The sequence below is a fragment of the Centroberyx gerrardi genome, chromosome 24 (assembly GCF_048128805.1).
Source record: "Centroberyx gerrardi isolate f3 chromosome 24, fCenGer3.hap1.cur.20231027, whole genome shotgun sequence".
Taxonomy (NCBI): Eukaryota; Metazoa; Chordata; class Actinopteri; order Beryciformes; family Berycidae; genus Centroberyx; species Centroberyx gerrardi.
The window spans coordinates 4,403,707-4,547,885 of NC_136020.1; the positions used below are offsets into that span (position 1 = coordinate 4,403,707).

At 40.8% G+C, this 144,179-nt stretch overlaps 4 protein-coding genes, 1 long non-coding RNA gene and 1 pseudogene across 6 annotated transcripts in view; 3 read left to right on the plus strand and 3 right to left on the minus strand.

Annotated features, from left to right (window-relative positions):
• Positions 1-2,482: 2,482 nt before the first annotated feature.
• Positions 2,483-8,977, plus strand: LOC139908318 (NACHT, LRR and PYD domains-containing protein 14-like). Its single transcript, XM_078282233.1, has 5 exons — positions 2,483-2,883; positions 2,997-3,170; positions 7,887-8,060; positions 8,194-8,240; positions 8,385-8,977. The coding sequence occupies exons 1-5, from the start codon at positions 2,801-2,803 to the stop codon at positions 8,975-8,977; spliced, it is 1,071 nt and encodes a 356-aa protein (XP_078138359.1). The 5' UTR covers positions 2,483-2,800.
• A 9,216-nt stretch (positions 8,978-18,193) lies between these two features.
• Positions 18,194-18,884, minus strand: LOC139908293 (protein rapunzel pseudogene; annotated as a pseudogene).
• Positions 18,885-27,681: 8,797 nt separating this feature from the next.
• On the plus strand, positions 27,682-42,140 carry LOC139908333 (protein NLRC3). The gene is given in 11 exon segments (XM_078281878.1): positions 27,682-27,797; positions 27,906-28,022; positions 30,122-30,200; positions 30,381-30,609; positions 30,958-32,643; positions 32,646-32,736; positions 32,858-33,031; positions 38,554-38,727; positions 38,903-39,076; positions 39,301-39,347; positions 39,591-42,140. Coding segments are annotated over 11 exon segments (3,420 nt in total). The 5' UTR covers positions 27,682-27,714; the 3' UTR covers positions 40,157-42,140.
• A 2,709-nt stretch (positions 42,141-44,849) lies between these two features.
• On the minus strand, positions 44,850-51,016 carry kcnj8 (potassium inwardly rectifying channel subfamily J member 8). The gene is made up of 6 exons (XM_071894978.2): positions 50,667-51,016; positions 48,936-49,084; positions 48,618-48,778; positions 47,403-47,542; positions 46,747-46,963; positions 44,850-45,666 (listed from the first exon to the last, which is right to left on the minus strand). The coding sequence occupies exons 1-6, from the start codon at positions 51,014-51,016 to the stop codon at positions 45,412-45,414; spliced, it is 1,272 nt and encodes a 423-aa protein (XP_071751079.1). The 3' UTR covers positions 44,850-45,411.
• A 5,891-nt stretch (positions 51,017-56,907) lies between these two features.
• On the minus strand, positions 56,908-115,875 carry abcc9 (ATP-binding cassette, sub-family C (CFTR/MRP), member 9). Of its 2 annotated transcripts, none has more exons than XM_071894946.2 (40): positions 115,731-115,875; positions 113,573-113,714; positions 113,350-113,471; positions 111,719-111,885; positions 110,771-110,872; positions 110,455-110,595; positions 110,115-110,309; positions 107,062-107,226; positions 106,748-106,903; positions 106,431-106,565; positions 105,694-105,856; positions 103,757-103,797; positions 103,494-103,636; positions 102,216-102,324; positions 98,760-98,867; positions 93,308-93,380; positions 92,117-92,222; positions 87,637-87,675; positions 85,707-85,808; positions 85,426-85,510; positions 85,175-85,255; positions 83,705-83,842; positions 82,915-83,040; positions 82,652-82,751; positions 82,393-82,466; positions 81,883-82,038; positions 81,027-81,175; positions 80,469-80,538; positions 79,989-80,146; positions 76,883-76,975; positions 76,047-76,149; positions 74,899-75,012; positions 73,972-74,092; positions 70,760-70,890; positions 68,201-68,279; positions 64,496-64,604; positions 60,784-60,887; positions 60,395-60,528; positions 60,080-60,142; positions 56,908-57,045 (listed from the first exon to the last, which is right to left on the minus strand). In XM_071894946.2, the coding sequence occupies exons 1-40, from the start codon at positions 115,873-115,875 to the stop codon at positions 56,908-56,910; spliced, it is 4,680 nt and encodes a 1,559-aa protein (XP_071751047.2). The 2 variants fall into 2 exon arrangements, with proteins under 2 accessions (XP_071751047.2, XP_071751055.2); XM_071894954.2 differs by lacking the exon at positions 56,908-57,045 and adding an exon at positions 58,795-58,932.
• A 27,593-nt stretch (positions 115,876-143,468) lies between these two features.
• Positions 143,469-144,179, plus strand: part of LOC139924956 (uncharacterized) — a 57,588-nt gene continuing 56,877 nt past the window's right edge. The window contains exon 1 of the long non-coding RNA XR_013504093.1: positions 143,469-143,902. This is a non-coding gene — a long non-coding RNA (uncharacterized LOC139924956). The remainder of the gene's footprint in view (positions 143,903-144,179) is intronic.

Genomic DNA, 144,179 nt, shown 5'->3' on the forward strand with positions numbered 1-144,179 from the left:
AAATAGCCTTCTTACACATTTATCTGCAATTTTCTGCCACAATTCCTGTCTGATTTTAGAGGCTTTGGCAGTGTTTCATTTCATAGTTATGTTTTTAAATAACATGTTCCTCAGCCTTCAGTTATTACTGTAACTCTTGCTCATCTGCAGTAAAAAGTTGCTGTCTCTTTAAGCCATTGAGCCATGCAGCCAATCATATGATTGTTGATCCCTTTACTTCAAAACAGGAGTGCGTAGTAAAGATAACTACATCAAGTTTGACAAATCAATCCGCCACCTGCGTCTGAGGAACTGAGATAGCCAGATGAGGATTAGCGAGATAGTTTGAACTGGCTATCATCATATCAGCCTGGATAAATTAAGCAACGTACAAGGAATGGGGCTCTGGAGATCTAACGCTTTGTGTTTTCTCCACAGAATCCACTAGGAGAGGTCAGAGGTTCCCAGTGGTCATTCTGCTCAAGAGCATCAAACAGACCTGGCCTCCATTTTTATGGTGTGTAAATGTACAACACCTTTCACTTCAACTACAAATGAAATGTAAAACAACCATTCTGGTCATAATATTCACTTTAACATTCAGAACAGTGGGCTTTCAATCTGTGACAAATAGATTTTTAAAATGAGTGTGTGTAATTTATATATTATTGTGTTCCAGCTTCTTAAGCAGAACATCGTCACTTTTGTGAAGAACGAGCTGAAGAGGTTCCAGAGGGTTCTGGATCCAGATTACCCAGAATGCTTAGAGAGGCAGAGGGAGGATGGGGAGCTGGTGGACGGTGAGGATGAAGAGCAGAGGAGGAGCAGCAGAGAGGCATTTCTGATTATCACACTGAACCAACTGGGCTATTAACAGTTTTAACATGCTGTAAAGGGTAAATTGTAGGAAAATGTTTATTTTTTGCTGCCATTTTGGAGTTTTTGAAAATTCTTCTTGAATGACACAAAATTTGATCTCTAAAATTTTAGCTCTATTCAATTCCAAATTGGAAGGTAAATGAGCACAATCCCCATGGGGGATATGTATACATTTACCAGGAATTGTTTACATTTGTCATATTTACTGTTACATCCACTCATTGATATTATTTTTTAATTTCTCATTCAGAAACTCTTGCTGCAGTGTGCCAGCGTGAACTCAAATGTAATCTGAAGGAGAAGTTTCAGTGTTTATTTGAAGGGATTGCTAAAGCAGGAAACCCAACACTTCTGAATCAGATCTACACAGAGCTCTACATCACAGAGGGAGGGAGTGGAGAGGTCAATAATGAACATGAGGTCAGACAGATTGAAGCAGCATCCAGGAAACCAGTGAGACCTGAAACACCAATCAAATGTGAAGACATCTTTAAACCCTTACCTGGAAGAGATAAACCAATCAGAACATTGATGACAACAGGAGTGGCTGGAATTGGGAAAACAGTCTTAACACAGAAGTTCACTCTGGACTGGGCTGAAGACAGAACCAACCACAATATACAGTTCACTTTTCCGTTTACTTTCCGAGAGCTGAATTTGCTGAAAGGGAAAAAGTACAGTTTAGTGGAACTTCTTCATCACTTCTTTATTGAGACCAAAGAAGCAGGAATGTACAGGTTTGACAAGTTCCAGGTTGTGTTTATCTTTGACGGTCTGGATGAGTGCTGACTTCCTCTAGACTTTCAGAAAAACGAGATCCTGACTGATGTGACAGAGTCAACCTCAGTGGACGTGCTGCTGACAAACCTCATCAAGGGGAAACTGCTTCCCTCTGCTCGCCTCTGGATAACCACACGACCTGCAGCACCCAGTCAGATCCCTCCTGAGTGTGTTGACATGATGACAGAGGTGAGAGGCTTCAATGACCCACAGAAGGTGGAGTACTTCAGGAAGAGATTCAGAGATGAGGAGCAGGCCAGCAGAATCATCTCCCATGTCAAGACGTCACGAAGCCTCCACATCATATGCCACATCCCAGTCTTCTGTTGGATCACTGCTACAGTTCTGGACCATGTGTTGAGAACAGATGAGGAAAGATGCCCATGACCCTGACTGAGATGTACATCCACTTCCTGGTGATTCAGTCCATACAGGGGAATGTCAAGTATCATGGGAGAGCTGAGACAGATCCACTCTGGAATACAGAAGCCAGGAAGATCATTCTATCTCTGGGAAAGCTGGCTTTTGAGCAGCTGGAGAAAGGCAACCTGATCTTCTATGAAGCCGACATGACAGAGTGTGGCATTGATATCAGAGCAGCCTCAGTGTACTCAGGAGTGTTCACACAGATCTTTAAAGAAGAGCGTGGGCTGAACCAGGACAAGGTCTTCTGCTTTGTCCATCTGAGCATTCAGGAGTTTCTGGCTGCTGTTTATGTCTTTCTGTCATTCATCAACACTGGTGTCAATCTACTGTCAGAACCACAGTCAATACCCTGGTGGTCTACACTATTAAGAAACATATATAATGTAAAACACCTCTACCAGAGTGCAGCGGACAAGGCCTTACAGAGTCCAAATGGACACCTGGACTTGTTCCTCCGCTTCCTACTGGGTCTTTCACTGGAGACCAATCAGACTGCCCTACGAGGTCTAGTGGAACAGACAGGAAGTGGCTCACAGACCAATGAGGAAACAGTCCAGTACATCAAGAGGAAGATCAAGGAGAATCCCTCTCCAGAAAGAGGCATCAATCTGTTCCACTGTCTGAATGAGCTGAATGATCATTCTCTAGTGGAGGAGATCCAACAGTACCTGGGATCAAGAAGTCTCTCCACAGATGAACTCTCCCCTGCTCAGTGGTCGGCTCTGGTCTTGTGGACATGTTCGACCTGAAGAAATACTCTGCTTCAGAGGAGGGTCTTCTGAGGCTGCTGCCAGTGGTCAAAGCCTCCAATAAATCTCTGTAGGTGCAGATAACTAGATAGATTAAATATGTTAATATTGTCTTTATTACAGGGTATAAAATAGAAGCATTTTCAAAGTTATTGTTTGTCTTTATCACTAATGCTTTTTCAGGCTGAGTGACTGTAAGCTGTCAGAGAGAAGCTGTGAAGTTCTGGCCTCAGTTCTCAGCTCCAGGTCCTCTAGTCTGAGAGAGCTGGACCTGAGTAACAACGACCTGCAGGATTCAGGAGTGAAGCTGCTCTCTGCTGGTCTGTGGAGTCCACACTGTAGACTGGAGATTCTGAGGTAAGGTCAGATTATCATGCTTTTAGTAACAATATGTTGTAACTAACATTGGATGCTGTTTCTCTGCTCTGTTTTTTGTAGTGTTTGTGTTCATTTTTCTGCTTTGATCAAACTAAATCATTTTGTATGCTATAAACTCTGTATGATGAACAAAATATTGTGTTGTGTTCTTCTTTTCTGCTGTGTTCCTTTAATTCTTATAAAAAGGTGGGCAGGGTTAAATCGCCATGTTTGATCTCCAAAACACCAAATGTGACCTGTTCAAGTGTATTTGAGTAACTCATTGAACCCCTTCCTGCTCAATGACAGTGAATCACTCTGGAAAACTAAATACCTAAAGTATAAATTCATTTCTGTATCCATTTTCTCAGGTTGAATCAAAACAAGCTCACAGAGAAATTCTGTAAGGAGTTTTCGTCAGTTCTCACCTCCATGTCCTCTAGTCTGAGAGAGCTGGACCTGAGTCCTGAACAATGGCCTGCAGGATTCAGGAGTGCAGCTGCTCTCTGCTGGACTGGAAAGTCCACATTGTAGACTGAACAATCTTAGGTAAGATCAATTCACTCAATTGATTTGACCCATTCCTCGAAAGTAAAACCCATGCGCTCAAACCAATCTCACTCGAAAGAGGTCAGTATTCCTAAATGTGCAAACGGTAAGAGACAAGGTCATCCATGATTATTGCACCTACTGAAAGTTTGGTTTACACTGTAATTTGCACTGATGAGAAAGCTGACTGCTCCCAACAATGAAGGTCAGAGATGTAGGAGTACAAGTCCATTTATTAATAATTTCTGTGATTGTAATGAATGCAGAGAATGTCTAGTCCAACAGCTTTAATTTCTCAAGTCTCAAAGGCAAAGCAACCACTCTCAATCCAATTTCCAACAGTGTAGGTATGGGTAGGTGTGTGTATGTGATTCTATACAGAGGAATATATTAAGAAAGAGAGTTAAACACTACACAGTTAGCAATGCCATTTTCACGAGGGTCTGAAAGCTTGACCTTGACCTTGGCTAATGCTGCTATTGCTAACAAGGGACTTTAACAACACTGGGATTCTCCAAAACACTTTAAGAAATATAAACTTTTAAACATTTAGCACTTACACTTAGACACACATACAGAACACTGGAACCTTACAGACATGGTTAATGAAGGATAAACATTAAATTATTGCTCAGACACCAATGTTAAACTGCCTCTACAAAATGGAGACTACACTGAATGCAAGAATTCAGTATGAGAAGGGACCAAAGTCAGTGACATTTCAATTTTCTAATAGGCTGAAATGAGTCAGGCCATATACAATTATAGTCTGACAGCTTGTTCAACTGTCAAGCAGAGGGTGCTGTGTTCACAGCAGCTGGCTTTTTTAACAGCCACCCCAAATATGCTGTGCAGATTTGTAGTTTCTTTAAGGTCAGGTCCTCAAGAACAGCTGGCACCTGAATAAATTGAGCAACGGGTGTCTAGTAAGTACAGTCTTTCACTTTGACCTCAGCAGTCCTGACATTTGCTCCAGGAAAGACTTTGTTGATCGTCCCCACTGGCCAAAGGGCCCATGAAGATTGCTGGTCCATGATCATCATGATCATGCCTATGATAAGGTCAGCTGTGTCTTTGTGCCATTTCTATCGCTTGGAGTGCAGGGAGGTAATGGCGGATGTAGTGGTGCCAGAACTGGTGAGTTAGGGCCTGGCTGTGTCTCCACATTCTACAAGTGAGCAACTCCGACTCTGGGTTGACCACTTGTTGGAGTGAAGAATCTGGCCACCCCACAAGTACACAGTAAGGAGTAATAGGATCCTGGTCGGCAATGTTACAGACACATATCCTAGTGGCTTTGCATTAAGGAACCCTTTGGATTTCATCGCATTTCAACCAGGACAGTCCTCAGCACTTCTTCGGACACAGTCTGTGCAACTATGGTAGTGTGTAGGGCTGATTTGATAGATCATAGTTCTGTGAAATTGCTGGAAAGGAGGTCAACGTAAACTGCTCACGTCGTCAGGCATTGAAACAATACTGCCCACAGCTTCTCATTTCTGCTGCCCATTTTGGCAAGCCATTTTTGGAATAGCCGGCTTCACCACTTGCAGCACTCCAGGCAACTATACTGGTACTTCTGAATAGCTTCTCTGCCTCTGCCTCCTGGCTGACACACCATGCTGTCAAAGTGCTTGATAAGCAGCCCGGTAACTGGGTGAGCAGGATCAAGAACAATGAACTATGAAGTACCTCTGAATCAAGGAGGTCACATCTGCGGAGGCGTCTGCTGATAACAATTAGATGAGAAGGTCTGTTGTACTCAGGTGCTAGTGTCAGCAGGTGACTAGTGGAAGGTACTGGTTTACCTGATCTGGGTAGTGCAAGCTCCTCTGGGAAACTCTCGTGGTGCTTGACTCAGTTTTGGTGAGCTCAGCTGACCAAAACTGATCGATCAGCCTGGTTAACCGCCCCGTGTAGAGTGGTAGCTGTGGCCTCAACTAGCGCTTGCAATGTGTCAAATTTCATAGCATTTGGGAGAGGCTTCTCAGTGTTCAAGATTATAAGTCCACAGAAAGTTGGCTTGCACAGCTCCTCTTCTGTCTCAGTTGTAGGTTCTTCCGGTTGTTTTGGCCAAGATGTCCGCAGTTGCCACAAGAAGCAAGGGCCTTGATTCCCAACAACTGGGGTCATTTTCTGATTCCGCATAATGCCAGGCCCGACTGTCGGTGAGCTCCTCTATCTCCACCACCCGTGTCCCGAAAAATACCTTGTACATGCACGAGTCAAATTGCCATTGTCAAGTTATCATCATTGTGGAATCCAGTAGGTGATGTCCAGTAGGTGATGTCATGGATTGGGAGGCTCCTTCTTGAGTACCATGGCAAGCTGGGCACCTGTCAGGCCAGCGCAAAGCTCAAGTCTTGGCATGGACTGTTGACGCTTTGGAGCCACTCTTGATCTCACCACGATGAAAGATTCTGTATTGAAGCAATACAACTAAGCAATTCATTTGTCTGCAAGATGCTGCAGATTGCTTAGTTGTTGTCTGCAGCATCTTGCAGACAAATGAATTGCTTAGTTGTTGTCTGTTAGACAAGTAAAGGCTACAACAGCTGGACTTGCTTATGGAGTTGTCTCCAAGACATGCTAGGTCAAAAATATCTGCGAGAATTGTATTAATTTACTGAATATGAGGTGTTTGCTATAGATTTGTCTGTAAGACCCGCTCAAATTTGAGGAGTCATTGGGGAAGAGCTTGGTGAAACCTGGATCTCGCCCAGTTGTCTGACATACAGAGACAGGGGCTAATTTTACACACGCTATTGAGAGCTATGGGAAGGTGGCTCTCTCAAGTCATTGACATCTCAGTTTTCTAATTGGCTGAATGAGAATGCTAGTCTCACAGCTTGTTCAACTGTCCAGCAGCGGGTGCTATGTTCACAGCAGCTTTTTAACAAAAATGCTTTTGCAATTGGTTGTAGACCATATCGGGGCAACATCAACACTAATTCACAACAGCACCTCGCTCTTTTCCTGTCTCACTCATAATTTACTGTCACATCTCCAGCTTGTTCATAATAGAGCAGCTATGATTTAACTAGTGCTAAATGAAGACATCAAATATACCCAACTTTAGCATTTGCATAACATAGCCAGTTGATGTAGAATTTATATTATGATTTCTCTGAGCACATTTAAAGAATGGAAAGTTTGGTCCCTGGTTACATTGCAGTTGGTTTCCTATGAGCCAGAGTGCAAACTGAGATCTTTGGGTCCTTGAGCTTAGACTGTCACTCAGTCTAAGGTCAAGACTAAAGGTGATTACACTTTTGCCATCAGGGCCCCTATACTGTGGAGTGCCCTCCTTGAGGGAATCTTGTGTTGTTTTTCATGTTTTAATTATTGTGCATTTGTATTGTTTATTTCTTTTGAAATTTGTTTTATATCCTCTTTATATGTTTTACTATTCTTGTTTATGGCTTTTTGTAAAGTATAACATAGTATATGCCATTTGTGGAGATTTATTCAAATCAACTTACAGTACCACATGTAAATATATATTTTTTGAATGGGTGGCCCCAGTGGGAATAAAACATATGCTCAACTTGGTGAACTACAGCACCATGCAAAGTAAACTGTAAACTCTATTCTAATATGAAAGTGACCAAAAACACAGACAATGGCATTAAAATGTAAGAGACTAACATTTTCATATCTGCAAATCTCCATTGAGGCTGAGCAGCTGTAAGCTGTCAGAGAGAAGCTGTGAAGCTCTGGCCTCAGTTCTCAGCTCCAGGTCCTCTAGTCTGAGGGAGCTGGACCTGAGTAACAATGACCTGCAGGATTCAGGAGTGAAGCTGCTCTCTGCTGGACTGGGGAGTCCACACTGTAGACTGGAGACTCTTAGGTCAGTGTTCCTGAACCCATTCAACAGATAACCATTTAAATCCTGGCTTAGATGACTTAAACTGTCAGTGAAGGATTCTCTCTGCTCATGATTCTTAAAACCAATTGTGATATTAACCTTTGGCGCCACTTGTGAATTGCTTTACATTAGAATATTTCATTATTTCCTCTATTGACTACCTCTGTTGTTGAAACCTAAAATAGAGTAATTGAGTAGAGAATGCTCAAATTGGACCAAATTAAAACACAAAGCTGGTCATTGAGTCTGTTTTGCAGTAGGCCACTGATCAAACACCTGTTCTGTGTGTGTGTTTGTAGCTTGTCAGGCTGTCTGGTCACAGAGGAAGGCAGTGCTTCTCTGGCTACGGCTCTGAGCTCCAACCCCTCCCATCTGAGAGAGTTGGACCTGAGCTACAATCATCCAGGAGACTCAGGAGTAAAGCTGCTGTCTGCTTCAGTGAAGGATCCACACTGGAGACTCAACACTCTAAGGTAGGTTATGTTACTCTACAGTTACATTATGCACTGTATGTGTGTGTGTGTGTGTGTGTGTGTGTGTGTGTGTGTGTGGTTATGTTCATCTGTATTTCTGTCAACGTGTCTTATGTGTCTACCTCTTCCACAGTGTTGACCATGGTGGAAAGTGTCGGTTGAAACCTGCGCCCTTAAGGTGTAAGTTGAGCTTTTCTAGTGTCATTTCATACATGTTCAACAAAACCCTCAAGGAAATGGGCCTCCAGTTAATGACAGTTAGCTGTCAATAAATCAACAAATAATAAACAAATAAAAATTGTATTGTCTTGTTCTCTCCATTAGATGCCTGTGAACTCACACTGGACCCGAACACAGCACACAGAAACCTCTCTCTGTCTGAGGGCAACAGAAAGGTGACACTGGTGACAGAGGAGCAGCCATATCCTGATCACCCAGAGAGATCTGACTACTGGTTACAGCTGCTGTGTAGAGATGGTCTGACTGGGCGCTGTTACTGGGAGGTTGAGAGGAAAGGAGAGGTTCACATAGGAGTGACATTCAAAGGAATCAGGAAAGGAGGGTCTGCCAACCGCTGGCTTGGATGGAATGACAAGTCCTGGAGTCTGTTATGCTCTGATAATAGTTACAGTGCCTGGCACAATGAGAGACGAACAGACATATGTGCCCTCCCCTGCTCTGACTCTGACAGAGTAGAGGTGTATCTGGACTGGCCTGCTGGCACTCTGTCCTTCTACAGAGTCTCCTCTGACACACTGATCCACATCCATACCTTCCACTCCACGTTCACTGAACCTCTCTACCCTGGGTTTGGGTTTAGGTTTGGCTATGGGTTTAGGTTTGGTTCTTCAGTGTCTCTGTGTCAGATAGAGGAGATGGAGTTGCCGCTCCCACTCCTGCCCAACGAGAGCTGCTGAAATGATACAGCAGTAGCCTACAGGATCTCTCTCACACACAGACACTCATGCACACATCATCCAATTGAGAAAATTGAGTATTGATGGGACACTATGCTTATCTCACAATATGAATTGCTACGTGATACAGCGTTCAGGATTCGATACAACCACGATACAAACGATGTAATAAATAAAAGTTCCACGACAACAAAGTGTGCAGAATTATGTTCATTTCTGAGCTACAAATCTTTCTAGTGATGGCATTGTCTTGCTAGAATTTAAACAACAATTTAAAAATGTCATTACAAGTGCAAATAATATAATTTGGATGGAGAGTTTATGAAATTGTGATGGTCAAGTGTCTCATTTGTGATTACTACAGCAGAATAACATAGAGCTAATATCACAATTCATTTTTCTGACCTACAATACATATTGTCACATTTTTGTATTGTGATATATTGAATTTCGATTGTCCCTTAACACTTATTTTACTGTAAACAAACATTATTTATTAGTTAATCTATAGCCAATATACTATGTGTTATATCATGGCACAAAGATGTGTTTTTTCTGTTTATTTTGAGTGTCCACTTGCAGAGTAGGGTGTGGGGTCTGTTAGTTTTCTTGATTAGCTTTTCATACGTTGTACACATTTCGAAATGTTTTTTCATGTCTAGAAATGTACATAGCACAAATGACCCCTGATCCTTGATGTTGGGATTAAATCCTGCATGTTTAAATGATATAGGGTATGTTGAAAGTTGTTTCTGCATATATGAAATACTTTGGAGGCCCTTATTTTGTTGATTCTATGTTGTAACAATATCACGTTATGATGATGAGATCACCTGTGTTTTTCCACACACCTGTGACAATTAAGTCTAAGAACTAACTGTTGCGCGCCCCCTTGTGATGTTTACTGTCTTGTTCTGCTTTCTCTCCTCCCGCAGGTAATTCCTGATGAGCAATGTGCTGCACCTGCAACACCGCGGTAGCAGGTCCAGCCTATATAAGGAGCCTGTAGGAGGGAGAAAGCAGAATGGCACCCTGCGTAGCGTTTTGCCGTTCTCATTATTTTCCCTTTTTATTTGGGGATGGAGGTTTGGGTAGTCCCCATAGTCCCCCACCAAAGGGGGGACTATGGATCGGTCTCCGTCCGTTAGTTTGTTTGTTCGTTCGTTCGTTCGTTAGTTAGTCACACTGTAACGTTGACTTTGTGCCGCTAGGGGGTGGCATTGACAATGAATGGGGACTCAGTGGTAAAGCAGGTCATACAGTTAAAGTTATCATACAACGTGGGGGACAATGAATGGGGACTCAGTGGTAAAGCAATACAGTTAAAGTTATCATAGGTAACATAATAGTCTACACACGCTACACACTTGGAGACATCAGACTGGGTTGATGTGTTGAAGTGAGAGTCAATGGAGAATTTTTGGGCAAACTTCTAACCACAAGACACTGTAGTTATTGTACAGTTGTTGGACTGTTGGACTGTTATTGCACTCATCACTGCACTACCACTGTGCCGTCATTGTTGACTACTTATATCATGTTACCACTTACCTACTGTGCAATACCATATATCACTTATCATTTAGCATTTATATTATTCATAACACTCACGCTCCTAGTGTTGTATGTTATATTGTATATTGTATTATAAATTGTAGTGTACATTGTGTAATGTACGGATTGTATTTATTGCGTATTGTAGTTTTTATATTTTGTACTGTTTTGAGTAAAAACAGGACAATTACAGTTACTACATTTCAAGATATAACTTGTAAGCCTAATTCTGAGGAGAGTAGGCAACAGAAATATATGGTCAATCTGTCCTTTCATTGTCCCATACGAAAATGCTTATACAATTTCATTCATATTTCAAGTACACTCAGCAATCACTGACTGACCCAAGGGTGGAACTACATCACTGGTGGGGGACAACATGTTTACTATTTGCTTGTATACCTTAAAACCACAACGCCTACCTGACCACAAACCATGCCTGTTCTCTGTGTGTTGGTGGGAAAATTAGCACCTTTTCTCTTCTGTTGACACTTCTGCTTGAGCAAGGTGTGCACTTCAACATTAATTCTGAGAAACTCTCATATATGTGTACATATTTGACTTGTTCATGAACCCAATAGCTCAACCTCAGTTGCAGCTCACCTGCAGCTAACGCCTAAAAAGCTAGGTTTCTCTCTTCCTGTGCTACACTCCAACAACGGCAACGTGGCCACTGTCACCGTTAACATGGGGTTGGAATTTAAATTAATTTAGTTCAGGACTCCTGCAGGAGGCTCAACAGTGTTGGGCTTTGATAGGGGCAGGTTTGGTTATTAGCAATCAATAATTAATAATCGTGAAATTATTAATATTCATAAAATTATTGACGGGAGTCAATATTAACGGGGCACCACCCTGGAATCAGGGACCAATAACCGAACCTTCAATACAGTCTCAAAATGGCTGTTCACCCCCAAATGACAGGGTTTAAGTACCACCATGGGCGGAAATTACGGGGGGGACAGGGGGGTCCGGACCCCCCCTTCCTGGGAAAAACAGAGAGTTGTCCCCCTCAATATATCATTGTAAACATAACTATATAATTTTAAATAATATAATAATATGCATTGAAAGCACTTGTGCTAATTATAGACACAAAACAATGCGTTTTTAAGTTTCGAAAAATTGCGCCCCCCCCTCCCCTCTCATATGCCTCACAGTGGTTTGGTCCACTGCCTACCTGACTCCCCGAACCCCCACACACACACATTAGCCCTCGGTACGAGTGTCTGTGGAGGATCTCTGGAAGTGTGTCAGTGGTGGCAGACCTCCAGTAAGTACCTGCTTCGCAAAGGTTAATTTAAAACAAAGGATGTGTCAGACATTTTTCTTTACTTCTACCACTCAATAGAATAAAACACATTCACAATTGTAACCAGACTACATTTTGTTCGCTCCGTTACCTCGCGGTTGAATCTTGTGCGTCAGCGTGTTGGTACGGAGCAGCCGCGTCTCCTAATGCATGTATGTGTATGGAGGCAGGAGGTCTGTCCACAATTAAAATCGTCATAACTCACTGAATTTTCGACCGATTTTCAAGCGGTTTGGTTTGTTACAAATGCCAGACATGTATTTATGATACAGGATACTTGGTTAAATTAAAATGCGGGTTTTCATACCAAAATTATCTTTTGTAGATGGTAACAGTAATATTTCTATAATATAATATTTAAGATTAACTTACCCTACGTAATTAGGTTCTAAGTATATTCTTTTTTTCTTACTGCATGTAAAACGGCCGCCACTATGTTATTTTGTTTATAATTTTGGAAATAAATGAAGACTTAATAAATAAAAAAGACATAATTACAACAAACACTATGTTAAAATATTAAGTAAGTTTCTGGCAGGCTTCATAGCGTTCTAGACTTTTACACATTGACAGCAAAACATTAGAGATCTGCTTTTTCGGGAAAACTAAATCTAATTAGGCATATATTAGCTTTAGTTCAGTTAATGGGTGTTGCTTCTCTCCTACTACTGTAAATAACCTGCATACTGTGTGTGTGTGTGTGTGTGTGTGTGTGTGTGTGTGTGTCTATTTGTCAGCCAGTCAGTTAAAATGGCAGAGAAAAGAAAAACAGACATCCGATTATTTTCAGTGCACCGAAACGCCAAGTAGAAAGACCCCAGTAATATCAAAGGCAATTTGATAAAATCTTCATAAGAAAGGAATGAAGTGCTTATGGAAATGTTTCATAATGGACCTCTATATACATTTAATACAACAGTACTTTTGGCGGCACCTTTGGTGTCCCCTTCAGGAATTGCTCTTGAGAAATTTTTCTGTTTATTGTCCCCCCCAACAGTGAAATGAAATATCCGCCCTTGAGTACCACTGTACATTTATGAGTGAACAGTGAAGGGTGAATTCGTACAGGCCCTCACAACCAGCCACACACACACACACACACAGCATGCAGGTTATTTACAGTAGTAGGTGAGAAGCAACACCCATTAACTGAACTAAAGCTAATATATGCCTAATTAGATTTTGTTTTCCCGAAAAAGCAGATCTCTAATGTTTTGCTGTCAATGTGTAAAAGTCCAGAACGCTATGAAGCCTGCCAGAAACGTACTTATATTTAACATAATGTTTGTTGTAATTATGTCTTTTTTATTAATTAAGTCTTCATTTATTTCCAAAATTATGAACAAAATAACATAGTGGCAGCCATTTTACATGCAGTAAGAAAAAAAGAATATACTTAGAACCTAATTACATAGGGTAAGTTAATCTTAAATATTATATTATAGAAATATTACTGTTACCATCTACAAAAGATAAAGTATTTTGGTATGAAATCCCGCATTTTAATTTAACCAACTATCCTGTATCATAAATACATGTCTGGCATTTGTAACAAACCAAACCGCTTGAAAATCGGTCGAAAATTCAGCGAGTTATGAGGATTTTAATTGTGGACAGACCTCCTGCCTCCATAAACATACATGCATTAGGAGACGCGGCTGCTCCGTACCAACACGCTGACGCACAAGATTCAACCGCGAGGTAATGGAGCGAACAAAATGTAGTCTGGTTACAATTGTGAATGTGTTTTATTCTATTGAGTGGTAGAAGTAAAGAAAAATGTCTGACACATCCTTTGTTTTAAGTTAACCTCAGCTACTTACTGGAGGTCTGCCACCACTGACACACTTCCAGAGATCCTCCACAGACACTCGTACCGAGGGCTAATGTGTGTGTGTGGGGGTTCGGGGAGTCAGGTAGGCAGTGGACCAAACCACTGTGAGGCATATGAGAGAGGGACTCAATCTTTCGAAACTTAAAAACGCATTGTTTTGCGTCTATAATTAGCACAAGTGCTTTCAATGCATATTATTATATTATTTAAAATTATATAGTTATGTTTACAATGATATACTGAGGGGGACAACTCTCTGTTAGTCCCAGGAAGGGGGGGTCCGGACCCTGTCCCCCCCGTGATTTCCGCCCCTGTCTGGATCCAACAGTGTTACAGCTAACACTAAACAGTCTGGTCTCGTCCCACGAGTTGAAGACTGCGCCTCGGCTAAACAAAAGAACAGTTCGAACGTTTCAGGTACCACCTTGTTTAGCAACGGGGTCGCAATAAGGGGCCATGAGGAAAGGTATCTCTGGAATTTATACTCTTGGTGACGTCATGGGGACATCCCGGGGTTCGCCCGAGTCTCGTCCAATGAGAGGCCAGAGGTTGGGTTTCAGCCAGTTCGCACCTAGGTGTGAACTTCAGGGCCTGTTGGAATTTTGGCGCTGCTTTCCTTTGTTTAAGGTCCCAGCCCAGCGGGTGAGCTAGAGTTCAGGTTTTTGATTCCCTTGCTAGGCCGGTTTTAGGCTTTTAATCTTACATGTAGGCCGTTCCTTTGTTTGACCACATGGCCTGGCCCAACAACAGTAAACTGAAAACAGTAAAACGCTTTTCAAATTGACCATGTTATATGTTCAGTGTCTTCTCTGACTTGATTACTCTGATTTCCATACTGCAGAAAAGTAGACCTGTATTATTCATTTAAAATGATTGACTACAAATTAGTATAATTCACTCAAGTGTTTATTTATAGTGCTGCATAGCATACAACCAGGCATCAAAGATTCATAACAAAAAAGGCAATGTATTCACAAATATAACATTCAAAAAGCCTTAACAGGTTCATAAAATTTTCTTCCATCAACAGCATTATGACTATAATCTATGTATAGTATACGTCTCCATTGTAACAATATTAGAGATAGGGAGCAACGCCACAGAACCTAAAACCATTATAGTATATGTGGTGCCCTAGCCCAACCAGTAGAGGTCCAATTGGCCCCCTTAGTCAAGGCACATTCCTGACATTCTCACGAGGTTGCGCAATCAACACTTCACGTATGGAGGGAGCAATTAGGGAGATCTGATTAGTACCACAGACGGGGAAGGAGAAGCTTACTGTTGGGCTGGCATTTTATGCTGTGCGTTTCTCTCATACAGGGCACGCGAGGGACTCTGTTGCGGCTGAGCGCTAGTGGATCCAGGCTGGGCATTGCTCCATTCTCGTACCGGGTATGCCCCGATGGTTTTATGTTAATGCTGTCCGTCATGTGTGGCTGTGTGTTTGTGTTTTACGTGCTCTCCTTGTGCCCGCAGGATTATAGGAAGGGCATCGGAGAGATTGACCCAGTTGGCACAAGCGTGGCATTCAGCAAGTATGTGTTCTGGGTGTTCCTTTTTTTTATTTATCTTATGTTAAACATTTTTAATTGTAATGTTTTTTTCTTTTCAGTCCAGGCGGGCAGATGAATAGGAGAGTGCGGGGCTATCAGCCACTGTTTCCTATAGGTTTTTTTTTCCTTTTATTTCAAATAGTATATCGTTTACGTTGTTTGCTGTGAAGTAATTGGCCAGTGTTGCCAATCGTGCCATACAAGACTGTCGCCACCTATAGCAGCGTTAGCTGCTCCGATGTTGTTTTGTACTAACATTTTGTCAGTGTGCTCCTCTTTAGCCGGCTACCGACTCGCAGCTGGGCCGGCGCGTCCTGGCCCTGGGTGGGTTGTCGGGTGGTGATTTCCATCTCCGTTGCAGCTACCGGCGTGGGGTGCTGGTGGAGGAAGGGACACTCATCTCCCACATCAGGTGGTATAGTGATAAGACATAACTGTGCACATGGTTTGGTTTGTAGTGGTAAAGGAACTGCATGTTTCCTCTTTAGAGTGATTTGGTTTTGCATGCTGGCTTGTGGTGCTGTTTTTCTTCTGTCTTTACTGTTATCAGGCGCTTCTGCTGGGGGCTGCGGCGGAGCGTGGGAGCGCGCTCAGGCACTCCGGGGGTCTCAGGGCGGAGACGGTACCAGGTGGCTGGCCAAACAGGAATGATCATTTTATTCTTGGGTTTTTAAATATCAAATTGTTCTATTTTTGTAATAAAATTTATTGTATTTTTTTATATGATTCATGCCTCACTTGGTGATTTTGTACAAACCAAAGCAACTGACCGCTTTGCGATCAGGTTGAGCTCCTTCCGCTCACTAAACAGAAGGTGGCGTTGTCAAAGTAGAAAACATTGGCCTACCCTAAAGTAAGGTCATTACATATAGTTATGTATTGAAAGCATGAGAGCAGTAATGGATCTTTAAGTAGCACGTGGGTCAAATATTATGTGCAAAAAATAATAAAAAGGCGCAACATAAAGTTTAGACAATCACAGGAAAACTGTTGAAAGTCAATTTAATCTACTTTCATTATTTCATTCACCTGACCATCTGAATTGTTCCGATGCAGCAGTCCCAACCCACATCTGGTACTCCAAGCACATTAACACAAAACATGAGACGTATTTGCAAACACTATTTTAAGTTTGAATCTGAACAGAAAAAGTATAGACCTTAACAAAACACAATGCCTGATATCTTATAGTTAGATGATCAAGACAAAACCCCTTTGAGAAAATTAAAACAAAACTCACAGCACATGTTTAGGCACTGTTGGTCAAATGAGGAAGTGAATGGGAAAACCAAACTATGTTATATTAAATTTTAACATTTTACCAAATTCCAAAACCTCACAAATTACAATATAGCCTACCAGACAAACCCATTGGTATTTTTTATGTATATTAGTAGAATACTAGGTGCACCTCTTGCATTGTTATTAGGCTATAGTATACATTGAATAGAACATAAAATACATAGTGACAGAATTGCACAAATTAAGAGTGGCAAGATTTCTCCAGTGACAGTATAACTTCCTATAAAACAGAAATGCCAGTTTCCTCACAACAAATTAGGCCTAGTCTTGAATAAATATCTGAAACAGTTATGACTTTACTATTGGTGATGAGAATGGAAGCACATGTAAAGCCACCGTTTACTTTGACCTCATGGATGGAAAATGATGTTCAGTGAATAGCTGTGGTAAAGTGTTTACTGTGCCAGATGTAATGTTGCATCAAATCAGACTTTATATGAACGATTAGTGTTGTCATCTAAATGTCCTACCAAATTGTTCACTAAAAAGCAAACAAAATCAAACAGGAATCAGTACAGCAGTTGTCTGAAACATTTGTGTAAAATGAGATGAAATTTAGTGTTCAACAACAACGGTTACATAGACACATCATGAGCTCATGAACATACATGCAGTGTATAAGGAGCACACAGGTACATGTTGATTTGCACACAGCAGTAGCTATGATAATATCACTGTAGTTACATTCATACTTCTGGAAACTTTGGGATGGTTGTTCCTTGTTCCTGCTTTGGCCACATTGTTTTTTTTAGATTAAAGTTATCAACTATGTAATGGCAACTTAACTCCCACTGTTTGGCAAGCAAAACAAAAATTTTCCATATGTAGTAGCAGTTACTACATCAATAGCACACAATTATAATGGTATAGGCCTATCTAATTTTTAAGAATTGACATGATGCCCTGTAGTGGTCTTACATTCAAATGACAGAGTTTGAATAATCTAAGCTTGTTTCCTATTCCCCTTTAATTGCATGAAGTTATGCCTCTAGTGTTCAGGTTTAACTCCACAGGCTAGTTGTCAATTCCAACATCTTGATTTCATTGTAATGAATGCATTTTCCTAAAACCTTGATAAATGGCAAATTGGCAACAAGTGCATAATGGTCAGGGATTTAAATGGCAACTTTAGGGCCTGACTGATACAAGATTTTTGGATCCAGAACAGATATTGATAGAACTGATCTAATTTTTGTGATGCCATTTCCTCACATTGCTCAAATTTAGCTTTCAGAGAAAATGTGTGATGAACTGTAATGATCGAATGGCTGATCACTTTCTAAATGGACAGAGAAGTTCTTTCCATTTATCTCAGTGCAAACCACAATACTTTTATAGTTGTGGATTTATCATATATCTACAAGCATTTGCTTAATGATTTTGGTGTCTTGATATCTCAGCCTGGCCTGAATATACGCCCCTCTGATTTTACAGACTACTAGCAGCTCTATCACAAAATATTGGACTACTGTTGAGTATTAAGTGGCATCTTCCTCACTGACAGATGGGTTTTCCTGTTAATGGGTCAAGCAGACAGTGAGTGAGTATGCATACACACTGCTCATAGGGAGAAAAAATACGAGAGAATGAGGAAGGAATCTGTCTAACAAATGTGGACAAATGAGTCCTGAATATGAAGGAAAAGCAGCAGACGTGAATACTCTTCCTTTCCTTCACTTGCACCTCCGAAGAGCCTCCTGCATCTTCTCTTGCACGTGCTCCATCTTCTCCGCCCACTCCTCGCTCAGACCTTCCTCGTCATCCCCAATGATGGCGGCGTAGCCCATGAGGGCGATGAGCCCGATGCAGAACAGGTAGGTGAGGCATGTGCAGAGTCGCTCCATGGTGCGGCGGTCGCCTTGGGAATGCTTCAGATAGACTTCCAGGATAGGCTTGCTGAAGAGCTTCGGTTTGCCCACCACACCATCATAAAGCGTGTGCAGGTTCTGGTCGCCGAGGTCGTTGGCATAGCTCTCCTCAAAGTCGTCCTTCTTGCACTCGCGGTGCTCAGGCCGTGCCTCCACCATCTCCATGAACTTTCGGAACTGGTTACACAAGTTCTCCTCCACACGGCAGTACTGGCCGTCTATCGTTTCTTTCTTGATCTGTAGCAGAGCGCTGCGATTCTGCTGGGAAATCTCGTCCAGGGACTTGTTGACTGAGCCGAACTCGCGCTTCAGGGTGCGGATGTCCTCATCATCCACATGGTGCAGCACCACCCGGATCAGGGAACCAGCCACGGGGGTTGACCACGGCTGCTGCTGAGGAAATTGTGGCTACACACTCCAGTACCTTTAACAGGCCCTGCTTCAGCTTGGCCCTGTCCTCAATGATCTCCTCTGACATCATGGCTTTCAGAGGGTGAAGATATTGAGGTCACTGTGTGAAGATCTCAATATGGACGTCTGTGAGAGAGAGAGAGAGGGGGGAGAGAAAGAGAGTCAGATGTATACGAACTCATTATTTGATGGTAATCACATTTTACTAAACAGCTGATGATATTCATGTCAAAATGAGAGCATTTTGACAACAGTTTTTTTTGTAGGACACAGTATTACTGACGCAGTATTCAATTTCAAAAGTAGCATAAAAAGGTATGAATTGGGTGGAGTAAGGACTCTAGTCTCTAGTAGCTTCTGCATCAATATGAACCCAAAAAAGTTTGCAATCAGTTTTAGTAAATTTGTGTGCATGATTTTTTTTGGGCCAAAAATCCAGCTTACTGATAGATACTGCACATACTGATCTTCTGCACAGACATTTATGGTCCTGGTCCAGATTCAAACCCAGAACATCGCAATTACATGGTATGTGCCTTAGACCACTGAGCCACCAGGACACCCCAACCATGTTGGGGTGCTATATAGGCTGTACGCAAAGCCATCGCGTTGAAATATACTGGCATTAACGTTTGGCTTAGATTAAGATTTACATTGCTACATTAAAGCAACTTGTTTTGGGGAGCAGATGTATCTGCCAGTGCTTATTTAAAGAGCATGTATTCCTATGCTTTGCAATCACATGTGACAAATTAAAGTTGGGTTAAACCATCCATTCAAAAACATGTAAATACAAACCAACATTTTTTTAGTCAGAGGACCTCACGAAGATCAATTTAAACCCCACAACCCCCTCCTCTGTGCGCACACGACATGCCCTGTGAGCACGCAAGCTCACCTCCCTCACCAAAAAATCATTACGCAAATCATTGCCCTAAGCCATGAAGGTAGGTAAGGCACTTCAAACCTCTGTGTCTCAGTAATCTGCATTTCAAAAGCCGACAGTGCACAGATTCCAGCGTTGGTCCACCAACTCAGGACGGTAGGCTAAGTCAAAACCTGTTTTACTGGATAATGATGCATGAGGGGCATGCCAAAGGCGCTTAACTTAGCCTGTGCTCCTCTTTGTCTCCATTTCACCTCACCTGGTAAGTCATTATTTTTTTTTTTTTTTTTTTTCAATGATTCATCGGGACTGTGCTGTTGCAAGTCATACTCAGATTTCCATGCTGCAAACCCGGGCCCATAAAGCTAGAATTAAGCTTTGGCCACTCAGTTTGGAAAAGCAGAGGTGATGTTTGTGTGTTGTGGGCTTTTGGGGAGTTCAATGAAATGAGACGTGATGTTGAAACAAGTGAAGTAATCACTCCCCCTTGCGGACGTATTAGTGAATCGCACCCTCACTTCTAGCCTGGTTAGTGAAGTTGTATTGTACTGCATTACGTTGCATTGCATTGTATTGTAGGTCTACAGGACCCAGCCCACAGGTCGATTTCTCCCTCTCACCACATCTCTCCTCTGGGAACAAGGAGGAAAAACAATCATATGTTACTCATATTTGAACTTCAAGACATGAGTAGCTTTATATATAATAAGTATAATCTAGACCAGTCTGACAATCCTGAAAAACTTGCTACAATACATTAGCGGAGTTGTGAATAAATTCTGCTTAGTTTCAGTGCAATTAGGCTTAAAATATTTTGCAAAGGTAAAACCTACCTTCTCTGATAATGCCCGAATCCCCATACATCATACTCTGATCACCTGTAACTGAAAAGGCATTTAGATACTTTAAACTAGAATACATTTCAATACATGTAAACACTGTTGTTTTTTTGTTGTTTTTTTTTAAAGGAGAATACCACTGTCATTTCCAGTTGTAGCCCATTTAATACAGTCTACATCTAGTTTGTATTTCCCCTAATTATTTGCAATGCATGCTGTATGCAGTTAAATTTTTTCAACATTTATTGACAGGAAGCAGAGTGTAACGTACTGCAGCACTGACAGGAAACCACTCAACTTGGCACAATGAAATAATAATGATGGATTATCTCGCTATGTGGAAGTTGTTTTTCCATACTGTACAAGAATGAATGGCAGGAAATGGCTTCTTCTGAAGGAAGCCCTGGAGGAGCCCTGATATCTCCAACTATGCTTTCTGGGTGCAGGCACCAACAGAAGAATGGAAAGAAACACTAGTATTATCCTTTAAGCCCCAAAAACAATTACTAGTTCAGCAACCAAATTCCTGTGAGCACTCAGAGAGCCACATAGTGTGGTGCTTAGTGTAGACTCCAGGTCTCCTGGATCTACCACAACCAATTCCCCAGCCCTGCCAGCTCATACCTGATCCCAGTGAAGCAGGACAGAGGACCCCCAGAGTCACCCTGGACAGCCAGGACAATAAAGCACAAAGACAAGAACATGACTGATAAAACATTAAAAAAGCAAAACAACACAAAAAAAACACAAAAAAACACGGAAGAAGAAGAGGAGGGCATACGTGCGAATCGGCATCAAACTGGAACTCCAGCAAAGGCTAATGTTGCATTACCATTAGTACAAACAAATGATTGCTTTCACTTTCAACATATTCTTTACTTTCTCTGGTGGAACCCCAGCCAGTGATGGTGCATTTCTTGAAGTTCATCAGTGGCATCATCCATATGTCTATGGGCCTGACATACTGGTTGAATATGAGCGGTGCATGAAGCTTCAACAGGGCTTGAGACTCCCACCAACTTGTTGTGAAGTTAACAGAGTGTAAGTGGGGTTCAGTCCTAAAATGTCATTGAAATATGTTCTTAAATACCGTATGTGTGTGTGCTCGTGTTGCCAACCTGTTGACCCAGTTCATGAGGATTATCCAGGTCATGTTTTCCAGCTAGAACAGTCCAGAAAGAGGCTTTGTTATACCTGGAAAACATAATTTATTATTGGGTGTAAGGGCAGATATTTGGATTAGTCCTGAGTCTATATGGTAGCAGCATGGTCTCCCACCGTCTGAAACAGTGTGCGGCAGTGACAACCCACAGAGGGGCGATGATGGCTCCTCCACAGGCTGGCATGGTAGCAAAGCGAAGGGACACCTGCCAAGGCCAGGAGTGGGCCCAGGCCTCCTGACCGCCGATGATCCTGGTCTCCATTTCCAGCTCTGGATTGAAGGCACGGATCCTGGCCAAATCTACAATCAAAAAACAATGACTTGGACGGAGTGATAACGGAGTGACTGAAATGATCTGGGTTGGGATGCAGCATGTAATCGCAACTAGATGCCGTGCTGCCTAGTTAATAATCCGTGAGAAATAGGTCTTGCGTACCATAAAATCCAAAGCGACCTGAGAAGGTTGCATTTTCCTCTTCTGTTTGATTTAAAGTAGCGTTCTGTAGGTTATGTAAAGTTTGCGTCTGGTCGACTCCATCTAAAGAAAGATGGAGGGAAAAACACTGAAGTCTCCAACTTCATAGCCACAAGAAGGCATCGCTAAAATAACCAGAAGTCTAAAGTTTGAGATATTCCTACCACTAGCAGAAATACTTGATGTAGTTCTCTGAACAGTTGTATTTGCAGATGGTCCACTGGTAGGTTGCTCACTACACTCAACTGCAACAGAATCACATTATCAGTTACGTTGTTAGCATTAGCTAACTCTACAAGAGCAAATTTGGAATATATTGAGTGCCACAAGCACAAGATTTCTTACCATGCCACATTCCATGCCACAACACTGAGGTAAGAATGAAAAGTAAAACAAGCATTTGGCTGTCTCTTACAACTGGAGCACTGTTGGGATGCAAAAAGGCCACAAACTGGCTTATTGTGGGTCAATTAATTTTTCTCTTGCATGACACCTGTCTAACCCTCCATCTGATTAGGTTCCAGGGGTATCCACAAACATTCTAAGAATCCTTTCAGAGAGCTCTTATCTTAGCCTAAAACTTCCTAGCAAGGAGTGCTAGCTTAGGAGTGATTTAGGAAAGTTCTCAGAGCAACTCTGAGCAAGGAATGGACAAGAAATGTTATCTTAGTGAGTAGGTGTGGTTGACCCTGTTGCTAGGTATGACTTTTTGGACGCTTTCATTGGTTGATCAAGAACCAAACAACCAAACAACAACCAAACAACAATCAACACACCTCTTTTTGTCATCCAGAATGCACACAAGCAATCACATAAGATAAAACACAATTTACTTGATATTAAAGCGTTTTGCTTATACTATCAAAAATTAAAATCCCTGTTTAATCAATCAATAGAGCTGATTGGACAAAATCTTTGAAAAGCGTACAAACTGTACTTTTTAATACTTGTACGGTCCTCACAGGTTGATGCATTATGCCTTTATTTGGGTGAATGCAGTAATTTTATTATACTTTACTAATTTGATGTTAAGATTTGGTGAAAATGGCTCATGGCTTAGTAGTATTAGTATAATTTATAGACTATATTGGCAAGCCTATATGAATAGGATTTTTGAACAAGAGTATATTGTCGATGATGCGGACATGTGTCCCCATCAGTGACCAGACAATACAGAGAAAACTTGCTATATCCATAGCTGCCGTTTTGCGCACGTCCAGTGGGAATTAAATAGGTTGCGTCACAATATGAGGTTGTGAAGGAGCTGTGATTGTTTGTGTGATTATTCTACTATGTGGTTGCATAGACATAAATTATCACTGTTTGCCTGTTGCTAAATATCTTAACATCGTGATAACTTTCATAATAAAAATAGCATTAATGCATCTTTTCTGCGTCTTTCAGCCATTTTCTCCTCTCCTTAAGAAACTCCTAAGCTTCCTAAAAGTCCTCCTCTCAACTCTTAACAGTTTTCCACCTTAGGAACTCTCTTAAGGGCTAAGATGCTTTGTGAATAGCTTTTATCTTTACTAGGATTTAATCTTACTTTTAAGGGGAAATCCTTAGAAATCACTTAGAAATTCATCACTCTCAGAATTTTCTTAGAATTTCACCACCAGGACCAACTCTTAGTATTAGGAAGCTTTGTGGATACGGCGTCAGTAGCTCTGGCCAACCTACGCTGGAGGCGGGCCAGATAGGCAGTGTCTACATTTGTGGGGGGCTATTTGTGGGAGCATGTGGGAGTGGCACTGAGGCAACAGAACATCCTTTCACTTTTACTGTAAAAGGCTACACTAAATGCAGGTTTTTATCATAGTAACTTTAATTGTAAAGTGAAATAAATGTACAGAAAATAGTGATATTGGTACAGAGGCATACTGAAAACAAACGGTGGAAGTAACTAATTACATTTCCTCACGTTACTGTAATTGAGTACTTGTACTTTTTTGAGTATTTTTTAAAGTCTGTAATTTTATTTTTACTTAAGTACATTTTTACTGAAGTATTGTACTTCACTACATTTTAAATCACATTCATTACAGAGTATAGCCTACATTTTGTGGCTCTCCATAGGCATCAGAAATTGAACAATTGTAAATTAACAAATTGTGGAGCCACTCACAGTGAACGGGCAGTCAGCAAAGAGAAGAGTAATTTCAATTTATTTTGTGCGCTTTATTGTGTAATTTCCATATTTTCCAATTTATAGAATCAAGCTTGAATTCTGTCCTCTCTGCATGAAAGATCAGTAAGTTCAAGTTCAAGTTTGTTTATTTATATAGCCCTGTATCACAAGCATGTCTCAGAGGACTTTACAGAGAATGAGCCTAGCTAGATCTAACTAAACAAAATCAGTGGTGAACAAAAAGATATAGGACAAGCATAGCGAAAAACACAAGGTAGACAAGAGCAGATTTTAGCAACACAAACAATCTACCTATTCTACATAGCCTAACCTACCCGGCACCCCAGCCTTAGACCCTAATGCACACAAGGAAAAACTCCCAAGAAAAGCCTTAGTAGGAAAAACTTGGAAGAAACCTTGGGCGGGCAAATAGGGATCCCCCCCGGGACGGCTTAGCGTGCAATAGGTCTATCTATGGATTATTATAGTAACACACACGCACAACACGCACATCCACACTCCCTACTATCTGTTTCGGTTTCACTTGCTTAAATCGACGTGGTGCAAAGACAAGGAAGGTAGGTTTACTATGTTTTTACGGTGTATTATAGCCTATTTAATGACTATCCCAAAATATCTTTTACCATACTAGTTGCCTACAACAGCTAATAGTAACAGCTGTTCCTGCCTAGTTTATTTAGCCCATAGGCATAATAAGCGGAAATGTCCAACTCAGCCGTCTAAACCCGCTCTTTGTGTTCAAAACATAAATCAACACTCTTCTAACAGTTTCCAACATATTAGTGTTTGGGTGTGTAATAGCTTAAAATTAGTAACCTTCTAGTAGGCTAACATGTTGTATCGCCCTCTCAACATGCTTAATCATTGCATGGGTCCAGACCTTTGAATCCGCCCACTCCACCGAGTGGACTGATTCTGAAATGGAGTGTAACGAGTTGATAATTCTGACTGATATCAGGCAAGCTTAATCAAGGAAACGGTGCCTGCATATGAAGTAACAAAAGCAAGAACGTTACAAAAATGTAATTAAAAAAGTAGATGTAATTAAAATGTTTCACTTTCACTGTCAACGATACTAGCACGAATTAATTGTTGTTGACGCCATATTTAAAATTGTTTCAAGGTACCAAAAGTTTAGTCTTCTTTTAGTCTTCATTTCTCCACCTCCATCCAGAGTGCTGGGTCTACTCTTCAGTTCACTGACACTATAGATGATGTGGGTTATGTGCACCATCTATTGGACACATGTAGAACTGCGTCACTTCTGCCACAAGTGGTGAGTCATTTGGATTCTAGACAGTGGTGAGACCATGCGTGTTTCTAGACTGATACTGAAGTCATGAGAATGAGACAGCAGATGTAGGCTACAGACACCCACGACTGACCAAGGAGAAGCAGTGTCTTCGCTCTCATTGTTTCCTCTACAGATGAAGAATGTTATAGTTTTTCATTTTTCATTAGTTTGTGGCGTCCCGGAGTGCTACGTCTTCCCATGTTTCCCAGAATGCCGCGCGGCATTCATTGCTGAGCATTAATAAGTTATGTTAATTAACTTATGGGAATACCGTGAGTGTGAAAGGTAGGTTGTGAGTATGAGACAGCGAGATGTGGTTTATGTTCGTAACTTGTTGGAGTTTGGAATAGCCTTGTAAATGATGAGTGTCTATGACTAGCACAGGTTTAGTTCTCGACACGTTGGTATTGAAACGCAATCTGGTTTTGGTTGTAGTTCAACTGTTAGTTTCGCGTACTGATGGGAATTCCAGCTCTTTTTAGTGAGCCAGATCATTTGGCTCAGCTCAGCAATAAGAGCCGGCTCTTTCGGCTCCCAACTGGCTTTTCATTTAGTACCACTTCTGGCTTTTATAATTCAGCCAAATTTAGCAATGTTTTGACCTATGATTGGTATGCGTGTCACATATATCACTTAAATTATTCAATGTAATTATACTAAACCTTATAATTTCCAGAATACCATAATTTTACATTATGTTTGGTATAAAAACCTTAAATAATGTAAAAACATCAAACACTATTACACATGTGTATTGAACGTTTTATTTATATTGAACTATCCAAAACACAAACCATTCCAAACAAATGACACTCAAAACGGAACACGGTGTGTGTGATATTTTTACCTTACAAATTCTAGGGTTAGGGTCTGCCTTTAGGTTGTCTATGTTATGGGTTAGGGTTAGAAAAATGCATCCAAATGCTACTTCATTTGCGACTGTCACTCATCTTGTTTTCTGTCTGTCATCACACGTGATTGGTCGCACGCACATACACATCAACACAACATTTAGTCAGTACATGGATTGCGCATGGCCGAGCAGTGTGGCGAAAAGATCATACTATTATTCTGTCTTGTATTCATTTACAGAAAAAAAAAAGAAATCGGCTCTCAGACAGGAGCCGGCTCCCATCGTTCACTTAAAGGAGCCGGCTCATAGAGCCAACCCGTTCGCGACCGACACATCACTAGTTTCGCGTGCTTACGGTCTATTAAAGTCTTAGATTTACTTTTAGTGTGCCTGGGCAGAGATGGTTGTTTTGTTAATAGAAGTTCGGAACCAGATCTTTGGTGTAGCAGGTATTGTGTAATACAAGTAAGTCATGATTTCTTATGAAATTTTATTTACATGAGTGTTTCAGTTAGTGTTCAGTAAAAGTAGCCAAAAATTCTCAGCCCAAAGTTCATTCTCTTTTTTAGCCCACACATAAACAAAAAGACAAAACCTAAAAAAAGTTGAAATATATTTCCATTTTATGTAGTGGTTTTTACAAGATAGCCTAGTTTCAATCACAATGTCACATTCTTATTTCAGCCTAATTTTCATCTTTGTTTTAGTTTTAGTTTAATAACCATGCTACAGATGAAGATAGAATGTCTTTGAATTGTTGTGGATATGAGTTCACCAGGTCAGGATCCTACAAGGGGAAACATTATCAATGTTTGACAAAGACGTTATGGCATAACGCTGTATTGTATAACTGTATGACTGTATAATATGCTTGTGATGGTGATAGTGTTTTTAAAATGTATAATGTTTGTAGGTCTGAATAGTCATTAGAGTTAACTGTAATTTCCAACAAAGCCAAACTGAAGGTTGTATGAGAATGTTTTACATATCTTCCTCTTAGTCAACAAGGTCACAAGTTAGATTGCTCATTCCTCATTTCAAAGCAGAAGTGGTGAGTTTAATCATTGTTCAAACACCAAGTATGCCTCTACAACCTTGCCAGTACTGAGATATACTTCCTTTCATACAATCCCCTTTTGCACAGTCCCAGGGCTGAAGGTAAAATAACATATCCTCTAATAGGAGCCTTGTTGTAATGATTCAGCATGTTGGGTGTGTGTCATTAAAGGTCTGCGCTCTACTATGAATATGTCAGAGGACGAAGAGGAGGAGGTCCCTCCCTCTAAAACCACTGGGGAACATGACAGCCAGAGCGAAGCTAAGAGGTAAGATGAGGATATCTAACTGTCTGTGACTTCTCCATTTTAGAGCTCAGCAGAAATCATTGCACCATCATTATTCACATTAAAAGGTCTGTCTCTGTTGTGTTGAAGCCTGGTCCAGCAGGAGAGACCGGACTCCCCTGTGCCCAGCTGTGTGTCCATGAAGAGCGACCGGTCAATGGATTTCCCACTTTACTTTAAAGCAGAACAAAACTTATCTAACAAGAAGTAAGCTGGTATTAGCATTAAAACATATAACATAACAAGTTGTTATTACCATTTTTTCATATATATATATATATATATAGTGTAGAAGTGGCAGAAATGTGGAGACGGACAACTTCTCTCGTTGACTACACCAACTCGTGTGTCATTTATTTGAAACCCACAGAGCCAGACAAATTTACATTGCGCTGCCCAAAAACACAACAACACTACGTAGAGCTGACGTCACTCCGAAAACACAGACTTTCTTAAAGGGACCGTGTCTCCTTAACCCTGAGAAGCACACAATATAACTGCATGTGTTAAATATACCCAAACTACAGATTATGGTGAATAATGTCCATAGAGTCTGCCACAATAGTATATATTTATTTTTTTTTTTACAATTATTTATCCAAGAAGGATTTTCCTTAGCATACAGGCTCTTTTGCACCATTGCCCTGCTTCACATTCATGCAGTTATGCATATCCACACTACCCAACCACAATCTTCTACTGTTGGCCACTGAGCAGCTCTACCAGAACAGTTTGGGATTAACACCCTTGCAAAAGGACACATTGATAGGTGTTGCACAGAGTGGGGAAAGCATTACATATTCACTCTGCCTCTACATATTCACACACCTGCTTCTCTAACCTTTTTTTTGTGACCATCAACCCTGTTTTGTCAATCCTTTGTTGATAGCAGGATCCAGCAGGAGAGACCAGTCTCCTCTGTACCAAGCTGTGTGTCAATGAAGAGTGACTGCTCTAGAGAGGAACCTATTGAGTTCAAAAATGGACACCACTCTACTGTGCAAAGGCAAGAATTTAAATTAGATGATAAAAATAGATGATTTGATTTTTATCAGACTCTACCAAGCAGAAAACAAGTCATGAGATATAGATTTGGTCTGGCTCTTCATACTCTTTGTTTAGTAAAGTTTGTTGACAATTAACGTAAGCCTGGGATTTTCTGTTCCTTGAAGCAACCTTAAAATTTTACTTGTTACTTGTTAGAGTTTGAAGTGTCTGACTGTTATTGGATGGAACCAGATGATGTAGAGTTTGATCATTTGATACATTTGAAATATATTGGCATCATAAGAACAATTTGTATACATTTGAATGTATTCAATCAATTTATTTTAGTTCTATTTGAGTGAATTTCATAAAAGATAATTAACTTAGGTTAGAATTACTTAATCCAATTTAGTGGAAATTTATCATACTATTTAAATACATAAACCTTGCAAACAGACGAACACATTTATCTGCAATTTTCTGCCACAATTCCTCTGTGATTTTAGAGGCTTTGGCACTGTTAACATATAAACATAGGCTACGTTTTCACTCCTACTGTCTATGAAACGGTATAGAAGCATTAAAGCACACACCTCCTGTCTCAGTAACAGCTTCTACCCCCGGGCTGTCAGGTTGCTGAACGGTTGAGTTGCAAGGTTAACTCGCACTTTATCCTGTATAACCTGAGTGCACAGGATGCCCGATTGCATTTTTTTTTCTGCACATACTTGCACTCCTGAACTAATTTGTATTGTGTATATTGTCATATTTATTGTGCCACTGTTATGTCTATATAGTACATGTACTGTGTGGATGGTATCTGTGGGGTAGCTGTTAGATAGTCACGTCTACTGCCTAATGTCTACTGTGCCATTGTTATGTCTGTTTGTTGTATTGTGAGGATGGTATCTGCTGGATAACTGAGTGCGCCGTAGCACAAGCATTTCATTGTATTTATTTACATATGACAATAAACTAAACTGAACTGATATGTTTATAGATAACATATGTTCCTCATAGCCTTCAGTTATTAACTCTTGCTCAGCTGCAGTAAAAAGTTGCTGTCTCCTTAAGGCATTGAGCCATGCAGCCAATCATATGATTTTTGACCCCTTTACTTCAAAACAGGAGTGCGCAGTAAACCAAGATAACTACATCAAGTTTGACAAATCAGTCCGCCACCAGCGTTTAGAACTGAGAAAGCCAGATGAGGATTAGCGAGATAGTTTGAACTGGCTATCATCATATTAGCCTGAATTAATTATGCAACATACAGGGAATGTGCCCTGGAGACCTAAAGCTTTGTGTTTTCTCCACAGAGTCTACCAGGAGAGGTCAGAGGTTCCCAGTGGTCATTCTGCTCAGGAGCATCAAACAGTCCTGGCCTCCATTTTTATGGTGTGTAAATGTACAACACCTTTCACTTCAGCTACAAATGAAATGTAAAACAACTTTTCTAGTCATAATATTCACTCTAACATAACACTCTTCAGAACAGTGGGCTTTCAATGTGACAAATTTTTTGACATTACGTTCCATAAAATTAGTGTGTGTAATTTATATAGTATTGTGTTCCAGCTTCTTAAGCAGAACATCGTCACTTTCGTGAAGAACGAGCTGAAGAGGTTCCAGAGGGTTCTGAGTCCAGATTACCCAGAATTCTTAGAGAGGCAGAGGGAGGATGAGGAGCTGGTGGACAGTGAGGAGGAAGAGGAGAGGAGGAGCAGCAGAGAGGCATTTCTGAAGATCACACTGAACTTCCTGAGGAGAATGAAGCAGGAGGAGGTGGCAGACTCTCTGCAGAGCAGTAAGAGGCTATTAACAGGTTTAACATGCTGTAAAGGGTAAATTGTAGGAACATTTTTAATTTTGGCTGCCATTTCGGAGTTTTTGAAAAATCTTCTCATGAACCACAGGTCAGAATGACACAAAATTTGATCTCTATTTGATCTCTACAAAATTTGAGCTCTCTTCAATTGGAAGGTGAATGAGCACAATCCCCATGGACTTGTTAATGTGGGTTGTAAAATGCTGAACACAGTGGTGCATACTAATAAAAAGTGGGGATATGTATACATTTGCCAGAAATTGTTTACATTTATCATATTTACTGTTACATCCACTCATTGATGTTATTTTTTAATTTCTCATTCAGAAACTCTTGCTGCAGTGTGCCAGCGTGAACTCAAATGTAATCTGATGGAGAAGTTTCAGTGTTTATTTGAAGGGATTGCTAAAACAGGAAACCCGACACTTCTGAATCAGATCTACACAGAGCTCTACATCACAGAGGGAGGGAGTGGAGAGGTCAATAATGAACATGAGGTCAGACAGATTGAAGCAGCATCCAGGAAACCAGTGAGACCTGAAACACCAACCATATGTGAAGACATCTTTAAACCCTTACCTGGAAGAGATAAACCAGTCAGAACATTGATGACAACAGGAGTGGCTGGAATTGGGAAAACAGTCTTAACACAGAAGTTCACTCTGGACTGGGCTGAAGACAGAACCAACCACAATATACAGTTCACTTTTCCGTTTACTTTCCGAGAGCTGAATTTGCTGAAAGGGAAAAAGTACAGTTTAGTGGAACTTCTTCATCACTTCTTTATTGAGACCAAAGAAGCAGGAATGTACAGGTTTGACAAGTTCCAGGTTGTGTTCATCTTTGACGGTCTGGATGAGTGCCGACTTCCTCTAGACTTCCAGAAAAACGAGATCCTGACTGATGTGACAGAGTCAACCTCAGTGGACGTGCTGCTGACAAACCTCATCAAGGGGAAACTGCTTCCCTCTGCTCGCCTCTGGATAACCACACGACCTGCAACAGCCAGTCAGATCCCTCCTGAGTGCGTTGACATGGTGACAGAGGTGAGAGGCTTCACTGACCCACAGAAGGTGGAGTACTTCAGGAAGAGATTCAGAGATGAGGAGCAGGCCAGCAGAATCATCTCCCACGTCAAGACGTCACAAAGCCTCCATATCATGTGCCACATCCCAGTCTTCTGTTGGATCACTGCTACAGTTCTGGACCATGTGTTGAGAACAGATGAGAGAGGAAAGATGCCCAAGACCCTGACTGAGATGTACATCCACTTCCTGGTGATTCAGTCCAAACAGGGGAATGTCAAGTATCATGGGAGAGCTGAGACAGATCCACTCTGGAATACAGAGGCCAGGAAGATGATTCTATCTCTGGGAAAGCTGGCTTTTGAGCAGCTGGAGAAAGGCAACCTGATCTTCTATGAAGCCGACCTGACAGAGTGTGGCATTGATATCAGAGCAGCCTCAGTGTACTCAGGAGTGTTCACACAGATCTTTAAAGAGGAGCGTGGGCTGAACCAGGACAAGGTCTTCTGCTTTGTCCATCTGAGCATTCAGGAGTTTCTGGCTGCTGTTTATGTCTTTCTGTCATTCATCAACACTGGTGTCAATCTACTGTCAGAACCACAGTCAATACCCTGGTGGTCTACACTATTAAGAAACACATATAATGTAAAACACCTCTACCAGAGTGCAGTGGACAAGGCCTTACAGAGTCCAAATGGACACCTGGACTTGTTCCTCCGCTTCCTACTGGGTCTTTCACTGGAGACCAATCAGACTGCCCTACGAGGTCTAGTGGAACAGACAGGAAGTGGCTCACAGACCAATGAGGAAACAGTCCAGTACATCAAGAGGAAGATCAAGGAGAATCCCTCTCCAGAAAGAGGCATCAATCTGTTCCACTGTCTGAATGAGCTGAATGATCATTCTCTAGTGGAGGAGATCCAACAGTACCTGGGATCAAGAAGTCTCTCCACAGATGAACTCTCCCCTGCTCAGTGGTCGGCTCTGGTCTTGTGGACATGTTCGACCTGAAGAAATACTCTGCTTCAGAGGAGGGTCTTCTGAGGCTGCTGCCAGTGGTCAAAGCCTCCAATAAATCTCTGTAGGTACATAGATAACTGGATAGATATAAGAACATTAAATATATTTTTTACAGGATATAAAATAGAAACATTTTCGCATTTTACAGTTATTGTTTGTCTTTATCACTTATACTTTTTCAGGTTGAGTGGCTGTAAGCTGTCAGAGAGAAGCTGTGAAGCTCTGGCCTCAGTTCTCAGCTCCAGGTCCTCTAGTCTGAGAGAGCTGGACCTGAGTAACAACGACCTGCAGGATTCAGGAGTGAAGATGCTCTCTGCTGGTCTATGGAGTCCACACTGTAGACTGGAGACTCTCAGGTAAGGTTAGATTATCATGCTTTTGAGTAACAATATGTTGTAATTATAACATTGCATGCTGTTTTTCTGTTCTGTTTCTGTTTGTGGGCGTTTTTCTGCTTTGATCAAACAAAATCATTTTGTAAGGTATAAACCCTGTATAATAAAAATGTATTGTGTCGTGTTCCTCTTCTTTTCTGCTGTGTTCCTTTAATTCTCATAAAAAGTGGGCAGGGTTAAATCGCCACATTTAATCACTAAACACTGAACACTAAATGTGCCCTGTCCAATTGTACTTGAGTAACACACTGAACCCCTTCCTGCTCAGTGACAGTCACTCACTATCTCACTATCCATTTTCTCAGGTTGAATCAAAATAAGCTCACAGAGAAATTCTGTAAGGAGTTTTCGTCAGTTCTCAGCTCCAGGTCCTCTAGTCTGAGAGAGCTGGACCTGAGTAACAATGGCATGCAGGATTCAGGAGTGCAGCTGCTCTCTGCTGGACTGGAAAGTCAACATTGTAGACTGAACAATCTCAGGTAAGATCAATACACAGATTTCTCAAATGATTTGACACATTCCTCCTAAGTAAAGCCCATGCGCTCAAACCAGTCTCACTCAGGTCAGTATTCCTAAATGTGCAAATGGTAACCATGCAATTTTAATTGATTTAAGAGCCATTTTACATTGGCATTTTCAATTTCACTGGAAAGAAAATCGTGGAATTTTCCGTCACCTTTTTTATTCTGATCCAGCTTCATATACACTATGAAGAGACAAGGTCATCCATGATTATTGCACCTACTGAAAGTTTGGTTTACACTGTAATTCGCACTGATTAGAAAGCTGACTGCCTAAGGCTCCCAATAATGAAGGTCTGAGATGCAGGAGTACAAGTCCATTTATTAATACTTTCTATGATTATAATGAATGCAGAGAATGTCTAGTACATCAGCTTTAATTTCTCCAGTTTCATAGGCAAAGCAACCACTCTCAATCCAGTTTCCAACAGTGTAGGTATGGGTAGGTGTGTGTATGTGATTCTATACAGAGGAAGATATTAAGACAAACACACAAACCGCTTGAATAAATATAAACTTTGAAACATTCAGCACTTACACTTTGTATGCATGCATACAGAACACTGGAACCTTACAAACACTGGAAGGAAGGAAAACATTGAAGGATAAACATTAAATTACTGGTCAGACACCAATGTTAAACTGCCTCTACAACTACCTCTACACTAAATGCAAGAATTCAGTCTGAGAAGAGACCAAAGTCAATGACATTTTAGTTTTCTAATAGGCTGAAATGAGTCAGGTCATATATGATTATAGTCCCCCAGCAGGGGGTGCTATGTTCACAGCAGCTGGTCTTTTTAACAGCCGCCCCACATATGCTTTGCAGATTTGTAGTTCCTTTAAGGTCATCTACAGTTCAAAGGTGTCCACAAGAAGTTGAGCAATGGGTGTCTGGTTGGTACAGTCTTTGACTTTGACCTCAGCAGTCCTGACTTTCCCATCTGCTCCAGTAAAGACTTTGTTGACTGTCCCCACTGGCCAAAGGGCCCATGGAGACTGCTGGTCCATGATCATCATGACCATGCCTATGGTAAGATGTGTCAGCTGTGTCTTTGTGCCACTTCTACCGCTTGGAGTGCAGGGAGGTAAAGGCGGATGTAGCGGCGCCAGAACTGGTCAGCTAGGACCTGGCTATGTCTCCACCATCTACAAGTGAGCAACTCTGACTCTGGGTAGACCACTTGTGGGTGTGAAGAATCTGGCCACCCCATAAGGATATAATAAGGAGTAATAGGATCTGGGCCGGCAATGTTAAGACACGTGTCGTAGTGGCTTTGCATTAAGGATGTACCAACCTGGACATTCCTCTACTTCTACAGGGAGTATCTTCTGGACATACCCTGCCTCGAGCAACTTGTTGACCTTTGCATTTTTGGTAGCTGCTTTCTCTGAGTCCTTCAACAGATGCTTCTTGGTCCCTCTCAGGTGGGCCAGCACAGCTTCTTTCAGTGCTAGCAGCGGTGCGACTTACGTTTTACTCCAGCAATTTTGCACAGTTGCCTGCACAGTTTTATCTTCCAAGATCTGGACTGCTTCAGCATCCCGTTTGACCTGGTAACAAGCTTCTCACTTCTGTATGGCAGTGTATCTAACTGCCAAAGTTTCTTCACATTATGGAAAGCTCAAGCTCATGAAATGCCTGTCAAGAGACACTGTTGAGGAGAAAGACACTTTGATGAACCTGGAGGGCCCTTGCAAGGTTCAGCCCAACTGGGTTTTGCTATATGACTGCCAGGAGGGCAGAGACGTACTGGCTCACTGGGAGTAATAAGATGGGGATAATCTGAGCCAATGGCATTGGCAATGGCATAGAGTCCTTGATTGTTTCTTTACCCTGCTCTGCTCCATGAAGGACAGTGCTTGGCCTGGAAGACTTGGCATCCTTTCCCTTGTCCCACCGGGAGGAGACACACTCTTTACCTTGCTCATCGCCTGCACACTGTGGGCTATCCAACTCTGGCTTCATATTCCAGCCAGTCTGCAAGATGAAGGAGGGTTGGAATGGGCGTCATGATAGGGTTGATATGCCTCAGGAAGCTGGCTCGCAGATCATGAGGTAACTTAAACAAGAGACGGGAGATGTGTGATCCACAGCTTAGCTCCGCTTGCCCTTTGTGCCCAAGCTGCTCCAGCATCCCAACGAGTGATCAGACCCTTATTGGGAGTGGTGGCAATCTGGTGTGTAAAGGTCATATACCCCATAATGTCTTTGGCGCTCAGGTGAATATTGAGAGCATTGGGTATGTGGCAGAACTCTCAATTTCAACATTTCAGTTTTCTAATTAGCTGAAATGAGTCAGGTGGTATGCTATTATAGTTTCAAAGCTTGTTCACAGTTGTCCTTTTTAACAATAATGCTTTTGCAGTTGGTTAAACCAGCACATTTAAAGCATGGCTAGGTTTGGTCCCCGGTTACATTGCAGTTAGTTGCCTGTGAGTTGGAGTGCAAGGTGAGACCTTCGGGTCCTTGAGCTTAGACTGTCACTCAGTCTAAGCTCAAGACTAAAGGTGATTACACTTTTGCCATCAGGGCCCCTATACTGTTGAGTGCCTTCCTTGAAGGACTTGCAAATTCACTATCATCTTTTAAAACACTTGTGAGCGCCCTCTAGTGGGCCGCGAAATGTTTTCAAGTTGAAGCTCACTTTTGCGTATGTTTCAGCGGATGGACTGACTGTCACCAGGCTGCGAACTGGACTCATCCCTGACCACGTAGATACGCTCTTATTCTTAAATAAACCAGTAGATTGTCGTGCCATTGTTTCCAATACATAAACTGTGGCAGCGCCACAATTTCGGCACGTCCGGCACAACATAAACAGTTAATCAATGTATAGAAATTGATCTAAATCGCTCTGTAATGTGTCTAATGTGCGCATCACGTCATGTCTGTCATTTGGCGATGCAGTAGCTCTGTACTCAACCTGACAGTCTGTCTCCCGTTCTGAAAACGTTCGTAAAAAAATATAAAATTCCACAATTTCTCCAAACTCGCATGTGTTGTAACGGTAAAGAGTAACTTGATACTTTTCAATCGGACAATTCTAACGCTGCTCAACACTCAGAAAGTTAACATAAGTGCAGTGCAGAGACTTCATTGCATATTCCGCCAGTTGGGTTCCATTGGACACAATGTAAAGACAATTTAAAGTAATGAACCCTAAAGAAAGTACATTTTCAGCCTGTGGGAAACACTGACGTCCGTTGTCGGGGGTCCCGACTCTTTTGAATTATGCTTGGTTGAGTAACTTGTTGAGTAGGCCTAAAGACAGGTTACTTCCTTGTTTGCTGTGGCAATTATTGAATCATGAGTTCTTGTTGTGTTAATAGGCCAGACTCCACTTTTGTATAATAAATCCCTTTTGACTGAGAATGCCCTGCTTTTATGGTTTTATGTTGGCTTCTGGCACACCCATACAATTTTAATGAACCTGTTTGTTTTTATTGTATTTATTTAATTCGAGGGCTCCCGCCTGTATAACAGGGAGTGGTGTTGTTGTAGTTCATTAATACACTTAGAATAGATTATTAGATTAGATTATTAGAATAGAATAGATTAGCCAAAATAAATAATTATAATAATTTAATAATTTGGGATCTTTTTTTTTAATGGGCCCTGGCCCGTTACAAGTATGAATAGGTGGGCCTTGAAGTAGAAAAGGTTGAGAACCCCTGTCCTATCTTGTATATCCTCTTTATATGCATTACTCTTCTTGTTTATGGCTTTTTGTAAAGCATAACATAGCATATGCTACTTGTGGATATATTTATCCAAATCAACTTACAGTACCATGTGTGAATACATTCTTTGAATGGTTGGCCCCAGTGGGAATCAAACCTACTGTCACAGACACTCAGACTGGAGTTTAGATTTCAAGCAGTATATTAATCAACAAGGTTCGGGGCGTATAGGAGCAGTGGCAGGCGTGGGCCGGGCAGAGTGGCAGCAGAGGCAGAGTGCGCAGTGGCGTTCCAGGTGAGGAAGCACAGGTGACGAGCAGTCTGGATGCAGTCTGTGACAAGGAGACGGAGATTAGAAACAGACGAGCAGGAAGCAACACAGACTAAACTAGGACTTGAACTAAACTTGAACTTGGATTAGACGTTTACAAATTTGGTCAACTAACCAACAGTCTAGTGGCTAGAGAACAGCACACTAGAATCTACGATCTGATGAAGACTGCAGGCACAGCAGGGAATAAGTAGGCTGCTTGATTGGAGAAATGGGAACAGCTGCCTCCCCACGTGCAGAATGCAGATCCGACCTGCACACCCATCACAGAGAGAGAGAGAGAGAGAGAGAGAGAGAGAGAGGCGCCCTGGGCAAAACTATAAATGCCGCCCATCCTCACATTTTGTCAACTATTTCACGTAGGGTGAAATAGTTGATAAAACGTGAGGATGGGCATGAAAGTCATGAAAATAAACTGCAAAGGCATCTTACCTTCACCCGACGCACAACGTAGGCCTACCCAACACACACACATCGCCCTTGATTGGTTAATACATTACGCTACATTCAAAACAATTTAGTAAATCCTCCCCAGTTGTGTCTCATGTCACTTAAATCAACTCACGTAGTGCAATATTTATTATTACTTTACTGAAAGAGACTTAAAGCTACTCAAAGCTACTCATCAGGAGCAGGTTGGGAGATAGACTGAGAGTAGAACTCAACCTGTTGCTGTAACTCAGTCTCAGTAAAACAAGGAGCACAATGTTCCTAAAGCATAGTAGGTTCATTTCTTTGTGTCTTTTCTTTCTTTGTAGATCGCAATAAATGTATTTATGCTGTGTCACCCAGTGTCACCCTAGTAACAATCAAATTAAGACAAGTGTGGACAAATTTGGCACCCCTAGTGGCGTGGCGCCCTGGGCAATTGCCCTGTCTGCCCCGAACACGCACAATGCCATTAAAATGTAAAGAATAACATTTAATATATTTACATCTCCATTTAGGCTGAGCAGCTGTAAGCTGTCAGAGAGAAGCTGTGAAGCTCTGGCCTCAGTTCTCAGCTCCCAGTCCTCTAGTCTGAGAGAGCTGGACCTGAGTAACAATGACCTGCAGGATTCAGGAGTGAAGCTGCTCTCTGCTGGACTGGGGAGTCCACACTGTAGACTGGAAACTCTCAGGTCAGTGTTCCTGAACCCATTCAACAGATGACATTCAACCATTTAAATCCTGGCTTAGATGGCTTTAGTCTTTGAAGTTGAGACTGTTTTGTTATCATTCGACTGCACTATCACAACTAATTGTAATATAGTAAGAAAATCTAACATGTAGCCTATTTTGTGTGTGTATTTGTAGGTTGTCAGGCTGTCTGGTCACAGAGGAAGGCTGTGCTTCTCTGGCCTTAGCTCTGAGCTCCAACCCCTCCCATCTGAGAGAGCTGGACCTGAGCTACAATCATCCAGAAGACTCAGGAGTGAAGCTGCTGTCTGCTGTACTGGAGGATCCACGCTGGAGACTGGACATTCTCAGGTATGAAGAGGCTTGCTGCCAGGCAGAGGCAATGTCTTTTAGAGGAGTTAGAGTCAGGAGGGAACCATATTCTGTTATATTGTGAAACTGTGTAATGTTGTTTAATTTTTAACAGTGGATATGACTGAGGTTTTATGGAACTAGTGGGAAGGTTATTAAATGCCCATCTTTCCATTATCAAAGAGAACATGCTGGACTGACATTGTTTATCCCCTCACCCCCAGTGTGGACCATGGTGGAGTGCGGAGGTTGAAATCTGGTCTGAGGAAGTGTAAGTGTGTGTTTAGTTTTATTCATGACAACAAAGCAGCATACATGCAGCTATTTAGATGGAAAGCCAGTCTACACAGCATTGTCATCAATCCATTCAAATCCTACTGTGAATGAAGACGATGGCTGACATAATGTGTCATCATGAAACTGTTCATAAATGAATAGTCAACAATAAACAAGCAGAACAGGTATTTTAGATAAAAAATGACTTCTGTATTGTGTATTGTGTTCTCTCCATTAGATGCCTGTGAACTCACACTGGACCCGAACACAGCAAACCGAAACCTCACTCTGTCTGAGGGCAACAGAAAGGTGACAATGGTGAGAGAGAAGGAGCCATATCCTGATCACCCAGAGAGATTTGACTACTGGAAACAGGTGCTGAGTGGAGATGGTCTGACTGAGCGATGTTACTGGGAGGTTGAGAGGAAAGGAGAGGTTCACATAGGAGTGACATACAGAGGATTCAAAAGGAGAGGAAAGGGTGACGACTGTCGACTTGGATGGAATGACACGTCCTGGGGTCTGTTATGCTCTGATAATAGTTACAGTGCCTGGAACAATGGGAGAAAAACAGATATACGTACCCCCCACTCTTCTGACTCTGACAGAGTAGGAGTGTATCTGGACTGGCCTGCTGGCACTCTGTCCTTCTACAGAGTTTCCTCTGGCACACTGATCCACATCCACACCTTCCACTCCACGTTCACCGAACCCCTCTACCCTGGGTTTGGGTTTGGGGTTTGGTCGTCTGGTTCCTCAGTGTCTCTGTGTCAGATAGTGGTAGAGTCGCAGCTTGTGTCCTGAAATAACACTCACACCGCTACCTAAACACAGATGCTGAAATTATATCTCACTCTGTCCAGGATCACATGCATACACGCCTTCTCAAGCATGCACACATTTACATGAATACACAGCTGCACTCACATCAGAGAAGTGAGAATATACATTTACATATTTCTATATTGTATTACATATTGCATTTTTATGCTATTCATGTTACTCTAAATAAAACATGCTTCAGGAATGAGGGTAGATTTTTTTTTTTTTTTTTTTTAATTAGTGCAGATGTAGATAGGTATAACAAAGTGTAGTAACAGACAATACTGAGTCAAGATGTAAGGACAACAACTAAGAAGAAACACGTGGAGAAAAAAAATGGATTTGTTTGTTGTGTAGTGTTGTGTGGTGTAGTGTAGTGCTGTGTTGTTTGCAGGGAGTGGTGTGCGGGGTGGAGTGTGGATGAAATGGAGGTAGTTAGGGAAGTGAGGCAGTGGTGATTGGCTCCCATGTTTCCTGGAAAAGTTGTGCTTCATGGTTAATGGAGGCGGTCATTTTTGTCCCCCACCAAAGTGGGTCTATGAATCGGTCTCCGTACGTTAGTTAGTTCGTTCGTTTGTTAGTTTGTTAGTCACACTGTAACGTTGACTTTGTGCCGCTAGGGGGTGGCATTGACAATGAATGGGGACTCGGTGGTAAAGCAGGTCATGCAGTTAAAGTTATCATAGTTATTTTCTAACTTCATCTAGGGAGTTTTTCCTTGCTACTGTGCTGATGCCTGTGCTAATGTGTGTTCTTTGGGGATCAAGACTGGGTCTGTATTTATTTTGTTGTTTATTATTCTGTTATTTCATTCCTATGTTTATGTTCAAGTACTTGGGCATCTTCAGGTATCTTGGGCTTTATAAAATACACTTGATTGATGTATGTGATACGCTGCTGTATTTGTGTTATTGTAGTTATTGTACAGTTGGACTGTTGGACTGTTATTGCACTCATCACTGCACTACCACTGTGCCGTCATTGTTGACTACTTATATCATGTTACCACTTACCTACTGTCCAATACCATATATCACTTATTATTTAGCATTTATATTATTCATAACACTCACGCTCCTGGTGTTGTGTTGTATGTTATATTGTATTATAAATTGTATTGTAGTGTACATTGTGTAATGTATGGATTGTATTTATTGCATATTGTAGTTCTTATATTTTGTACTGTATTGAGTAAAAACAGGACAATTACAGTTACTACATTTCAAGATATAACTTGTAAGCCTAATTCTGAGGAGAGTAGGCAACAGAAATATATGGCCAATCTGTCCTTTCATTGTCCCATACCAAAATGCTTATACAATTTCACTCATATTTCAAGTACACTCAGCAATCACTGACTGACCCAAGGGTGGAACTACATCACTGGTGGGGTACAACATGTTTACTATTTGCTTGTTTCAATTAAGATGTAATCAGTGAGTCAGTTTTATGTTATCACTTCACCAAAAAAAAAAAAAAAAAGGTAGATGGAATGTGTTCTGTGTGTCAGAGTAGAGAACAAAGGCTTACACTCAAACTTGCTGGAATCAGAGAGGAAGGCCTTAATGTACTTAATGAACAATGATGAGATTGTATGTAATATGACATGCTGACAAAAGCGCGGCTATAGCAGTTCAAGATAAGTCTGCTTATGTGAATGAGATAGAAACACAATTATCTGATGGACTAATATATACCCCCCTGGACACACATCCGACTTTCAGATTTGGACAAGAAATTAAAGACACGCTGAAGCGCTACTTACGTGATGGAGAGATTTCAGACAATGAATATAAATACATGATTAAAGAGAATCCCATAAGACCTGTGTTGTACACCTTGCCAAAGATTCACAAGAATTTGAGAAATCCACCTGGACGCCCAATAGACTCGGGCATTGGCTCGCTCCCCCAAACCCATTTCTCAATTCACTGACTCTCATATTAAAGATTTGATATAAACATTACCCTCTCATTTGAAAGACACCACTGATTTTCTGAAAAAACTTGAAAACTGCAACATTGCCTCCACTGATATACTTTGTACTATGGATGTATCAAGTCTATACCCCAGTAGCCTATATCACGAGGATGGTTTGAAAGCTTTGAGTTATTATTTAAACCAGAGATCTGAGTTACATCCTCCAACTGAGTTGTTGTTGTCCTTAACTGATATAGTTTTAACTAAAAATTATTTCAGATTTCAGGATCGTTATTATCTGCAGTGCAGGGGCACGGCTATGGGCTCCCCTGTAGCACCAAACTATGCAAATTTATTTATGGGCATTTGTTTTTTGTATGGAGTGGTAATGTGGAAGACCTGAAAAAGTTTAATGAGTATCTAAATGCTAAGAATCTATTAAATTCACACTTAACTACGATCTAAACAGTATTTCGTTTCTAGATGTTTTGGTGAAGAAAAATGGCAATGTAGTGCACACAGAGGTGTATAAAAAAAAAACAGATAGAAACACATTTCTTCACTAGTAGCTACCATCCACCCTCACTTAAGAGGAGCCTGCCATATAGTCATATTTTAAGATATAAACGTATATGTGATTCAGACGATGTCTTTGAAACACAAGCTAAGAATCTTTGTGAAAACTTTGTCACTAGAGGCTACAGCGGCACTCTGATTAAAAATACCGTGGACAGAGTGCGTCAGGTCCAGAGAAATGATTTACTTAATCATAAACAAGGAGATTCCTCCTGTAAGTCAGTCTCATTGGTTTCTACATATAGCCCAATATCTGGTGCAGTCAAAGAGGTTATAAACAAATATTGGCACATTCTAGAAACGGACCCTCAAATCGGCAGGGCATTTCAAGTGCCACCAAGATTTTTCTATAAAAGGCAGTCTAATCTGCGTAACTACTTGAGATCGGATTTACCAAAGAGGTCTTCTCACTTCTTATCAAATATCCCAAGTTGGAACTTTCCCTGTTTTAATTGTGTTCAATGTCATGGTCTGATTAGAGGTAATCACTTTCTCCATCCTAAGACTGGAACTGTTATAAACGTTAGAGGAAGAATAACATGCAACACTAAATTTGTTGTATACCTATTAAAATGCCCATGTAACCTATATTATGTTGGCAAAACAAAGCGTGATACAAGGATTTGTGAACATAAGTGCTCAATCCGCAATCATGATATAAAATCACTGGTTGCTAGGCATTTCAACAGCCACCACCACACAACAGGTGATCTCAGATACATGGGCATTGAGACTATTAAAACTCCATCTAGAGGTGGGGATCGGGAAAGAATCCTTCTTTAAAAGGAATGTTTTTGGATACATTTTCTTGATACACTGGAGCCAAGGGGACTCAATGAAGAGTTATCTTTATCTTGTTTTTTGTGATGTTAAAACATGTAGGTAGGCCTAACCTAGATCATATTTGTTTAGGCTATGCATGGATGAAGAAAATTAAATCTAGAAATGTTATTAGGCTATTTTGCAATGTATAGGATGACATAAATATTTGCTTATTGTTTGAATAGCCTACAGGTTGCTTCATGTCCTCTAGTTCAGTGGTTCTCAACGTGGGGTCCGAGGACCACCAGTGGTCCTTGAGGGGGTTCCAGGGGGTCCCCAGCAAATTGATGAATTGTTAAACTTCAGCATTATTTCATTTACAAGAAGTTAACACAATTAGAGAATGTAGAAGAATGATTGTATTGATTATAGTTTCACTGTTATCTCTCTCTATGACTGTTATCTCTCTCTATGACTATCTACAATGCAGATAGTCATACATTTCTGGACAAAATCATATCAAACAATAAAAATATTCTCAAATTTGGGTCCAAGAGACAAAATCTCATCAAATGGGGGTCCGTGGCCCTAGTGTGGACTAAATTAGGGGTCCTTAATATGAAAAAGTTTGAGAATTACTGCTCTAGTTGTTACACATTTTTTGAGGATTCAGCACCCACATAAATGACTGAAAGTTCCAAGTGAGGGTTGAGCGTGTTTTTTGGTAAATTGTCATTTCACATTTTTTCAACCATTTGTTCTATTCTTATTTATAACCTGTACCTGTATCCTATTATTTGCAGCTAAATGACCCAGTTCCTGCACTGGGATTATTTAAGTTTCATCTAATCTAATGATACTAGCTTCAGGTATTCAAAGCACATTCCGATAAAGCAAGTGCATTTATTCTTGTACAACAAAACTGAAAAACACAGCAAGTGCAAAATACACATGTACAGTACAATATTCCTTCTATATTCACTCATATGTCGTGGGCCACTAGAGCAAGTAAATTACCACCACTACAAGTGAAAATGTGACATTAAAAGAAAAGAACACTTGAACTCTGGAGTTGCAATGAAAACTGGGACTGACAATGTGGCTGAAAAAAGAGACAGACTTGGAATCAAAGCTATAGTTACTCCTAACCACCAGTGGTGCAAAAAGTAGCTACAGGTGAAACACTGGCTATGTTTACATGCAAGGAGAATTCCCTTCTTAACCCAGTTACTCAAGTAACCTGGTTTTGGGTTAGAGCATGTAAACAAGTGCTCGGTATTTATATATATATCAATATTACGTACATTTTACCATTTCTGACAAATTTGATTTTTAGATGAAATTGACAGCCCTAGCACAGAGCTCATGCAGATAGATCATCTCTGTTGATCCTTAAGAAACTCCTTGAGCATTATTTGAAAAGGCAAACACATTACATTTGGAAAGACATCTAGGCTACACTGTTTATTGCTTATCTTGGTCTTGATCTTAAGTAGGACTCAATTTGCTCTGGTCTCGGTCTTGATCCCCTTTTGGACCTGGTCTTGACTGGGACTTGACAGGACCTGGTCTTGGAATTGATTTGGACTGGACTAAGATGCTCTTGACTGCAGCCCTGACTATTAGGATTATAATCTCTTTGCAGGCGGAGGTTCTATCAGTGGACAGGAATATTTTGCGAGCTGGTTTATTCATGGCAACAGGGAGACTCAATTGCAGGGTATCAACGGTTCATATAAACAGATTAACCGGAATAAGACCTTAACCGGAGTATGACCACGAATTACTTCATGCATGTAAACGTAGCCACTGGTAGAGTAACATCAGCCATAAAAGTGTTGAGAGATAAGTTGAGGCAAAGCAGGGAACAGAAAGAGAATTAGTCCGAACTGAGGCAGCAGGCCAGGTGATATGCTAACACCCACGATCCTCCTGCCCACCAGGAAGACCAGGGCAGCCACAAGGATCCAGGCCTCATGTCAGGTGACGGCGTTGAGGCTCTGGCCTCCCTCGGAGGGGGTGAGGAACTGGACTTTGGGAATGGTGAGCGCAGAGTTATTCCTCCGCAACGCTCCGCTGCCTCCCGCCCCTCCTTTCCGCATGGAGTTGTTGCGTCGCATGGAGTTGCGCTTCCGCAGCGAGTTCTGGTGCGACAACTCACTCTTTTGAAGGGTCTGGATTAAGATGGACGGCTTCTCGTCTAGCTCTCTGGCGCTGCAGCGGGGCGTCGCTACCTTCAAGAGCAAACAAAGACAACTTTAAAGGTGCAACAAGTGTGATTTTTACTTGCCCATAGCACAAAATGACCATGATAAATTTGTGATAGGTGCTGAGATTTCTGGCTTTCAGAACTCACTTTCCGGCCTGTACTCTGCCCCTTTAAGCTTATTCCCAATGTATTTTTTACAGTGTAGTCGTAAATAAAAAGGAGGGAAAATGATGACCTCCAGTCAGCGATCATTAGAGCAAGCAAGTACTGAAAGGCTCGGCCACCTGAGGATATATTTACAGATGTGTCGTTTCTGTAAATATGACCCATTAGGCTACATAGAAGTTTGTTCCCATGGACAGTGATTGAGAAAGTGTACAGGCATAGAGGGTGTCGTGGAATTCTTCAAGAAACACTCAGTGGACTGCTGTTGATTATGCTTTATTTTACGTGCACTGGAGAAGGTCATCTCCTTAGTAGTGAAATGAATCTTCTCACCGGACACTAGTAGGTACCGGTCAGTATTTATACTTGCTCGGGGTGGAGCTAATAGAGGAAGTAGAATCTTACATACAACCAGCCTGCAGTGACACCTACAGGTCTAGCGGCGAACAGCATATATATACACAATTCTTCCACAAGGGTCTTTCCTATGCTGGACTATTTTTGATTTTGCTTGAAATTTTTACTTTTGCTTGTAATTGTTTTAATCCATTGATTGTTTTAATCAATCTCTTTTATGTAAAGCACTTTGAGTTGTATGCTATGTATGAATGGTGCTATAAAAATACATTTCAGAATACACTTCACAAATGATTAATTTAAGCTTTTTTCTTTCAAAGACCCTATCCTCATGACTTTGACATAAATTCATAGTATACATAAAACATTTTTGTCAGCCTAAAATGGATGGTATACTCTTTTATGCAAATTTGGCTAAAGTGAGTTTAGCTGGGTTTACCCTCCATTACATCCCTGCTTATAATCCATTATCAATGGTTTCTTCAGGTGATTGCTAATATTTGAGTGTCTAAGGTTGTATGCAAAGAGAAGAATTTCTAGTGTTTTTCTGTGTAAGAAACAACAATGACGGTCCGTCTCTTACCTTGACCGTGTTGCCAAACTTGGAGTAGTCCACGGAGTACACGCCCTCCTCCTCCGTTACTATGGGAACGAAGCGGTGACCCCACTGGATCTCTTCGGAGACGTAGGAGGTGCGGGCCTGCGTGGTGATCCCCGTCGTCTCCACCACGCCCTCCAGGATCACGATCACCTCCAAGTCGCTACACTGAAGCTCCATGGCTGACAGGTCATACAGCGGGCTGTGTAGGAGAGGGAAGGTAGGTGGGTCTTTTTCCCCTGAAGTGGACCTTTTTAATATGATCACAGGATGTGTTATCTAAGGTCTTTGACTTAGGTCTTTGGTCTGCGGCTTTTGAGACTGAGCACCATGCTATTTTGATTGGTCCACACAGTGCCACATTGCTCCATAGGATATGTCATATTCTGGCCCCAGACACCATAGGTACACACTTTTGTACCATTATGTTTTTTGGGAGAATATCATACTTTTTGAATTATACTTCATAGATTTATAATGGGTGGAGAAACTGCGTAGGCTCTCCTTTTCTCTATTGGTTTGTTGCCAAACCAATGTCAGTCAATGCAATTTGCATTTTTCTCAAGTATATACTAAAATTCCCAACTCTGTGTGTGTGTGTGTGTGTGTGTGTGTGTGTCTTGTGTCTTGCGTCTCGCCACCTGTTTTTGTCTATGACGTGGCAGATGATGAGCGGGGCCAGGAGGAACAGGCTGTTGCTGGCCACAGCACTCTCTGTCTGGACGTCGATCTGATGGATAGGGATCACCTCTCCCTCTGGTGTGGTCGTCTTCCTCACCACCTGGAGAGAAACAAGTATCTGTTCAGTTCCACAGTGCATTTGGGGCCATAACATACATAACTAAGTAATTAACAGTTTATGTGAATGTGATCTCAGCTCTCTGGCTCCCTATCATCTGTCTTCTCTTTGGAGAAAACAGTCACTTTAGCCTAGCTGGTTTGTTAGTTAACGTTAGCAACTGAGCCATTAGCAAATAGCTTGTATCATATTACCGTGTTTATACAACACTGTGCTTTCTATTAAATAAGTATGTGTTTTCCTACAATGATAAAGATTTAGCTGTATATATAAGTACATATCCCTATATACATCACTGGTACATAGTAGTGGTGAAATGAATGGGATTTTTGGATCCCGTTTCTTAAAATTGGTGAAATAATGTAAGTAGAAATGACATATTGTGAAGTTATTATATAATTTAACACATTACTGAATTTTAAAGATTATTTCGCTAACAACCATGTTACGGATGTTGCATTATCCTCACTTCTCAAAGCCATGAAATGCTGGAATGCGTATGGCTAGTGATTTTTTTTTTCATTGCAGCTTCAAAATCCATCAGAATCCAGCTCAACAAATTAAGAAATGCAATAAAGGAACCCTTGACAGCAAAAATAATCAATATTAGCATTAAACCTAGTTAAAGGCAATCATTTTACACCTCTATTCATTTTCACATTAGACTGAAAAGGATCCGGAATCCCTTTTTGGGCCAAAAAGTTAATGACTATATGGGAAACCCAGAAGTTCCCCCATTGCAGGACATCATCAAAACTCATTAGCATACAAAGAGGATTATGGGAAATTAAAATCACAGCTCAGGTGTGAAGATGTATAGTTTAAGTTACATTTTCACAATAATACATCTTTTACATCGTTTTATGAATTCCACACTGTTTAACAAAGAACAGAGTTGTTTTCTACAAAACTACCAAACCATAACAAAGTTAATAATGTTGATAATGTCCAGCTGTAAAGTAGGAAAGAAAATCTGATTTTCTCTTGCTTCTGGAACACCATGGTGCTGTGATACAACAATAAAGAAGATGTAGGCTAGAATAAAATAGAGAAATACCTGCAGTCTGACAGCTGCTCCTATGATCATACTCTTCCTGAGGTCTCCGATGCGGATCATGAAACACAGCCGGTTGTTCCTGACAGCGATCACCGCGTGGCGGCTGAAGATCAGCGTCTCTGCCCGCCGATTAGACTGGGCCGTCTTCATAAAGATACAACCTGTGCACATGAATACACCTGTCAGTCGACCAAATCAGCAGTCAACTAACCTTTCATATGCTTTTTTCTGTCTTCAGGAAATAAGAAAATAACTACTATATAGTGGTAAACTCCCCCTAGTGGTGGGACCATGCAGCTTCAGCTCCCCTCCCCTTACCCAGCATGATGGCGTTGATGATGAGTCCCACTATATTCTGCATAATGAGGACCGTGATAGCAGTCGTACACTGTTCTGTGATCATGCGCCCTCCGAAGCCGATGGTCACCTGAACCTCGATGGAAAACAGGAACGCAGAGGTGAATGACCTGGATGGAGGGATGAGAGAGAGAGAGGGGTATTTAAGATGAATGCTTCATGGTCCCATCTTATCTAATCACAAAGCGAGCCCACATGAAAATCCTGGTTTCGGGTATGGAAACTGGTTTTCCTAACTTGACTTTATCACGCAGATAATTATTGTGTTCAATGGGGACTATTTTCACTTTGTCCACTACCGCGCACTGTTACATCGGAAGGCAGTGAAAAGGCAAAACATGCCCAATGATGTCCACATTCATTCAATTCTGGCAGAATTAAACCACTGTTGATAGGATCGCTGCAATGATTGTGGCCTTATAGAGTCTTGTTAAGAAAATACAATAGCACTTGTGTTGTTTAAAATGATAGATTGCATTAGTCAAGGTAGCAGTTTGTCTCTGAGCTGTTTTTAGATTTTTGAAAACAACAGGAGACTTCTGGGAGGTAACGTTAAGGCAATAATGGTGATAGGAAAACAACTAAAATGACACCGGTGTTATCCTTTAATAAGCCTTTAGGAGCGAAATCCAAAACAAATAGCAGTGAGCGAAGACTCTGTGCAGAGAAAGCTCTTCACCACCTCCAACCTGCCAGTGCAGCTTTAAAGGAAACCCCCCCTCAGATCCTTTGACACTGTTACACATCATCTATCTGTGATGTTCAAGGCATTCCAGGAGTTATTTTGTGATGAAGTGTTGTAACTTACTTTGCTGTACCTACTTTCCCTCAACTTGCCTCATCTACTTCAACCTCAGTTAGTGATTGCCTACATTTCCCAGAATGCCTTTCAACAGTCCCCAGAGAAGGGGCGTGACCTTGTTACTTTCAATCAATAGTGGGTACATGGTCATATAGTAGTTGCTGCGAATATCTTGATGTGATGTCACCCTGTCTAAGTTTGGCCAGTTATCCACAGGAATAAGGAAATTACACCACCAAACAACAAAATGGACCCAGGAATACAAAGTACATCACCAGTAGGTGTTTTTAATAGTGTTAGTGTTTTACAATGGATTTTTCCTTTAAGTTTCCACTGATTGGCATAGGCTGTTTGATGTTCTGTGAGAGGTTTAGGGTGGAAAAGGATTGAAGAAGAGAGAGGGATGAAAGAGGGGTAGAGGAGACTGAAGAGAAAGGGAGAGGAAAGAGAGAGAGGGTGAAGGAAGGAAGGAAGGAAGGAAGGGGGCCGAAGTTAAGGCTTGGTGAGCGGTGCAGGAGGCAGCAGAAGAACAGGGAGGTGCCAAACTCTCTCCTTCCTCTCCTGCCTGCAACTGTCCCTTCATTCCCTCTGAACTCCTCTCTCATAAAATATCCCTCTTTCCTTCCCTTCCCTCCTCCTCCTCTTCTCTCCCTCTCAGCTGAAAATGGAGATGGGAGAAGGGATGGATGGATGGAGTGAGGAGAGACGTCAGAAATCTCTCTCCTTGGTAACTTAAGAACTTTAGTGACTATAGAGAAGTGCAGAAACTGTTCTTTTTCATACCTCTATCTGTTCAAACTCATTATAAAATCACAAGTTCCACATCAGTAGTTTCTGTTATTATTTAAAATATAATCAATGCAATAAAGGATAACCCGGGTCTTACTCACTTAACATTGGTGACGCAGTGTTCAGTTCCGTTCATCCGGGACGGGTCCAGATCCCCGTGCGCAAAGGCCACCAGCCACCAGCTCATGGCAAACAGCAGCCAACTGCTGACGAACGTGGTGGTGAAGATGACCAGAGTGAAGCGCCATTTAAGGTCGACCAGGGTGGTGAAGACGTCCTGCAGGAACCGGCCCTGCTCGCGGATGTTCTTGTGCGCCAAGTTGCAGGAGCCGTTTTTGGCGATGAAGCGCGCTTTGTTCACCCGGTCCCTGAACACCGGTTTGCGGGGAATGCGGGACACTAGCCCCGGCAGGCCGAACTCCTCCGGGATGATGCTTTTCCTCGCCAACATCTGGAACTTTTTTTTTCCTACTAGTTTCAGATAGTAGTCAGTGCGTCTCCGTGCATGGCTCCGACACGACCACCTGCGGGATAAAGGAGTCCAAGATTCAAGTCTCTTGTCCAAGCGGCGCTTTCAGGGTTTCGGGGATGTTTTGGAGTGATTTCAGCGCGCCGCCTCCTCTGCGCTCCTCTGTGGTGCTGGGAGGGTTTCCAGTCCCCTGTTGACGCAGTCTGACTTCCCCGGTCCAGACCCGGCTAGACTCGCGGTGTATTGCTGACTTCGATGGCTGTCGGAAATATCGAAATGGCGAGTTGAACGACCCAACACAGTGCTAAATAGGAGACAGTGGGAAGGGGGGGATTTTTTTGTGATACCCGAGTTGCTGAGATGTGATGTTTCGGTCTCGGTGGTATAAGAGATGTGTTTGATTATTATGTGATTTTGTTTGGCATTCTGTGTGGTTGATTGGTATTTTTGTATGTTTCTGTTTACACTCTTTGTTTAACTCTTAGCTGTCATTTATGTTAGAACTTGTTCTTTAAGTGTTGAAGAGACAACTGCAAATAGAGTGTAGGCTAAATATTTCTAAAAGACCAACATCATCACTCACACCTGTATATTTGCTGAACAAATATATACAAAAGATATAAATATACAATACAAATATAGCCTACAACCACTTTTGTCTAATAAAAATAATTAAAACACAATTACCGGCTTGATTCCGAGCTTCTGAGGAGCACTTGAAGGCAGCATATTATTGTTCGACTCAATTCCAAAATCGTTAATGTAGATGACTGTGTGAAGAACATTTTTGTTAGGGGAAGTAATATTTAGGAAGAGAAGTAGGCTACTGTAACAAACGTATTAGAAACACCGATTCTATTTGACTATTGATTATGAAAAGTTAAAGGCAGTTTTTAACTTTTCATAACTTATCGACCTTTCTTCCATGACTCTCTTTTCCCCTATATTAAAAACACACTCAGTAACTTTTCCATCCACTAGATGGAAAATGATTTGATATATTTGAAATTCTACAGTCCAGCCCAATGTCCTGCATTTCCTGCATAAGACCCCTATTTTTGAAAAGAATATATTGATAGACTCTCAAGTCCTTGAACTTCTCCGATTTTGAATTGCTCTCTTTACAAGCAAAATCTAGGCATTACCTGCCTATATCAATTCATATTAACACTATAAACCTTAAGCTTAAATGCCGATAAGGCTATACTAGTGGTTTATCTAATTGTATATTTAATACAAGCAATTTCTATTGTGCTTTAATTAAAGCAGGACAGGTTCATTATGGTCCCCATATTGAGTCAGCAGGTGGCGCCATTTAGTAATGTATTGTGTGTAGTCGGATAACTAGTATTTAATGTGGGGTCAGATCTGTACATCACCAAATGAATGTGCTGTCTATGTTTTACAGGTTTCAAGTTATTAATGACAAAACAAAGTCACTCTTTCACTCAAAACAATTTTATTATCTTCAAGTGTAAAAAAGGTAGGCACACTTTATAATGGTTTGCTATATTTTATAGGCCTATGTTTAAAAATTCATGGATGTACAGGTTACTACATACATAATGTACATTTAAGACAAACACACATTTAGATAATGTCATTGAAAAACAGCCTGTACTTGTGAAAATGATGATAGGTAATCATTCAGTTGCATTGTTAACAGTCTTATGTGCATTCATGATAGCATCTCTGCATAGCTTTAATAATGTGGATGTTACATGCAAACCTGCAGTGGTGGTGAGTATCTGTTGTGCCATATATATTGTATTTAAAATATGAAATATGAAGTCTCATTACACTTGCCCTTCCCCACAAATTTGAAATCTGTTCCTACAGGCTAACCTGAAGGGGAAAGCCACTGCATACAGCAGAATTGTCAATGGTAATTTAATTCAGTGTAAAAATTACATTATGCAACATTATGCAATTGTTTATAAGTGTGCACATATCAGTTAATTTAACATTTTTAGATAGTTTTGCCCCAGAGGAATATCAGCTCTATGGGAAAAATCACTGAAAAATCAAGACTTAAAACTAGAAAATGTGCCATGTATTTCAGTAAATCTGTTCAATGTGTCTGTCTTGTCCTAAGAGAGTTTCATTGGCATTAGTGAAAAATCACTACTGTCTCCAAAGAGAAGAGTTTGTTCCACCCTCTCTATGTAAAGCTCCATAGATGATATGTTGGAAAAGGTGACAATGTCTGTGGTAATGTGTTCAGTTCGTTTCAGATCAGTTGTGGATATATCTGTATGTATATCTCTATGTCTCTATGTATATTTTCTAGCTGATAATATCAACCCAATTTGGATGTTAAATGCAGACAAACATTATAAGCTGATGGACAAACATGATGGATTTGTATTTGACAAATATGGTGAAGGGTAGGAAGTGGCGAATTAATAAGGCGATGGTCTGACGGCTCTGGCTGGTGAATGCACACACACACACACACACACACACACACACATAATCCCATTCACACACACAGAGTAAACTAGACATATTGGGTTTATGCAATGCAGCCACGGCCAAGAGCGAAAAGGAAGTTGAAAGAAGATGAAAGAACCGGATGCCCACTCGCTCATTAACACAGGAGAGGATGGAGCAACTGCAGAGACACAGAGAGAGACGGACAGAGAGAGAGAGGTGTAAGGGATAAAGAAAAGGGAGGAGAATGAGAGAACAGGAGAGACAGTTGGCATGAGAGTCGAGGCAGAGGAGAGCGCTGGTTTTAGTTTCAACATCAAAGTGAAACAAAGGAAAACTGATACTGGATTGGTAACTCCTTGAGATGAGACATTTGAGTAAACAGCTGAGAAAGACGACGAAATCCTGAAGAGAATCCATTTGGCATTTAGGCGATACAGTATAAAGTCTTTTTAAAAGTCTCATTGATAAGCAAAATAACTATCATGTACAATACATAGGTATTAATGTTGGGACAGTGGCACCGCTCCCAGAGAGATGGGAAGTCACTAGACCACTGAGCCCCTAAACACCCATGTAGAATTTCTATCAACATACTGAATTGTGTGTTTTTTTTCATAAGAGACAGCATTGCTTAACACAGTGTATTGGCTCACAGTTGACATATTATGGCCAATTTGGCAGAGAAAGGTAGACTTGTCCTTCATAAACACATCAACTGGGATTATTACACAGCTTTGTTGAATAATCAATTCTGATGGGCCAGTGAATGCATTCTGAGGTTGTTTTTTTTCTGAGTAACAGACTGCTGTTTCACATCTTGTATCACTCCACAGTCAAGAAGTCTGGTGGATTTTGTTTATTTCTCATCAAATTAATTGGCGACACCTTGTGGCAAAAAGACGTCACCCGTTGGTTCGTTTTTGGTGGAAGCTTGGAAATGACGTTAGCATGTGATAAAGTCATTTTAGATCAAAATTTTATCTGATCTGTTTGGTACAGCAAGCCAATCATGATCGCAAAATAAGCCACTTCAGGGTGATCAGGCTTCGTGGATCTAGACCTAGGTTCAATTCTTCTAAATGTGAAGGGCCTGATCTGCGGTTCATGAATCATTACTACTTTTCTGAGGTGTTTCCTAAATGTGGGCCCAGCTGAACTCATTGGCAGCTAGTCAACGTTAGTATTTCAAAAATCACTAACAGTCCGACACCATTAAACCTCTCTCAATGGGAGCTAATACTTGGTGTCCACTGTCCCAATTTCCAAAGTTCAGCAAAGCATGACCACAGACAGACAGTGGGTTCACTGGCTTCAAACCACGCCTGCGAAAACCCTACAGTGTTTGTACTAGTGTAGGCATAGAAATAGAATTGATAGAACAGAGTACGTAGAAGATTGCGCCGCGTTCACGTAATCTTGGATTTACCATAAGTGCGAGCTGCTGACTGGGAAAAGACGTTCAGGTCAGCCACCTAGTGGTAACTACAAGTAGGACATGTGGGAATATCTTTGTAAACGCTGACGTCTCCCACTTGGCTTCACAAACTGTGGAAGAGTTTCAACACAGGCAGTAAACATGGCAGCAAAAACAGCTGATATCGGTTTCGTTTACTTCTCAAGGTCTTTCAGAAGAAGATAATATTGTTTGATCATAAAATACCTTATGATAACAAGAAGAAGGAGCGCCACAGCAATTGACCTTACGATCAGCATCTTGGATGTGGGCATGAAGGCTTTAAGTTGTAGCAATGAGATATCTTCCCCTACTTCCGATATGATGTGAGCGCAGCATCAGGCTGCAGATTAGGCCCCATCCATTGTAGTCCCATTGATTTCTGACCATGGCAGTTTGGGCTGGTGCAACATCCCATCTTTTCATTTCTCATTGACTGCAATAAGAATGTCAGTTCTATCAAAATTAGTTCTATGGCAGAACTTAACATTTAAATCTAGCACATGATGCGCAAGGGTCTAAATTATTAGAATTTGAAATCCTCGCACAAAGCCTTTCACAATAGTTGCTCCATGCACCGTATACACAACGGGCTAAAGCCAACATTCAACCATTTTCAAAGCATTTTAAATACAAGTTTTCTCCATAGTCTGCAGCATACCTTCTTATTGCTTACATACAAGTGTTAAAGAATAATAAAATTGATACATATTGTACATAATAACAAAGATATCATTTAAACAAGAAAATTAAGGACTTTTGAAATTCTAGCAATATAAAATGATCCTTACAGGACTTACTTGTTACATCAATCAATTAATCAATCAATTAATATATTCAGCAAACAATCAATTTCGCAATATAAATGACCAAGTCCATAGATACAATGGACATCAAAAGTCTATACACTTTCAAATCTTCTAGTCTTTATTGCCTTGAGGCCTGAAATTGTTTTGATGAAACATTGTTGATTTTCATTTCAGGCCTCAGGGCAAAGACTAGAATTTTTGAAAGAGTGTAGAGTTTGATATCAACTGTATATCAAAAGCTCAATCATGTCCGGAAGACAGCTATTAAAGTGGTTTAGGCAAAGAGAAACCTAATCACTTAACTGATCTATGATTGATTGTCAACTGACATGTGGAGTAGTGGGTTGGTAATTGATAAGGATACACCTCACCCTGACCAGGGGGCTGAGATGTTAAATCTTGTTACATCTCTTGTCTAGGCTTAGGTTTGACTGTTGCACTTCATACTACTGGTTGGTTGTAAGGTCGGTGATCCAAGAATTGATGCTTATTCCACTGCTGCACTCATGGTGCATCCTTCTGGATACGTGAATCAGCTACATTCCTACAGTGTAGGAAATGTAAGAAGTGATAAACTGATTGACTGATTGAATGATCCATTTATATTTTGAATGACAGGTGACTGCTTGTTGATGGTGTGTCTACATGCCACTGGAGAGTTTTAGGGCTCTATTTTCGTGAATCAAGGGCCCACGGCGCAAAAGTACAGTCAAAGGCACATGGCGCGAGCACACAGGGCATAGCGAATTAATTTTGGTAACTGGATTAGTAGGAATACATTATCAGTAGGTGTAGTGAGCCTGGTGTCAGTCACGACCAGTCAAATCACCTCTTTTTCTTCCCGGTAATCCTTGACACCAAAATTGCACAGCGCTGCTTGATCGTTACTGACACCCCCTACTGCCCCTCTCCTCCCACTTAGGTGCAGTCAAGTTCAGTGACTAAAACAACAGGCGAGAAAAAAAATCTGTGCGCCCGATAAAAATGCCTCTTCACTGGTGCGAAGCCCCGCCGTCGGCTATGTGCCGTCATGAAAATAGAGCCCTTAGAGTCACATGGTCAAAATACTGTTTCAGAGGCCTGTCCACCTCACCAAAAAAGAACTAAGTAAAAAACATTTCAACTAACTGATCAGTCTATCAGTTGATTGGCAGGCTGACTGATGACTGGTGTGTCTACATGTCGGCCCTGACGAATGAGGCGAACATCCCGTCCTCCTGCTCCAGAAGAGTCTCAGGTTTGTCGTACTCCAGGATGTTCCCTCGCTTCATCACAATGACCAGATCAGCCGTTAGGATGGTGTGAACACGGTGCTGAAAACACAGAGAGGAGGGGCAGAAAGCAAAAAGAGACAATTGGACTCTGGAAAACGTGTTTATAAAGACAATGAAAGAAATGCTTCATAGCACATACAACCAGTGTTGGGGAGAGTTACTTTTGAAACGCACTAGTTACTTTAATTCGTTACTTACCCTAAACAGTAACTAGTTACGTTACTAAGTTAGTCTTAATTAAAAGTAACGCGTTAGAGTACTTTCACGTTACCCACTTAAAATCATGCCTTTAAAATACGTCTTCTGCTGATGTCATCACTCTTAATGTACAGAAATCATCACTAATCATCACGTTTGGGACACAGCCTTAAGTAACAATCTACTGTTGTCTAAAGAAAACATCAAGGTGCTTTCAGTTACCTGGTTCTACAGTAAATACTCAGTGGGGGTTTGGACCGACTGGATGCCTTTCTGCCGTCACTGCATCACAACCGCAAGTGATTTTTATCAACACTGTGAAACATTGGCTCCATGTTCCTCTCTATAAAAAAGCCTAATTTGAGAAAAATGATGCTATCGACACGGAGCTATTGACGTTAAAAGGCGCAACTTAAGGCGCATTAACCGGTGAATATCAAAACTTCAAACCTAACTTCACCCCGGTGATCAACCGAGCCTTAACTGATCCGGTCTGCTCTCAAAATAAACGGCAGACTGCGCTCACAAGCTTTCAATTCAAATCTTCAGGTTGGATAGTGAAAGCTAAACTTACAGTTAACAATAATGTTCTTATCCTTCTCTTAGATCAGTTCAAAGTTATGCGAATATCTCCAAGTTCTGCAGTTTATTGTTGTGTTGATTCTGAAAGCGAGTCGTGCACCGCCAGCCTGCTGCAGTCTTTTAATAACATATGTAGCTTATAATAGCCTACCTTTTTAATTTGCACTAACTAAACATTCAACCATTTGAAAGAAAAATAAAAGTAGCGAAATGTAACTTTGACAAATAACTAATAACTGATTACATAAATTGAAAAACGAACGCGTTAAGTTACTCGTTACCACAAAAAAGTAATCTGATTACTGTAACGCGTTACCCCCAACACTACATACAACACATTGCTAGTTTTATGCATTACTGTATTTATTATTGAGTTATATTTTCAAGGTGGATTTATTGATACCAGTGTTTTACAACACTTTTGTGTAACATGTTTTAGCCTTCAACCCTTTTGCTAAAGTTGATGGTTTTCAGTATTCATTTTCCATGCCTGTTTTAACAGCACCTTGAAATGACTATTCAGTACCTTATAATCTGCTCCTGCAATCAATGTTGGAGGGGTTTGTGTGCCAAAAATGACCGAGAGAGATATTTTGTTAGGAAGCTTGTGCTCTTGGTTGGGGCACCTAAGGCAAACTGGTCTCAGGTGAGTAGCCAGACCCTGAACCTGACCCAGAAACGTGGCATGATGATGGATGGATGGATGGATAATTTGACATCCACTAATCTGCAAGCACTGTGGACTATTTGAAATTAAAATAACATTGTAGGCCATGTCAAAACACTGTGGGCTATGAGCAAATAGCACTGCACGTACAAGAAATATCTTTAAAAGCATGCAGTAGTAGCTTTTTTCTGTACCAACCAGGCTGTCAGTGGCTGTGAGGCTTCAGCAGACCCAGACCAAACTCCAGAGAAGCAGGAAAGAAACACAGAGGAAGGAGTGGAAGAGGACGGAGGTAATAGAGAAGACAGAAGACAGCAGGGCTGAGCCAAAGTGGGCTGGGTCTACTTGTGAGTCCTCACTAGCACACTGAAGAGGCTCTCCTCCTGAGCTAGCAGGTTGGGACCAGAGTCACACTCCACCAAGATGCCCGAGGAGAAGACCAACACCTGCTCGGCCTCCAGGATAGAGGACACCAGGTGCTGGCGACAGGACGAGGACAGAGGGAAGGATAGAGGGAACAAGGAAGTGAAAATGGGATGGGAAAGTGAAAGCACAGGAAGCACAAGAGGGAAATGGTAGGGGAAAGGGGAAATGGTGGGAGAGGAGAAAGGAAGGGAGGAGAGAGATGGAGGGACCGAGAAGGATGGAAAATAAGGGAAGTGGGCAGGATAGGGGGAGAAAGGAGGAAAGAGAAAGAAAAGAAGGGAGGATGGAAAAGTGAAAGCACATGCAAGATGAAGTGGGAAGACAGAGCGAGGGAGAGCAAGAAGGGTGAGGGAAGAATTGAGAGGGCAGAGAGATGGATGAAAGGGATATTTCAGAAAGAGGGAGTAGGTAATTATGGAGGAATATGGGGGGCAGAGAGGGACAGAAAAGTAAAGACAGCAGAAAGAGTTGCGGGAAATTGTCAGAAAGGGTAGAAAGAGAGAGGATGTACAAACAGGTGGCAGAGGACAAGACAGTATCAGAGAGGAGAGGAAAAAAGGAAAAGGAAGGCAGATAAGTGAAAGAAGTGGGCAAGAAGACTGAGTTTACAGTAAAGACACTAATCCATTTGCAAGGTTAACTAGGTTAGATTAGAAGAAGTAGTTACCATGGGAAATGTTTGGAGGAAAGATGTGGGAGAAGAATGCATATGCATTCATAAGGAAAATCGTTTTTTTTTCCAATGATAGATGCACATAGAGCTCAAACCAGGGGGAGACAAATATATGCATCTATCTACGTAGACATAAAAGTCACTGTTACTTGAACAAACCCACTTGTTTTTTCCATAAATTTCCACTATACTCATTCATTGCAACTCTTATTACAGCCATGTTTACAGAGAATACTTTTCTGACAGTGTAAGTATTAGCAAGCTATCTGAGGTCCATGATGCTCAGGCAACTTTTTCAGGCATTGGAGACAGTTTTGCCTGCAGAAGGGGAAGAAGTTGAGGAAAAGTATCGCAGAAAAATACTGTCAGTTGTAGTGGCTGGTAAAATGGTCCACTTGCATTGCCTCAAAATGTCCCCCGAGCATTATGGCCTTTAAGGTGCGGTCTGTCCAAATAACAAGAAGCAGAAAAGGTTCTGGTTTGAATCCTCCTCATTTCCAATCAGGAGAGTCGGTTGGTTGACTTACTGCGATAGTAACGACTGTCCTGTCTGCAAATGCAGTCATCACAACCTTTTGTAAGATATTCTCCTGTGAGGAAAGAAAGAGAAATAGAATTAATTAGAATTTAAAAGGGAATTAGAGTGAGAAAGAATTTGAAATGGTATTGGCTCTAAGACAGCGGTGCTATATTGGTTAATAGGTGGAGCATGTGAAATATCTAGGTGCTGTGGTCTGATCCATGAGAATGTTACACTCTCTGACATCACACACACACACACACACACACATACTGTATGTGTGTGTATATATAGTATATACAGTACATCTACATATACACACCGTGGCCATGTCTATAGATGCTGTGGCTTCATCCATGATGAGGATGCTGCTCTTTCTGACAAACGCTCTGGCCAAGCAGAAGAGCTGCCTCTGGCCAACGCTGAAGTTCTCTCCACCCTCTGTCACGACCGCGTCTACACACACACACACACACACACACCAAAGCATGTGCACATACACAAAGACGCATACATTCAGAGGAAAAGGAAACTTGTGTTAATTTACGTTTTGTTTATACCACTCATACTGGTCAGTGTATCCTTCAGGAATCAAAGACTCTGAATATTAGTTTAGTACCTGGTTTCTGAACCTGGGGGGACACAAAATGGGTTGTGCATCAATCAATCATTTAAATTTCATCTTATCTTATCTTATATATGAAGACAGACCTAGTCCTCCAGGCAGGGCCTTCACCATGTTCTTCAGCTGAGCGATCTCTAGCGCCTCCCACAGTCTGTCGTCAGTACACGTCCTCTCTGGATCCAGATTAAACCTACAACAAGAGAGAGAGAGAGAGAAGAGAGAGAGAAGAGAGAGACTCGTGAGTGATGCTGCATTTGCTTTGTACGGGGGAAAAAAACATCGGAATGACTTGACATTTAGAAGGAACAAGTACGAAGTATTGACATTTCCTTGTTGGCGACGTCCAACAGGTTTAGAGGAAAGACTTTCCAAGCAGTATTTAACAATCTGAAAGCTGAATGGTATTTTTCAAGTGGGGAAGCCTGTGAGTGAGAGACAGAGAGAGGAAGAGAGTGAATGAGTGGATACATGAGTAAGCGGATGATTAAACAAGCAAGTGAGCATCAAAGCAAGCGGGCAGCGGAGAGCAGGGAGGCTTGAGAACTCGGAGAGAGGAGATGACCATAACAGGCAATGCCAGTGTGTCCATACACACAGTCATCAGGCAGAGACTGGCTCTACCAGCTGGCTTTGAATAACCAGAGTACAGAGAATACTCAACATGAAGGAGGATCGCACTTCCACCTTAAGATATCATTCAACTGTGCTCTGTTCTACTGTCGAGTACTCAACACTATTCTGTTGTGCTCTACAGTGTCTATTACTCAACTCTATCCTACTGCAATGTACTGCACTGTAAACTGTACTGTACTCTCTTCTTACTATTTTCTCTACTCTACTGCACACTGTTCAGACATACATACATTGGCAACCTTGATATATAACGTAACCATAGAGACAACATTTTTGGTGTAACTGAAGTTGGTTTCTAATTAATTAACTAATTATTTCCATTGCATTTCTGCTTTATCACATAGTTTATGGTCAAGAGTATGGTTAAACCAATAAATTGGTTTGCACATATAGGTTTGGCCTTTTATTAAAGATTTAATCTGGTCCAGTCAGTGCCGTCCACCTCTGATGTGATGAAAATGATACAGTTTGATTGATTATATATTTAGAATTGATCAATACTACACTGGTTGTCTATGAGAACACCTTAACCTGAATTGATTTTGATCAGACGTGTTGTTTTCTTTCTTTTCTTTAGTGTCCCATGATGGTCTAAACGCTGCTTCAGAGGCTTTTCCACCCTGATACAATTCTGGTGGAAACACGTGGAAATACGTGGAATTCCCCCAAAACTATTGACATGAGAATGGTCAAATTTAAAGTTTTAATATCAGCACAAAATATCGACTATCACCAGCCTTCAAAAACGCATATAGGTTGAACACTAGTAGAGAACAACAGGAAATATGGGAGAAAGAGAGATAACATGCATTAAAGGTTGCTGTGTAGACACCAAGGCGCCCTCAACGAGATATATTGGACAAATTAAACACCAAATATGCCCTAATGTCTTATACACCTTGTGTAAATCACTTTGAATTGCCTTTGTATATGAAATGTGCTATATAAATAAACTTGCCTTGCGGCCAGATATCAGGAGTAATAGATCTAAGATGGCGCTGATACATGCTGCTCTTTTCTTTCCCCTTTCTGTCATGAACTCACGTGTTGTGGTGTCTGGATTTATTCATTGATTTGATCTTGTATTGCTGAATGTTGTCAGTTGTGTGTAAATATTATTCTCAAAGTGTTATTGCCTGTAAAGCACTTTGTAGCTCTGTTTAGAAAAATGCCACACAAATAAAGTTACTATTATTATTAAAGTTATTATTCCTATTCTTATTAGAGTTTTACTGTCCCGTGATCCGAATGCTGTTTCAGAGGCTTTCCCACCCTACCAAGACTAAAATACTTGTAATATTTTTGGAATTATTATTGAGTTGAGCAAATTCCTTACTTATGTTTGCCAATGAATTCTCTAATTTGAGAAATAAGTGGAAAATGGCAAATGTGTGTGGCATGGCCAAACTGGGGGTAAACTGGGTCAAAATCTTGTAGTGTACATCTAACCTAACAGGCTAAAACAGTTACTGTCGACCATTCACCTCAGGCCTCTGTTCACATAAACAAGAGCTGGTGGAGATGCCAAGATATTCTCTCTCTCTCTCTCTCTCTCTCTCTCTCTCTCTCTCTCTCTCACACACACACACACACACACACTCATACACGGTTTCTCCTTTCCTCTCTCTATATCTAGACCGGCATATCTGTCCAAACAAACAGCACATGCTCTTTGTCTTTCATAACAAACACGGAGTCACTTTATCATCTAGTACTCCAAACAGACGGAGGCTGCGAGCGTGTATGAGAGAGGGAGAGAGAGAGAGAGAAAGAGAGAGAAAGAGAAAGAGTGATATGTGGGCTCTTACATCCCTTGAACGACCTCTCCGGGCGATGACGTGTGTAAAGAAGTCAGATTGGGTCCCACCAGTGTTCCCACTGTGTTTTCACCCACTCACCCCACAGCTGGGCCCTCGTGTCTTTGTGTGACAAGTGTCGCTGAGGCCAAACCACTTTTCACAATTCAAAAATTGGGATTTTGGAGATGTCCAGAGTGTGTTTTATTTATTGATTTGTTGGTGCAGCTCAACCCCAGCTGGTGCACCAACACCTCTTGTGCAGCTTGTTATGTGTCACAAACAATATTTTACGATACTCTAAGTTATAGTTCTTGCGCTTCACGTTTCTTATTTTTTTTAATTTTGTCTCCATCTTTGGTGCTAAGCGCTCGGGGGCGATCATTGATTGATATAACACAGTAGTGATTCATCTTATAAACATTTATTCAGATTAGTACTTTAACACTGTGTAAAACTACATATCACACTTGGAGTTTCTTTTGGTGAACTATTCCTTTAAAAAATACAAACAGGACTTTTACTTTCAGTTCATTCCTATTGACAAATGGCTTCAGCTAAGCCCTTTTCTTCCGCTGGCACAGTACTAACTGTGTGTGTAAGATCTGGCTATGGAGATGCGCCATGCAAAGCACTGTAACAATTACTGAGAGCTTAATGTGAAAACAGGAGTTGTAAGCACTGTACATGCTACTTGTCCCATATAACCAGTTACATCTGGTTTAAAACTGTACCAAGTAAGATGGATGTCAAAAGATTCCATTCTACAAATTGGACTCTTATAGAGTACATTGAATTAAACATAATGGGGATTACATTTTCATAGAAAAACAATCTTCCTTATTGAATCCTCTATTCTTTCTTCCTTTATTGGATGAAATTGTGTTTTATTGCATTAAACTTCTGGTAAAGTTAATGCAATTCTTCATTAGAAATGATTTTGCACGGGCACCCCGGTGGTTCACAGAGTAGAGCACGTACCATATAAGGCTCAGTCCTTCCCGCAGCAACCCGGGTTCGAATCCAGCCCGCGGTCATTTGCTGCATGTCCTCCCCTCTCTCTCTCCCATACCTTCCTGTCTCTCTCTCACACTATCTCTGTCAATAATGCCTAAAATAAATCTTTTAAAAAAAAAAGATTTTGCATGTGTTATAATGGGAAAAGGAGTGGACATTTTTTCTCTCAGTAATGAACACAACCAGCAGGGGCGCTAGTTGCCACTCTGCCTCCCAATTGGTCTTGCTTGTGGCGACTAAAACCCCAGCAATCCCTCTGATGGTACTTCAGGAAGGCTCTGTATATTAACACTTCATCGCTGTGTTTGGATTGTGTGTGTGTGTGTGTGCGTGTGTGTGTGTGTGTGTGTACCTTATTGATCCACTGAACAGCACAGGATCTTGTAGGATGATGGAGAGTCGAGACCTGAGTGTCTGCAGAGGCAGCTTACAGATGTCGATCCCATCAATGATGATCTTCCCTGTAATAAACCACACACTCACATTACTGGTCCATATCAAGGACGTTCCATCAGCTACCATCTAGTGAAGAGGTAAAATATCACCATGCTAAATACTGGAATAATACTGCTTTGTCATTTACTCTTTTGATTTGAGAACAAGGCTTTTTATCCTTTATAGCTGAAATGTGTGTGTTTGTGTATATTATGGTTATTTTGTGCTAGGTGGCAGTAGAAAGCGTACTTATTGTCTCTTTATCAGGTGATTTTTAAAGTCGTTTTTAATTACAGATACCTACTTAAATTTGTCTTCTCACCGTAAACCCCCTCATTGGTATAAAATTTCTTGAATACATATTTTTTGTTCCGTTCATATTTTCTGGGTTATGAAACAAAGAATGTTCTGTAGACTGCAGGAGTTTAGTTAGAAGGAGTGTTATCACCGTGACACTGTTCTAATTTTATTTCACTGCTTTATAAGGAAACGCTGCTGACACAAATGTCTTAATTTACTGTTAAATAAAATGTCTGAACAGCTGTGCTGTGTGTGTGTGTGCACGTGTGTGTGGAAAAAGTGTGTAATCTTATTTTTGGCTGAATAATCTGTCTAGGAGGAGCCATCATAGTTTAGAGTAAAAACAGAATATTACGATTACGACTCCGCTATCACTGTGTTCTCACCGCATTGCTTTAAAAACCGAATAAATCAAAATGATTTTTCTGCAACATTTAGAGTTCATGGCCACAGTCTTGAAGTTGAAATATAACCCAGGGGCTCCAAATACACAGACACACAAAAAGAAAATAGGTCAACCTCTGATAGAAGAGTGCACTTCAGGTCCTCTTTTCAGGAATTTAAAAGCAAAGCAAGAAACAAGAGGAACAATCAGACCTGCATGTTCTCACTTCAGCCCATTAAAGTGCAGTCTTTAGATAGAGGGGTCTGGAGGAGTGCTTCAACCGCACTGACATGCAAGGAGGGATTGTTAAATATACACATTTCCTCCAACATAAACATGCATGACTGTAATACATGGTGGATGGCAGAAGTTCAAAGACATGGCGCAAACAATCTTTGGAAGAGAACGTAGATGGCTAATTTGCCTCCAGTAGTGTTTTATTTTTACTGTACTTCGGTCCCTAAAAGCCCACTATGTTATGTACATTGATTTTCTCCCTGCCACTAAAGCAATATTGCCTGCCTACAGTGCTTTAAATGGTTAGTTGTAGTGTGGGGAGTTGAAGTCACTGATGTCCACACTTCAAGCTAAGCAAGGCAGTGGAACAATCATCAGTGAATAAGCACTTCAGACTAAGGTTTCTTAATGTACTGTATGGGTCAGAACCTAAATATTTTGTGGGTCTAATAGCCGAATGGGCTTCACATAGCCAGATTAGTAATGTGTTTGAAACCAAGAGGGACTAGATTTACACTGTTTGGGTCCCAAGATGAAAGGGTTTACAATTCCCTCTTTAGACCATAAAAAGGAATGGGATACTGAAAGGGTTATGGGGTTTTGAGTTAAAGGTGCTACATGTAGCATTTTTAAACATCAATGTATCACTGTCAAACTAACTATGATACCTTGGCATAAGTACCATAAACGAATGAGACCGTGGTTGAGACGGTTGGTACTTTATCTCACGCCAGTGGTATTGTCAGTGCTAGTGTTTCTTAACAGTACAACCACAATTCCCATAAATCATGCTGCTTCCTGTCCCCCCTCCCCCTCCCTGAAGAGGATCAACATGTTGGAAGTGATTTTTCCATCGGCCTTTCACTCCTTCCACCATCTCCTATTGCCAGAAACTCTAAAAGCTTTAGCTCCGTTTGGGTAAAGGAACAGCGCCCTCTTCCTCTTTTATTCGGTAAAGCAATCTCCCTTTGTGCTGTAAAGCAATCCAGCAGATTTCCCAGCAAATTCAACCCAGTGGCTCAATGTAAAATGCAGTGTAGAGGCCGGTAGATGGTGATGGTCTTGTTTGTTTACTGTAATAATACTAATGCCTTAAAATTAATGTGGTCATGATTTACTGATTTTAAAATGCTATATGTAGCACCTGTTAAAGAATGCAGTTGTACAATGATCAACTCAACAACTATCTTAAAGCTACACTAGGCAAATTTGCATGTTGGCAGCTACAAATGGCAGCAAGTTATTACTATTAGCTTAGATATACACAACTAAGGCCATAAAATTGTACTCTTATGCTTATGATGTTTTAGTTTTCTATTTTTACTACATTGTCAAAAATAAGCAGCCTTTTGTTTTTGTCTGGATTTTGCTAGTTACTATATCCTAATGAAAGTGTAAATGTCTGATTTGGGTTGTTTTTTTTAAACTAGAAAATTTGAAAGGGACTTTTAATATCCACTGTATTTCATCTGCATCTACATTTTAGAATATTATTATATGTTGTGCTGCATCCTATGCAAGATTTTTGTGTGATAACATTTGCTATGTGTACAGTATTGTTAAGCTTTTACCCTGCTTCAGTTGGCCCACAGGGACAAATAAAGTTCTGTACTGTATTGTTATGAGTTATACTGTTTAAATTATTAAGTATTTTTAGAGAAATGAGACACAGCAAGAGCATCTGGTTAATATGACATCTTCATGGTGAGTCAAGGTGACAGTCACCATGGCACTATGGTGCTATGTAAACACAGAAAGTATTGGCAGAGGGGACACTTAGACTTCATCAATGAGAAACATGGAGAGTTTCAAGATCTGGTTAGTATTGGGCAAGTTGATATTGGTCTTTAGTGTCAGGTAATGTTGGCCAAATTTCATGCTTTCATGTGAAGACAAAAAAAGAGATCCATTTTTACCTGTGCATTTACCGTCATTTGCTATAGCCAAACTGTGCCTGTATCACAGATTTTGAATGGATAGAAATGCCTTTCAATAAATTTAAAAATGGTGATTATCATAACACTTGAGGAAGCACCCTATCTTTCCATTCACATTCTATGGTATGTGGTGTAAGCCCCTGGGTAGTTACATCATAAATTAACTAATGAATTAGCAGCTCAGCAGCATTTGAGACATGGCAGTTCAACAAGGACCTAATGAAAACCCTACAGGCTCTTAGACACAGCAGCACATGGAGATGCTGGCCTTTCTGGTAAGCACTAAAGATTGTCTTCATTTGTCTTCATTTCATCTATCATATTATGATCTATTAGAGTATTTTGAGAGGTTCAAGTACCCTCTTCACAGTAGAGCACTGTATTGAAGGATGGGGGAGTAGGCTGTACATCCCTTCTACCTTTGTGGTGGATGAGAGGAGGCGGAAAGAAAGAACATGAGAAAGCAAGAGAGAAATTGAGGCACAAAGAGAGTTGGGTTGTTTTTTGGGCAAAGTACATGGGCGACAATTAGAGACCCAGGGACAATAACCTACTTGGATGTTCCTGTGGGACAAACAGTGAGTTGGAGAGACCGAGACAAGGAGAGAGAGAAACAACAGACAGAGTTAGCAAGAGAAAGATGAGAGAGACCGGGAGTCAACAGGGATAGAAACCAAGGAAACAGACAGAGATGGAAGAGCTGATGCATCAACCTTATTATGATCTCTCTCTGTGTGAAGGATGTGATGCCAGACAGACCAACCTTCAAACATATCCACCATGTTGAAAAAGGCCAGGGACAGAGATGACTTCCCACTGCCTGTCCGACCACAGATGCCCACCTAATTAAAAGAGGGAGGGAGGGAGAAGAGAAAGATGTAGAGACACAGAGAGAGAGAGAGAGAGAGAGAGACAGAGAGAGATGGGTCAAGAAGCTATTCAGTGTAACGCTGCCTTGAGGAATAAGGCACTTGTGTGATAACAAGCTGGTAGCATGCTCATGTTGTGTGTGGAGTGGAGTTTGATCACTAGGTGTCAATTCACAGTTTCAAGGAGGCGTATGTCTGTGACTTTAAAGGGAAAGTCCACATTCAAACAAAATCCGCATGCTAGTCTTTACTTTGAATATGAACAGTGTGAAGTCAAAATGTATTTTCGTACAGAAGCAAAGCATGCTTGTCTTTTGAAACTAGAAAACCCATTGTACATTCCACAGTCATGCCTGTATTTCATTATGGAGAAATTTTGTATTCACAGGCTGCTCCTTCTACTCAATGTTTTCACTCTGCCTTGGGATTTATTACAAGAGATTGATTGATTGATTGATTTTATTTATGGATTAGTAAACAAAAAACAAAACAAAGAAATCCAAAGGATAACATGTTAAAGTGAAAGACACTTATTTCCAACATGGTCCCAAGATGTTAAAAAGACAAAGAAAAACACAAGGAAGCACAAGACATTGAACATAAAAACTAAACAAACACAATCCTAAAAAACCAAAAACACATCACCACCATTACAAGATAAAAAATAACTCCTACATCAGAAAAACAAGGACAGCTAAAGTAACAATGTCATTGCAGATTTCATTATAAATCTGTTACCCTGTTCCATAAAAAAGTCCTAACCTGACTTCTATAAGCCCCTCTCATATTTAAAAACTTGACGTGTAACGGAAGATAGATTTCAGGCTCACCATTATGATTTCTATAAAAAAAATTGGCTGGTCTTCTCTAACAACAAGAAGAACCATGCCACAAAGAAGATTTAGATCCAAGGAGTGCATAGTTTACTGATGTCATGTTACATGATTTCTGGGTAATGAAGTCCTTCAAACTTTCAAAAATTCAAACCCGTTATCTCTCGCGGCCACTTGGGGCCAACAAAGTTTGACGTTGCCTAGTGCTGCTTTAAATTATCAAATTGAAATCAATATCAATCTCCCTTGAATTGCCCCTTATCCTTCCTTCATGATCACTGATACCTTCTATAGTCGCTTTTCCACCACATGGTACCGGCTGAACTCGCCTCGACTCGACCCCCCACCCCCACCCCACCCCCACCCCCACCCCACCCCCACCCAACTGGTCATCATAGCAACGCCACGACGCCGCATGAAACTCAACCGCCCCAAAATGCATTGCGTCTCTTCAGACTGCGGAATGGCGGACTGCGAGGCAGACGGTCCTGGTCCCAAATCTCCGAAAACGTTGCAGCAGATTTACAAACAGGCGTTATTTGGATAAACTGACCACATATTGGGAATCTACATGGTTACTTTCTCGCCTGAAAAAATATTAAAACTTAATAAAGTGACATATTAACAGTCGTAGAGCCAAAATTACAACAGTTTTTAGCCTGCTTTAAAATCCCCGCTATCGCTGCCGGCAATGATGACGATTCTCTCTGACCAATCAGTAGTCTGCAGTGTTTTCACGTCACCTTTTGGTATCGCCTCAGCTCGCTTGGAACCTCGACGGAGGTGCTACCAAAAAAAGTACCAGGTACCAGGTAATATGGTACCTGGAGTAGAGTCGAGTCGAGTTGAGCCGGTACCATGCGGTGGAAAAGCGGCATATGTGTTTCCTCTCCTTGGCCTCTTGAGAACGTTCCCTTCCCTTCTGCCTATAGACGCATCGCTAGTTTATCAATGCAGTGTGATGTGAGGCCCAAGCTTTCCAGCAATGGTGTGTGAATTACCTGAATTACCTTACATGGAATACGTAACATTGCAAGTTTAACTTTGGCTCTTTTACAGAAATGTCACTTGGTCACGAAACAGCAAATTGCTAGAGACAATTTTCTGGAGTTTTGGCGGTAGCTCTGAAACACACATGATCTCTTAATGGAAAAGATCTGGAACATTTAAGGAAAAGGTTGTTGTCCATGAAATGGATTTATGTCATGTCTATGTTAAAAAGCACACCAGGCCTATGCTTTTCAGCTAATGAAGGGAGTTGGGCCAATATATCAGGCCAATATTGCCCTTATTAAAAATCGTCCAGTCAGTGTCATCCACCTCTGATTATTATTGATTATCATCCTGGGTTTCAATAGAGAGTTTCCACCATGACAGTGATGCAATTCTGGGGGAAACACTGACTACTTGTGATTTTTTTGGAATGTTTTGTCAAGAAAATTGAACATTGAATTGATATCTGAATAGATATAAGCTATTCAATATCGGCACAAAATATTGGTATCAACCTTTAAAACCCCGTATCGGTTTAACCCTACCCATCTACCACACACCCAACTCCATCTCTCTCTCTCTCCCTCTCTCTCTCGCACTCTCTCCTCGCACCATCATGTTAATTACCTTCTGGCCTGGGTTGATGTATGCATTGACGTGCTTGAGCACCGGTTTGAGCATGGGATCATAGCGCACACACAGGTCTTGGATCTTTATCTCACCCTGCTGGGGCCAGTCCTCAGGCACCTGAGAGGTATCTGGAGGGAGAGAAACAGAGGAGGAGAGAGGCAGGGAGAGAGCTGAAATTCCACAACAACCCACGGAGAGGTTTTTTTTTTTTCAAAGCACATCGCACTTAACAATGAAGCCCCAACCTCAGAGGGAGAGAGGAGAGGAAAAGGTGAGAAGGGAGGAGGCAGAGAGATGGTGGAGCTACAACTTAAAGGGGAAATATGTTTGTTTTTTACAGCACAAAAAGACTATAACATATCTGTTGTATTTTGCTATAAATTCATATATCTATGTTCTTCAGCTTTCCATATCCCACTCATTGTTACATGCTGCATATATATTGATATTTGTATATTAGTATATTTTTTACATATATTATATGTATTGAATACACAAATATTCAATATTTTGGTAAATTTCCACATCATAAATATTCTTTACTCATTTCTTTTATGCCTCACTAAGTCCTACTGCTATTATTTTATAATCCAATAATGTTGTAATGCAGACTTTTTCCACACACTTGCCATTCATACTTAAAGTGTTAAAACTGTTGGTTGCAAATGTTTGTATAACCCCAATTTGATATATTCTGGTTCTATACATGCTTACACATTTTTCACTGCTGTACCCTGTAACCTTTCTTGGACAATGCTAAAACTAAGCTTTGAACTGCCCCTCAACATGTAATCTTACAATAATTTTTTACTATCTATACCATGAAGCAACTTCATACTCCCCTTTTCTCTCATCTGTGTATATCTGTAAAATGTTTCCTATTTTGATTATAGTTACATTTTGTACAGTTGAAATACCGAAAGCCAATAAACAGAATCTTAAAAAGAAAAAAAAGAAAAAAAAGAAAAAAACTAAAACAATGCAATATGACAGTTTGTAAATCTGTCCTTCTCTCCTTCCCTGAAAGACACACTAGAATAGAAAATAATACTGTTAAAATACTAGAGGAGTAGGAGTACAAGACAATGGAAACACAAAACAGACTGCACCAACCACTTGCTGGCTGTGTATCTTACAGTCCTGGCTTGTAAAAACAGCAGCATATAGACCATATGGACCAAGTCGTAACATTCCAGATATAGTATAGTTTTCCTATTAAAGTGCTTAAAGGGCTCCTCAGATTCCCTATAGACATTAGCGGAACAGTGCTGCCTGCATGCGCAATTCATACTGCAATTGCTATACTCAGGAAAAAAAACAAATTTTTGAATGATTTATCTGTTAATATCATGCAGGTCTACTCCAAACCCACTCTTTCATTATTAATACACTCCATGTGTGTGTGTGTGTGTGTGTGTGCCAGTAGGAGGATAAAACCCAGCAGATAACAGTTTTATGGTTCTAGTGCTGTCTACCTTCAGTTTGTTCCTCCCTTACTGTGGAAAGATTTGACGCTGTTATCAGCCGGAGCTGGAAGCTTCCATGATGTCAGAGAGGAGGAACCGTTCTATTCTACTTTCGCTCAGGGGTTTTGGGGGTTGTTTTAGGGTTTCACGGGTTATTTGCCGGAAACCACCAGGTCAGGATGAATAAGCTGACCCTTATGAGACAGAGGGACAGAGAGAGACAGAGAGAAAAAGAGGAGCCCCTCTCCTTTACCCCTCTCTCTCCTCTTTCACTCGTCTTTCAAGACATTCTGCCAAAAAATCGGCTATTCTGTCTCTTCCTCTTGCCCAGTTTCTCCTTTTCTTTGATGATTGCTCTTGACTCCCCCGCTTTCCTCCTTTCTTCCTGCCTTCCCTCCGTCTCAGGAGTTGTTTTTGTTATGTGTCCCGACGGTCAGAGCTGAATTAGGCAAAATTGCTTTCATATATTCTGCTCCCTCTTCACAGAACTTAACGCAAAGTGATTTAAAGCTGAAAAAGCTGGTCCCCCTTGGAAAATTTGAACTGTTATTGAAAGATCTTGTGGCAGACTCACTGAGGAGCTTTGTTTAGTTGAGATTTAAATAGATTTGGCCCTTTAGCCTACTGGTGAATTTTGGACCACTTACACAGAAGATTTGTACTTTTTGTTCTCTTTTATGTGATTTTGACTATATTCTGACTTTATAGTTGTATGTTTTTTGTCTGGCACTTTTCTGTTTGTCTTGATGCTGCTTCCTTGGTCCGATCTCCCTCGACAAAGACATTCAACCTGGTTAAACAAAGGTTGAATAATAAAAAAAATAAAGTCTCTATCTTATCTTTCTTGCCAAGAGTCTGGCTCATCCTCCCATCCAGGAACACTTGTATTTCACCACAGCAACAGCACATCCCAGACACTCAAAACACAGTTGCTGGACTCTAAGCGGAGGGGAAGACAGTTATGAAGGTTCTCCACACACACGTGCATTTACTCATGAAACACACACACACACACACACACACATAGAGTTACAATGATGCTCCAACAAGGGGAGTTTTATCATTGTAAAAGGTCATTCTGTCTCAGTCTATAAATCATGAACCTTTAACAGGAGTACAAACCTCATCTGTTTGTACTTGGCTTTGTGTGTGAAAATCTCACTTGGTGAACAAACCTTTAATAGGTATTGATGGATATATAATGTGTAAAAGGTTTGGTTTTGCCACAACGTGACCCTTTAGTTTTCTTACTTCATTGTTCTCAAACAATGAATGTAATTATGGAAATGCTGGAACGCAGTGGTGAGATGCATCATTTCCCACGTTTCGGCAAAATGCAATCAGTGGTGTCTGAGATACTGCATGTGACGGACAGACATGAGAACTAAAAAAACAAATGAATAAGCGGTCAAACAAACGAACGGAGGGAAACCAATCCATCATCCTGCTCCCCCCATCAGGAGGGTAAAAGTACTTCAGTTGATAGTAATTCATAGTAGTAGTCACAGTAGAAGAAGTATCCTGCTACCCTTCTCTAGTTCTCAGCAATGTTGTTGCCCCTTGCACTACACTTGAAAACTACTTACAATGATGTACAAATGTCGACTTATTCTGTCATGCTACGGTTTGAAATTAGTCACTCTGGAAAACAATATCTGAAAAAATGCCTTAAAGGTGAAGGTAGTTGTGCAGTATGTTGGGCAGTATGTCAGTGTAAATGCCTGATAACAAGAACTCAGTTACCCATAGATCCCTCGTAGTTCTCCGACTCTGTGCTGAGGAAGCTGTTGACCTTCTTCACCGCTGCCATCTGAACCTCCAGGTCCGCCAGGTTCCTCACAACCCAGTTCAGGTAGTTGGTCACCTGTATATAGGCATCCAAAGACATTACATTACATTTGATACATTAAGCTGATGCTCTTATCCAATGTGTAAGCAGGTAGGGGTTCAGTGTCTTGTTCCTTTAAGCTTGTTCTGTTTGCTCTAAAGTGCAGACATCTGAACCTCAGTATATTACAGTTGAATCTATGCAGACATGCACAAGTAAGCAGTTAAACGCTAATGTTTCAAGTGACATAAACAATACTTCTGCTGTCAGCATCCATCTATAAACAGACACTGCAGAATGCTGAATGAGCCGCCCACAGCATGTACTGTAAATATCTGAAGCCTTACAAATATCTGAATGGACCATACAGTTACAATCCGACAGTAATGGCCTGATAGAAATGCTGGAAACTTGTGCTTATAAGGCATTTAACACATCATAAGCACATTATAAACACATTGTAAGTGCATGATAATTATTATAATTAGAGCAGGACATGATACAATCTGCAAAAATGTAGGGGGCTGAATGCTTTATGGGGAAAGTGTATAGTTGAAGACATGATATTAACTTGAATGTAATTTTCTGATGTTTGTTGGATGATTATATTGTAAAAAAAAATAGTCTATGCTTGTAATGGGCTTATAATCCGCTTGCAATGCACTTTGAAATGCCATCTGTCTAATGAAATGGGTTGTTCAGGTTTGGCTAAGCTGGTGTTTCTAGTATCTAGAGTTATAAAATGCAAAAAAAAAAAAGACGACAGACGAATCGCATTCCCAGCAGAGAAAGAAAGGGAGACAGAGGTAACGACAGAGGGAATGAGAGCAGTGGAAACTCACAGTGAGGGCGTAGGTGAGTCCCAAGCCCACCAGGCCTCCAGAAGGCAGACCGTAGCGTAAACTCCATATGGAAGATACCGCTGCTGTCAGCACTATCACCGCTCCTAGGTAGTCCTGCAGAGAGGGGGAAAGAAGAAGAAGAAATTGACTCTTTATTTATTTACTCTATGTTGCAATTATTCAAAACAAAGTGACAAAAAGAGCAAAATACAAGCAAATGTTTATTTTAAAAATGCAATGATAATGATACCCTGAGTGGACTATGTTAGCATAGTCCACTTGTACTTGTACTTGTATTTTTTTGTGTGAGTGTGTGTGTGTGTGTGTGTGTGTGTGTGTGTGTGTGTGGTGAGAGGGAGGGGGGGTGTATTCATATTTTCATTTCTGTAACATTTGCTTATTGTTAAAATGTCAATAATGTTAAAATGTAAATAAAAAAAAGAACAAAATATAGAAATGAAAAAAAAAGTGGATAAATATAATGATAAAAACATTTAAAAAGTGGGATTTAAAAGATGATGAATCAGACAGGGTGTTCCACAGTCTAGAGACCCTGATGGTGAAATTACCTTTAGTCTTGAGTCTAAACTGAAGGACAGTAAAAGGTGTGCAATGTCGCTAGAGGTCACACCTAGCTTTAAACACAATCAGTATAATTGTAAAATCAACTCTAACTGGTAACCAGTATAGAGATACTGTTGCATTCTGAACAAGCTACAGACATGCAAGTTACTTTTAAATTAAGCCAAAGTAAAGAGAGTTGCAAGAGTCTAAAAAGATGAGATAAAAGCATGGATGACCTTTTACATTTGCAGAGGCTAAAAATTACTTGATTTTGGATTACAGGAGGCAGGATTGGACTCTCCTCTTAACCTGCTCTTCATAAGTCACTGTCAAAAATGCATTCAATTAATTACCACTGGCTTTTAGTTGGAGGATAGAATGCCAAGAAATTCTGAAATTGATGACAATGTCACAACAATAGATTGTATATAGCTTTTTACAAGACACAATATCAGAATTATTGTATTACTCAAAGGACAGAGCATGGTAACACCACACATACTAAAATAAGTACAGACTTGTGATGCCATGTTATTGTTACAAACAAAGTGTCATGAAATTGAAATCATGAAACTGTTCCTCACCGTTCGGACCTCCAGCCAGCGGTTGGCGGCAGACAGAAACAGGTAGGCCGTGTTGTTGGTGTCTGTCAACTCCAGCATGCGCTGTTTAAAACGAGCCTCATGTCTGAAACAAGCATTTCAATATACATTATATAGTATGCATCTCTTCATTCAGCCAACTATTGCTCTTCAAAATGGAGTTACAAAGTGCTTTACAAACAATAAAATAATAGCAACTGAAAACCAATGAAATAAACAATAAAAAGGACAGACGTGAATCAAAATCAGGGTTACAGAGGAGCAAAACTGGCAAAAAAAACAAAAACAAAACAAACTCATCATCTTTTCCTATCTGCATGCAGTAGTGAATAACTAGCATCTCCACCAGAGACTTGGTTTGGATGGAGACCAGTGGATAATGGTAATGGGAACTGGCCAGTGACTGCCAAGTATCTGCCTCAGCAGCAGAATCAGTTTTTCTATGTGTGTGTGCATGATATGTGCTTGCATATGTGTGTGTGAGTCATTGAGTGTGTGCGTATTTGTGTGTGATGTGTGTGTGTGTGTGTGTGTGTGTGTGTGTGTGAGTAGAGGAAGTCCTCAGGGAGGGAGGAGAGGAAAGCGTGAGAGCTGTTTAATGTTGGATTAGACTGATGCTGGGAAAGAGAGGGTGAACGTGCAGAGACAGAGAAATACAAGACGATACTACGACTGCTACTAGCACTATAACACTAACTATTACTACAACTACTACTACTGCTGTTGCAACTAGCAATACTACCATAACTTCTACAACTACTACTATTAGCACTACTACCATAACTACAACAATGTTGGACTACTAGTTTTAGGGGTACCTGAATGCTCTGATGGTGGTGAGGCCTTCAGCAGTCTCAGAGAAGTGGCAGAGCAGAGGAAGCTGGGTAGAGTCATCAAGGTCCTGGAGGTCCCTGAGAGAGAGAGAGAGAGAGAGAGACAGAGAGAGAGAGAGAGACAGAGAGAGAGAGAGAGAGAGAGAGAGAATCCAAATGAAGTAAATATTGGGCTGTGTTCAGCTGCTGTCATCTATTCGCTCACTGAACAGTATTTCTTGATGAAGAGATCAAGTCAAGTCAAGTCAAAAATTATTTGTATAGCACATTTAAAACAACCACAGTTGACCAAAGTGCTGAACAGGCTTAAAATACCAAAATAAACAAATATAAAAGTAAATAACACATAAGAATAAAAGAAAACAATAAACATAATAATAATAAAAGAATTGCGGCACGATAGAAGATGAAGTCAAGGTGTCAAGCTCAACTTGAATTGAATGCCAACGAGAAGAGGTGGGTCTTAAGCAGCGACTTAAAGGTTTCTAGGGTCTGAGCAGTTCTTATATGAATAGGTAAGCTGTTCCAGAGATTAGGGGCAGCCACCGCAAAGGCTCGGTCGCCTCTGTTTTTGTGCCTAGATCTCGGAACATCCAAGTGCATCTGGTTGGTCGACCTCAGTGCTCTAACTGGAGTATGATGATGCATGAGTTCTGCTAGATAAGGTGGCACCAGCCCATTTAAAACCTTAAAAACAAGCAATAAAATCTTAAAATCAATCCTGAAACGGACAGGAAGCCAGTGGAGGGAGGCCAATACTGGTGTTATGTGATCACGCTTTCTTTTTCCAGTTAGAAGACGAGCGGCTGCATTTTGTACTAACTGCAGACGACGAAGAGACGACTGATCTACACCCACATACAAAGAATTACAATAGTCTAACCGAGAGGTAATAAAAGCATGAATAACTCTCTCGAAATCATTGGGAGAGAGATAGGCCTTTACACCTTGGCTAAAAGTCTTACTGAAAAAAGCTAGTTTTGACAACTGAACTAATCTGTTCATCAAATTTGAAGGAGCTGTCAAACATCACACCAAGATTCTTAACAAAAGATCGTTAAAGGGCCAAGAGTACCATCAGAGTCATCCAATAGGTCAGGTCGACCAAACATAACGATCTCAGTCTTATTTTCATTAAGATTGAGAAAGTTTAAATCCATCCAAGTTTTGATATCTTTTAAGCAGTTCAGCAAAGGCTGCATTGAATCTTTACTTTTTGTTTTAATAGGCAGATAGATTTGTATATCATCAGCAAAATAATGAAAAGGAATATTATGTTTCTTAAAAATGGACCCCAAGGGCAGCATATACAATGAAAAGAGGATGGGGCCCAAAAAAGAGCCTTGAGGGACCCCACAAGTAAGTGGGGCCACAGTCGAAGAATATTCGCCCGAGAAACTCCTATCTGTCAGGTAGGACTGAAACCATTTGAGGGCAGTACCTTTGATGCCTATGCACTGTTCAAGATGTGATAAAAGGATCTTATGATCCACAGTGTCAAAGGCAGCAGTCAGATCTAAAAGCATCAGAATAGCAGAGTTCCCTGAATCAACAGTTAAGAGAAGATCATTAAAAACTCTTAAAAGAGCTGTTTCAGTACTATGGCGTGGTTTAAACCCAGACTGAAACTTTTCATAAATGCCATGGTTATCTAAAAATGTTTGCAATTGAATAAAAACTACTCTCTCCAAAACTTTAGACAGAAAAGGTAGCTTAGAAATTGGCCTGAAGTTAGAGAGAACAGAAGGGTCCAGATTTTTCTTTTTGATAAGAGGCTGCACTACAGCATGTTTTAAAGCAGCTGGAACACACCCTGAAATAAGCGAGGTATTTATCAAAACAAGAATACTTGACCCAACAGTATTAAAAACTTCTGCAGATGATGAACTACCTCTGATAATAAGGAGAATGATACAGGCTCAAACTGATCGAAGACAACAGGGCACATAGGAGGAACAGAAGGGTCTAGGGCAAAGGAAGTGGGTGAAGACCTAAGAGCAGAAATCTTGTCGATAAAAAATTTAAGAAAGTTATCACATAGTGTAGACGTTGGCACAATATGGGCTGTATCACAAGGATTTATAAGAGAGTTGAAAGCATTGAAAAGAACCTGAAGCCTATGACTGTTATTGGAGACAAGGTTAGATATAAACTCTGTTTTAGCAGTTTTAACGGCTCTCTGGTATTTTGATAAGCAGTCCCGTAAAATTCCTAAGGGGACTTGGAGCTTATCCTTCATCCACTTTCTCTCAGCTCGTCTACATGCGTGTCTGAGAGCGCGGGTAGTATCATTCAGCCCTGAAAGTGGTTTAGTGCGTTTAGTCCTAAATGGAGCAACAGAGTCCAAGATATCAGTGCAAGTGGAGTCAAAAAGGGTGATAAGCCATCCAGGGTATAAAGCATAGAGTCTTTAAAAACAATAGAAAACTGCAACGTAGTTAGAGGGTGAATCGCACGCAGGCGGCGTGCAGGAGCACAAGTTGTAACCCTAGAACAAGGGACTGTAGCAGTAAATAAAACAGGCAGATGATCTGATATACATGTGTCGCAAATTTCACTGATACATACACATAAACCATAAGACAGCACAAGGTCCAGTGTGTGTCCCTTTTCATGTGTCGGGCCAGTCACCGATTGAGTGAGATTAAGAGAGTCAATAAGATTCAAAAAGTCTTTGACCAGAGGTCTGATTTCACAGCATACATGTATATTAAAATCACCAACAATTAAAAAACGATCATATTTTAACATAACCCCCGCCAAGAAGTCTGCAAAATCCTGTATAAAATCCTTAACCATAACCTGAATTGATTCTATGTGACATTTTGATCAGATTCCACACAAGTAGGCATGAATATATTTTGTATTAATTTGTATTAGTACTATTATGAGTTTTAGCGTCCCATGGTCTAAATGATGATGCTTTTCCACCCTGACGAAAACAAAAGTCTGGGAGAAACATTATATACTTTTTGAATTTTTGGGGCATGAATATGGTCAAATTTAAAGATTCTGAATATGAGCACAAAATACTGGCATCGATATTGGCCTTCAAAACCCAACAATTACTAGGCCTACACTGTGGACTCACTTGGAGGCGACCCGGAAGTACTTCTGGATGAAGTAGAAGGCCACGGCCAGCGGGACCAGAGCGATCAGGAAGGCTGGCGTGATGGAGGATATTACCCCGATGGCCGACAAACACAGCAACGTGGATCGGGTCAACGACTCCAGGGTGGGAGGAATATGCTGAAAAAGAAGGAATGAGAAAGACACCGAGACGCCTGAAAATGTGAGTCTCTATCGTCTAACAAGAGAACTGTGATGCAGTAAGCAGGGAATAAAGAGACCTAGGAAAGGAAGGGACGTTATCTAGGATATATGGATATTTTAATTAGGAAATGTTAACAAAATGTTGGCTTTTACTTTGCGACAACAAAATAAGACAATGATGAGAATCACCCATAAAACCGCTATAGAGTGTCCCATAAGACGGTCTGGGGATTGAAAGAGTTGTAAACCAAACCTATGACCCGTCCTGCCCAGGATCTTCCATTCAGCATCCACTTACCTGGTCTATGATGTTAGTATCAGCTGAGAATCTGTTAAGGATCTGCCCCAGGGGCGTGATATCAAAGAACCTGAGGACACAGATGATGTGTGATGATCAGTGATGAGGAAGAAGCAGACCTGCCGACCTTGGAGAACATTTTGAAGTACTACTTTTAGTGCACACTGAAATGTTTTCAGCTCATGTATGTGCGCTGCAAAAATACCTAAATCATACAGCACATTTTGCATTAATCACCTATTTATTGATCACTGACAGCAAAATTCTGACTGTGTGCAGGTGCCTGAAATAAATATCGAACCATTTAAAGTGCTTTAGCATAAACCAGCAGTAAAAGTTAAATGAGTAAATAAAATTAACAAATAACTGAGTAAATAAATAGGAAATCTAACGGCTGATCCAATCAGTGGAACACCAGCCTAACTACCAATACCATTTCTGTGACTTCCAATTAAGAATCTGGGTATGTGAATATTTGTTGAGTTTAAATTCCATGTTGCAAGTTGTCAGGTGTTTTTCTACAAAAACACCTTGGTGTGGAGGTGTGTGTTTCTTTACCTGATGGGAGCGTGGATGATCTTGTTGAGCAGGTTGTGGTGCAGGTTGGTGGCTGCAGACAGACCCAGGAACTCCACAGTGAGGGAGGTGATGAGGCATAAAGTGATTCCAGCCCCACACAGGACGATAAACATTGGCAGATAGTCAGGCTGTAGGTCACACACACACACACACACACACACACACACACACACACAAACACAAAGCAGACACATAAGTAGACACAGTCATACAAAGACAAAAAGTTTCAGAAATGCTTATAAGTTATATCATGAATTCATTATAACTACTGTATATTTTTCTTCTTCATATTTGTCACATATTTGTTTTCTTCATATTATCATATTTTTTCTCCTATATTGCATATAGTTTTATAATTTCTCACTACGGTATATAATATGTCACTAAATCACTATATAATTTCATACTGCCTATATTTCATCTTTTGGTGTATTTTCATATTGTACATATTTTCATTCATTTTTCTCTTTGTCCCAGTATGTTCTACTGCTATTTTGCAATCCATCATACTTTCGTTCATACAGTTCCACTTAATATGTTCTTAACACATTGGAATTATCACGTTATGTTTCACACGCCCTCAACACTGATCAGAACTATACTCATCTACTTTAATCTGCATCCACTCTTATAGCTAGTTCACAGAATTACACCCAATAATTTCTATTGATCTCAACAACAACTGACCCTGCATACATTTTTCCAAACTCAAATAACTTCCCCGTCCAGCCACCATAGCTAACTCGTGTCAGTCATACTATACCTCGCCATCCAAAGCACCAGGGAGGGATGCTGTATTGTTGTTGCCGTCAGTCGATGTGGTTCCATTAGATACCTCTGTTCCCGCCCCCACGCTCTGATTGGTTTTGGAGGAGGTCCAGACAGCTAACCAGTAGTCGATGGCGACCATAACGGAGTGTTTGAGGAGTTTGGAGGACACCATTAGGAAGACCATGAAGAAACCTCCAGAAGACAGGTAACACCAGCACACCTAAGGACATACAGCTCATTACAACTCATGGATGGATGGACGGTTGAGTAGAGAGATGAAAGAATGGGTGGAACGATGGATGGATGGATGGATGGATGGATGGATAGATGGATAGATGTCATTGCTATTTCAATTTTTTATTTAGATTTTGACCAGAGTTCTTTCTTTGCCATTCAAGTTTGCCAGTTCTCTAATTTGCGCTTCAAAAAACTGTAGTTCTTTGGCTCCGCCCATCGAGGTTTCACTCAGCCAATGAGATTATTTCTGCCTCCAGAGCAGCTCTGCTTCCGAACAATGTTTGTAGAACTAAAATTCCAATCCGTGGATTGAAGAACGGATAAATGGATGAATTACCTTCCATGGGATCTTCGATCGTCTGCTCGTGGTCGTGGACAAGTTGTCATCATCTTCCTCCTCCTCTTCTTCCTCTGATGGGGTGGAATCGGGTATGAGATTGACAAGGGAAATTTACAAGCAAACAATTTTACAAACACTATTTGAAAATGTGCTAAAAGACTGCACACTGCATCAAAGAGAGTGTGTGCGGAATTAGCCATCAGTACATTAGTGTTTGAAAATAGCAATGACCATGAAAGAGAGGTGGATCTATTACCTTCATCTTCATCGTCTATCTGGTTCTTGGTCTCCCTGGAGTAGAAAGCTCTCCTTAGCGTCTTCCTCTCCAGTGTCGTCTGGCTGTCCAGCTCCGTGTCCTAGATACAGGGTAGAGACACAGTGGATCAATAGAAACATTAGATAAAGAATAAAGCTCTACTGTCAGTCCAATTCTGTGTCCTTAAATAGACCTATATGGTGTGTGTGTGTGTGTGTGTGTGTGTGTGTGTGTGTGTGTGTGTGTGTGTGTGTGTACAGTACCTTCTCCAGCTCCTGGTCATTTCTATTCATCAGGGTCTTCCAGTGATCGTAGAGCTCAACGTCATGAGTCTGAATGTCCTTCAGAGTTCCCTCTCTCAGCACAGAGCCATCCTTCATAGCTATGATCTGGACAAGACAGATAAGATTAAACAAGATTAAAATAAGATAACACATGACAGATAGTTATGAATTGGTTGCTAAGCGAACTGGTGGTATGGTAGAAAGGAAGGTGCCAAGGCAGAAAGAAGATTGTAGTATAGTATAGTATAATATTGCATATAGTATAGTTTAGCATAGTGTGGTGTAGCATAGTATGGTACACCATAATCCTGTTATGTGCTATTCTTTCTTGCATGGAGATGGAAATATGACGTTATTTTCTGAATTGTTAGGAGTCACTTTTCAATTTGGCATTGATATAATCAACGAAGCAACTTTTAGAATTGGTTCACTTTGTTATTCCTATAATCTTCTTTCACCAACATACACTTACAGGCGGTAGTGAGCAGCGTGAATCAATTTTAGAAGTTGAAATTTTCTTGAAATAAATATTGCTTGGTGGACTGTGTGTATGCCAAATTAAAGACAGCCTCCTAACAATTCAGAAAATAACATGAGTCATATTTTAATGAGTATGCACCTGTGCCAATAAGCAAGGCCTCATAAAACTGCCAGATTTCTGAATGGAGTTTGGCGTGATGTTGGAGAACGTCATGTATTGGGACTATGTGTACCACAGCACAGTATAGTAGTTATCTTGGGTATTGTTATATTAGTTTGGGGTTCTTACCCAGTCAGCGTGTATGAGGTACTGCAGCTTATGGGTGACGAGCACCACGGTGCGTTTGTCATCCTGCAGAAACTTGAGGATTCCTTCCTGCATCAGGTGATCGCTGAGGTGGATGTCCAGCGCTGAGAATGGGTCGTCCTGGGAGACAGGAGAGAGGCAGATGGGTGAAGGAGAGAAGAAGTTAGGCTAATTCCAGAAACCTCAGGCAGATGTGCAACACTGATCATGGGTCATCCAGAGAGTTGCTGGTGAAACTGACTTTCCAGTCTGGAATACATCACTCAATATTCCATGTTATTCCAGAAATTCCATGAGAGGTGTATTCCAGACAGGGAAAGTCAGGGAATTTGATACATTCTCTGGAGAAGTCAGGGAACATCAGGGAATTTTACAACTGCCTCACTTTACAGGAATATAGCAGAATATATTGTAAAGCTTGTTTCACACATTCATTGCATTTGAATAGATTTCAGTGAATTTCAGCCCAACTGGAGTGGAAACCAGACTGTTCGTCCCCTTTAGAAGAACAAGATTTAGAAACCATGGAGGAAGAACATATTTAGGTCATAGAAATGCTCTGGAAAATCATGGAATCTTTCATCAGTCCATGGCAGGAATTCTGTCTACTGAGGGAAGAATAGCTGTATGTCTCTGCTCTATTAGATGTGTCTTTTGCAGGGTGGGTGGGTGCTACAGGAGTCTGTCCTATAGTGTGTTAATGGAGTCATGGTTATGATTACTTGATGCATTTCATGTTGAGTGTGTATGACGCACAATCCAATCCTGAGATCAGACATCTGACCCTCTCTGGCCCGAGCAGCCGCATTTTTACAGCCAAATACAATGTTTAAGAAAACATTCCCTGTACAAATCTCATATTGCATTACAGTGTTTCATCAATAAAACCTTTTTTGTTAATTATTCAAGACATTACTAAGTGTGATGAGTGTATAAAAGAATGCCAGAGACAGCTTTTAATCTGGAGTCTGTGATTGATAGCCAATTAAAACCTGCGATGGCAACAGGAAATGATGTAACTACTCAGGAAGATAAACACATGACACAAGAGAGGAGAGAGTAAGAAATGGACAACTCCTCATCCCAATGGCCAAAGAAGGTTGTCACGTAAATCAAATCAGCTGCCTATATTCGATGATAATACACAAAATATTTGAAATCAAAATTTGTTCCGAAATAATTCATCCATAATGGGAGTCAGTATGTTGTCACATATTATACATATATATATATATATATATATACACACATATTGGAAACCTATAATCATTGGAGACATGCAAAACATCATTTCTGCTGCTGTACATACTTTAAAGAGAAAGATAACAGATTCATTTATGGGAGTTGAGGATTTCTACAGCTGTGAGAAGTGTCCCAAAAATTTTTGTGACTCATGCACTTTCGTATATAGATTTAATATGCCAACTAGCTGATAATAGGAGTTAAACTCACCAAGAAGACAATGTTGGTGTTCTGGTAGAGAGCTCTGGCCACACAGATTCTCTGTCTCTGACCTCCGCTCAGGTTGATGCCCTGAAAGATCACAAATGTCCCTTCTATTTAGACTTTCAAAGATACTAACTTAGTTTAAAACAGTACCAGCTGAAAGATACTGAGAACCAATGTGCGCCTATCCAGCCATTGAAAACTGAGTATTCACAGAATGATAATCACAAATAATTACTAAACAAATATGTCCACACCCTCTCTCCAATCTCAGTCTGGTCTCCAAAGGGCAGCAGGTCAATATCTGGCTGCAGGGAGCAGGCGTCGATCACTGCCTTGTACCTGAGAAACACAACATGATCACCATCAGCATGGACTATGCATGAACTTTGAAATCTTCAGAATGTCTTCAATGCTAGGAGACTATTTTCTAGAAGTCTTATTACTTATTGCCCCTTTAAAGTAAGAAAATGAAAACGCAAAATAGCCGAAAAGCAGAGAAATGTTCAGCAAGAATTGTGGTAGGGGGGCATCTTACCTCTGCTTGTTGAAGGGGCTGCCGAAGGTGATGTTTTCCTCCACTGTAGCATTGAGCAGCCAGGATTTCTGGGTAGCGTAGGCCACAGAGTACCTGTTCTTGCTGGGGGCATCATGGGAAATAGAGGCAAACAGATGACAGATGAGAACTACAGGTCCTGTATTCATAAAGCGTCTAAGAGCAGGAGTGCTGATCTACAATCACCATATCAACTGCATGATTCCTTCAAATGATATAACTTTGTCTAGCGGACTGACTCTACATATTAAGTTATAATGTGTGCATGATTTATATTTATTTGCATGTTTTTATGCAGTTTAAGTGCATGTTTTATATCTCCTGCACACCCAATAGCAGGTTGTGCGCACAAGTTAATGTTTTGTGAGTCACTGGTCAATCTCTTGCTTTGGTTTTGTATCCAGTAGTCTGAAAATTGTGTCTGCGAACTGTTTAAGAGGCAAACTAATGTCAGATCAGATCAGCACTCCTGTTCTGGGACGCTTTATGAATGCGGGACCCAAGAGAGGACAAGAGGAAGAGAGGGAGTAAATATCTTTGGAAGCTGTCAAACTCCACCACAACATGTAAGGTAATGTCAGATGTGAGAGAAAAATATGGATCAGGTTAATGATGAACTGCAAATCAACAACAACGGCAACAACGGAATCAATAAGAACGACAGCTAAAGCAACACCGACATCAACAAAAACAACATTGACAAGAACAATAACTGTGGCACTTTGGAGACTGATCTGAAAAGTTAATGCAAAGTTGTTCATTCTTACATCTACATATAAAAACATCTAGATATGTGCATATAGTCTACTACATGTAGTCCCATTACTAATTGATCTATGATATGGTCACTCTGTTCCTTTTGTTTACACCTTACTGTTGTTCAATTTGAAAACATACTGTGTTGAAAAAATACTGTGTGAGCAAAATCATCTTTCTGGCCCTTCAATGACAATATTCATAAAGCCTTAAAGAAGAAGAAGAAAATACTGATCTATGATCCATCCACATGACACTGCAAATGTCACTATGATTTAAGACGCAAACTGGTCTCAGCTCAGCACTCCTGTTCTAAACCACATTTGGCATTTGGATCCAGCAGTTTAGTCTGAGGGAAACCATTTGGAACAGCCTGTATAAATTTATGTCTGCTTGCGACTATGTAAATAGAAATTGAGTGCGGTTAATTTGATAATAGCATTGTTTCTTTGAGTTAAGACAGACTCCCAGCACTACAAGCACAAACCACTCCAATATGGGCTAGCACAAAGTCAATGATCACCTCAGTGGGAGAAGAGATGATAGACAAAGAGGCAAAAGATGAGCAGAAGATAGTACACTCTAAAAGCACTGAAGTAAAGCTGATGGGGTTGTTCCTGAACACACACATATGAACACGAAGCGGCAGCAGCAGGAAGGTTGAAGAAGCGGGATTTTGACTGGAAGGTCCAAAGTGTGAATGTGCCTAACTATATCAGTGTGAAGCAGGGCAGTGTTGAAAAAAATCACGAGTGCTCACAAAAATAAACTGAGGAACTAAAAACAAAATAAATCTAGAAAGGTAAAAGTTCAAAGACAAGTCAACTAAGGTTAAAAAAGCAAAAAGCCTACAATGCAGATTACTGCAAAAGACATTAAAAAAAGGACACAATTTGCGAATAAAAATCAGATGCACAATTTCAACTAAAGTTGTATATGTGTGTGATCAAGAACACAGCCTGTAATAAATCAAATCCTTTGTGTACAGTGACAAACAGTAGATGTACTTTCTTCTGAGAGACAGGACAGAGTAAAGATGAAAAATGGAGGATAGAGTAAAACAGGTGAGAGGAGGTGAAAGGGGACACAGATGAGGGGTCAAGGGGTCACTTCAGATCTGAAACGGGAAGCGGGAGACAGGAAGTGGAACCTATACCTCCTGATGTCTTCGTCAGACTCCTCTGTCTCTGACCAACTGTCAAAGTTACGTCAAATGTGTTAGAACATCGCAATCGACAGCATTTGTGTGTGTGTGTGGGTGACAATGTGCGTGATTAAAGACGAAGGCAAAGAGAAAGGAAAAGAAAGAAGGAAAGAGAAACAGAACAAAGGCTCCTGAAATCAACGGTGTGTGTGATGAGACACAGGAAACAGAGAAAGAAAAAATAGATGAGGAAAGAGAAAGAAAGAAACAAAGCATGAAAACAAAAGCTATGGAAGAGACAGATGTTTTTCCCATGTGCGTCGACATGCCAAACCCCAGACAATGAACACAACGTTAGCCTGCCAACTGTTAATTTAATTAACCTTCCCACCCAGAAAAGAAGAGCAGTGTAAGTGATGCAGTCATTGTCTGTCTGATAATTAGGTTTTGTGGCTGCTCCTAGAATGATGTCCAATATTCTGTCTGTGTGTGTGTGTGTGTGTGTGTGTGTGTGTGTGTGCGTGCGTGTGCATGTGTGTGTGGTAATGATGCCCTGGCTTAACCTAGCATGAAGTCTCATATTCTGTATGTGGGGGATCTTTTCAACTGTATGCAGGAAATGTATTGCTTAATGCTTAATTTACATACATATACTGTTAATAATAGGAATGATAGTATACATTAGTTTTGGCAGATATAGCCTACTGCAAGTGAAAGCCCTAAGATGCCTTGTATTTTAAATACAATATGCTTACTTGCCTATGTTTTCCGATACAGAGTTAAAGGAATACATCACGTTTTTGGGAGATTGTGTTGGACAACTCAACTGTAACGTGATGAGAACACAGACACCAAAATCACCCATGTGTCCCCAGTAGATCGTTGGATCCGGTGCTCCATGCTAACACTTTAGCATACACTATGTTGAGTGACAGTAGGCTCCATGCTAACACTTTAGCATACGCTATGTTGAGTGACAGTAGGCTCCATGCTAACACTTTAGCATACGCTATGTTGAGTGACAGTAGGCTCCATGCTAACATTTTAGCATACACTATGTTGAGTGATAGTAGGCGCTATGTTCTCATCACTTGTTGACTAAGTTGCCTAAGGGGACAATCTACCAAAACTTGCTGTATTCCTTTAACATACACATACTGTAACACATGTATGTTTAAGTGTATGTCAAAGTGTATGACATGTATGTCAGTAAGAGTCAAACTTGCTGGCTTTGGCTGACTCGATGTTGCCAACTCTTTTCTAAGGAAAGTAGCTATTGGAAGCTCAAAAAGTTGCTAGAAGTCGCCAGATGACATCATGCGTGAATAATTTGCATATATCGCATAGGGAAGGGGCTACACTGTGTATAGGAAGCACTGTGATCATCAGACCTCTTTGGATTAGACAAGCAAGAAGCGTAAAATGGCATCAGCTATGCCAATTTTGTCGCCAAATGCTTTGGGATTCAACATATTAATATTGTTCCCCATGGTCAGGAAAAAAATCGCCTGATTTGTCGCTAGACACTTTTGACAAATAAAGTTGCCAGGAGAGTCTGAAAATTCGCTCAATCTAGTAACAAAAGTCACCAAGTCACCAACAGCGGGCTGATTCTTGCGTCCTTATTGCTTGCATTGTGGACAATCTAGGAATTTAGCTAGTTACTGTAAATCACTCTGGATGAGACTGTCAGCTAAATGGCTAAAAAGTGAATGTGTCTTAAATACAATGTGTGTAAATGAGTGTGTTTTAGAAAGGAGAGACCAGGGAGAAAGTACCTTATGTTCCCCTCGTGGACCATCTCACAATCAGGCAGCCTGATATGGCAATAGGGCAGGACGTAAAGAGACAGAAACCACCACACACACACACACACACACGCATACACACACACACGCACACACACACACACAGTCGCACACATACACGCACACACACAGTCAGGCAAAGGTTAGTATACAGCCCTGGTGGCTACAGATCCTCTTATGATACTAATGTGCATCTTCAATCTACCAGGTTTTTTAGAATTGATCTGCTTTGAGAGACTTCACATCGGTATTGTTTTGATCCAATCAAAAGTGAGAGCAACAGTGATTTTAGATGCTTCATTGCTATCATAAGAGGGGCAAGAGGGAGAGACCTTTTATCAGCATCACATGATACAGTGGTAACCATGGCAGAAGTCCCCCCACCCTACATCTAGCTACTTCCAAATAATTCCCCAAAAAGGTGGAGCGACGGTGCAGAAGCAGCACTGCAGCGAGCATATGCATACAAAGAGGGACTTCCATGATGGTTAGAGTATCTGTACATATCAGTGGATGGAAGAGCAGAGGTAGAGATAGGTTCTATGACTTTTTCTAATGACTTCTACTGACAAATACAATTGATTTGTCTTGTGTAAGTCAATGTCATAGTGAGTACATGCCTACAAATAAGTAAAATTCAATAACATAGACATTATTTTATGGCAGTTCAATTCAAGTCAAAATATGTATCTACTAACACAATAAATCAGACTAAATAAACTTGCAGCAATCAATCAAAGTGACGGCAACTGTCATTTTAGATGTTTCATTGCTATCCAGTCTTCATTAATAATCTCCAGAGTATTGATTCAGTAACAAACTGGCTGCTTCTGCTGTTGTGTGAGACTATAGGTCATAATAACAAACTCAAAGGGCATGTCTGTTGCCATGGAAACGGACTACAAATAATGATACAACTAAATAATGACACTGGTCTGGTAATTTCATAATGAAAACCTCTTCAGTATAATTCAATATCCCCAAGTGTTAGTTACTGAGTAGCAATTACATTCAACTCAGTGAGAATGTTTGACTACAAATGACACAAAATGAGATCAATAGTCGGTTTTGCTGTCATTTTATAATGAAAACCTTTTCAGTGAGGAAGTGAATTGATTCAATAACCCAAACAGCCATTTAATTTTATTATAACCATCTGAGAAGGAAATTGAATCATACTGTTACAACCGCTCCTAGGAAACTTGACACTAATTGGTAGCTAATTAGTCTCTAGTCAGGCAGTGCTTCTCTAATAGTGAGAAGCACTGCCTGGGACTTCACTACGGCTTTATCTGTGGCTAAATTGTTCGTGTAGGCTAATAGCTGTCTTCAGTTGTTCATAAACTCATCTCTACATGCTAATCAGAGATCCATCCTCAGCTATATAACCACTGAGAGATGGACTGAAGGATGACTTGGCTTTATGAATCTTATTAGAGTTTCTAACTACATTAATAGAATTTGGACAGGATTGTCATTGTTTAAATGGAGGCATGGAATACAGACAGTGGAGGTTAGGGTGCATTAGTGAAATCACAGCAGCAATAGTCAGGGTATCTGCAGGTTTCAGAAAGTCAAATCTGAAACTTCTTAAGACCTTTTTAATGCTACCTGGAATTGAATTAATTCCAATTTAACAACCAAAATGAAGAAGCAAAGCTGGATAAACCAGTCTATTTCTGATTGAACATCACTAATGAAAGTTTTAAAACTATAAATGGGCAGAATAAGAAAATGGACAACATAAGAACATGACTTGCATGTTGTACTACTAACCCTGTTCTGTATTAATCTAAAAGTCGACATGCAGCACAAAGAAACCAGTAACTGCATGGTGAAATACAAGACAACTAATAACTGGAGTGAAGACATTTATTTCAAGACTTTTTCAGAGTTTTTAAGGACCTGCGGATGCCCTGATAAAGCTTTGGATTTGGATTAGACACAAGAAGCAAAACTGGCATGGTGGCACTCAGAAAACAGACACAGAACATGGAAAGAACATTGAAAACACACAAAAGCTTAATGGACAGGTGAACACGAGATGCTGGAGAATGGATGGAATGGATCAGTCTATGTATTGATGAAAGAATGGAATGGGATGGCCTATACTGTGATGGCACCTTTGATTAGCATTGGTAATGAGGACCTATAGCCATGGATAGTGATTCTAAAATGTCTTGACAGAATAGGTCTGTAAACTCCAACTGTGACAACTATTTGAAATGTCTCAACAAGTATTAAACAAGCTTATCATTGGGTTAAAATAAACAGTTTTGCGTCCCCACCTTCATTCCTGAACACCTCATTTTGACTTAAAGCTTAGAACTATGGAACAATGCAACAGTTGGAGTCTTAAAAATGCATCTCACATGGATTTCTTAGGAGGCAAATTGCAAAATAATTCCTAAAAATGGAAATCTGCTGTTTCTCGTTCTTTAGATAGTGTGATTTTATCATTTCATGTCATTACTAACCATGAAACATTGATGCTGCAACTCACACACAGTTTCATTGTTGTTCCTATGTCAGCAAAGCATACATTGTTATTATTACTCTGTTATTCTTTTCATGTAGGCACATACAGTATCAGAAATAGGCTCACACCCTATTGTGGGTCCTGAGTCATAATTTAGGAAAAGCTTTCATATAACATGTTGAATTGTGTTGTTGTGATGTCTTACTTGCTCCAGTAGACTTTTCCATTGATGGTCTGCATCTCGCCCAGCATGGCCAGCAGAAGGGAAGATTTCCCACAACCCACCTGGCCCACAATCATCGTCAGCTGACCTGGACAGAGGGAAGACGTTGAGAAGACAGATATATGGTGTCAATATTGGCCTTTTATTATAAATCAGATCTGGTCCAATCAGTGTCATCTGATATGATGGATGTGATGCAGTTTGATTGATTACATATTTATTGTAGAATTTATCAATACTATACTGGTTGTCTATGGGAAGACCTTAACCTGAACTGACTCTAATGAAATATTTTGATCAGATTCCACACAAGTAGCTATGCATGAATATGTTGAGATCATTTCAAGTGTTCTATAGCAAATCCAATTAATCTCTGTGACCTTTCAATAAAGAAACAACTGAACTGAATTGCGTTTAATTGGTTTCAACTGAAACACAGTTTCAATGTGTGGCTCTTTAATCTGATCTGTCTCTCTTTAAATCAACAAAACAAACCTAACTGGTATCTGTTAAAAATAAAAATAAAAAATACTAGTAGGAGGTGGAAACTAAAGTCTGCCTTTAGTCCACTCCACACACACTCTAGCTCAGCTGAAATTGAGCGCTTACGTTGACTCATAAGAATGCCACACACACACATACACACACACACACACACTTAAGTTGCTACAAATAACATTACACCAGTACTTGGCAGGCCAACCAATCATGTTTGTCTTAGTAGGATAACTGGGATAGCTAGTAAGTCACTTCCCAAGAGGAAGGTGTGAGTGTGTGCGTGTGTTTGTGTATGTGTGTGTGTGTGTGTGTGTGTGTGTGTGTGTGTGTGTCTGATATACTACACTGCCGATCTGCACAGCCTCCTAAACTTGACCTGGCCTCCTGACGCCTGGTATTCCAGTGACGTTGCTGCAACTTTCCCACAGTCCTCGTACACCACGTCTAGATTATTCCATTCACATTTTAATATGTTCTCACAACCAGAGTATGAATTTTACTTTTTTGTCAATTGCCAGACTAGCAAATTAATTCATATTTTATCACCCAATTTAATTTGTAATATGCCAACATTATCTGGTAGTTAGAATTATCAGTGTCTATAGAGCATCTTCTTTTGAAATGTGGATCATTTATTGATATTGACTTTCTGTAATACTTATCCTGGTCAGTTACCTGTGGGGATGCGGATGTTGATGTCGGACAGCGTTGACAGGTTGCTTCCCCAGGTGAAGAATCCATTGCTCACCTGAAGAGAAATACAGGAAAATCAAGAGAAATTAAGTACAAAAGGCTAATTTTGCAGCTGGTGTTTTGTTAAAGCACGGAACTATGGCACTACTGAATTTGTGGATCAGTTTCTTTTAACTAGAATCTTCCAGGCTCACTTTGGTGTCATAGACTTATAATATAACACACTCTCAAAGGGATATTAGTCCCACTTATATCCCTTGTTGATTCTAGATGGTGTAGAGAAGTATGTAAAATATTCAATATGGAAAGGCGTTTCCTTTGTTTCTCATCTGTTTTAGGCCAGAAGATTGAATTGCTGGAGTCAAGTCAGCTGATGGAAGGCAGAAACGCAACTCTGCTCCTTTAGTGTCTCATTAAACGTTCTTTGACATCATGTTTTGGTGTGCTGCTGAGCTTATGATATAGGGAAAAGTTGCTATATCAACAAGGTCTTCACAGGTCTGACATTCAGGTCCAAGTCCAGCTGCTGCTGCCAAATGAATATTTCCTAATTTCCAATTCAAAAGGCATATGGCTGCATATGTTTGTTAGTTCAAACTAGTTTTCTTCTTTTGGCCTCTGTAGGAGTGCAGTCACACACACATACGCACTTCACAACATCAATATTAATTGATAAAAAAGATAAAGGAGGATTGATTTCACGCAGATTCAATGTTAGATCAATGTTAGATTGATTAGTTGACAAGATCAACCAAAAAGATTCATTTTAAATTTGTGTCATTTTCAGCCCATTTTCAATGTTGTGTCAATGTTAGATAAATTAGCAAAAAAAAGTTGTTAAAACAAAAAAGAGAGTAAGAGAGTAGATTTTTTTGTCCCCCGTCCATTCATCTGCGCACAATATCGCTGACGCCACTGATTGGATATTGACAAATCTTTGGGGAATGATGCATGTCATTGCTCTCTTCTGACATTTTCAAAATGACACTGACTGGCCTATGGGGGGAGCTACAATGTTTCGGACGCTGCTGATCGGATTTCAACGAATGTAAAGATGCATCTCACTGCTCCATTCTGGCAGTTGTAAAATTGCACTGATTGGCCGAAGAGAAGCGTAACAAAATGTGTTTACTTGTTACTGATTGGCCCAAAGGGTGCCTGCATCATTCGTGCAGGACGACATGTTTACTTGTCTTGTTTTCACTCTACTGTCAATGCTATATCAGTGTCAGATAAGTGCGGAACAAGATGATGAATAAATGCCAGATTTCAGCCCTAACACTGATACTAGATTAATTCCATGCCAGTTTGCTGGTCCCACTATCTGGGAATCCACTCATGACCCCAACCCCTAGTTTTAGAAACCAAGTCACTGAGAGTTCATTGCAGCGAATGTCCCAGAATGACATGCCTTTATGCACCAGATGACTACGTGCTGTTTTCTTGTTCTGTGGGGACCCACCAGTTCGGCCTGTGACCCATTTTATGTCCTGACCCATAGTTTAAGAAACCAAGCTGCTGGGAGTTCATCGCAGCGAATGGCCCTGAGTGAAATGGCATTACGCAACAGAGGAACACATACTGCTGTCATATTACGTGGGGATCCACCAAAAGTCGGCCCGTCACGCGTTGCCCTTCCGACCCCCTGTTGCAGAAACCGGGTTCTTGAGAGTTCACTGGAGTGAACGTGGCCAACGAAAATGTCAGAACACAACAGAGGAGCAGGTGCTGCGGTCCATTTATTTGTCAAACCCTATTAGCAACTGTCCAATTTCAAAATGTCACTCCAGCATCAAACTTTGTTTCACCTGCAGATTAGACCCAGTGTCTCATTTCTATACCTTTAAGAGAGTTTCACTGTAGTAAACAGCCCAGAATAAGACATCACTACGCAACAGCAGAGCGCAATACGCTCATATCCCATAATCCCTTTTTAGTGATCTATCACCCTGCTTCCTGCTAGGACTCTATCTCTGTTTACATTCCTCCCATCTGTTGCTTTTACTTATTTATTTCATGTTTATTTTATCTGACAATCCCCCCCCTGCCTTTTCCCCACAACTCCTTTCTCACACACAAGACACAGTCCCCCAAAGGCATCTTAGAGTTAAGAACACTGTTGTTCCTTTGTAAGCAAATGAATGACGATGGACTTTTTTCATGACGATAATTTTGTGATGTTTTTGGCTTATTAGAAAGGATACAGGGGGAAGATGGGGAGAGAGAGAGGGGATATGACCTTTGGATACTGGGTCCATGTTGATTTTTAAGCAACATCTTGACTATTTGGAATCTAAATCTGGTGTTTCTCCTCACCAGGCACCTGTGGGTCAAATCTTTTCTGTGTTCTGTAACAGCATTTAGACCATGGGACACTAAAATTCTCCATTGAAACCCAGGTTAAAATTCCTCATTAAAAGCAAAGGGCGCCTCTAGGCACAGGCTAACTTGTTGAACGTCACAGTATCACTTTAATGGTTATTTTGTCTGATAATCTCCGTTTGTTGTCTGATAAATCAACCTCTAGCCTGCTCTTACAAACAGAGGAGCCAGGCATCACAGTCATACTCAGATCAGCTGATCAGAACAAACAAACATGTAAGAGATGAAAGACTGATTCTGTGGCCGCTGAGAAAAAGCAGTAAAGTTTGTAAAGAGACGGGTTGGGGAGTAGGAAAAGGGGGAGAGGGGTCGGATGTGAAAATGGAGGGAGAGGAGGAGGAGGAGAGGAGAAAGAGAAAGGAAGAGGGAGAGGAGAGATGTTAAAAGGGGAGCGAAACAGGAAAGAAAAATAAAAAAAAATATAAAAATCAAAGGAGGATAAATTAAACAGAATGCTGGAAGCTGCAGGAAGGAAAGGAGGGGGCGTAAGAAAAGGTTTCTGCAAGTTACTTCAAGTTCAATTCAAGACTTTTAAAGAGCTTTTTAGTTCCAGAAAGAATGAAATAAACGTGAAAATGAAAACAAGTGTAGTCATATCGGAATATACAGTAGGTCTGTATGTCTGGGCAGATTTCTCACTAGAAAAACAACACATTTTCTGTTTGGTTTCCACTCCAGTTGGGCTGAAAAACCACCAGCTCATGCAATGAATGTGTGAAACAAGTTGGAAAACACATTCTGCTATATAAGTATATAGCAGAATATTATAAGTAATCCATTAAAAAATTTCCCTGATATTCCCTTACTTCTCCAGAGAATTCATCCAATTCCCTGACTTTCCCTACCTGGAATACACCTTTGTCTACTAGGCTAAATGGTATATTTCATTAGCTCATAAAATCCTACACCTACGATTCAACTATGAATTTCTATTGTGTTCTACCTCTCTCTCTCTCTCTCTCTAATTAGCGGACCGCTGTCCGGTAGTTCCAGCAGCGTCCGCAGGGATGAGACAGGAAGACTAGCCTTCACAGAGGGGCTGAGAAAATGTCAGCCACATTTACAAGGCCCTTTAAGGGGCAACGAATTCTCGTGAGAATCTTACACTTCCTGAGACGAGAGCACACACACACACACACACACACACACACACACACCACATGTATGATTCCACACACCCACACAAGACCCATGTATGTACAAACACTGGTCAAAATATGAAACAGCTGGTGATACAGTTAAATAAATAGCGGTATCATGGAGCATCCTATGTGTAATGCTGTAATATGTAGTTTTCAGTAAGGAAAAATGACTCAAAATGGCCACTGGCATACTGTACACCTAACAACATATCAATATAAAGTAGTTATTAAGGACTGGAACAGCTTGTGTAGCTGCTTTTGAATTATGATTTAGTTACATCAAAGGTCCTTTTTCATGAGGTGTTCCCATTATTATCATTATTATTATGGCACTCTGCTCATCCATTTGTATCCCTTCTCTTTTATATTCTCTTGTTCTCTTTCTATATCTCCATCACACGTGCTTCATGTCTATTTCTGTTCTCTGCCCCTCTCGCCATTTCTGGTAACATGGCAGTCCACCTCATCACCGCACTGAATCTAACCTTATCTATCCCCCTAGGTCTCCTCACACTCAGACCATCGTTAAGGGAGGACTATGAAACTGCCAGTCAGCTGTACACAGTGTGCCATCACCCACCATCTTCACTACCTCTGGAAACAAAACAAGTCGTGCTCCAAGTCTTGTGGGTACAGGAAAAGTAGTCCCTAGTTACTAACAGTATGTTATTTTTGTACTATATTTCAAGTAAATTTTACCAATCGCATACACAAAACTGTCAGACTTAGCCATATATCATTTAAAATGACTTACCATTTAACATTAGAGCTGCTACAAGTTCTCATTTTCTCACGTTTGAGATAATGTTAGTCGCATATGATCACTCAGCATAGTGTATGTATGCTACAGTGTGGGTCAATGTCTTTGTATTCCTTTAACTGCGCACACGTTCCACTAGGGTCCCCCAGGGCTCCGTCCTGGGCCCCCTCTTCTGCACTCTACAGTACATCGCTTGGCCCTATTATCAGATCCCTTCGAGAATGCTCCATCACTATGGACAAGACCACAATGACTCTTGCTAAGACTGCCAAGAATCCCAGTGTGACTCTCGAAAACTGACTGTCATGTGCGGCCCACTTTGCAGCCACAACCCGATCCTGCCGTTTACACTAAACAACATCCGATATTGCAATTGCCTAGCCAGTAACGACTATGGAGTCATTAACGATATTCTTGTCTCTTTTTTTTCTCCGTGGTCGGTAAGGAGCTGCTATGTTTTCTTAAGTGCTAAATGGAACACCTGCCACCTCGGACAATATTTACGAAAAAAAATGCACGTATATACACTCACCTAATGCAGACATATTATTGACGGGTGATTTTCTGTCTTGTCTAGGTTTCCCAAGTCATTGACCCTTCCTTATACAGATTTTAAGCCTTGAAATCTCACTAGCAAGTGAAACACCTACTGGCCCAAAAGTGGAAGTACGTGCGACGCATTGCAGAGGATTACGTTTAAAGTACCCCAGAATACTACAGGGTCATTTAATGGCAAGGTGTAGCATTATAATGTGAAAACATCCTCTGAGTGCCATTCTAGTTTGAGTTTTCATCAAAATATCTGTGCAATAGGTCTGCTAGATATTAGGCAATGTGAAACAATACAATGTAACAACCTAGCAAACTGTGGTTCGGACTTTAAAAGGACTATTGCGTGAAACCGCCCCATGATCATAGTGATATATTTTCATGAGCCTGGGTCCCAGGGTGAGAGACTCTTTCTCATTTGTGTTCAAGGCTGAACAAGTTTACAAACCGCAGACCTTTAATCCTAAAACCTTTACCCTAACCTTTAACCTTGGACCTTGGCAGTTATGTCCTTGGCCTCTGTGCCTCTTCATACTCTACTGCTCTTTCTGTATCCTCCCTCCCTTCCACCATTCCCCAATGTGTGAACTTTGACCCTGACCTTTACAGCCACGTCCTCGGTCTCCGTGGGTCTCATCTGTCGCCTGGTTGGCTGCTCGTAGTTGTCCATCTGGTACCGCATAGGCTGCTTCCTGTTAATTGCTTTGGTCTGGGGAGGAAGGGGTGGGGGGGTGAAAGAAGAAGCGAGAGACGAGGGGTGAGGGAAAAAGAAACAGAGAGATTCCAGTCAGCAATAACTAATAAACTTGGACTCTCCCTCATCCGCTTCAGTTCCTTGGGGAGAAGATGAGGAGGGGGTCTCTCTCTCTCATCTAAGCCCTGGGGATTTAGGCCTAAGGGGGGGTTCAGTCCCACAGCTACCCCCACATCCTCCTATTCCCTCTATCCATCCATCCATGACATCCATCACTCTGCCACTACTACTCTCTATTACCAAGTGATATAACACAATAGTGATTCAACGTTTTCCAAAAAGCTTTTCCATTTGCTGTTCTAAACACTCGGTGTCTGGTAGCTCTTTCCTGGGAAAAATCTTCTGCCGCACAGGAAGTGATGTGTTTTACATTTCTGGTTTGTTTGGAATGAATAGAAGAAGAACTTCATAGTTAGCATGAGCAGTGATAGCCACCATGGCTAAACAGAAAAGAGTGCCACCTACAGAGACTCAAACTTCATCACAGAAGATCCAAGGAAAAAGACGTCACAGTACTGGACACACTGTTTGATTGACAGGTGATCTCTGGGAAGTGCAGTGCAGAAACACCACAGCAATGAGCACTGAGCAACAAAGATGTGGCTAAAATACAAAAACAAGGATCTCGCAGATTACCACTTTAAGTGATTCTGATTCACTTGACTCATTTTGTGTCTCCAAGTGCATTAAACTGATTAAAGATTGATAGAAAGGACACACTGCGGCGGCCACAAAATGGCAGCAAATGGGACTGTGACATAGAGGTAGTAGTAGAGGGAATAACCTAAATATGATTGTTGTTTAAGAAAGTGACAGCCAGAAAAAAAGAACATTTTGTTTGACAAATGAGATCCACCATTTTTCATCAAATTTGAAAAAAGTGGTATGGTCTCATATTATTGTCTGATAAGTAAAAGTAATCTTGAAAAAAAAAAAGTAAAGTTTTGAGCTATTTTAAGACCTCTGCCCTACCATATACTAACATTGTGGAAGATAGAGTCATCTATATTTTGGAACTACTGACGACTACTGATGACATTTTTTTTAATGAAAATGTATATATGGTGTTTAAAATCTTGCCTTTCAAGCTTTTTTTGAAAACCATTACACCTCTACAGAGTTCCCTGTGTCTCAGTGTCTCGCCCTGTAGTATCACTGTCCCTTTTGGATGCACACAGTGATAATCCCACTGGGATATAATAGTCACCATGTGACCCAGTCACCTGAAACCTCAGACAGGCAGAAGATTAGAGCCTGGGCTGTAATGTACTGGGTTGTGATGTTCTGTATATGTGCCAGTGACCCCCTACAGCAGTGATCCCCAATAGGCGGCCCGCGGGCCAGGTCCGGCCCGCGAGAGCCAAATGTCTGGCCTGCACCGACCCATTGGCACTTACGTGAACGCACCTGTCATAACATGTTGATTTACTGCTGTTCTTTCTGATAAAGCAACAGTTTTATCACAACATACGACTCCATTAGTGTCAGAAAAAGACATTTTGGGTCCATTTGTCATTTTCACCGCCGTACACCGAAACTGGCCCGGTTAGGCGGAGTCAGCACTTGATATAAAAATGGGCTCCCATTCAAATTCTCCCGGAAAAACAGAGAACGTAATTGACGTTACTTACGTCAAATGCGCGCGCATGTGCAGAAAGAGGCGAGATAGTCCAACCAAAGAAAGTGATCGGAATGAGTGTTTACATGACGAAATTTTACGTGTGTTAAGTCTCGTGATTGGGTCAACCTAGGCCCACCCACAGTGCCGCATATGGCCAAAATTCAGGTCATGATTCACACTTTCAGACCCATGTTTGATAGTTTTATTAGATGGCATTTTACCAAACTAATCCCATGTCATAACTCAATCCTAAAACATCATAACTCAAAATACAAGTCTTCATTTTCTTGTGTGACCCAATCTACCCAGGCCTAAATTATTACTACTACCACCACCACCACCACTACTACTACTACTACTACTAATAATAATAATAATAATAATAATAATAATAATAATAATGGTAATAGCAGCAACAACAACATCTGCACATAAAATAACTTTTATTGGCACAATGAAAAAAAAAAACCCGGACGTTTTGGCCCTTGGCTTGGCATGCTTGACATAATTTGGCCCTTGGGGAAAACTAATTGGGGAACCCTGCCCTACAGCCTCAAAACTACAATGATTTGTATGGCAGAAATAACATCAGCTATGGCTTGAGTGAACTAACAAGCCACTCTCTTCACTTCAATTCAATCAAATGCATTAATCATTGCAGATGCACACTGACCATTTCTGAATAACACATCAACGAATAGCAATACTGATGTCTTTATCTATTTCTCAATATTTGTTCTTGTGTGCTCAATTCCCTGGTGGTTACAGTGAGTGTGTGTCTTTGCACGTCATTGTCTGACCAATATACGCATATTCCTTGGTGCGTCTGTTCCATTAAGAACTGCTCCAGGCAGAAGAACACAGGGCCTGAGATATTCCCACAGCCTCCCTGTCCACCCTGTTAAAGGAACCTGTCAGCAGGATGGAAAGAACGCAATGTTACACGGAAGGAATTTTCTGCTGTGTGATCTGGCACACCTCAGTGATCCGAGCCCCGTCCACGAGGAAACGCTGTACGTCTGTTAAACGCAGCGCATTAAAACGCTTTCCTGGCAGTGCTTCTGGAAGCACTGCCGACTTTGAATGTCCCCAATCAACAGTGTTGCCTAACCCAATTCTTTCCCTTCAAGTTTTTGTGAGTCAACAATTCATATCCTGTGTGATGTATTTGGCCATTATTAGTATACAGATTTCTTTAATGCGAGCGCTAGACATATTGTAGGTACATTAAGGTCTGAATAGGACTCTTTTTGATTGAGAATGCAGGCTATATCCCAAACAAATAAATTGCAATAACTATTTCTGTTTTGATCTGCTTAAAGCTGCACTAGGCAACTTCGCACTTTGGCGGGCCCATGTGGAGAGGTAATTGTTGGAATTTCTTTACGGTTTGAAGGACTTCATTACCCAGAAATCATGTATCATGACATCAGTATAGTCGAACTCCTAAATTAGTCCTTAGTGGCTGGCACTTATTTGCTGCTGCTTAGGAGAAGGTTTGTTTTTTAAATCTTAAATTTCGATTCTTTCCCAGTGACCAAGCCCAACACCAGAATTTTGGGCAAATAAGGAGAATCTACGGCATCCCTCAGGTGTATTTTTATATAAAAATCAAAAAAGTGCATTGACACCTGCCCTGCTATCACCGTTTTGTTAATTGATCTGGTATCAGTAATACTCACTGCCCCGGCTTGTTTTTTAAACGCCTCCAACGAAACAGACATGTCTCCGTTTCTCCAGCTGTCGTCTCCAATCTCATCACTCTGGAGAAACTCACCCAACTTCTGAACACTGTAAGGACACACACACACACACACACACGCACACACACACACACACACAGAGTCCATAAATAAGTGTGATGATGATGATACTGATAGCAGCCGGCTTCAGGGAGTTTAGAGTTTCTCCTCATTCCTATCAGGTTTCCACCGAGTTCCCTTAGTTAGATTTACCACTGGAACCGTATCCTGTCTGTGACACAGCATCCCAGTTGGTGTTCCTTGTTTAGTCATGTCCACATCCCCTCTCTCTCGGTCAAAATAGCATTACCAGTTAAACTCGTCAGTAACAGTATCCAGGATACAGTAAATCTCTTTCCAGTGAGAACATGAGCACAACACACATGACAACACGAAGGACCAGATGGGAGTAAGCCCATGTGGATAGAGTGGCCTTGTGACAGACTTACTCTCCATGATTTGTGGAGTGTAAAATAAAGGATAGTTATGCAAAAGCAGCCTCACAAGCCAGATGAGTCTGATGGACAGTCCAATCACAGTTTTGGAGGATGATCCAAGGGGGGCGACGTAAGCGAGACGCAATGCGGCAAAATCGTAAACAACAATGGTGGTGTATGGCAGCGTTGGCTGTGGTGATGAAGACATATCTTCTATCATTTCAGAATTGGAGGGCATAAATGCATTAAAGGGCATGTGAGGTTCACATTTTCACTGGCTAATTTAAAGCTGCACTAGACAGGATCTTTATGTAAAAATACACCCATCTAAATCACAAAGTGGGGCTGCAAGAGAGAAGAGCATCTCATCCCTACTAACTGAGACGCCATAGATTCACCCTATTTGCCCAAATTAAATTCATGTGTTGCTTATTTGGCGGGAAATCTTCTCCACCCACAGAAAGGGACGAATCAAAATTTACAGCGAAATCCAAAACTGTCAAGCAAGCGAGCGGTCCGTCCAGAGAAAGCTGGACTGATCACATTACATGATTTCTGGGTAGTGAAGTCCTTCAAATTTTCAAAAATTAAAAGTTATATGTCCCTAGAGTGCAAAGTTGCCTAGTGCAGCTTTAATTTCAATGCTGTCAAAGCATTTTTAAAATAGAAAACTGAGCGCAGCTTGGTTATCTATGATGATGGTTTAGCTGCATTTAACAGCGTTTGACCAATGAGTTTTTTCAAGTCTCGCACACTCTCTCTCTCTCTCACACACACACACCTGACCAGGGCCTTGACAGCAAATCGGACCACGGTGGAGAGCAGGAAGAGAGGGGTGACCAGGATGTGGAACAGCGCCAGGGCTGCAAAGGCCTCAGAAGGACTGGGACCAGTCGAGTTGAGGAGGTGATGGGTCACAAATGTCTGCAAAGACGGCACAAAAAAGTTCAATATTTTACCATCCAACCCAGCATCTTTTATTACACAATGTCAAGAGTTAAATTAGTACTTATTAGATTTCAACTTTGGCACAAAATGTCTTACCGCAAGTACGGCAGCGATGGGAATAGCAGCATTCATGAAAACTGCATGGAGAGAGGAGATACAGAGGTTAAGACAAAGGTTTTATTGCAGTGCTTGAGAAATGCGGGGAAAAAAGAAAGAAAGAAAGAAAGAAACAAACAAACAAACAAAGAAACAAAGAAACAAAGAAACAAAGAAACAAAGTCATATGGGCTGAAGCTGATGGCTAGAGGGAAGTTGGATAAAATCTGGAATCTATTGTTCTTCATAATTGCCCAGATGTTGCTACAACCTGAAAGCTTTCGGGGAGTTGAATTTGAAATATGAAAGCTTTCGAAGAGTTGAATTTGAAATCTGAAGGAGTTGAATTTGAAATTTTAAAGCTTTGAAGAGTGTAAGAAATAAAATGAATATTGTGCGTTTTATATGAATAACACACTCTGTTCATGCTGTTTGTAATTGTCAGGCTCATACAGGTGGTGTTGATCCAGTTTCGTAGGGAAATGCTGTTGCTGATGCTGCAGCTAAAGCTGCTGTTCTTTTTCCCTGTCTCTCCCATTTTGCAAAATGCATCTGTCTTCTAGGATGATAGTGACAACGACGAAGCAGCTCTTAGACGAACGAGGGGAAACCACTCTGCATCGAATGTGCTAGTAAACCTCTCCAGAGTGGTAGCCCTCTACTGAGTGTAAAGCTCATGGGTTGAAGACGACGGGGGTTTTTTTTATTCCTTTTTTGTTTTCCTTTATTTCTGTTTTTTATTCGTGTTGATTGAAGCTTGTTTGTAGCTCTTAGAAGTGATGTTTTCCTCACTGTTTAAGTGAAGTATACATAGGATAGGATGTATCTGGTATTATTTTATTTTAATCTTAGTTGTCACCTTGTGACAAAAGGGAGGAATGTAAGAAATAAAATGAATATTGTGCGTTTTATATGAATAACACACTCTGTTCTTTGTCCTGCAAAGTGGAGTGTCTTTTGTCCTACTTACTACAATGATGTAATCAGTGCTTGAATACATGCATGATCACTATATATGGTTATGTGTGGTTTTGAGTGATTCTATAGGTGGACATGCAGTTAAAAGTCCGAACTGGTGGGTTGGTTTTGAGCCAAGTAGGTTTGGCTATGGGCCAAGATTTATAGTTTTGTTTACTTTAACCTATATAAGTGGATCCTAAACTCCGTTCTTTGTCACTTCTTTGTTGCTTGTCTGGAACACTGAACTGAACCATGCATGGCTGAATAAAGAATCCACAGAAGACTCTTGAACCTTGCTTATTAATTTTGACCCACAACGGGTGAAGTAAAATTTTGCATTTACAAGAGCTGAATTTGAAATCTGAAAGAGTTTAATTTCAAATTTTAAAGCTTTCGAAGAGTTTAATTTGAAATCTGAAAGCTTTCGGAGAGTTGAATTTGAAATCTGAAAGCTTTCCGAGAGTTTACTTTGAAATATGAAAGCTTTTGGACATTTTTCAGATTTTTTAAATAAAATCGGATGTAATTTAAGGATTTCGATTTCAAGAATCACACAAATTCAGCGCACATAATTCAAACTCAGTCGTCTAGCACAGTGATTCTCAACCTTTTTCATATCAAGGACCCTAATTTAGTACAAATTAGGGAGACGGACCCCCATTTGATGAGATTTTGTCTCTTGGACCCAAATCTGAGAATATTTTTATTGTTAGATATGATGTTGTCCAGAATCCTATGACTATCTGTATTGTAGGTAGAGAGATAACAGAGAAACTATAATCAAAACAGTCATTCTTCTACATTCTCTAATTGTGTTAACTTCTTGTAAATCAAATAATGGTGAAGTTTAACAATTCATCAATTTGCTGGGGACCCCCTGGAACCCCCTCAAGGACCTCTGGTGGTCCCCGGACCCCACATTGAGAACCACTGGTCTAGCGGCACTAGTTTGAGCCCGTCCAGTCGTTCCATCTTACTCGACATAGACGTGTAGAGAGCGAAGGTCTTGAGGCTGGTGAGCTCCTTGCCCCTGGTGTCCTCCACACTGTCACAGAAGATATTCTCCCAGGCGTACAGCTTCAGTAACTTAATGCCCTTTAAGATCTCTGTGGTCTTCTTCAGACGATCTGTAGAGTGGTCCTGAAAGAGAAAAGTCATCCCTCAATCCCTCCCTTATTTCATCTATCTAACATTAAAATGCAATTATTGATTGATTAATGGCCAAGTGTCATTAGTCATTAATGGACCATGAAAGATTAATGCTAAATGTACTTGCAATGCATTTGATTCTCATCCTTATACTAAAAAGTTGATGATTGATATATGGTTGAATCCATTTGTATCTGTACTGTATGTTAACTTAGACAGAAAAATACACACACACACGTGAAGGCCTGCACACGCAAATATGTACACATCAAAAAACACACATCATTCAGGACTGATACCAATGTTGATTTTTAAAGCTAATATTGTCCGATTCCTATGGTCTTTTGTGGAATTGGCATTATCGTGACCTTTTGTCTAGGAGTGTGTCACACAGAATGAATATCGCTATCAGCCGATATGGGTGGGAAAATATCAGATAACGGAATGGACAAAGGAGTGAACCGGAGTTTCATACACAAATTTACCCCAATTACACACATCTACAAAACCTTCTACACGAAAGACGCAGTGCTATAATACTAAATACTATAAATACTGTACTCACCAGCGTGCTCTTCTGTGTGTCTGCCAGCTTAGTAGCGATGAGATATTGGACTGGCGCCAGCAGAACTATGACTGAAGCTCCTACCAAAGCGCTGTAGCCCAACAAATAGTATAGCAGGATCACCCCCATCACAATCTGAAAACACCAAAATGCCCATCATGAAGGAGAATGAGAGAGAGGAAGGAGAGACCAGACCAGACAGAACATACAAGTATTTAAATTATTCTCTAAAATGCCACTGTATAAGCAAATGCTCTATTACCAGGTATTTAGAGGAGTGAAGTATAAAGACAGACAGATAGACAGGTAGGTCGCACCTGTACAGGCATGGCCCAGAGGTTAGGGCAGAGGAAGAGGAACCACATGAGCTGGTTGGTCTCTATTGCCACCAGGTTGTTGATCTGTCCCAGGGTCATTTCTCCCATGGACATGTTGGAGGTGGACAGACGAAGGATTTTGTTGTAAATCATTGCCTAGTTAATGAAACAGACGTGGTAAATACAAAACAGCAACACTTTTAATGAAGTTGTTGATCTGGTTATTTCCCCCCACCCACGTGTCAGCGGTTGCGTTCAAAGCAACATCTGATTAATGCAGGCTGACTCTGCATTTCCCATGATGCTCCACTCACCAGCAGGGCTCCCCGCAGGTTGATGCCCGTCTCTATGGTGACGTAGTAGGAGGCCTGCAGGAAGGTCCTCTGCAGGACTAACGCCAGGAAGAGAAGCACAGCCAGGACCGAAGTGTTCTGCAGCAGCTCGGTGGACGACATGAAGTACACGCCGAAATAGGTCTCCTGGGAACACACACACACACACACACACACACACACAGTAAACATTAGCCTTTTTACAAGCATTTCCATTTTATTAGATAGTCTCTTCCATGTATCCATTGTGGTTGGATACATGGAAGTGGTTAGTTGGTACATTAGAATATCACCAAATACTTTGTTTTCATCTTCGAATGAAAGCATGATGAAATTTAACAAGAATAACAACTTTCCCAGTACTAATCAATTCTTAAAATACTTGAAATAGTGGAAACACATTGTCACAGTCCAGTTTTGGATGCCTTAAAGAGTCTATACAAGGCATTTGGATGTCAGTATATACGGTATATGGAAATAGATCTGTATAACCACACACACACATACAGCGCATCTGTAAACCCACACAGGTACTGTGCATGAACTGCGCATGCGTAACAGGATGAAATCACACAGACACACACACACACACACACACAGTACAGTATCAAAAAGCCCAGTCTGATTCTCCACAGGCCTTCCCTCAATATTAAACTGTGAGAAAGAGTGAGAGGTGAGTGGGGAATTTTCCATGTCAGTCAGAAATGCAGGCCCGCTCTGCTCTCTATCTCTCACTACCCATTACACCCACTTTAACAAGCAGGGATGGACTTGACAACGGCCCAACTTCCAGACTATAACAACGTCCAGACAAATGGACTGAATGAATATCTGTTGTCACTGCAGAAGTGTCTGCTCTCTCTCTCTCTCTCCATTAAAACCATTTCAGCAGGCTGGCATGGACTTAAGAGGAGCTCATCTCTGTGATCAGGTCTGCCAGTGTCTCTGCCCTTGCCAAATGGACTGTCAGTGTAAAAGAGTCTGCTCTCTCTCTCTGCCTGCTACACCACTGTTTACCCTCTTCATTACGCTGCCATGGGCAGATGTTATTCCTCTGTAGAGTATTGTGGTTAAAGGAATAGTTCACCCAAAAATTAAAATTCGGTCATTATCTACTCATTCTCATGCCAGTACAAACTCGGGTGAGTGTTTTTTCTTCATACAACTTACCTGGAGTTCTCCAGGCTCGCTGCTGGAGGAGCTTCTTCCAGTGAATGGGGAGCCGGACGTTCTGCTTCAAAAAGGGCAATAAATGTCGATAAAATTACTCCATAAAGCTTGTGTAGTACAATCAAAGTCTTCTGACGCCTGACGATCACTCTATGAGTCGAAAAAAATGAAATTTGATCCATTATTTAATGAAAATCCGAGTCGATCGGCATGCCGTTTACTTCCGCATTACCAAACCTCACGAGATGGAGGTCGCGCACTGTCGCACACACAAACCTTGCGCGGCCACGGTGGTGTCGCGAGGTTTGGTAATGCAGAAGTACATGCAATGGCAATCGACTCAGATTTTCATTAAATAATGGATCAAATTTTTTTTTTAGACTCATAGAGCGATCGTCAGGCGTCAGAAGACTTTGATTATACTACACGAGCTTTATGGAGTAATTTTATGGACATTTATTGCCCTTTCTGAAGCAGAACGTCCGGCTCCCCATTCCTCCAGCAGCAAGCCTGGAGAACTCCAGGTAAGTTGTATGAAGAAAAAACACTCACCCGAGTTTGTACTGGTATGAGAATGAGTAGATAATGACCAAATTTTAATTTTTGGGTGAACTACTATAAAGGTAGGTCTAACCGATACTATTTTTCAGAGGCCGATACTGACAGCAATAGTTTTTTGAAGTGAAGCTGATTATAGTTGATATTTTGTGCATATATGTTTAATGTGACAATTTTCACGGCAAAAAATACAAGTATTCCTCCAGAATTGCATTCTTATCAGGGTGGAAAAGCCTCTGAAACAGCGGTTAGACTATCATAGGACACAATATTAATATTAAAGAGCCGCTATGATGTTATCATGGGACTCGCTGATGTCTGATTTTTAACAAAAGGTCAATATTGCCTGGATAAATCAGCAAACTGATAACTGATCTAGCCCTAGTTAAAGGAGTACATCTGCTTTTTTAACAAATAATCTCTGAACAACTTACTGCGGTGGAATGTGAAGTCTGGTGTCAGTTTACCTACTAAGGGAGGGCTTTAATGCTTTAGCACACAGTGTATGCTTAATGGACATTTGCATCATTGTAAAAGCACCATAGTACACTAAATACTGAACGCACAGAAGTGAAACTGCCAGTTGCAGATCACCATAAGAAGTCCATTGTTAATGAGCCAGCGGCATGGGCAATGCAATAATTTCTATTCCATGGAGTAAATTTAAGAACAATGAAAAACAAATGTGGCGCGATATATAAAAGTGATGGAAAAGTGAAGACATGATGGATAACTGGTGTCATTGTAACAATGCACATTTATGTGAGTAGATGCCGCTCCGTCACTTTTTATCCCGTATCAGTAAAACCCCACTATTGACTATATGAGACACACACACACACACACACATAGTGTGTGTGTGTGTGTGTGTGTGTGTGTGTGAGTCATTACAACACTAGTGCAAAGTGAGATTAGAGACATATTACCAGGTCAGAGACAGGATGGTTCAGACACATAGACATGTAGTCACACACACACACACACACACACTAGTGCTGACATGATGGCTAGGACCAACGCCTTGGTGACATCACACTGGAAGTGAGTCATCCATTGGTTGGCCGGACCACCCAGCATCACTGTGACAGGCAGACACGCAATCTGTGTGTGTGTGTGTGTGTGTGTGTGTGTGTGTGTGGACAACTCTTATATTACACTTATACTCCAACAAAATGATCTTATGTAAACACCTTAACCACACGATGGTCCCACTGGCGCCAGAAGAACAGAAATTAAAACCTGGCATAGTTCAGTAGTAACACGTTACAGTAACACTATTACCTTTTACACTACACACACACTCACACACGCACCTTGACCTTGTCGGGCTTGATGACCTCACTGGAGTTCAGGTGTTTTACGATGCCGGAAATGCAGAGCGGCCCGGCGAAGCCCAGCAGGTCGGCCAGGTAGCGGAAGGTGCTGCTGAGCAGGATGGGACGGCCGAACGCCCGGTACATGGATCGCCAGATGGACGGGGCTCGCTCCGGGTCCTCAGCACTCTGTGTGGGGCGAGGGGTGATGAAGGGAAGGATGGAAGGAGGGGGGAGAAGGGGAGAAATTATGAAAGTTTATGTGTTTCTCATATAGTCAATAGTGGGGTTTTACTGATACGGGATAAAAAGTGACAGAGCGGCATCTACTCACCCTCTGGTCCTCGTAAGCGTCTTTGAGGCGGAGGTAGTTGGTGAGCGCTCTCATGGCGATGGGCAGCTTGCCGATCTTCTTCAGCTCTATAGGCCTCTTATGGGCTCCAATAATCAGAGGATTCATCCACCAGTATGTTGCCTGACAGAGAGACGCAAAAGTCAGATGCACTCTGCTGCACCGCTAACACTTTTCTATAGCTGATAATGATCATGAGTCCTAAACATTAAAGGAATACACCAGGTTTTGTGTGTGTGTGTGTGTGTGTGTGTGTGTGTGTGTGTGTGTGTGTGTGTGTGCCTGCGTCTGCGTGTACCTTGGACAGCAGGTTGACAAACGGCTGCAGAAAGCGAACCCCCAAATCCTGTAGATCCTCTGGCGGCTTCACCTTCTGGGGGTTGGCAAAGAACACGTACTTCTACAGGGAGACAAGAAGACAAAAAAAGGAAGATAAGGAAGATAGACAGGTATGCTCGTAGAATAGAACAAAAGGATCCAGTGGTCAAAATGGAGGGAAATCCCAGTGTAAAGTATGTTGGGGCAACACCAGCCTATGTTTGCTGAGCGACGAGAGAATATAGGGGACACAATTAGGAGAAGGACCAACAAAAATGTAACCAGGAGCTGATCAATATATAATACAAAGATATTTCACTTCAAACATAATCATGAAATTAAAATGATTTGAATCTTTGCCTCATATTGAGAACTACTGTCTATGCTCCACTTTAGCCACTTGCCACAATTGGTTGAATTCAGTCGATTGCATTGATTTATTTAGTTTAAGCAGCCTCATATTTTGTTGAATAAAGATTTAATTAGTTGAATCAGACTTTTGATGAGGTAAAATGAATAGAGATGTATTAATCAAGCTTTACTTATGGTAAAAACCTGACAGAATGAGTTACCAAGGCGTTGCCTGCTGAGAGCTCTTCCAATGTAATGCATTATTGATAGTAAGGAACTATTACCAAGGATATCAAAAGTTGATGGGCTCTACCGTCATCAATATGCAGAATGGAACGGTATAAACTTTATAAAGGATTTGAATCACTCAACATTAAAAGCTCTCCAACATCACATCTCAGAAAAGGGCACTATACAGTATATGAACTTGTTATGTTTGCATGCTTTACACCTATTTGCACATTTTATATATAAAAATGATAAACAGAATAAAAATTACAAATACTTTCACCTTTCACTTTCGCCCTTCAGTTCTTCATCTAAGAAGTAGGATGTGAAACAGGAAGAGCTGACTCACCCGGACTCTTATGACGTTGATCTCCACGGCCATCAGCAGTCCATACAGAGCCACGAGCAGGGCTGTGATACAGAACCGCAGGTGTTGCGGTCCCACATCAAACTCGGCAAACTTCCACAGCTTAATGGACTTCGTGATGAACGCCAACACCCAGTAGATGAAAAGGGCTGGGTGGAGAGAGAGGTTCATATCAGTCAGGGCAGGGAATGTGAATCATCCAGATTTTGAGCTCCTTGGCTCCCAACCTGCAGATTGAATAAACCTGTCAAACTGCCACTCTTAACCGTTAGATATAGCATCCATTTATACTGCCTCAAAGTGTCACCTGTGTATCGTGGCCTATTTGATTGCCATTTACAAGGCAAAGGCTTCTGAGCCTCACAAAAATGTTATCCAATTTTTCTCCAAATTTGGTCTCCAATGGTCGCATTATGAACGAAAATAACATGACATAATTTTATTGCAGCCATATACTGAGGCAGAACTTGTATGTGCATGTTTGCTTTTTTGCACGACCCACCAAAACAGTTCAGCTGGAGATAATAGCTGTCTAGACCATCTGCTTCCTCTCTGTGGATAGGCCCATTTCCATGAGAGCAGAACTTATTTAATGTAATGCCTCAGGTAAGGAAATATTCACTATTTTTGTTTTAAAAATGTCTAAAATGCAGCAACTTCACAATCATCTTATCAGAGAGAATGGCAGTTTTGGAGGAAGCTACAGCATAAAGGTGTGTACAAGGCAGTAAAATTGCTTCAGATTCTGAATGTAGCAAACTAGTGCAGATGCTATAAAACACAAATCTACTCCTGATTCTGATGAGTGTTGTCATCAGTATAGTTACCATAATACCATAATAAAGATGATCGTCAGCCTCTATCGGCCTCTACACTGCATTTTACATTGTGTGCCATCATGTCAGATTTGGTGGGAAATCTGCTGGATTGCTTTATAGCACAAAGGGCGATTGCTTTATGGCAACAGCAACAGGGTTTATGCGAAATGCGGTCTTAATTTTGAGAAGCACTAGCACTAACAATACCACTGGTGTGACATTGAGACTAACTATCATCTCAAACATGGTCTCATTTGTTTACGGTAATTATGCCAAGGTATCACAATTGATGTTTAAAAATTCTACACATAGCACCTTTAAGGACACATAGGATGAATCCCTGCCTCAGGACTAGCATCCATGAGCGGCTGAGAACTTTAAACAAATAAGACATTCAGAACATAGAAAACTCTTTGGCCACTTAAGTTACTTAGGTACCTGGGCACCTTAATTAAGTTCATTTTTCAGTTGGTGTGACTACCAAAAAGTTGATCGATATTTGTAGGTGGCAGGAGGAACTGAAAGTCAATAGAAAACATCAAAATATCTACTGTTCTAATTCAGAGTTTAGCCATTGCAGTTTTCAGTGGCAATCATGTTAGCACAAATCTTTCTCTATGACCATTAATTTAAGATTATTTGCCAGTAGATCTTGTCAGAATACTAAGTTTGCAGCCCTGCTTACTTCTACAGAAATGGCAGCAACATGGCACAACCTGCTCAAAGTCTCTCTGTGATATTAAGCTAATGTAATGACATCAAACTGGACGTTTCATCCCCAGTGGCGAGTCTTACCCAGCAGTAGTTTGGGGAAGTTAGACGTCTCTATGTTGTGGTAGTAAACTACTGACGTAGTGGCCGCTATGAAACCCATGAACGCTGGCATGAAGAGATGCAGGTGGTTGGTCTCCATCATTCTAGAGAGAGAGAGAAAGAGAGAGAGAGAGATTCAAGGACACGTTAAAACAAACACAGCATAGAATTAATGGAATGGAAAAAGATGTCTCTAAGGTCGTACTTGTTGGAGACGATGCCCTCCGCAAACTCGCACACATGGACGAAGAGCAGCGAGAAGGTGAGGATCCACCGAAGGTTGTGGCCGGGGAAGTGAAGCCATGTGTTGTGATGGATCTGCACCTTGGAGCTCTGACTGCCCCAACCTGAGAGAGAGAGAGAGAGAGAGAGAGAGAGAGATGAAGCTGAACTTTGCACCTTTGGAGTCATGGATAATATCCTCTGCAAGCGCACAAATAGAGTGTAATGGACTTTTAGAGTAAATCAGGGACCCCAATACAGAAGTTTTGTTTCACTGGAGACATTGTTTGTCATTAAGTTTGTTTCTCCTCTTAACTAAATGGACCGGAGCCATTTCTGAGCCTCAGGGGACGCGGTCCATAAAAAACTAGAACCAGGAAGCATCAATTAGCGAGTCCTTAGGGAGCAGGCTGAGGGCTTCTGGTCAGAGCCATTCCCATAAACTACACCCACCCACACACACACACACACACACACACACACACACAGAATAGATAACCAACCACACATTAACGTTCAGTCAAAATCATATTCTGCAGAGTAATGCAGCAATAACAGCAGAGTCACCGCAATCCCACACTTACAACACTATATAAATCTAGCCTTCCTCCTTCTTTCTCTTCCTTCCTTCACTCCATCATTTCTCCCATCCTTTCTTCCCTCCCTCCTTCCTTCTTTTCTCCCTTCCTTCCTCCCTCACTTCCTTTCTCCCTTCCGTCCTTCATTCCTTCCTTGTGAAATTCTGAGCCAGTAGCACAAGTAAGGGAACAGATGGAGGAAAGGAAAGAAGGAAAGAAGTCATTGCAGTATTTAACCAAACAAATGATTGCTACCCACACCACTTTTTATTCTGTTTTTCTTTGCTGTATTTTATTACTATTCCCTGCTACAATGGCCCAATTTCCCTACAGGGATCATCATCAGTTTCATCTGACCTAATCCTATCTTATCTACTCTTCAAAGCTGCTTAACATTCACGTTAGTAACAAAGAAGTGCATCAAAGAGCTGTGTGTGTGTGTGTGTGTGTGTGTGTGTGTGTGTGCGCTGCCATGAAATGTATGAGAGAATAAGAGTGTAAAGAGTAAAGAGTGAAGAGTGAAGAGTAAGAGTAAAGCTGTCTGTGTCTTCCCTGCCCCTAAATATATGAATAAATGAATGTAATATGAAATAAATGAATACAAATTGATTGCTTGATTAAAACACAATATGTAACACATTATCTTCACAATGATCATATTCAGCCAGCATCAGCCAAAGGGTGAAGCTGTCCGGTCTTCCCTGGCTCTGGTCCAAATAATCCTCAGCAGATTAGTACTGTCCTACATGACAGATGCAGTGATTTCTGATACGTCCAGCAGCAAAGGTGAAGTGATAAGAGGCTTAAGCAGACAAACAGACTGAAGCATATGTGCTTGCTTATACACAGAAACAGTCTGTGTTTGTGTCTGGGTGTGTGTGTGCTATCGCTGCATTCATGTCATATGGGGATAACCATCAGAAGGGCTTCAAATGTTAAAAGCGGCGACTTGGAAATGATGGTTCAAGCTCATTTGAACCTGTCAAAACACCATGATTGTGGTGTTCTGTAGACTTTGTTAGCTCCTGATCAGCTTTTTCATTCTTAACACCAGTGAACTTAGTGATGAAACAAAACAAACAAACAAAAATCCAGCAAGTAATTGTCGTGCCATGGTATTTTAAGAGTTGGGATCACAATATGACTTATATGATGAAAGCCGTTCATTTTGCTCATTTTATTTGAAATAAATCTAACATTCCCTACACTTGGCTGCAGGTATTTCCTTGTTGGTGATGTCAGAATTGAGGAAGTTGGAGAAATCAGGGTCCATTGCCAAATACCGAGTTCCCAAGTAGTATTTAGCATCTGAAAGCTGAGTGAACAGTATTTTCTAGTAGTATTTACCATCTGAAAGCTGAGTGAACAGTATTTTCTAGTAGTATTTACCATCTGAAAGCTGAGTGAACAGTATTTTCTAGTAGTATTTACCATCTGAAAGCTGAGCTGAACAGTAATTTCTAGTAGGAAGCCCTTATGAACTGTTTTTCCCTGTGTGACATGCAGCACAAATATACATGGATTCATTCACTAAGTGCGTGCGTGTCTTTGTCCGTTACCTACCGATGAAGAGGATAGGGAAGGTGATGAAGAGCAGGAAGACGTGGGGAACCAGGTTGAGAGCGTCCACGAAGCAGCCGTTGTTCAGCACGCCCTTCTCCACGCTGTAGGCTTTTTGACCCTCGTCGCCGCAGAACGACAAGGCCATGCCACTAGCCGGCCGGTCCACACAAGCCTCGGGTCAGTCTGGGAAAAAAGGACCGGTTGATTACATATTTATTGCAGAATTGATCAATACTACACTGGTTGTCTATGTGAAAGACCTTCATCTGAAATGATTCAGATTCCACACAAGAATGCACGAATATGTACGATTATCGTCATTTTGGGTTTCAATGGAGAGTTTTAGTGTCCCGTGGTCTAAATGCTGTTTTAGAGGCTTTTCCACCCTGACAATAAGGATGGGACAATATGTTTATCTCACAATACGATTCGATATGCGATATGGGGTTCACGATTCAATACAACCACGATACGATGTAATGAATAAAAGTTCAGTGACAATAAAGTCTGACTGTGCAGAATTATGCTTATTTCTGAGCCACAAATCATTCTAGCGATGGCATTGATGGCTTGCTAGAATGTAAACAACAATTGTCAACAAATGTCATTACAAAGTGTAAATAATATAATTTGGACGGAATCACTCACGATTACTACAGCAGATTAAAATGTAGCTAATATCACGATTCAATTTTCTGCCCCACGATACATATCGTCACATTTTTGTATCGCGATATATTGAATTCCGATATATCGTCCCATCCCTACCTGACAAGAATAAAATGTTTCTTTGGGAAACACTGAATACTTCTAATTTTTGGTACATTTTTAGCATGGAAACGGTCAAATTTAAAGATTGAATATCGGCCCAGAATTCAATCGAAAAATACCAGTATCAGTATCGGCTTTCAAAACCCCATATCAGTCGAATCCTAGTGGTAACAGTCATTATGTTTTATAATAATGACTGTTACCACAGTCACTGTTATAATTATGTTTTATACAACCACAAGCCAAAATGGCTTGTGGTTGTATCTGGTTGGCTGCTTCAATAAATCACTGTTGAATCTTTTGGAGATGTCATAGGCCTAATTCAACGATGATGGGAGGTGCCCACTTGATAACCCCAATGACATATCACTCACACACTCCACCCTGTAACATTTAGATTAGCTGGCTGGTGAATGGTGCTGCCTGTAGCCTGACATCCTCTATAGTCACTATTTGTGGGTTAGTACATCATTCTTTTGACATCTGAACTGGGCTTCTGTGTAAATGCTCACCCTGGATTATGGCACAACGGCCTGCACCATCAAATCCTGTGTATGGTAAATGCTGGATGCCAATATGTTAATGAGCCCAGAGGAAGAATAAATTAGGGTCCCTGGCTGTAAAAGTTTAAGAGCCCAGTGGTTGAGCCTTGAAATGGTTTTACTATCTTGTGGTTGTAAGGAGTTTAAGGTCAGGTTAATAGCAGTGACACTGCCTTCAGCCAGGGTTAAATAAGATATAAAATACATCATAAAAGTGCTCATATAACAAAACAGCAAGTCAATGAGTGGAAACAATTTTATGTTTTGCCATGCTTCCTATAGTCATTGTTTGTGGTTAGTGTCAATAGAAGTGCTTTGGCATTTTAGTGGCATGTCACACACATGTGCGCACACACACAGATACAGTCTCTTGTCAGGCATGAGAGCTATCTAGACATTTCAGGGGCATTGCCAAGAAGAAATGCCCCCAGGCTTATGGCGCGTTCATATCATATGGGGCTAATGGTCGGAAAGACTTAGCGCTTTAAAGCAACAACTTGGAAGTCTTCATGCATTCAAAGTCATTTGAAGCTGTCAAGACGTCATGGTTGAACTTTTCTGTAGTCTGGTTGATGCTGTTCAACCTTTTCACAATCAACACACATGTACTCAGTGATGATACATCTGAGTTCATGTTTTACAGCACACCAAACATTGTAATGTCAACCACAAAGCTAAAATCCAGCAAGTAGTTGTGTGTCCTTCCATGGTTTTTTAAGAGTTGTGATCACACAGTGACTTATGTGATGAAAATCATTCAATCATTTTGTTTCATTTTATTTGAAATAAATGTATCATTTCCTACACTTGGCTGCATATTTCCTTGTTGGTGACGTCAGAATTCCATTAGTCAGAGAAGTCGTCAAATTCCTGAGTTTGTGTCATATGGGATTTACCGTAAATTCGATCTGATGACTGGAAAGAACTGTTCACGTAAACCGTAATTACAAGTAGGACATGTGGGAATTTTTCTGTAGACTCCAGTATTTTCCACTTGCCATCCTATCTCATGTTGATATTTTACAATTCATTCACATTCACAGTGCTTTACTCTTGACTGAAAGGGTTGTGGGCCACTGACAATCCACTGACAATGAGAACTATTAAAAAATAAGGTCAGCAGGGTCATCGTTTACCAAAAAAATGCTATTTTTAATCAAACATAACTGAGGACCCGCAAGCTAAGTGTTAGCTTAGCCAGCTAGCACAGGCTTCCACTGCTACAGTAGCTAGTTTCAAAGTAAGCTTTCAGTGATTTAGCGTGAGGTAACATAATAAACTGCAGAAGCTGCAAATAATTCCTTAATTTCTAACATGATGCAGAAAGAGATGAAACATTATCTGGGACTTTATAGCTAGAATTTCAGAGCTAGGATAATGCTGCTCATCGCTAATGCTAACCGAAGATAACTAGGCTAACATAGCTAGTTGTTATCCAATTTAGTGATGGGGGTCAGGAGAGAAATTCTGGCGTGTGTGTAACTAACTGTACATTATAAGACATCATATAGCCTAATATTGATGATATGAATCACCCATAACAAAGGTTCCAGTGTACAGTTTTATAATAATCTGGATTTAAAGTTGTAGAGACTACATCTTGAAAAGGTTGGTAAAAAAAAAAAAAAAAACAGATTTGTGTTTAACTGTTAATTGTGACAGTGTCAGTGACAGTGGGGCAGGGCTGCTGCCTTCAAGTGCTCCTCATAAGCTTTAACTGCCAAGTTCATAAGTCATAAATACAACAACGTGCATTCAATTATAATTTTGATCAGAAATTTTGATGGCTGTTGTTTTATTTTAGAAATCAAGCGGCAGAGAGACTTTGTGCTGCAAAAGCAATATGAAGAGGGGAAAATGCACATCTGGCATGTAATTGATGAGACAAAAATTGTCAACACTAAACATCACATCTGGATAATTTGGGTAGGCCTATCATAGAAAATTCCAACTTTGACAGTCCCATTTATCACTTTGATGAGTCATTCCTACGCTCAGCTCAGAATTCTGATATTTCCGACAGCCCTTGAAGTCAACATTACACCACTTCAGGGGCAAGGAGCCTCTTTTCTTTTCACATGTTTTGTCCCATGCAGATTTTTTTCCCCAACTTAAAGTCTCTTTAAATGTTTCATTGGGCACGACTAATGTACATAGTCTATACCACATTTATATGAAAATATATATTATGAACAGAAAATTGGTCTCAAGGGGGGCTTCTTCTTCCCCTGTCCTAATAGGGCAGTCTTGCCAGTTGTCACACTAGACACCCTGGTAAAATATGAAGTAAAAAATCTCAATCTAACTAACAGCCAAACCAAACCACGGACAACCTCCAGCGTTTTAAAAACACCTGCTGTACAGCTCTAATCACCAAACCAAGTGTCTGTATATTAGTCTGTAGCCTAGTGAGAAAGACAAAATAAAACACCAAAATCACTTACCTCAGAGAAAACAAATAATCCTTATTGACACCGTTTCATTCCGGATACCTGGATTTTTAGAAAACAGAATTCAGACAGGGGGAGGGAGGGAGAGACAAACAAACAAAATGTAGAAGGTGTAGGAGAGATGATTAAAGATGATTATTTTTAGCCCCGCCAGTACATCAGCTGCTCCGCATACTGCTGCCTCTCTCTGCCAGCCGTGTCAAGCCGGAGGGAATAAAACACAGAACGTCCGGTCACCGCCTTCAAAATAAAAGCCCCATCGACGAACGTTTCTATGTTGAGTAAAGTACATAAATGAAAATAAAGAATGCATTTAAGGAGTATTTCTTTTTCTTCATATCCGGATATTCTTCTCAATTGCGGTATTGCATATATATATTGATATTTATATATTTTCTCACTCATTCTGTAGAGCATATATTTCATATTACTGCTAGATTTTCATATTGTAGCCTACATGCTTTTCAGACGTTTTTCTTTGTCTCGAATGTATTATTGATTTGCACCCCCTCATTACGCTATAATTATTTTTTTCTAATACTTTACGTTCATATATTTCTACTTAAAACATTCTAGTGTTGGACTTGTATTATATTTGCTACTCCCCATTTGCTATATTATTATGTATATTCTATTTTTATTTGCTGTATTGTATTATTGTTTTTCTCTTTTGCATTGATCAATAAATCATTAACATTTCATCTGATTATTGCAGGAGTGAAAATTGGCACTTTTATTTTGAAGGTACAATCGCGTTGCTTCGGGTATCGTTGTCTAACTGTGCCTACCTTGACGCAGCTCTCCCTCGTATCAGGTTTCCAAACTTGAACCAGTTTTCTGGTGGGATGGTGGTTTATGAAAGGCTTACTTCACAGCTTGTGTGCTGGAACTGATATGTCAGCCAAGCCTGTAGGCCTGTCTGAAATAATATGGTTATTATTTGTTTATTGTTATTAATTGTATTATTTGTTTATATTTGTGGCTTCAGCTACACCTTGTAATAACTTGTAATAGCCTGGTTTAAGGTGACAAACCTCACAACAGTAAACATGTGGTTAGCCTACTAGCCTATATAGGCTGTAGATATTTTTAAAATATTTGAATATATAATATGTCAAATATTAGTTTCCAAAGTTGATCAGGTCTGATCAAGTTCGGGGTGGGATGCTCTAGACTAGTAGCCTAGTAAAACTTCATGTCACTGCGACTTTAAATTCTTACACATTTTGTGGCTTTTATTTTCTTAAGTATTTTACAATATTCAAAGAAGTGAATACGAATGAGTAAAATCAATCAGAGTCAAGAACGTATAACACACCAACTCAAAAGACACAGAAAAGCAGAAATGGATTCAAAGTGCCAGGCTATTATAATTTTACACATGATTCCAAATTGCATTCAGAGTGAATACATTTAGTTTCATATTGGAATTTTATTATTAACACTATTATAATATAAGCATACAGGTAGACCTATAGGCTACAGGTATCCAAAAGAAAAGAGCCCGTTTCCAACGCATAGGAGAAGCAGCAATGAGTCTATTATAATGTTTTCTTGTGCATGTGTTAGCCTGTAATATTTTCAATTTTGCATGGTTTGTATTTCGGCTAGATACACAATAGCTTGGCTTGCTGTAAAATCACCAAGCCAAAACAGCACTACATCTGAGAGGATGTGGGATTACACATGGCATTGCTTTGCCTAGATACTGCGAATAAAGGGCATCGGAGGGAAGACCTTGGATATGGATATGACCAGCAGAGCGCACTGAACCGATACAAATCCATGCTGTCCATTCCTATACTGACATTTTTTGAAGGCCTACTGTTGTTATTGCATGTTGGAAATGCATAATTCTAAGAATAGCCTATCACATGAAAAAGAAAACGATTCCAATATTCGTTTGCCAGGATGTAATAAAAACCAATCCGGAGCGTGCACGCGCCAAGACGTTCCGTACTCTCATATGGGGACGTTACACCGAACTCCATTCATAAATGTAGAGGTTTAATATTGCCTTGTTTACCAGCAAAGCTACATACTTTAGAAAATATGACTCAATCATTTTTCTAAATCATTATGGCCAACTCTTCAATTCGGCATGCATATAACCCACCAAGCAGCACTTTATCCTAATAAAATGTCAACTTTTATAACTGGCTAGCCTGTTATTCCCACAATCCTCTAGTCTACCAACAAAACACAGCAGCAATGTGCGGCGTAAACCGATTCAAAATGTTGAGATTTCACTGAAACGAAGTACTGCCTGGTGGACTATATGTATGCCGAAATCAAAAATGTCTCCTAAATATTCATACAATGTATTGAGCCATGTTTTTTATGCATGTACTTTCAAGGAAACGCAAGGCCACATTAAATTCCCAGAGTACTGAATGGAGTCTGGCGTGAGGTTCTCTTCAAACAAGATATCGGTGTAAGATGAAGACGTCGTGTGACACCAGGCTGCGAATGGAATGAGGATGAAATAGGAAAGCCTTCCCCGACACTTACCCGGCTTTTGACGCGGGGTTGCAGGGTGTCAAGTTCGGTCCCGGGTCGTTCCCTTATCCGACGTGTTATGGGATAATGGTGTTTATACTGGAGGCAGGAGGAGAGGAAATACAGAGGACCGTACGGTCGTGACCGCTCATTCAGGACGCAGATACGGTATTATGTCGCTCCATCAGCACGGCGGACAGACAGACACAGAGAGAGATGTGGTTGGCTTTTTCCGCCGAAATTTCATATAATTCTTAATAACCGACGCGGGGAAATGTAGGTCAAATTAAAGCCGAATGAGCATTAGGGAGCTGCGTCGCTTTGTATTTTCAAAGATGATTTTTTTTTTAGCTTGTAGTGGTTGTAAATAGTGTCATTTAATCAGCAGCCAGTAAGCATATCAGCATTGACAGGGAAGGTTCATTTAGATCGAAGCTCTGCTGGCACGCAGCAGCAAGGGGCTTACATCAATATATGGCCTTTTATTAAAGGTGCTAAGCGCGACATTTTACCATCATCATTACAACATTAATATTGAGACATTAGTATAATTACTGTAATCAAATAACGCCATCAGTAATAAGGCCTCTACGCTGCATTTTACATTGTGACACTGTCTGGGTCGGATTTGGAGGGAAATCTGCTGGATTGCTTTGCAGCACAAAGACAGCTTTATGGCATAAAACAGGAAGAGGGCATACACACACCCTGACCATGACCCTGACACACTGACACCAATATCTATATTACCAGCTCTGTTCCAAGCCTTTATCTAGCCTCATGCCACTGCCTACCATGAATGATACAAACAAGGGGGTAAAGAGTTGCAGAGATGTGACGTTTATGAAACCTTGTTACAAGGGATGCAGGAGACTTCAGGACATTCTGTTTGGCATCATCGCCATCAGTTGCCACAGAAAGCGACTTGAGCCTACTGTGGGTCTCTGTTGTCTTCACTGAATGGCGGTCACAAACACAGGAACACATGCCTCTCTGTATCACTGAATCATTGATCTTCTGTCCAAGCCAGCATGTCCTCTTTTTGAAAAGAAAGTCGGTCCCAGCCAATTCATAAACCGAGTTTCAGAAAATTGTTTAATTTAACCAGTGGTGGAGTACTGAAAATCTATACTCAAGTAAAAGTACAATTACTCCCATAAAAAATGACTCAAGTAAAAGTGAAAATTACCATTTGAGAAACCTACTCAAGTAAAAGTAAAAAAGTACCTGGTTAATAAATTACTCAAAATACAAGTTACTTTCCATTTTAATATTTTTTAGGGTCTGCGGGCCAGTGCAAAATAATGAAAAAACAGCACTTGTTAATAAAACTTTCTTAGCCCTTTATAAAACAGAATATGTCTGTTTAACTCTAGTATTTACAGATATTATCAAAGTAACCAAACCTATTACAGCCCCAAAATGCAGTAGATACCGAATACAATACAATTAATTAAAACTCAGATTTTCTGTTCTGTAGTATTACTCCCTGTACCAAGACCTCAGTCAATCAACTAGAGAATGAAAACTTCTTTCCATTCACATTTTTCATTTGGGGATACCCATTTGTTGGAAGCTGCCTCTTGTTCTGGGTTTTGCTCCGTCATTATCGCATCGTGGTCAAAAGACAGGTGGTGCTTATTTTTCTTCCAGGCAGCTGGCAACTTGGCATCTGCAGTAGAGGTGCTCCTCGCGCGCTCTCCCCCCCTACACTCAATCCCCGCATTTAGAGCAGACTAGTTGTAACGAATGTATAAATGGCAAATGTAGTGAAGTAAAAAGTAGATTACTGGCTCAAAATATACTTGAGTAAAGAGTAGAAGTACAGTTTAAAAAAAAGAACTAAAAGTACTCGTTCCTTAAAAAAAACTACTTTTTCACTCATGTAATGCGTTACTACCCACCCCTGAATTTAACCAATTAATATCATGGGATTAAAGGATCGTCCAGTTTCCACATCGTCTCGGTTAGGACTCAGATGGCTTTTATCTAGCAGAAAACATCTCCACTGCATTCCAAAAGAGACCGTTTATTAGCAAGAGAGGGAAAGACAGAAAGATGGAGGGAGAAGGAGAGAATATGGCCGCCAGAGGAGATGCTTCATCACCTGAAAGCCCTCTATAGACCACAGCTTTGTCATACATGTTAGAAAGGTTATGAAGCTCGTATGTGGAGCCTGGGAGTCCATTTCCTGTTGTATCCCAGCTGAGAGGCCACAGCCTGGGGGACCGGCAGGCCCAAGAGGGGGTGGAGGTGAAAATACTAGTGTGTGTGTGTGTGTGTGTGTGAAAAGCGGAAATGAGGGTGTGTGGGAGGGTTTGTGCAATATATTCTGGGTAAGATCAAGCGGCGAAGCCCTCACGATCTTTGTGTGCGAGTGCGTATGTGCGTGTGTGTGTGTGTTTACATGACAGCGAGGGACAGCGTGTGGAGATTCCCATCCGCCAGTGTTTCCCAAGAAACTGCAGAGGGAAGATCCTGACCTCTCTCCCCTACACACACACACACACACACACACACACACAAAGTGCCATACACTCATGGCCCTTCATCTCCCCTCGGGTCTTGCAAACACTCCCACTCACCCTCTCTTCCTCTGTTTTTGCACGCACACACACACACACACTCACAGAAAAAAAAAAAAAACACCCAGCTGTTGAACTTTCACCTTTGACCCCTGTGACACCAGTGGAGGAAGTCGCACTTGTGACCCAATGACACCCAGAGAAATGGATGGATGACAGAGAGGAGACAGAGAAATAGTGGAAATCCCATAATATCTAGGAAGAAGTGAAGTGTGGTTGATGTGTCGCTCTATTCTGACTTATTGTGGCGGTGGATGGAACCATTCTCTAAGTTTTTGAGACGTTTATTCCTGTAGTCCTTCAAATAAAAGTTGGAAAGATCTGGGAAGCTTTGACCATTGTTCATGAAACTAAATCACATCGGTAAGGGAAACAAGGAAGCGCAGGAATCTGATTGGCTGCCGACAAGCTTGTTTACCTTCCACGCATCAGCTGAGTCTCTCTGTCACTCACCTCTATCGGAAATGGAGACTTTGCTCGCGGTGTGAACGCACAAATAGGTTTTGAGCCAGGCTGGGCTCCTTACTTGAGACTCCATCAGTGGTGACTGAGATCCTGGCTCCATCTGCCACAGAGAAGAGAGAAGCCATCATTCCTCTTTGAAATATCGATATTTACAATAGCAACACGCGTTATTCTTTATATTCAAAAGATTTTACAGTGTTGAAAAGAGAAATGCCCAATCCTTTGATGAAGAAATACTATTGTAGTTTGGTGCAAAATAACAATATAGAAATATATAATAAAGAGAAAAATTTGTTTTATCAGTAACTCTGTAATGAATAATGTAATCCTGTTTCTGGATTGAATGTATTTAAATTAGAATTCATGCCCAGCAATTCCAAAAATTCATTCCAAGTGTTCACATCTGTGTGCATGTCTCTGTCTGTATGTGTGTATGAGAGTGAGTGTGTGCACATAAACACAGCGTGCATGAGAGAGGGAAGTGTGTGTCCTGTATGCAGTAGTGTATGTATGTAGTGTATGTGCATGTGTGTGTGTGTGTGTGTGTGTGTGTGTGCATGTGTGTGTGTGTCCTTGTAGTTGCGCTCACCATACTCCAGCGTGAGAAAGCTTTCTCCTGAGGGAAAGTGTTTGACCGACGTGCCCCTCAGGACAGGAAGCGGGGACCGTTCCCCCACCACAATACACACACACACGCACACACACACACACACACACACACACACATACACCTGCAGGTTTGAATGTGAATACTGTTATTATGGTTCATCTTTGCATGAAGAGTAGCATCTTTGTAAATCTTGTTATTGCTTTCTTGTCTCTATCATCACACACACACACACACACACACACACACTGCTGCATCTACCTATCAGCTATAAGCCTATGCTGCCATCTTTTGGAGAACTGCAGATATACAGTATGTCCAATGGGTCTAGACTGCCACTCATATAGTAATAAAGTAATAAATCAAATATCAAATTGAAACGTTAACATACACAGCAACTAGCGGACGGAACCCAGCCATCTGGAGTGTGACGTTTCATCACATCCTTCACCAGCCAAGAGATGAAAACTGCATTACTTCCTCGGCACTCGGCAAGGTTATCTGAAAGGCGGAGAGAGAGATAACGGGGCCGCGCGGGAACGTTGATTAAACATTCATAACTTTTTATTGGATTGTTCTGCTCCGCGAAGCCTGTTATTCGACAGCAACCGGCCGTTAAAGTCCGTAATGAAAGGATGCCGGCGCGAGCGCGACGTGATTCGGGCGGATTAAGGAAATTAGTTCCATTTTTAATCATTATCGCAAACAGATGCGGCGGAGGCAAGCTTGATGGAGAGAGAGGGGAAAAACACAAAGCGCTTCACAGCTACCTTGTCGGGGGGTGTTACGGATCAGAAGGTTCTCGGTGCTTGAAACCCTTAAATCCCTTAAAATAACCTTAGATTTTCATTAATTTACATTAATTCACCCCTTAATTCATGAAAAAAACCTTAAAATGAAGAAAGTAATTAATTCTTTAAACACCCCCTTAATCTTGACTCACTTTCTAATTTAATGAAAAGTCCAGGGAGACAGGAACTTTTCCCTTAATTTTCACTTAATAAACCTGTAAGCCATGCACAAAAGGCATGAAAAATCCCTTAATTACCAGTGCCTCTGTAAATCAACCCATAAATAAATCCCTTATAAACCTTACTGTTTTAAAGATATGTTATTTTTAATGGATAATTAATGTTTATGGAATGGAGAAATTGAGGACATTTCAGGGATAAAATTAAGGGGTTTGGTTTGGATATGAAACTTAATGACCTAAACTCATTAGTATACATGATGGTAAGTGGTATCAAACTGATGTAAGATATGAGAACAGGGTCTTAAATGAATGCAGATAAAACTAATAAAAACACAATTGTTTTCACTCTTCATTCTCAATTCCATCACCCTTTCCTTTCTTCCATCCACTTTTGCTTTCTTCCATTTGTCCTTCCTTTCTTGCATCTATCCATTCTTCTTTCCTCGACCCGCCTAAGCTTCCTTCTTTAAACCCTTTCTTCTTTCTTTCTGGCGGTTGCATCAAATCATTTATTTGTGCTCTTTAAACTGCGCAAGAGATTCCCAGTCACTTTGACAGATTAGGAAAAGTTACTTAATTTGACTTCTGAGGTGTTTGATTTTGTTTAAAGCTGCACTGAAGCAAGATTTTTTATGTAAAAATACACCCGTCTTATGAGTCTAAATCACAAAGTGGGGCTTTAACAGAGAAGAGCGTCCCATCCCCACTAACTGAGATGCTATAGATTCTCCCTATTCTTCCTATTCTATGTTACCTCTCGCTGTTTTGTATACTATGACTCCACCTTACTATAGAAGTCAATGGTATTTAGTGGCCAGTGGCCAGTTATGAGTTTCAGTTGAAACAAGTCTTGACCAGCAGGGGGCCTCGTTGGCTTAACTTAACTGTTAAAGGGGTAATCCTTGAGTTCTTTGTTTTCTATTTTGTCTCCATCTTTGGTGCTCAGTGCTCATTGCGTTGGGGTCCAAAGGTCCATACAGAATGACCACTCATAAGCAGTTATTTCTATTACTCATAGGACTCTTAATGTCCCATGAAGTAAGTGAAGCCTTCAGATGAAGAATCATACAAGTCCATTTTAAGTTTTCAGATGTAGGATATTGTAATATTGAAAGCTTTAAAGCTGCACTAGGCAACTTCCACCCGCTTCGGATGTTATCAGCCGATTAAATGGCCGTTATCAGTTGTCATTGGGACCATAGATTTGAGGTAGTATGGCCCTACTCTACCTCCTAGTTGGCTCAGTAGGCTGTTATCATCTATTGGTAAGCTGGATCACCGCAGGGACTGGGTACGTTGGTCTGCATCCACATCACGTGACTGTCAAGTTTCTCTCTGTGGCGAAAAAAAAAAAAGGCTGACATTCCTTTTATTCTCAGTGGAAAATGCAATATTTTAAGATAGTTTTGGCATTAAAATGCATTTTGATAACATTTCTAGCGAGAAATGTGCATTTTATTTTCATAATCTTCGTTCAGTGAATGTATATGATGTTTAGTTTGTTAGTTAGTTATTACGAAGATTCATTCAGGCTTTCTACCGTTGCTATGGTGGTTGCTATGCACGCTGCTATCGCTGAAACCACAGTTGTAGTTCTTCAGGTTTGCAAAGTGGTTGTAAGAAGATATATCTACTGAATATATCATATCTAGTACAGCCGAACTAGTAATTACACTGCATCTAGGTGATCTATGTTAAGAAAAAGTAAAGATGTTGGTTTATTTCAGATATTTTAGCCAAAACAGGAGTCGAACGCGTCAAGTCCGCCCGCAATGCCCTTCTGTGAGCCACGTCATCCAACGTGTGTGTGTGTTCGACTCCTGTTTTGGCTAAAATATCTGAAATAAATCAACATCTTTACTTTTTCTTAACATAGATCACCTAGATGCAGTGTAATTACTAGTTCGGCTGTACTAGATATTTGATATATTCAGTATATCTTTTTACAACCCTAGATTTACAACCCTACTTTGCAAACTGGAAGAACTACAACTGTGGGCTGATTTGTATCAAGCTGCATGGGGAATTGTAGGGAATTGTAGTTTTTAAAAAATATTAGTGTTTTTCCTAGAATTGGAAGTTGTAAATACTGAATTGAGAGTACACTGAGGAGTTTAAGGGGATGGTACACACATGTGTGTAATCAGATTTTAAATATCTAATTGTTAAATGGGTGAAAATTAATTTTAACCATATTTTACCCATATTTGACAGCGTCCCCAGTTGTTGACTATACTCACATAATAGCTGAGGTCAAGAGCTCTCTATAACAGTTGGTCCCATGTCTGTAACCCCTTTTGCTGCTGAATTATAAGCCTTCAAACATACACTGAGGTCAAGGTTCAAAGGTCAGTATTTCAAAGCAGGAGCCATGTAGAATCTTCATACTGACATATGTTACTCTCCAGGTCGAGACCTTTCCAACGATGTATTTGGTTTAGCTCTACGACAAAGAAACAAAAAGCTTCATTTTATATATTGGGCCTTCAAAGTGCTCTGTGAAACTAGGCCTGGGATGGCTTGTGTCCCTGAAATGAGAAAATTAAAACTTTGCCCTAGAGCTAAACCAAATGGTCCCGATGACAACTGATAACGGCCATTTAATTGGCTGATAACATCCGAAGCAGGTGGCTGCTCCCTGATGGGCCACAGCATGGCTGAAACATACTGGAGTTGGTTTTAATAAGTTCTTTTGAACTAGCCAGGAAATAAATGCTATTTTGTTTTTTTTTCTGCTTGAAGAGGAACGCCTTGGAACCGCTTCATTTGTGGCTTAAATGTTACTTCAGAGGTCTTTTCAAGACTCTCAGAAGTGTTTATCCCGTGTAGCTCAAAGGATAAGGACACTGTGAGGCTCTCTGGATAAAAGCATCCGCACAAGATCGTTCTGTTATTTCTGTGGGAAACACACTGCTGGCTGCGCTCCCTGTTTTTCAGCGAATGTGCGCCGGCCTCGGGCAAAGGCAGCCGCGCCGCAGACAGGACGATCTGCATTAACGCCGGCACACGGTGTCCGGGTCAGCCTCTGTCAAGGACCAGGGGGGCATCTGAGGGGCGCTGAGAGAGAGTGCAACATCAAAAGAGAGGTTTCACTCCTGTCCAAACTCTCTTCACTGCAGTCGGACACATGCGAAAGCTCCCACTGAGCGGTAGACATACGGTCATAAAGTCACAGACAGCACATCTGACAGCTGAAACCAAACCTCATTGAATGCCAACTGCGTTTAACCATCGACTTGCTTTTCAAGTAGGCGCTTGAAACCCTTAAATCCCTTAAAATAACCTTACATTGTCATTAATTTATGTTAATTCACCCCCTCATTCATTCATTCAATAACTCTTCAAATTAAGGGAGTAATTAATGGCAGCGATCCCATCAAAACTTCCTTAAACACCCCCTTAATCTTGACTCCTTACTTTCTAATTTAATGACAAATTCAGGGAGACAGGAACTTTTCCCTGAATTTCCAAAAGGCATGAAAAATTCCTTAATTAGGCTACTAGTGTATCTGTGAATCAATCCATGAATTAATCCCTTATAAACCCATGCAGGCCTACTAACCTTACTTTTTTAAAGCTATGTTATTTTGAATGGATAATTAATGTTTATGGAATGGAGAAATTAAGGACATTTCAGGGATAAAATTAAGGGGTTTGGTTTGGTTTGGATAGGCCTATAAAACTTAATGACCTAAACTCACAGTAGCCTATACATGATAAGTGGTATCAAACTGGTGTGAGATATGAGAACAGGGTCTTAAATTCACTCACTGCTTTACTGCTCCCAAACTATGTTTTATTAAATAATCTGGCCACACTATAATGCTTCAATCAAATCGAAAACTTTGTCAGATCAAAAGACGGGGCGCGGCCTTTATCGGCATAAATTATTCAGCGCGGCCCATGAAAGGGATACCTGTGGGACAACAAAAAAAAAAAACACCTACCTGTCATCCATCTTGTTAAATATGAACAAATTGCCTACTGTTTACGAGCAGCGCGGGACCTTGGGCCAGACTTGTGGGGATGTACAGCTTTCACCGGCGGAATACTAAGCGAGGATTTGGGCGAGCGCGCGGACACACAAGCGAGCGAATTGGCACGAGAGAGCGAGCCTTGGCGCATCCCGCCGAAACAATCCCCGCAGAGCAATTCACACCGTCGTGAAGAGACACACACACACCGCCAAAACACCGCGGCGTCACCCTCGGTACATCCACATACACTCCTACACATACACGCCCTGACACACACCGTCGGCCCCACCACACAGACACACACACACACACACACACACACACACACACACACACACACACACACACACACACACACACAGAGACACACACCTTTCTCGCTGGCAGTAATCAGAGTGCAGTGTTTTTCTCAGCGGTGTCATTCATCAAAGTGACGGCTGCCAATGAGTCTCAGTCAGCCACACAGCCACAGCTAATCAATCATCAATCTACCTGCTCTTTGTTTCACAGCCTTCTGCAGCCGCCGTATATTTTCAACACACACACGCACACACACACACACACACACATTCAGCATATCACCAATTGACCTTCTGTCTTCGCATGGTCACATTCGGTGTTCCCATTCCCTGTCTGGGTCGACGGGCAGAGCAAGGCACTAACACGGCCGAGGTTAGAGGTTCAATTCCCTGATTAGCTGGATGAGTGGGGAGTCGTGTAGGAACCTTGACAGCGGTTTGTTCCACACCAGGGACACAAGGGTTAGGCCGATATGGGGTTTTCAAGGCCGATACCGATGCCGATGTTTTGGGACTGAAGCTGCCGATAGCTGATATTACCTAGCCTGATATTCAGACTGAATGGCCATGTGGTTCCCACTCCCATTATTCAGCCTGAGCCTCCTAGTTAGCCGTTTTCTGTGTGGGGGATCCAATCACTAGTGACTGAGAGAGAAAGAGAGAGAGAGAGAGAGAGAGAGAGAGAGAGAGAGAGAGAGAGAGAGAGAGGTTAAAAGAAAGGGAGAGAGACACTGATGCCGGGCAGCCAGTTAGCTACATCCACGGTTAGCCAACTATTTACTATATTAACAACTATTTACCAGCTTTACCAAGATGGTCGGTCGATTTTGACAAGAATAGCAATGAAAAACCGTTCCACGAACAGTTCAAACTTTAGTCCCGCCCACAAAGGCGCTGATTGGCTCGATTGATTCTCCGAGACTCTCTGAATTGCGAAAAAAAAATCTGAAGAGTGGGCGGGACGTGATTCAGGGGTCTGGAACCAGGCTAGATATTATGTACTGATCTTCAGCATCTTTACATTTGACCAAAAATTTCAAGTATTCAGTGTTTCCCCCAGAATTATTTTCTTGTCAGGGTGGAAAAGCCTCTGAAACTGCATTTAGACCATCATGGAACACTAAAACTCTCCACTGAACCCCAGACCTATTGCTACTACATGTGCCCACTAATGTATTTACAAAAATATAAGACTGCATTATGTCACATTACAAATTGAAATATGAGTAAATTAGCTGCACCGCTCCTTCCCAACAACAGGCGGCGCTCTAACAATAACATCTTGTGATGTGAGACATTACAGTGGGGGCATCAATCTTTCCTGGCACGCTGCTCACGCTATTAACAAGTCCTGTATGGATGTGAGTGAGACATTCTATTTGTTCCCTAATGGACTGAAGGACTCGCTCAATTTATTTCTCCCATAATTGCGGAGAAGATGAACCCAATTCTGCATGATTCCTCAATCGATGCGCACTCTTCCAATCCTGCATCCTGCTCACACGCAGGAGCATAAACCGCCGCGTCAGCAAATTTGTCGGGCCTTTGCTCTCTTTCTCTCTCTCTGCTTCATTCTATCTATTCAATTCAATTACAGTTAAAATCTGCTTCATTAACATGACAGGAGAGAAACATGTGATGCTGATGCAAAGGAGTATCAATTGAGATGATATTATAGACATTAACAGATGAATAGAAGTAATTAAGCAAAATCAATAAATAGTGTTATCAGTAAAAAAATAACAGGAAGAAAGTTAACTGTTCCAATCAAGTATTTATGTCCTCCCTGTATACTGTTGTATTTCTTTATTATTTATTTTTATGTATTATTATTATTGTTCATATAGTGGTAGTAGTAGTACTAGTAGTAGTAGGAGTAGTAGTAGTAGTATATATTTTTCTTCTTCAACAGGTGGCATTTACTGACAAATATTGACAGTATTTAAATCTTCCCCTAATAATGGGTGAAGGTTTTCGTCTGTCAGTAGCTGATGCGTTGGATCATTCCCTCCCTTGCTCTGGCTTCCTTTCCATCAAACATTAAACGCTGTTACTTCCTCTCTTCAAAAGCTTCATTACAGAGACTATGAGAGAATGGGTTCTACACACAGAGAAATGAAGTGTGTGAGTAGGTGTCGCACAAAGAGAGAATAGCTTCATTACACCATGAAGCAGTGAGTGGGTTTTTAAATAGCATCCTGAACGCACCACGGCTTTATTGCATTCTCCCACTCACATACGATTCAATTTACATCTCACTACCTGCTGTCATTACTGTCTTGCACATTTTCTCTCTCGCTCTTTCGCTCTCTATTACATATACTGGGGTTAGATCCATATATATTGATTGATATATGCTAGCCCTAAAGGAATCTGGCTTTCAGTGGAGAGTTTTAGTGTCCCATCATGGTCTTAATGCTCATGCCGAGGCTTTTCCACCTTGACAACATATTTGAAATTTTTTAGAATGGTTTCTGGGATATGAAACCTGTCAAAAAACTTGGCAATTGGCAGCTTCAATCCAAAAATATCAGTATCGACCTTCAAATAGCATAGAGGGTCATTCCTATACTGGACTAATGTCCAGTAAGTAATGTGATGGTTTTAATCCATTTACTGTTTTTAATCCATTTACTGTTTTTAATCCATTTATTGTTTTAATCAATCTATTTTATGTACAGCACTTTGAGTTGCATTCTATATATGAATGGTGCTATATAAATAAACGTATTAGTATTAGGCAGAGGTGGAGACTCGAGTCACATGACTTGATTGAGACTTGATGCATGAAGAGAAGACTTGAGACTTGACTTGACTTGGGTTCTGGTGACTTGGGACTTGACTCTGACTTGTACTTTGATGACTTGGAAAGGTTTCTAAAGTCTTGACTTGAGATCTTGTGTTTGTGTAAATGACTTAGATTGAAAGTGATGAGATTTGTTCCAGCGGACGACTGAATTTAAATTCTGTTTTCTGAATTTGTATGGAATGATTGAATTTATTGAAGTTGAAACTGATTATAGAAATCAAACTCATGATGCTCTTACCAAGTTTTTATCCTATTAAAACCATATTACATTGAAAAGTCCTAGATATTTAGTTTTCTTTAAGATATTAAATTGATACTGGACTCTTGATTTGTTCTGACTTGACTTGCTGTTCTACATTTAGACTTGAGACTTGACATTAATGACATGGACTTGACTTGGTGTTCTACATTTAGACTTGGGACTTGACTTGACTTGTGCCTCAGGACTTGAGACTGACTTGGGACTCGAGCAAAGCTGACTTGGTCACACCTCTGGTATTAGGCTATATCAATATCTCAAGTATTTCTCCATTATCATTATTTAAATTTCTGTTTCCCTGTTATGTATACTATTTATTTATTTATTTATTTGTTTGTTTAAATTACTGTTTCTCTGTGATGAATATCATTATCATTATTACTAATGGTAGTAGTAGTAATGGTGGTATCATTGTATTGTTTTATTGATTCAGTTATCTATTATTTGTATTATTATAAGTATTATTTCTTCCTCTCTCCCGTACTCCTATCACATTTCATTAGTCTGCCACTCACCAGGATATTTTCAGAATAGTATTAAATAATGCTTCATTTTCTTGAAAAGGCCCAACTTTAATGTAGCTAAGATCAGTCTCATGCTACTTACTGTAATATATACAATTCATTTAGATTTATATCGGCTGAAAAATGCAGGTAAACTTTATTTCACATGGACGGTAAACTGAGTTTTAAGTGGGTGGCTTTGAGAGACAGGAAGAGAGAGATGAGCCTTCGAGAGGGAGAGAATATGTTTGTGTGTGTGTGTGTGTGTGTGTGTGTCCCTATAGTCCTGTTCTTCACTGTCCTTCAACAGTTCAACAGTCTCATTTACATACTCATAAATCATTCACGTCTGACATCTCTCTCACTCACACACACAAACACACGCGCACACACACACACACACACACACACACACACACACACACACCTGTGGGCAATGTAATAATGAGGTGTTAGCCTGCCACAGAAATAGCCCACATATATAGTCTAAATTGTGTCAAGACTGATAGATAGATAGATAGATAGATAGATAGATAGATAGATAGATAGATAGATTTTGTGTTTAGATAATGTCAACTTGTTAGCTAGCTAACCATAGTATCTGGTAGGGATGGGACGATACATCGAAATTCAATATAAAAAAGAGACAATACATATTGTGGGACAGAAAAATGAATAGCGATAATTAGCACCATTTTATTCTGCTGTAGTAATCACAAATGAGACGCTTGACCATCACAATTTCACAAGCTCTCCATCCAAATTATATTATTTACACTTTGTAATGACATTTTTAAATTGTTTACATTCTAGCAAGACAATGCCGTTGCTAGAAAGATTTTTGGCTCAGAAATAAACATAACTCTGCACAGTCAGACTTTGTTGTCATTGAACTTTTATTTACATCGTATCATGGTTGTATCAACACGGGAGAAGCAGATCGTCCCGTCCCTAGTATCTGCTCAGCTAACCGTCATGACAAGTGTAGAGGTAAGTAGCAAGTCTACCAGTTGAAAACGTTTACTCGCTCGCTTCATGGATTCCGCCATTACGACTACTTTGTCAGGAATGCGAGGGGGAGAGCGCTGCTTTCAAACAGCGAAGGAGGAGATAAACTAGTTTAAAAAAAAAAAAGAAAAGCTACTGAATTGGTTGGGAGGAGCTTCGACTTGGTCCGACTTTGACAACAAGCTTTAAGAAAGAGGTGAAAACAACAACACAGCTGGTCCGCGTGTGTGGCTGTTTGTTTATATCATTACGTCTCACGGAAATCTCCACGTAGCACACGTTAGCTTCAGGATTGGTTACAGGGTCTGAAACCGCTTATTGCAGGTTTAACTTTGCAATAGGCTACTGGATGTGAGAAACTAAAAGCTTAATCAGTTTCATTTATTAAAGTTTGACAAGGCAGGGTACAACAGCATAAAAACACAGTTTTTAAACAGTGAATCCTGAAATGCGTCAGACATTACAGTGATCAACATCATAAGCAGAAGCATGAAATTAAGAACATAAACCCTAAAAAAAATAGGTCATTTAAATAGGTAATTTAAAAAACAATTTAAGAGCACGAGGAATAAAGGAGAGTTCATGTCTTTTGGTTCTGCTCGTGGGCACTACGTATTCCCTGCGCCGACGAAGCGAGTAAGTGGGTGTTGAGGCTGCAAGCAGAAAACCATGCAGGGGGGATGAGCCGTTCTTGAGTATGTTGGTGAGGGTACGCAGGGCGGCCTCATTACACCTTTCACTCAAAGATGGAAGAGAAGAAGACGGAATGCCAATAATCCTGCAGCATCGCTTTTGTACTCACTCCAGCTCCTCGGAGAGGCCTTTTGTCAGCCCACCCCAAACTGGGCTGGCATACTCAAGGATTGGACGAATGAAGGTCAGGTATATTTGTTTTAGAACGTCACATGGAAGACCAGCTCTTTTGGCAACACTGAGGTAATAGATTCTTGGCCGTGTCTTTGAGAGCATATACTTAACGTGGGCATCCCATGACAAATCAGATGATATCTGAACTCCGAGCAGTTTAAAGGTGGAGACTCTACTGATGTTTTGTCCAGAAATTGTTGGAGGTGGTGGAGAGGGGATGTTGTCCTCTCTCCTGGCACTAATTACCATATCCATGGTCTTAGCTCCATTCATTGCCAGGAAAACTCCTGTCCCCATTCAACCACAGAATCCAAGGCCTTCTGAGACAGGCCAGGTAGAGACCCCATCAGGAGCTCCGTGATTGTAAGGTCATCGGCATATTTCACAGGGATAACAGAAGGAGGCAGACGTGAATCCAGGCTGTTGATGCAAATGACAAAGAGCAATGGGGATAATAGCCCCCCCTGGGGGACACCGGCTGGTATTGCACAGGGATCAGACACACAGGAACCCCACTGCACCCTTTGCTCTCTGTCACTCAGATAGCTCCTAACTATGAGCCAAAGGGGGCGTCTGACAGACATGTCAGCCAGTGTATGAAGCAATTGACAGTGCTTTATTGTGTCAAAAGCACGGGAGAAATCAACAAAAACATGAACGTCCATTTTGGGGTTGTTATTGAGTGCTTCGTGCCAGCATTGCAGGATCTGAATCAGAGCAGTGACAGTTGATCTATTAGCCATAAACCCATGTTGTGATGGGGCAATTTTGGAATTTGTGTCCTCCAGAAGGGCATCCCTTATGACCCCTTCATACACTTTGCCAACACAACTGACTAATGAAATTTGACGGTAGTCAGCTGGAAAGCTGGGCTTTGCTTTTTTGGGAACAGCTTTGACCAAGGCTTCTTTCCATTGATTTGGGAAAATATTGTGTTGGATACATGTATTAGAAACATCACATAACACAGGCGCCAATTCTTCATGAAAAGTCTTTAATACCCAAGAGGGAATGCAGTCAGGTCCGGCTGCCTTCCTCGCATTAACTTTGCGGAGTCTAGCTTTAACCTGCCCAGTGCTCAGGAGAGGTATAGCACCATTTGCCAGCTTGTGAGTAACATCCGCCTCAGATGGAATAGAATGGTCCACTTGGTCCCATACTGAAGCAAAATGCTTGGCCAGAGTGTCACACTAACGCTGCAAGATGTTGGGGTCTTGTGGTACCACAGCCCGCCCATCATCATCCATCCCATAAGTGCTTTAACAGACTTAAACCACTGTTTTGAGTTAGAGCACCGCAGCTCCTCCACCTCATTCTTGTAGTATTGCTGTTTGGCACTCTTGATTTTTTTGACAATAGTTGATTGTAGATTTCTGTAGGCAGTTTTGTCGCCAGAGCAAAACGCATGCCGTCTCTCTTTAATCAGATTTTTAATTTGTGCAGTCATCCAGGGCTTGTCATTGTTAGTAATTGAGAATCTCTTTAGTGGGGTAGCTTTATCCAGGATGGACCCAATAGTGGAAGTGTTCATAAGAAGACCCAGCTGCCTCATTGCCTCAGGTACGTGTTTTCGGCAAGTGATGTACTCTATGGGCTTGGAGGGCCATTTGCCAGCATTCCACATGATGGTTTGATGGTCAGAAGTGCCAACAGGGGGCAGATGCACAGATGGCTCATACATGGAAGAAATGTTGGTGAAAATTGAATCAAGTTGACTGGCTTTTCTCGTTGCACCAGCCACAACTTGTTTCAGTCCATGTCTGATGCAGATGGTTTTAGACTTGTACCTATTCGTGTCTCCAAGAATGACAACTGCAGCATGCTGGTAATTGCTTTCAATGTTGCCAAGGCAACGATCCAGATACTGTGTGATTAGTGTGTTTGGTTTGGCTGTCGCTGAAGAGCTCGGAGGAATATACAGCACAGCAGCGATGATGCAACTTAGCCCATGTGGAAGATGTTTAGGGCGCAACCATACCCATAAGGCTTCATACTCATCTTCCTCCAAGTGGGTTAGTCTTTGCTGTGTGATGTTATTACAAGCATACAGTGCGACTCCTCCTCCCCTGCTGCCCTCGCGATCGCGCCGATGTAAAATATATCCAGGGAAAGTTACAATAGAGTCTGGAATGTCAGCATTTAGCCAAGTCTCTGACACGGCGACAACAGCTGAATTGTTGTTTGCTGATATACTGTGTAACTCATCACATTTGTGGCGTAGCGAACGCACATTAGAAAGGAGAAATCCGGGCAGGGATGGCTTTGGTTTATTTTGAATTGTGCTTATATGGACTATAGGTTTATAGGATGGGAACAACCCGCAGATGTAATCAGTCTTTGCCTAGTCAACTGTGGTTCGGTGCCAGCTGTGGTTTCGCAGAAAGTTGGGCGATTACCAACAATTGTGCGTATTGGACGATTAAAATGTTTTCCAGCTTTCTTACCCCTCGGGCGAGATCTAAGTCGTAGTATTCCATTGAGCTGAAGTATTGACTTAACTTCCGAGGCCAGGGGCGTAGCAAGTTTCTTCAGGCTTCTTAAGAAATGTGTATTGGCGATATATCCAAGTTGTGCCATTATCACCAGAAAAACAGGAACATTGACTTAAAAAATGTCCAGTAGTAGTCACCATTCAGATCCACTATGAAGGAGAAGGCCGCGTTTCCAATCCATCCAAAATCCCTGAAGGTGGATTTCATCCACATGTCTTGGCCCTCAGATTACCCATGTTATCTTTCAAAGATTTGATTTGTCTATGTATTTCTTAGTTAATACTGTGTTAAAATCAATAAATAGAGCAAAAAAAATAAATCTTGGAGCCCAAATTCATGCGGCTGCCCTTAGAAGCGCCACCTAGTGTCCCACTGATATTTACTTAATATCGCAAACAGTCAGAAAACAAACAGCCCTGGTGACAAAAGGTACAAGTCTGTAGCTTGTTTTACAAACTTGCAATCACATTATGAAGAGCAGCATCAAATAAATGAAGGGTACGTTAGTATGGAGGACCAGAACTGTCATTTTAAGAAATCAATGAATGAATGAATGAATGAATAAATGCTATAACAAGTAAAGGAATAAATGAATTAATTAATTAATTAATTCATACATGCAATAACAAATAAAGTAATAAATAAATCAATAAATGAATGAATAAATAGATAAATAAATGCAATAACAAATAAAGGAATAAATAAATCAATAAATGAATGAATCAATAAATTAATGAATCAATAAATGGTAAAATAAATGTGGGAATATTTATAGAAATGCGTAAAAAACCAATAAACTAATAAATAGCTCACATTTTTATTTATTTATTTATTTATTGCTGCACATTCAATTTCCATTTCCTCAAGCATAATGCTAATGAGGTGAGTCAGTGGGCATGGTAATGTCTGATTAGGCATTAGTAATCGAACTAGCATTATAGATAGCTTGCTTGGTCATGAACCAGAACCCGCCCGCAGGCTGTTGCAGCGGTTGCAACTATCAAAGAATGGCGGCAGATGCGTCAAATCGCGTGCTATTGCTTGTCTGAACGCAGCTACAATGACCACTATTGGATGATCCCTGTCAGGGTACAGTGATCGATTGCACTTGCCTTGCTGTCACATGCTCGCTTGCTCATTAGCATATGCCTGAGGAAATGGAAAAGGAAATTGAATGTCCCAAGAAATAAATGAATGAATGAATGAATGAATGAATGAATGAATGAATGAATGAATGAATAAATAAATAAATAAATAAATAAATGAATGAATAAAAAATATGGTATTTATTCATTGATTGATTTATTTTTGAAAATATTTATTAATTTACCCCTTTCTATAAATATTCCCACATTTATTTTACCGCTTATTAATTCATTCATTTATTGATTTATTTATTCCTTTATTTGTTAATGCATTTATTTATTTATTCATGCAATTATTATTTCATTCATTTATTGATTTTTTTATTCCTCTATTTGTTATTGCATTTATTGATTTATTCATTCATTCATTCATTTCTTAAAATGACAGTTCTGGTCCTCCATACATTTGAAGGAATCTTTGTCTTTTCTCCAAACGTAAACCCGTCTGGATGGAGGAAGAGGGCTCATCAGATCAGGTTTTGTACCCCTTACACCAGGTTATGCATCTCTATGTGTTGCTCTTGGAAAAATAGTGGTTTCTGAAACTGTTCCTCTTTGCCGATGTGGTTTGTCTGTGTGGCATAAATTGTAGTGATTCGGCCGCATTAAATAATTTTCCAGTTTTTGTGACTGATGCTCCTATAATTTGGCCACTGATTATTTGGAGCTCTGTTAGTTGCCTCCTGTTGCTTTGAAAACACACATATAAACGTGTTGATTGTCCTAGCTCTTTTAAAGCTGACACACATACTGCTAATTGGCATTCAGTGTGATTTGACTCCCTGTGCAGCAGCCTTTGCAATTGTGATTTAGTTACTTTAAAGTAAAAGTCCTCTTTCCTGTGGTGTTTTTTGTTATTTAGTCCACCCCCTGTGTAAAGATAGTGACAGAGAGACAGACAATAAGAAGGAATGTGTCATCCATGGCTGACTGATCAGACAGGCTGGCATGTGGAAAGGTCACCAGACCCGTGGGGTCAAAGGTCATGGGTCAACATCAGGCTTTGAGCAAGGGCAGATGGGCTTAACACTGCATGTGTGTGTGAGCGAGAGAGAGAGAGAAAGACTTGAAGAAATGACAAAACAAGAAAGCAAACTTCAAACAAGAGACTCAAGTACAAGCTTAAGTATGAACAGTGGGATATTTCTTTTTTTTTTCTTTGTGTGTGTGTGTGTGTGTGTGTGTAGGTGTGGTGACCCATGTCTAAATAATGTGTATGGTCAGGCTTCAGGGTGTCTCTCTGACACACGTCAAAGTGTGTGTGTGTGAATTTGCATGTGTGTTGTTTGAAGAGTCCCCCCCCCCCCCCCCCCCCCCCATACACACACACACACACACACACACACAGACAGTCAGTCAGTCAATAAACCAGTCAGTCCGCCAGCCAGTACAGTTTATCGGTCGGTCCATCAGCAAAGCATGACTGACATTTAACATACTGAACACATGGTGGCACTCACACACTCTCCCCTGGCTGTGTGTGTGTGTGTGTGTGTGTGTGTTCCTGCATTTCTGTACTCAAGTTTCCGAACCTTAAATGTCTTCACAAGATAGAAAGATGAGAGAAATCCACTAAAGCGAGGACATTTTGCCGCTCTTCACTTCTTTTAGGATGATAATTTTGGGTTTAGGGTTAACATTAGAACTAGGATCGGTGTGTAGATACATCTATATATATGTGTAAGTTTCAAATTCATTCCGTGTTGTTGACCTTTGATCCACACACACAAATCGTTCCTGCCGTTCCGGGACGACTTGTAGGACCTAAGTTGTTCTAATGCACTGATGCCTACTGTAACATTCAGGAGAGTTATGAAACAAAAGGTTAGCCCCCGAACGCTCCAGTGTCAAGGATTACTTCTCAGACAAATTCTCTACCAACAAAGCCTCCATTGTGTCCCACCAAGCCCTCGAATTAGCAGCGGGGGCGACTGCACGCTTAACTAGGCTTGACAGGGCCACCACTCTCCCTGCATGGAAAAAAAAAAGACCTTTCTGAAGGTTTACTTGGATTGCTTAGATTTTATATAAATAAAAAATAATAAAAAAAATAAAAAAATAAAAAATAAAGTAAAGATATAATACGGACAGTATTGTATAGTGTCTTATACATAAAAATTAAAAGTAAAATTAAATTAAAATAAGCTTTCTACTATGCCTAGTTTTGATATTTTAGATGAATATGTTAATGTAGTTTTTTGGTGCTGATAAATCTCTAATAGGAGGAGAGGAGAATGGAATATTCTGTTATTGGTGTTTTTTTTTTGAAGTGGTAGTTTGGTTTGCCCTCCTCTTCCATGTAATGTAATGTCTTCAATGTAAACCCATATGACTGTTTAAACCACCAGCGTCAAGCCATCTAGAATAAACAATAGGACTTCCGGTCCAAACTTCAAAATAAAAGCCCCATGTGACGAACGCGTTTAGCCGTACAGAACGCACAGAAGTGAAAATATAGAATGTATTTCAGGTGGAATCTTTCGTAAATTAAAATTAAAATGCTGTTGTTGGTAGTTTTCGCAGTTAATAATACCTATATAGGCCAATGCAAGATGCCATAAATACAGTGGGCTACCAAAAATATATAAGAAAATGTAAAACACCAAATTTATACCAGACAACTCTGTCTTATATGCCTATTTTAACCCATTTCAGTAGCACAATTGTACCTAAAAACTGTAGAATGGGAGGTTCAGTGGGTTCAAGAAAACAATCCTTTGTATATTTTTATTATCCGTGTATATCTGGAATCTTGCATAGGCTATATGGCTATTAATAGCCTATGCAGTTAATTTGCTGTTAAAAGGACATTCTGCAAAAAAACCCATATGTAACAGCTACTAGTTTCATGATTCCACTGAATATGTTGCATGGTACCAACTGTGATCCTGAAGTAGAATTCCACAATTTTTCAGGAGACAAGTTTCCATGACCTAAAAATGGTCATCCTAATGGGTTTGTTGTTTTTCTAAAGGAGTAAACAGTCTGGTTTCCACTCCAGTTGGGCTGAAAACAATCATCTAATGCAATAACTAAGTGAAACAAGAAGTGAAACACATTCTGATATATTCCTGCAAAGTGACTCATTTGTAAAATTCCCTTATATTGCCAAACTTTTCCAGAGAATGTATCCACTTCCCCGACTTCCCCCCTGTCTGGAATACACCTCTCAACGCTGAATGATATTCCAGGAATTCCCTGTCCAGTGGAAACCGCAATTGTGATAGGATTTTGTTATTCTGGACACCCCTAACCTGTTTTTCTTGGAGTAACAACGTTGGCACTTTTATTTTGAAGGCAAAATAGATGTACTTCCTGTCTTGTTGTAGCTAACCGTAGCTAGCTTGATGCAACTGTGTAAACGAGAGTAGAGGCAGTGGGGGTTTAATGGGAGGAGGATGAGGAGGAAGAAAACTCCCCATCCCGATACACTCCAGTTTTTTTTGCGTATCGCGCCGTTTACAGTGGAGCTCCTAGCTAACGACACGAGTGGATGTGTTCGTGTCGTGCTCGTACTGGAAGTAGAAAACACACACTCCTACCACTAAAACTGCATGAGTGTGTTGGTGTAGTCATGAATTACACCTGAACCGGGCATGTAACCGGGTTCCTGGGCGTGGAAAAGCCAAAGAAAGCAGCCTGTCTACTTGTTTGTCGTGGGAATATTGTGAAACTAAACTTCCACCGTGACTACAGTAGCTGCGCAGCCGAACCAACGGCAGTTTCAACGTTTCTTTCGTCCCCGTTTGTTTCGCGTGAAGATTTCTTTAGCTCAGTTTACGTCAGGATGTGATTTGGGAACTTTTTGACCGACTGGTGACCGAGAGGGCGAGCGTTATTTTCTTACGTTTCATATTGTTGGGGAATATAGAAAGAAAACCCGCCCGTACAGTGAGAGGGATCTCGGCGACACATCCAGAGGTAAGCAGCAGCAGTGACTTACAGCATACGCCTGTTAATTTACTTTTTCACAGCATCTGTCATGACTGTCTTGGTATTTTGTGTAAACAGTTTAGTCTTCTCTGCGCCCCTGCAACACCACTTTCCCGTGGCTTCTTATAAACAGGAAAGGCTTTAGGGGAAAATCTTTTAAGAGCTATAAGCAAGACTCGTGAGTTCCACTTCTTATCAACGCATAGCCGGTAGAATACGTCACGCCAAACGCCATTACAAATTCTGGCAATTTAAAGATACCTTG

Coding starts and splice junctions, on each gene's coding strand:
- LOC139908318 (XM_078282233.1), top strand. CDS start 2,801: ATGTTCGACCTGAAGAAATACTCTGCTTCAGAGGAGGGTCTTCTGAGG. Junction 8,061..8,193: donor TGGAGACTCAACACTCTAAG/GTAGGTTATGTT, acceptor CCTCTTCCACAG/TGTTGACCATGGTGGAAAGT. Junction 8,241..8,384: donor GAAACCTGCGCCCTTAAGGT/GTAAGTTGAGCT, acceptor TCTCTCCATTAG/ATGCCTGTGAACTCACACTG.
- kcnj8 (XM_071894978.2), bottom strand. CDS start 51,016: ATGTTGGCGAGGAAAAGCATCATCCCGGAGGAGTTCGGCCTGCCGGGG. Junction 48,779..48,935: donor CATCAACGCCATCATGCTGG/GTAAGGGGAGGG, acceptor TCATGTGCACAG/GTTGTATCTTTATGAAGACG. Junction 46,964..47,402: donor CACGTCATAGACAAAAACAG/GTGGCGAGACGC, acceptor TCTCCTACACAG/CCCGCTGTATGACCTGTCAG.
- abcc9 (XM_071894946.2), bottom strand. CDS start 115,875: ATGGCCTTGTCGTTCTGCGGCGACGAGGGTCAAAAAGCCTACAGCGTG. Junction 105,857..106,430: donor ACACACAGAAGAGCACGCTG/GTGAGTACAGTA, acceptor TTTCTCTTTCAG/GACCACTCTACAGATCGTCT. Junction 103,798..105,693: donor TCTCTACACGTCTATGTCGA/GTAAGATGGAAC, acceptor CTCTCCATGCAG/TTTTCATGAATGCTGCTATT.